Genomic DNA, 144,179 nt, shown 5'->3' on the forward strand with positions numbered 1-144,179 from the left:
AAGGTCCAAACTCCTCTTCACACAGTTTGTGACTCACGACAATCCGCACACTAATCCAGTCCAAACTCGCTCTCACACATGCTCATGCACTCGGGATTCACGGGGAAGGGAAATAGGCCAGGGTCCAGGGAAATCTATACACAAGAAGAGAGGCTGACATTAGTGAGGAGCAATGTTCCCTCTAATTTTTCGTGTGTCTGAGCAAACGCACAAACTCCCTGAGCGGTCCCTTGGACCTCTGTGAGCAATATTAGACATGTGCACTGCGGTCACGCCAGCATCGAATCCATCCAAGTTACATGGTTTATTAAAATAATCAAATTACAGCATTTATGTTAGACTACTTTTAATTAAGTGCTTTAGCCCACTTACAAGGGAAATTTAAAAAAATCTTGTAAAAGTAAAAATAACTTGAACTCCAATTTTGAAAACACAACTTCTTTTCTTTTTTTTTTTTATAAAGCTCTGACTTGTATTATGAGTATGAGTCTTTGGTCTGGGGGAGAGTCCTGTAACTCTCTGTCTGCAAAATATAGTATGTAATGACCAGTGTTGGGCAATTAATTATATAGTTACTTCTTCAAAAAAGTAACTGAGTTTTGCAAACAAAGTTTTTTGCAGCTGTTTACCTAAAAATGCAGCTTAGGCGTTTTTTAAAATAAATATTTCAAACTATTAACAGAACAATCAGCTGTTCTGCATCAAATTTGATGCCACACAAATTATTTGTGCCACTCCAAAAAAATAATTTCTGTCCACTATGAGATAAAGGAGAACAACAGCCTGATACCTGCAGGCCCGACAGCAGAAGATGTATCACTCCTGTACAGAGATGGGCAGTAACGCGTTACTGTAATCTGATTACTTTTTTCAAGTAACAAGTAAAGTAAGTGATTACTGTTGCAAAACGGTAATTAGATTACCGTTACTTTCCCGTAGGAACGCTGCGTTACTGCGTTACTAAAACCGTGATTTTGTTTTGCAAGAATGTCTCATGACAGTGACGTAAGCAAGTGCGATGTTCGTGGCAACAGCTGTGTGCAGATCAACAATGGATCACATATCGATTGTGGGAGAGAGTATGAGCGTGCAGCGTTTAAAGCGTGGAAGTACTGACCTTACTTTGAGTTTGATTCCATAAAAAGTGACAAAAACATTAGCGTCCGTTGTACGTGGGAAGAAAACTTCTTTTTACAGCGAAAAAAACCCCCTAAACTTCCGAGCAAGCACCGAGAGCGCTACCACGTAATGGGAATTTCACAGAGAAACTCGCGGATCCTTCAACTGACCGCGGCACACCTGCACCAGGGTAAACCTCCGCCTACCCCAGTCCTGCTTTACAGGTGAAAACAGAGCAACAGGACCGCTGAGTCTTTGATTTTATTTATTTTCTGCTGTGTTTTACTTGCATCTATTTGAAAGAGTGAGTGTAAACACAAAAAATATTTTATTTTATGTGCTGGAATGTGCAGAAAATAGGTTTAAATGTTAAACTAATTTATTCAAGTCAGAGAATGTTGCATATAATTACATTTTTGCTTGATGCATAAAGTTAAAAGATTAAAACTAACAAAACAAGTTTTAAAAAGGGACTTTTCCATTTGATTAAATTTTTTATGATGGATTATGCAGAAAAAGTAGAATTGGGCTGAAAGATCTATCACTTTATCACCTCTTCAGGTTGTAAATCGTGTTTTTAAAAAGTAACTAAGTAACTAAGTAATTAATTACTTTTGAAAATAAGTAATCAGTAAAGTAACGGGATTACTTTTTGGGGGGAAGTAATCAGTAATTAGTTACTGATTACTTTTTTCAAGTAACTTGACCAACACTGCTCCTGTAACACCTGTAACATTCAGTATTCGCCTCACTGTTCTGACACACACAACAAAACTATTGACTACATTACACACTAACAACACAAGGCAACGCACTAACTTTAGACTCCAAACACGCTAAATGTTGCAAATCTCTCACATCTCAAAACACCACCGTCACTGCTAAAACTTCCCCCCTTCCTAAACAACTAAATGCCATGTTGCCATATCATTTTTTGATTGGTCGACATGGTAGATTTTTCCACCAATAGGAAACAGTAGGGTTTTTTGGTTTTGGTTTTGCTCACAGGCGGAGAGTGCTTTCGAGCCCTTTCCTTATAAAACTCTGTTTTTTACCGTTTCTTTCAGCAGTAAATATAAACAACGATAGTATTCAGAAAAAACAAACACTGCATATATTTTTTATCATACCTCTGGTTTTATGTGGCCAATCAACACAATTTAAAAACTGGTACAAAGTCCACACTTTTTCCGTCAATTGTTCCGTCTGTCCTCACATCTCCAGTGGTTGTACACGTTGTCATTAACGTGGCTTCACTCCACATCATAGCCTGTCAACGACGTTGATTAGCTGCGTATATACGAATGTGAATCGCATCATTGGCTGGAGCAGCCAGTCACTTACTGACTCACACTGCAAAACAGAATTGTTAACGTATTTATTTAAATTTCAATTCAGGTTAGATTTTTCTTTTTTGTGTGCAACACAGATTCTTTCTGCGCAGAGACCGTGCCAGCAGTGCGCGATTGTGCTCGCGCGCAGCTTAGAGGGAACATTGGTGAGGAGCACTAGGAGAACACAAGGAAATCGCTAGGTGATTTCCAGTGAGTAATCAGCCTCCACTGAGGTCTTAAGTAGCATGGGAGCAGTCATTGATGATGGATGGCGGGTAAGTAATAATTCGTGATAAGTGGCAGGTGAGTAGGGTGCACAGGTGAGGAGCGAAGGAGAAACAATGACAAACAATCCAGAGGAACCAGGAACCATGAGAATATACCTCAAACATGCACCATGTGTTGTGCTGACTATGAGGTCTATTTTATTTATAGCCAATAGCACAATTACACAACAGAAGCGCCTTAGACACACGTGCAATTACATTCCAGGTCTCCAAAAACCTGGTCTCAAAATACAGAAGCTGAAATGTGTGCTTTGTTGTGTTCACTAATTATTGTGGAAATTAAAACCCACAGTGATTTAGTTGGTCATTAAAATGCATTTAGATTTTGCAAATTGATGATGATTCGTCTCATAAATCATGACACACTGAAGAAGAAAGAAAAACCTGCTGGAGAGATTACAGTATATATCTCATCTTGCCTGGCAGCATCTCAGGATTCCCCAAAAGGAACTAGAAAGTGTTGCTGGGAAGAAGGACATTTGGAGTACACTGCTTAGTCTGCTGCCACCAAGACTGGGCTTCAGGGAAGTGTAAGGTAAAGGACTGAAGGATGCAGTCCTAAAGCAGGGATGTCAAACTCATTTTACAACATGGGCCACATACAGGTTACTTTTATAACTTAAGTTATAAAAAAATAAAATCCTTTTTCTGTAAACCCACAGTAAAAATCAAATGAATATAGTAGTGAAATTCTGACATTTAATTGTTTATTACTTCATTACTTTGATCTAGTCTGAACAGCTATTGAGGAGGGATTCTTTATCATCAGCTGTAAAACTAATGACTACACTGTTAAAAGTTCAAGACCTGGGCACTCTTTCACGTTTTCCAGAGCCATCCAGAGGGCTGGATTGGAGTCTTTTCTGGCTCGATCCTGGCCTCCCAGGCCTTATGTTTAACACACGTGCATTTAAAAAGCAGTAATGTGCAGGCTTACTACTCCCTTAACAAACCAGAACATCAGGCTGTTACTGGTACCTGAGGATCTTTGAAGCATCTGTTTCTCAAACTAGAGACTTTGTCCTCTGATCCCTTGTGAACTACTTCTTTGTGCTTTTCCAACCAGCTTGTGCCTTTTATTTGAGAGTTGTACACCCTGCTACTATATCCTCAGTTTTTTGGTCCTTTTTAACCTGGGACATTTCTTTAAAAAAGTAACCTCAGGCATTTGAGTGCTTCTGTAAATATTCTCTTACAAGGAAAAAAAATACTTTGAGTGACGTGTCAGACACATTCATCTACAAAGCTGAACTATTTCGCGAGCCTGTGTTTGTGTGTCCACATCTGTGTTTGCCTTGGTCTCTTGGCAAATGGCCCCACTGCTAATCAACCATCCCTATTAGAAAATCTGTGAATATGCTTATTAGTGTGAGTATGCGTGCGTGTGTGTCCACTTGTGTATGTTTGATTCAGCTGCTGCTCATCAACAGTTCTCTAATGAGGGATAGAAAGTGTGGGGAATCTGCACCTGGACACAATTAGCTAGCATTCACTTTCAATGACTCTCCAGGCTGGAACAAGATATTCTCCCTGCCCCCTACGTTCGAATGCCTACTTCTTTCTTATCAAACTTTTTTCTTTACCCGTACATAATACGACTGCTTTCTTTTATCTGCAAGTTTTCTCTGAGAACTTCATTAATTTGATGTTGAAGGGCATTTTTTTTTATAGTGCACTCATGAAGAAAGTAAAGTGAAGCTTTACAGGACAGCCTAAATTATGTTATTTACCCGTCCTCCAATATCCAGGACAGGTGGCACCTCCAGATTTAATTTTAGATAAAGTCTGACTGTTTGGGCTCTTGAAACCTAGGGATATGATTTCATTCTCCTTAGATAAAGTTAATTTGAGCTGTCAGACTCTTTATGCCTATTAGACATTAACAGTCACATATCAGACCTAGTGAATACAGGTGGTTAGTTCAGGCCCGTGGCGCAGAAAATCATACTGAGATGTCAGACACGTTTCTTCAAACAGCCCTATTTGAAAGTCACAACAAGAATTTAGAAAGTTGCCAGGTCAGAGGAGGTAAACCCAACTGCAAAAATCCTGTGACTGCTGAAAACACCTCACTCAGAAAAAAAAAGGAGACAGTGGCAGAAAGAGAGACAAAAGAGATGTTAATTATACAGTAGGCTGCTGGCTGTCAGAGTGAAAAAGAGTGGGGCCTCTCCGACGGTTGATGCCACTAATCATGGGGTGTGACACAGCATGACACCCTGCTATCTCTAATGTAACACACAAGTGCACACACACACAAACTCAAACGCACACACACTCAAAGGCGCGTGTGCTCGGCGCAGCGCACGCTGGTACATTTGTATCTTCATTATAATAATAATAATTTCTTCTTCCAGGCTGAACAGTGATATGAGAAGCGGGTGTTGCATGAAATGTTTATCCCAAGAAATGAAAACTATTTCTTCTTCTTTTTTTGTTTTCACCCCTTATGCATCAAAAGGATGATGCATCAAGTCTAAATATATGCAACATACCCGGGGAAATAGATTAATTAGTGCGCTAAAAAGAATTTGAATCGTCAAGGGGTAAGATTTGTACCAAACCATCAGCAGCTTCACTGACACAGCATGAGGTCTGGTGACTGTAGAGGCCATTGGGGTACGGAGGACTCTCTGTGATGTTCAAGAAGCCCGTTTGAGATGATGGGAGTTTCGTGTCAATAAAATATAGGCAACACAGGATGTATTAGGGCGTTTTTCCTTTCGCACATTCAAAACTTTGCTAAAGTGTAGAAGTATTTGTTGTCAAGAGTACATAAACTTTCAAAAATGACACTTCTCAGTAAGAATTACGTGTTCTAATTGAACGATGAAATCATGCATACTTGGTCACTTGCTGCTAATTATAAAAGCACATAAGCCTGACTTGGCAGTTATCTGTCAGTTATTGTCACGGTATGGCATGGCACACCGTGGAAGGAGTGGGGAAGGAGGACCCAGGCGCGGTGCTCTATGTATGGACAGTGTTTATTTACAAAGTGAAACAACGTAACAATAAATCCCCGTGTTCTCCCAGACTCCCGTGTCGTGTCTCCCCGTGAATAGTCCGTGTTTCTGTGCTCTCTCCACTCCCGTGTCAGCACCCCCCGGTGCTCGCTGCTCTCGTGTCTTCCACGCTGCTCCTGCGGGAAACAAAAGACGCAGCCGTCAGGACACATACAACTGCGGGCATGCGCACACACACTAACTCAATAACAGGACGACTAACGTGGAGTCTCATGCAATGATCCCGCGTCGGTGGGAGCTCCAAGACTCTCCTAAGTAGCTCCCCCGACGAGCCCTGATCAGCGGCAGGTGTGTGGCTTCGGGTGTGGCCAGTCCTTCCACAGGACCACACCCCTCAGGCCTGCAGGTGGCTGAGCTCCATCCTCCAAGCATACCCGCAGACGTACACACACACACACACACACACACACACACACACACACACACACACACACACACACACACACACACACACACACACTCACATCTACAAGCATGGAGAAGAGCAGCAGCAACACCAAAATACATATTATAATAATAATAATAATAATAATAATAATAATAATAATAATAATAATAATACATAACTGCTCAGGGATCCTGGGTCGCCCAGTCCCAGGACCCTGACAGTTATTTTAGGTAATTAGGTAAAGTAGGTTCACCATGCTAGTCCCTCACATAAACGCTGTCCCATCCCTCTCCACCAGCCTGAACTGTTGATACAAGGCAGGATGGAACCATGCTTTTATCTGTTTTGGAATAAATTCTTGAGACTCTTAAGATCAAGCAACATTTTTCCAATCTTCTGTTGTCCAATTCCTTTTTTTTTTTTTTTTTTTTCTCGCCTGTCCCATTTGGTTCTTTAGCCATCAGAATTGTTGTCTGAAGACCAACAAGGATACCCAATGGATTTACTTTGCCAAATGGATCATCGTGGCATTGCCGTATTGGTCCATTTGGTCGATCTTTGTTTTTATTATTTATTATATTTTATTTTCAGATGTTACAGACGGGACAGACATGAGTGAGAGATAAGAAAGGGAGAAAGAAAGAGGAAGGAAAGGAAAAACAGAAGGGGAGAGGGACAGTGAGAAAGGGGGGGGAGAAAAAAAATAAAAATCTCCTGGATCACCTGTTGAGAGAAGAATAGAAAACAAGCAAAAAAAGACAAAAAAACAAAACAAAGCAACATACTAAACACAACACCATCGCATTAATCTAGCTAAGTGTAAACAGCAGTAAATACTAAATATTCAATGTTGTTGTGCAGCACGCAGGACAGATGTGCTTCGAAGTAGCAGCCAAGAAAGGTGTAATTTGGGTCTACGAGCAGTGAACACCCGTGTGCATACCTGTGTGGATCAGCGCGCTTGTATTCCAAAGGTTTCTCCATGTAACGATCTGCTAGGGAGTGTGGGGGGGCCACAGCCCCGTCCTCCAGGGTGTGAAGCAGGTATGGAGGAGATCAAAACTCCAGACATCCAGAGGCCCCCAGAACACAAGAGACCAAGGAAGACCCACAGAGGGGCAGCCGCGCCACTGTTCCAGTAAGAGCTGAGGAGAGTCCCAGATGAGGGTTCACTCAGCAGCCGCGGAGCAGAAGCCAGGGGGAGTTGCAGTGACGCGCCCGTGAGCTCCGCCGGCTGCCAGCTGTGCCTGAGTGACCGAGCCCCAGGCCGAGAGGCCGGGGGCACCCCACCCCCGAAGGGGCCCGAGCGAGCCCCAGGCTCCAGGCCCCGATAAGCGGCCGCCAAGGAGTGAGCCGGTGTGTACCTGGACGCCCACCCCCAGACACAAAGAACCACCAACGCACCGACACCTGAGGGAGTCCGCCACCGGCAGGGGAAGTGGTGGTAGGTGGAGATAGGCCTCCAAACCTTGGAGGGCCTGAGGTGTCCCCAGAGAGGTGGCGTCTGATACCCAGCCTGACATATAGACACAGACATACAGGCACACACAGACACAAACATCCATTCCCCCCCTCATGCTCTCATATGCACTTACTCCACACTCAACCAACGTGGAGACAGACATAAAGAGACGCTGTACACACAATCACACTCCCCAAGCGTACTCTACAAACCGGGTCTAGGTACCCTTGCCCCTGGAGGGGAGAACTGCACCCAGACCCAGGTGGTGTTACCCTTTTCCCTGCGGTGGGGAGAGGCAGACCACCCCGACTCCGTAGCAGCAGGGAGGCCCCACACTCCAGACCGCAGTCGGACGGCCAACTCCACCTAGCCCTCCCGCTCCAGCAGGCCGCAGAGAATGGGGGTGGGAGAAGACTCCAAACCTCCCTCCACCCGCTCATTGTAGTGTTGATGCATGTGTGTTCTAAGGTGCAATTAAAACCCAGGAGGGCATGGAGCTACCTGCCAAGGAGCAGCAGGTAAGCGCATAGTCCCTCCTGATAGCTCTCAATGTCTAAGTATATTTAAAATTGAGAGGTGGGCAACGACGCCAGGGGTGAGGTGTACACCCTGATGGTAATTTGGACTCCGTGATTGTGCCCACCCCCAAGATCCTATATGTATGTGTAATGAGAGTGTGAATAATGTGAATGTCTAAGTTGTGGGATAAAATTGAGGCAGAGGCAGCCAGAAGGGGACAGGGGGGGGGGGTAGCCTCCTCTGCACCCTGGTGACATACCCCTACTCCAAGGCCCTGCATGTGTGGGTGGTTGTGGTGGAGCGGGAAGAGGGAGGCAGCTGGAGATGGGGAGGGAAGGAAGGGAGGGGCAGGTAACCCCTCCCTGGGGCCAGCTCCCCCGCTGACCCCAGTAGGTACTCCCACACTCCGCGACCCGCCAGGGACAGGGGGCCCAGGCCCATCCAGACCGGGGCCCAGTGCAGCAGCGCCTCCCGGCCCCACAGAGCCCGGGACAGTCCACCCAACCCCACCACAGAGAAAACTGCACCCACCCCACCATCCACTCATCTTCCAGACTACATAAGACGGTAAACGCCCAGGCTGAGATCTTCCTCCACCTCTCCTGTATCTCCCCCTCCTGCAGAGAGAGTTCCTGAAGAGAGGAAAGCTCCTGCAAGATGTGACCATCTCCCCCACCAGTTGAAGAGCCCCCCAGGCGGTTCGACGCACCGGCGGCACCCTGCTCCAGGGCCGGGCCCCCATGCACCCACCCGCCCACAACCCCGGCAACACACCAACCAGGACCCAAGCCCCCGAGGCCCGGCCCGGGCCCCAGCCCAGAGACGGAGCGCCCCCAGAACCTAACGCCCATCCCGGACCCACCCAGGGCCAGCCAGGCTACCAGGTCAGTAACCCACGTCCGTCAGCACAGACCCTCCCCTAGCCCCGCTGCACGCAGCCGCGAGGAAACAGTCACCTGAGAGCCAACAGAGCCCCCAACCGGACATGACCGCTACCCCGGGTTGAGCCCCCCAAGGAAGATGCCTCCGGGGAACCCCCCAACGCCCTAAGCCTGTCCCTACCCCCACACCAATCACAACAGTGAAGGCGGGACCAAACTATGACCCCCCACCCCCACTAGGTGATGGAGCTGATAAAAGGAGTCCAGAGCAATTGATCTGATGTGGTGGCAGAGGCTGTATCAAGACTAATGTAATCTAATAGATAATTTCTATATTGGTTAGAATTAAGATTATTTTTATTTTTCCAGTTCATGAGGACTGTTTTCTTGGCTATGCATAGGGCAGTGAAAATCATATGGGCTATATTCTTTTCTGAAGTGACATTATCTAAGCTGCCCAGTAAACACACTAAGGGGGAGGTTGGAATGTTACATTTCAGACACTTTGATAAGTCTTCACATATCTCGCGCCAAAACTTTTGCACTGGTGGACAGAACCAAAGAGCGTGGATGTAATTGTCTGGTGTATTGCCTTGACAGTGTGAGCAGTTGTTGGAAGATGTAAAGCCCATCTTGAACATCCGATGACCTGTATAGTGCACTCTATGTAGTATTTTGTATTGTATTAATTGCAGACTGGGATTTTTAATTAATTTAAAGGTTTTTAAGCAAATCTGAGACCAGACGTTTTGGTCTAAGCTGACTGATAAATCTGCTTCCCACTTTGCAATAGGAAGGGATATTGATTCATCTAATTTAGAAAGTGTTCTGTATATTTTAGATAATAATTTGGGGGATTTAAGAGTAAGAAAATGTGCCGCACTTAGTGGTGTTTGTAATTCAACTTGACTGAGGTTAAATTTCTTTTTTACTATGGATTTAATTTGTTGATATTCTAAAAATCTTGTCTTGTTGATCCCATATTGTGCAACTAGTCTGTCAAATGGAATAAATTCTGTTCCCTCTAATATATGTTCTAAGTATTTAATTCCTTTACAACTCCATTCTGGGAAATTAATCATATTATTGTTTTGTAATATGTCAGGGTTATTCCAGATAGGTGTACGTTTGCATGGGATTAATGAAGACTCCGTTATTTTTAGAAACTCCCACCATGCTGTCAGAGAAAAGCTGATGTTGATACTTTTAAAGCATTCATGTCTTTTGATGTTTGAGCTAATAAATGGGAGGTCTGAAATCTCTAGATCCTTGCATAGTGCCTGTTCAACATCTAGCCAGGGCTCAACTAAGAAGGTATGTTTTAACCATTCTGAGATGAACTGAAGCCTGTTGGCTAAGAAGTATTGGTGAAAATTAGGCAGATCTAATCCTCCTCTATCCTTGGTTCTTTGTAGCGTTTTTAAGCTGATACGCGGGGGTTTATCTTTCCAAAGGAATTTGGAAATATATGAATCCAGAGATCTGAACCAATCTTGTGATGGTTTGTTAGGGATCATCAAAAATAAGTAATTTATTTTTGGCAAGATCATCATTTTTATAGTGGCGACCCTTCCCATGAGTGATATGGGTAAAGATTTCCATCTAGTCAGATCGCCTTCTACTTTCTTTAGAAGTGGGATGTGGTTTAATTTAGTTAAGTCTGAAAGCTTAGGAGAGACATTAATACCTAAATATTTAATATTTCCGGATTGCAGTGGGGCAGAGGAAGAATTATGGAAGGAGCAGTTAATGGGGAGAACTGTAGATTTTGGCCAGTTAATTGAATAATCTGAAACTCTTGAAAACCAGTTTATTAAAGTAATTACCTCAGAGAGGTTGGTTTGTGTGTTTTGCAGAAAAAGCAACACATCATCCGCATAGAGACTGATTTTATGTTCTATGTTCTTACATTTTATGCCCTTAATTGTTGTAGCCTGTCTAAATGCTGCTGCTAGAGGTTCGATAAAAATTGCAAAAAGTGAAGGGGAGAGTGGGCATCCCTGTCTGGTGCCCCTCAGGAGATAGAAGCTGGAGGATGTCTGGTCATTTGTTCTGATACGAGCTGTTGGGGAATTGTATAATATTCTTATCCAGTTTATGAAAGAGTTTCCAAAACCAAATTTGTGTAAAGTTGCGAATAAAAATTTCCAGTTAACTCTGTCAAATGCTTTTTCTGCATCTAGAGATAATATTATGGTTTCGATGTTTTTATCGTATGCGTAGTCTATTAAATTAAGTAATCTACGAGTGTTTGTTGAGGAGTGCCGACCTTTTATGAAACCAGTTTGGTCAGGATGAATTAAGAGGTGGGGTTATTTTCTCTAATCTCTTTGAGAGAGCTTTGCAGATTATTTTAAGGTCTACATTTAAAAGAGAAATTGGACGATAGCTTGAGGGAAATAAAGGGTCTTTGCCTGGTTTTAGCAGGAGACTAATGTTGGCAGAATTCATATTTGGTGGTAGTCTGCCATTTTCCTCGATTTCCTGCAACATGCCGTGGAATACTGGTGCCAAAATTATCCAGAATTCTTTGTAGAATTCTGCAGGGAAGCCGTCTGGACCTGGAGCCTTATTATTGGGCATACTTATCAGGGCTTCCTGGAGTTCACCTGGTGTCAGTGGCGAATCCAGTTCCATTGCTTGACTGTCTAGTAATTTTGGAAGAGTTACGTTGTCAAGAAACAGATCAATTTCATTTTTAGATGGGTTTATTTGTGGTGAGTATAAAGTTTCATAGAAATCCCTAAAAATGTTGTTTATTCTTCCAGGATCATATATTGTGTTCCCCGATAAATCTTTAGCAGCACATATAGTTGTTTTTTCTTTATTTATTTTTAGCTGGTTAGCTAGAAATCGACCTGATTTGTTACTGTGTTCAAAATTCTGCAAGCGAAGTCTTTGTATAAGGAATTGTGTTTTTTTATTAATAATTTCATTTAATTCTAGTTTTGTTTTGCATATTTTGTTCAATGTTTCCTGATCTTGGTCGCACGCGTAGGCTTCTTCTAGTGATTTGATGTTTTTTTCTAATTCCTGAATATTTTTGTTTTCTTCTTTCTTTTTGTGTGATGAGAAAGAAATTATTTTACCTCTCATCACAGCTTTCCCTGCTTCCCATAGAACAGAAGCAGATATTCCGGGAGTGTCATTAAAGTCTAAATATGAAGTCCATTCTTTTTTAAAATATTTAATAAAGTCTTCATCTTTAAGTAGTGATATATTAAATCTCCAGTTTTTACTTGGCGTAGTATTATTCTTGTGCATTAGTGTTAAAGATACAGGAGCATGATCGCTGACAGCTATAGGATGAATCTCAGTGTCTGAAATGTCACACAGCAGTGAGCTGCTGACCAAAAAATAATCCAGACGAGAGTAAGAGTGATGAACATGCGAGAAAAAAGTATATTCCTTACTGGTGGGGTGAAGAGAGCGCCATGCATCGCAAAGACCAAAGTCGCTCATATACTGTTTGATTATATTTGTGGATTGCCAATTGCGCTGAGTTCCTGTTGTGTTGAGCCTATCCATGTCTTCATTTAGTCCAAGGTTGAGGTCACCGCCAAGAATGAGTGTGCAATCAAGGTGTTCAGAGAGTGCACTAAAAAATCCGTGGAAGAATGAGGGTTCATCAACATTTGGACCGTATATACTTACAATACATAGTTTTTTGTTCAATATTGATAGTTTAATAATTAGAAATCTACCCTCTGGATCTATAACTGTATCGAGTACTGTAAAATTAACATTTTTATGTATTAAAATTGCTACTCCCCGTTGTCTAGAATTATAACAGGCTGCAAACACGTTAGGAAACTCAGGTGTTTTAAGTTCGTTTAAACCTGTGACAGGTCTGTGAGTTTCTTGTAATAAAACAACATCTGCCTGTAGTTTTTTAAGCTGGTTAAATATCTTTAACCTCTTTCCTCTGGAGCCAGCTCCATTTACATTCCATGTGACAAACCTCAGCATGCCCATAATTGTGTGTGTATGTCTAATGAGGTATGCTGGGTGTTTCGTTTAGACAGGTGGAGAGAATGTGGAAACATCCCTTGTTTGTAAATAGAAAGAGAAAAAGAAGTGTGGTGAGAGGCTCCATAAGTCTGACTATGTGTGTGAATATTCACTAATATGAATGTTGTCCAATTCCAGTGAGCCTGTGTGAACTGTAGCTTCAGTTTCCTGTTCTTAGCTGACAGGACTGGAGCCTGATGTGGTCTTCTGCTGCTGTGGCCCATCTGCTTCAAGGTTTGACGTGTTATGGATTCAGAGATGTACTTCTGCATACCGCAGCATGTGGTTATTGTTTCCTTCCTATCAGCTTGAAGCGGTTTGGCCATTGTCCTGTGACCTCTGACATAAACAAGGCATTTTCTTCTAGAGAACTGAATATTGAAAATAATGGATATTTTCTTTTTATTCAGACAGAAAAACCTGTTAGATCAACAACTCCTGAAATACTCTGACCAACAACCATGCTACGTTCTAAGTCACTTAAATCAACTTTCGCCTCTATTCTGGTTCAGTTTGAACTGAGTTGCTGCCATATGATTGGCTCATCAGATATTTGTATTAACAAGCAGAAGAACAGATGTACACGGTGAAGTGTCTGGTGAGTGTGATTTGTTTTTCATTTGTTTTAATCTTATTCTCTAAATGTGCACACAGGTACACAACACCCATGGAAGTCCTTGAAAAGCAGGTTTTTAGAAGATTTCTGGGCATTCAATAAAGTTGGCCACTGGTAAAAATGAACAGTTTCTGCTTTTTAGAACGACTACTGCTTTTTATTATAAGACAAGCTTAGTACCTAATTTAGCAGAAGTGAAGTAATAAAATCTCCCACAAGCTTGGTGACAGGGATCTATTGTATTCCAAAGCGTCCCTTGGGCATATCATTCCAAGGTTGTTCAAAGTTGTTGAGCTCTCATTGACAGATTTTGGGATGCATTTTGAAGAGAAAATTTCAGAAAATAGGTTAAGGCTTTAGGGGCTAATCACTGTGGAGTATTAAAGCTGTCAGTGCTGGATCTTTTACCGCAGTGCTGTCTCCTTCGAAAGCTATGGTAACACTTGTTATGACTGTTCATATAGAATTTCTCAAAAAGTGCTTCCAATCAGTATCCACCTGTACGCTCGGGTTTTCATTCACCATTGGGAAGGGGGAACGCTATTACCACGACTCCCCTGCTGTGCTGATCATGCTGTTTTTGTTGGGGAGTGATGAGGTGAGATGAGCCAAACATAGAACATAGACCGCTTTCACACAATAGCTTCGTTCTAAGCGAGCTTCCTGACTGAATCGAATTGATTCACATAACAACAGCTGAACAGGTTGGAGTACTACCGTGTGGGGCAGGAATGATAACAGCATAACGCAGGTACTTCATGTAAGAAAAATAACAAAGGAGCATGGAACAGAAAAAAAAAACACTATCTGACTGCTGGCCTAATAAAGTGTGTTAATAAAAAAAGAGCTGTTATAGATTAAATATCTAGAATGGGAAAAATGACTGCCATGTCAGTAGAATGAACAGCATGCCATCACCGTTTTACACTCCCCTTACTTCCCATTACATCCACTGATACACACACACACACACACACACACACACACACACACACACACACACACACACACACACTGTGCTGTTTGGTAATGCATATGCACTTGCCTGTTTTTGTACAGGAAATGATGCATATTACAAAATCCCAATTAATTCAAGTGAGTTGCACACTGAGTTGCTGCTTGATTAAGTGTCTGTACACACTAATCTCGATGACCCTGATTGTTTCTGTTCAGTTGTCTAGCAGCTTATGTAAAACAGTCTTCCTTCGTCTGCTTTCAAATAAAACAGACTACCTCAGATTATTATTATTATTTTGGATCAGCGCACTCCTTTCAGACCTGGGCAACGCTTTATCCTTCTCTGCTTGTAATATCTAACGTCATATACCATTTGCCTAAGGCACGGAGTGAGATTTATGACTCCAGTGGAAATAAAACTGAACAAATATCCATAGTTTATTCCTTTATTCAGTTACAAAAGCATGATGACTTCTTTCCAGGACACTTTGGTTAGAAAAAAAAGAAGATTTCTCAAAAGTCTGACTCCTAACAGTGTTCTGTATTCTTTTATATTTATTTATTTTAAAACTCTGAACCCATTTATTGAACTTTGAATTTTAAAACTCAATTTTAACATTTGTAGAGTTAAAAAAAAACATGACAGTGTTTCTGGTGATTAGATTCCAGTAGTAAAAGTACCATGAAAAAAAAAGAAGAAATATTCACATGGTGATAGATTTTAAGCACTTCAAAAAAAACCAAAAAAACAAAAAAAAAAAAAACCAACAGGAGATTAAATTAAAATCAACTCTAAACTGGCTTTGAACAACGAAAAGCGTCTGCAGATTAATTAACATCAGTGTGTTGTTTACTTTTTTCATAGCCTTCAAAGTGCCACCTAATTCTCCTTTACAATACAAACACTGAATGTCCCTTTTTTTAAAAAAACAAAAAAACAAAAACTTTTTCATTTTGTTTAATTTTTTTTTTGTTTTTTTTTACAAATCCTGTTATGCCATATAAAACATATTTCCCAAGATAAAGCCTCCACAGAAGAGTGCTGTGCTGTCGTAGTAATTAATACATCATCAGAAAAAAGAAGACGCATATGAAGGAGGAAAGAAAAAAGTATTCACACGGCAGGTAACTAATTCTGGTACACTGAGGCTTGATTTAAAGGAGAACAAACATTTTCACTGGGGAAGAGAAAAATCCTTTTATATACATAACAATGTGGAGATACATATGATTTTTGCTTGCCCACTTATGGCGGAATGGCGGAAAGAGAGGTTCCACATTAGATTTGGTACCCTCGAAAAAGGAAAAAAAAGGATACAAACTCAGGAATAAAAATAAAAGCACATCCATTTGTGGAAGCAGAGGATGAGTGCTGCCTTTGTACAGGCGCTTGGCTGTAAAATAAGAGGTCAGCTAGATTCTGCAGTACATAATCCAAAACTGACCTCTGGCATCCAACAGCAGTGAAAATCCCATTTCAAGCGCTTCGACCTTCCAGTCACCTTAGACTAAACTCACCCCCTTGGACACTGTTAAAGACACGCAGATATCAAGCCAGTGGTGATGGTTGATGCATTTTAGGACTTCTCTTTTCAAGGACTATAATTTTGAACCACTTTTTTAAAAAAGAACTTTAATTTTTACTCACATTTCCCTCAACTTGCTCCCTCTGCTTAATCTTCGGTTTTTCCTATATTTACTTGAAAGCCTTTTAACGATTTGGGTATGTGAAATTGCTGTACTCTGCAGTGGAATATTTGTGGAGGTGGACTGAGGTGGAGTGATAGCTATGTAAGAGGAAAAGATGTTCATGCTGGCTGAAGGCACATAATGCATCCTTTACATAGCTCCAGGCTCTGATGTGTTATGAAAAAAAAAACTGTTAGTGATTTCTCTCCTGGCACATTTTTCAGCTGGACGACTACTCCATTTAAACAATCAGTTTGGCAATAGTATATATATATATATATATATATATATATATATATTAGGGGTGCAACGATATTCGTATCGATATTGAACCGTTCGATACAGTGCTTTCGGTTCGGTACGCATATGTATCGAACAATACAACATTTGTAATTTATTTTATCAATTTTCCTTCTGACGATGCTGTCTGTGTTGAGCGCTCAGTGAATCTGCGTTCGACTACTCCGCCTAGGCTGCACTGTCCAGCGCAGATCCACTGAACGCTCAACACAGACAGCATCGTCAGAAGGAAGAGGGCAGGGCACCTCCCCCACCCTCATTCAGATCTGGCGTTTGGAATTATTTTGGTTTTCATGTGACGTATGACCCTGAAGGTAAGCGAGTCATGGACTAAAGTAAAACAGTATGTTGGATGTGCCACGCAATGCTCAATTACATGGGTGGGAGCTAGTGTGTTAGCGCAGTTAGCTCGTTAACGTGTTGGCCGTCTAGCCCCATGCACGGAGCTATCGGCGGTAGCTCGTTAACGGAGATTTGCCGTGTTGTGGCGTTAAGGTCATTTCAACGAGATTAACCTGAAAGCACTAGTGGGAACACAACGAATATGACTGCACATTTACGCCGACATCATCCTAGTGCAAAGACAAAAACAACAAGCATGCTACTAACTTTAGCCGAGTCATTTAGACAGCTGTTAGCACATGATTCTCCTTATGCTGCTGAGAACATAGCCCAGAAGAAGCGGATAGTATAGCTTTTATTTTGGAAAGAGACATTTCTCTGTAATAAACTCTCTTTTCCAAAGATGAGTGATTCCTCAATCAGATACAGGGCTTGCAATATCGCTAGCCCGACGTCCCGGAGCTAGCGATTTTTTTCAGTCGGGCTACCAAAATCTATCTCTGCCCTGCCCGTCGGGCTATTGTAGGAAAAATATATGTCAATGCTTTTGCATTCTTTCAGAAATGTAGCTGGGTAATTATGTCATTGGCATCGGTGAGCCACTGTCAATATGTGACATATTGAAGTCGTGTTTGAATTTGCGCTTGTTTTTTTGCTTTCACTTTGCAATCGTGCGAACTGTGTATAGAGAGCGACAGCACTGATCTGTGAGTGATGATAATTTGTGCACCAATTCCTCTGACATCGTCTTATTAATCGTTAGCTTACTATGCAAACATGACGCAGCAAGCTTAAACATGTGAGAGGTTGATCGCGCAGAGAATCGCTGAGCTTATGTGAGTGCATGTGTAAAAGCATTTCAGTTCTGCTGAGCCAAATAAGACAGGTCAGGGTGAAGAAGTGACAGCCAAAGAAAAGCTTACCACAAAACGGAGAAGTTATGACAAATCAGACTATAAGGCAAAAAGAAAGTGCAGCTTTATGGTTTCATGGACAAAAGAATTTCTGTGGCTGCAATATGATGAGCTAAATAACCAGGGCTGCACATAAGTGGTCCGCAGGTGCGCATTCGCTGTCAAAATAAAAAACACGCACAAGGGTTAGGGTTAAATTTAAAAACTGTACTTTTGAGTTAAAATATATATTTATAATTTTAATAAATGACAAATTAAAAATGCATGAACATTTTTTGTATCGAAAAAATATCGAACCGTGACACCAAAGTATCGAACCGAACCGAACCGTGAATTTTGTGTATCGTTGCACCCCTAATATATATATATATATATATATATATATATATATATATATATATATATATATTTTTTTTAATTATTGTTGACAAATCCAATGAAAAGAACAAAACCAGCTATGATTATCAATCTTTCAAAACAAAAATGAACTAGTCAAAGTCTGATACTGTAACTTATTGCTCTGATACTGCCTAAAAAAATATCAGTGAGTCACCTGACCCTGCTGAAATTTCATTTCGATACAACAAACCAGAATACTGCATATTTCCTTCACTTTATCCTGCACCTTTTCTGCAATAATACCCAGAAACTGGGACTGAATGCTTCAGAGAGGCTGGCAAAACACAAAATTCCTAAGGATGATCAAGGCATGATGCATTTGTCGCAAAATGTGCAAGCCTGGGGAGGAAAAAAAGGAAAAAGCTAAAGCACTGGACCCTATCCACTTATATGCTTTTGTGCATTTATGATAAGAGCGCAACATCCAATACATTTCTTATCACCATGTGTATGTTCTCAGTTTTTCTAAAATAACAGGTCCTCCCGCTATTTGCAGTCAGCATAGTGCTACCAATTATTTCTATCTATTTCTATGTAAAGAAAATGCAGAGAGGGCTATCATAGAAAAAGTGTAGAAGTTGTTTAAAAAAATAAAATTGAAGTATTACTGTCTGTGGTGAAAGCTTAAAAAAGGACACGTGATTCCCCGTAGTTACTGGATAAGTGGGAAAGCCACATTATTAATGAATGTACTGCTTTAAGGATTATTTCCTAATAAACCTTTAAAAAATACATATAAATTAGGTTTTAATATGTGATGCACTTTGTGGAAAAAAATTACAGCTGACTGTCATTTGTTGGTACATGGTTGGAGGCAATTCATTGGTTTGCATATATGAAAACTATTTTCATACATGAAAACAAATGTGCGCTGTTATTATAATTGCTACTGTCATGAGAATATTCATGAATATCTTACTTGTGTGTAAAATGTTGGTTTGAGGTCAGATGGGATTTAAGCAAAAGCTGTTTCGGCCCGTTGTGATTTATTGATGATCAGAGCCTTGTGAGAGCGACGGGGGTCAACACTGTCATCGCGTTTTGATTAAAACATCTTCATACTGAAATATGTGACAACACATTTCTCCTGGCTATAAAAAAACAAGTAAACTAGTGCAGACAGCAGCAAAACACTCAAATTGTTCTAATGAAAAAAAAAAACAAAAGTGAAAATTGTTGGTATCGTCGCATCTCTGGAATTATTGTCAATAAACGAAAAAAATAAAATTATAGAATCATGCCAGTGTTTCTCGTTTTCCCTCCTGTTACATCATCTTTCCGTTTTAAATCACAGAATTAGCTAAAGGTTTGTTTTCTGCCGTTGGCCACTTATGCATAAGAATATAAATTACCATGGTGTGTGACAAAATGGGCCCAAGAAATACAAAGTGCATCACCGACGGTCGTTTTATGTTAAATGTACTGAAATGCTCTGGTATGGAATCTTACTTTAGGGCCTAAATGCCAAACCTAGGATGTCTGCCCTTTGTCACATCTGCCCTCTAATGTCCCAGGCCTGTCACTCTGATTCCTTGATACTTGATGTGATCTGAAAGGGAGAACTCGGGAGAGCCAAGTAGCGCAGTGATCACCATAACCTTGACTTCCAATAGCAATACTAACTCCAAATCTGTCAGTCACATCGAGTGTATCAATCGCACCCCCTCCTTGCTGTGCTAGCTAGCAACAGCGAGGAAGCCGGCTTTCTGGCTTTTTCACTCAGTACTGAACAAAACATATCAATGCTGCAACAACTGTAGATAAACTCTAAATTTGTCTTCAAAAAGACTGTCCAGTGTATCAGTGATTATGCTATAAATGTCACAACAGCAGAATACAGTTTAAGGTCACTCAGTATTGTACATACAGGATAATGTGTCATCTCCATTCTCTTTTTCACGTAGGTTGAGGTGAGCATTTATGAATGTGCCCAATGACTGCTTTGATGATCGATGTAAGTACTCAAACTCAATCTGTGTACAATGTTCCGCATTTGAATGGTCATGTGGCACTAAGACAAGGCATGATGTGCTCAATGACGTCTAGCAGCAATGCTTGTTTGTCGTAGCCTGGACAACTTCTGATTTGAACATCATTAACCGTCATCGAAACACAAGTCAAATCAAAAATACGTGAGACGAACTAATCTGCGCTATCAATCTAGCGTAAACCACTATCTCACAAAAATTGGCTATGCTACTCTGAGCACTTAGTCCTTCAAAAATGGAGTATAAATGTAAAAGTGAAGGAAGGTGGGGACATCCCGAAAACAACATCATATCATCGTAGCAGTCACAAGTGTTTGTCCTCCTCTGCCACATCTGTGCAAAGACATGATCCATCAGCCATCGGAAAGCATCTAGGTAGTACAAGGTCAGCAGTGGAGGTGAAGATATTGCACAAGCAGACTAACGTCAACAGCTCCATCGAAATGGCACAGCGCAGGCGTCACACTGAAGAATAAAACTCTTTTTTTTTTCCACATAAATGAACACGGTAAAAAAAAAAAAAAGTCCAAAAACACGCCCAGTTGACGACTTCTTTATTGCAGCACGTTTCCCTTCTTTTTTTCGATATCTATTTTTCAAACACCCACTTACTAAAAAAAAGAAAAAAAAGTTGCGATTCTCTGTTCATCATTTGCGAGGAGCGGTTTTTAAGAGTCCGTTTTGGCAGTAAGTTTTTGTTCAAGTTGGGAAAGCCGGGAGAATAGATGGGTCAAACCGGACAGCCATGGGTTTTGTTATGTTTTTTTTGAGGTTATTAGAGTCCTGTGCTCTTCTTCTTCTGCCCCACCCTGCCTATCCCCTCGCCGCCAGCACAGTAATATGATGATCACATGCCGGAGGCACCCAGTCCCATGCTGGCGGTGTGGCTCATGCAGGGCAGTGTCTGAACGGTCTTGGGGAAGTCGTGGGTGAGGATTCGTCCGTTCTCTCCGCCGCTCCCGTTGCCACTCATCCTGGTCAGGGTGGAGCAGTGCATGGCGTCGTTGATGGATTGCTGTTGGAAGCAAAAACATCGCAATTAGCCCACAGATCAGATTTTGGTGTATTTGTGCACACATGCGATATCTTGTAATCAAAACGGTGAATGCAACAGTTTGAGCTAGCAGCACACAGATAATGTCTGCAGAGAAGTCTTTTTTTTTTTACGTTAATACACGCACAAAAGAGTCTGCTGCATGTACCTATGTTCCTTTTTGAATGTTAGGCACACCCAAAAAATCTGGAGCAAGTAAACTGTTAAACATTCCTTATCAGTTATATTTGCCGGTGTTAAAATTGGGGTACCAGACATTGTGCATCAAATGTACCAATTTGTAGCAGGAGGAGCCGAGTGAAGGGAGGGCAGAGAGAAGGGAGCTGAGGCTTCACTCATTGGTTTACTAGCTTCATTCTCCAGTCTAGCGCAATAAAAGCCACTGGGCTCGAATGCTGACTTAATGATGTGTGATGCTTGTGTGTGTGCGTGCACGTGCCCATGCGTGCCACTTCGCTATCTGTCCGCATTCTATAGCTGATTAAATCGGGCAAAGCCAGTGCGATCTGGAGCAACCAGTAAGTGCTGCACGGGGATTGGAGAATTATACCGGCCTCTAATTGGAACGGTGTTGTTGTTTCTTTCAAGTCAAACAGCATAAAGGCACCGCTGGACTAATAGGCTCCTCACCATTCTCTTCAGCATACTGATCAGGTGGCCCCTTTGTGGGCTGATTAAAACATAAGAGATTTCATGTAGACGATCACTCCTCGCATTCAGCCTGCCTTTTTTTTTGTTTACATGAAAACGATATCAGTGCGCCCCCCTGGGGGGGCTTTGAAGCTGGAAGAATAAATCAGAGGCTGTTTGTTGTAAATTGATCCACGAAGCTGATAACTAACAGCTGCTGAAGACCAAACCTCACATCTACCAGTAAAGTATAAAGCAACAAGTTCTACATTTTAGATCTGTGAACATAACAGCAGTTTGAGTTAAGACTTTTCGAGGTCAAAGCAGTGATGGAAGACATGCGAGCCGCACGACGTCTGCCTTATGGTATACATATAAACGATGTTCACCACAATGGGGCCTGCGTTAGCGAGACAGTCAGCAAAAAGAGAAGAAGGAGTAGGGCAGAGAATTGCTCAGAGGGACAGAAGTAGATAGATGTACCACTGTGATTCAAATTGCCTTTATACCTGTGCTGTGGTAGATTATTGTAATGGGTTAAGTAATGGGTTTTAACAAAAGGCCTGTGAGGAACATTGTGCAGTGTGACATCGAAAAGCAACATGTGTACTTAACCACACAGTCAAGAAGGAAATATTAGTTAGAGAACAACATATAGTGACAAATAATCCATCTACATGTAAATTCAAAGGCAAAAACTAACTACATTAAAAAAATGCTACATGCTAACAATCCTGCCACATTAACACATGAAACTCTAAGCAACTGCTCTGAAAACTTACTTCTCGAACGTGACGAAACAGGCATAAGGGCAATTTTGGAATCAAGTGATTGAACAACACTGCAGGAGATCAGTGACATAAAGACTGAGCGAGGGAGCGGCAGAGGTAGAGAGAAGTACAGGAGAGCGTTTGCACTGGAAGCCGTGGGAGGCCCTACTGTGATCACGGTTAGATGGGCGGGGAGGGGGTGTGGAGGCAGATGTCATCATCATCATCATCATCATCATCATCATGGCTTGATCACAGCGTTTCCTACCCCGTGGCTGTGCTCTGCCCTTATATCTTAACAGTGTTGTTGGCGTACAGGCCGTAGCTCTGCAGCTCTGTGTAGGGGGCGCTAGCACCACTGTCTAAGGCTGAGCAGTGAAAGGCCTGAGCGGCTGAGGCAGCAGCAGCTCGCGCGGTGGACACCTTCATTCGGCGCGACTCGGTCCTGGACTTGTAGCAGAACTCCACCAGTGCCACCAGCATGGCCAGGCCCAGGCCTCCAATCAGGATGTAGAAGACTCCCGCCACATTGCTGAGGCTCAGAGCGCTGGTCTTGTCCTGGGGGAAGGAGGGCGGAGAGAAGTCGTGAGGAGGCAATAGCGGCAGCAGTATATGACATATAATTGGACTCTTTCTCTCTCTCTTGCTCTCTCACACACACACAGACAAATTTAGCTATAAACTAGTTTCACAGACAGAAATCATAAGTGAAACGACTCAAATGGAGTACATGTACAGCAAAATGACAACTATAGACAAAAATATTGAGCCACCGCTGACTTCTTTACAATATTCTTAGTAAAACTGAACAAATTGTGCAATAATTTATTGAAACTTGTGGAACCACACGTTGAAATACTATATATATTACATTTGCAGTGTGTTTGGTATCATTATCATGCTAAAAGAAAAAAAAAGATGACATTGCACAGTGGAATATAATCTACTTTTCTTTTCTGCATGTCGAGATATTCCAAGGTTTTGAGAATCACTTTTAAAAAATTTTGCCTGTCAAACTGTGTTATATTTGACATTTTTTGTAGATTCAGGTAAAGAATTGGAAACAAATTATGTGTTTTGGCTAAAGTAGTTCTTTGATAAGCTGACCGTTATATGTAGACAAAACATTGGTTCAACCCTGGACTTTGGTGTCTTTTTATGCTTGAATCATTCATAGATCACTGTTCAGCAGCTTCAGGAACTAGGAATAGATTGAAAATGAGTGAAAGAAAGGAACAAAAAAGCCTGAAGAACCATTGGCCAGGAAGTCTGAACAATAATCTTGTTTCTTGGAAATAAAATGTTAAGAAATGAGGGTGGCTCGAGATTTTTTTGCACAGTACTGTTTAACCCACACTAATCCAAACCAGTAGAAACCCACATTGTAAAGAAAACGCCTCAACTATTAAGGCACATGAAGACAAGTTAACATAAAAGTCGACAAGCTAAGACACACATAACCACACAACAAGAAAATAGCAGGGATAACAATATATTTCAGAGGCCTGGCTCACAAAGCAGTTTTTAACTTTGGATCTAACTTTGGCTTTCTTATCTTGGTGAACTTGGGGAGGAGACCTAAGAGGGGAGGGGGGACCTTCTTATATGATACAAGCAGCAGCAGTAAATACTGCAAGTGTTAAAACGATAAGTGCAAAGGGCACAGAGTTATTCTGTGAAACTGGTTCAGTGACTTTGCTTTTCTGAGAAAGTTAACTCATAAATATTTGAAAGATCTTTGTGTGCGCGGTTACAAAACAGAAGCCCTTACAAACGGGAGGTACTACAAAAAAAAAAAATGTTCGGCATGCGAAGGTAGGACTCAAAAGGCAGTTTGAAGGTACGATGAGTCAAAGTTAGAGAATGGTGTTCCAGTCAAAAGGCCCGAGTGAATTTATGTTGGCACAGACTGATGCCCACTGCAGGCTCCAATGATTCATCAAAACATCCTTAAGCATGAATCGGGCTTAGGAACGCTCCCTCAACATTTGGCTCATTTTATCACCTGTCCCTATAAAAAGGATATCATGAATAATTTGTAGTGCAGCTAGTCTTCTCTCAAAGCCAGTACTTCCAAAAGCCACAAACAAAATCTGCCGTTGCAAGTTAACTACAATGATGAGCTTTTAGTGACTGCTTAGATTTACATAACTTACTTATTCTGTCGCTACAGGAACAGAACATTTGAGGCTAAACTGTAACATCTGATGACACTATCATATACAGCAGACAAACTGAAAAAAGCCTTAAGTTAAAAAAAAGAAATCAAACTTTACAGAGACATCATAATAAAACACTTTGAGATTATGCTCTGTCTTAGACTAAGTTGGGATTTATTGTTGTCTTCATGAGAGAGGAAGGCAAAATTATTATTTCCCAAAACAGACTTACATAGCACATTAAAATGTCAGCAATGATATTGAACCCTGTTTAATAACCCTACACAAGTGTATATTCTTTTTATAGTATTTCATACTCTACCTGCCTTCAAGTGCCGTGTATCTCTAATTCACTTCCTGCCACTTTGTGCGAACGTCAAGTCAAATTTCACACTTTTATTAAATTGTAAGTGGCTGTTTGCGTGAAATCCCACCTCTTGCATGTGCTCTGTAACAAAACTTTGCTGTTTATCCACTGTTTACTGGACCGAATTTAACTTTTAACTAATGTTAACCATATTAGAGGCTTTCTTTATATGGAGGCTAATATTCTGATTCTATTAAGGAAAAATCTGAATAAAGAAAAAGCTTAGAATAAGCAGGTGGAACTGATTACGCCTCTTCACAAACCACTCAGAAAGAAGAATTTCATCACGTAATGTTCACTTTCTCGTTTTCTTTTCCTGCACACGTTCTCTGTTATGACGTAAATGCACGAGAACCAAGAGTGGGGACGCAGCGGGTAGCTGATCAATCGTGTGCTACAATAAGATAGCCACTGAGGCATGTGTGACATTTTCATTTCTTCTGCATGTCACTCCGCTCTGATTAAGTGCACGTGCATCCTCGCGTAAACACCAGACCGTATTAAGTCATGTTCCAGCATCTGACCCCAAATTTTCAATCAGAATAAAGATAGTGCGTGCATGACTATGTGCGACTCGCTTTGTGTGGCAGGCCCCAGATAGCATTTAACACTGACTTACATTTTACACAATGTGAAGTCAAAAACATACAAATTACAGTTTTCTTTTTAAATGATAACTTTTTGTTATGAGGAAATGGGTATAGATAAACACACAAACACGCCCCATAACACATGCATTCATGTGACAACAGCACAAACAAGTTTTTAGTTTGACATTATTTCATATTATGGTTTGTTTATCTCTGCTGCAAGTGCCCCTAACGTTACATCTGTGTCTGCTGATGATATACAGAGGACATTAATTATTAAGGCTTGAATTAGTGAACCTACCAAACTGATATTTTCTGTATATTAAATATTCTTTTTCATGAAATTATGTGGGGAATGTTTTTATATCACTCAAATAGACACATGGAAAGTTGAGTGGTTTTTAGCAACTAAATAAAACTGAGGCATCAATTTGTTTGCTCAGATAAACTGACTTTAAACCAAAGTGCAAAACTGAGTTTAAAGTCTGTCCAAATATGTAGATATACTCTATAACAGGTGACATGTGCCAAACTATGTGCTACGGAGGACTGAATCTGCTGTTTTATTCCCCAAACACACTAGACTAAATCTTGAATTTGTGTTCAGTCAGCTGAATTTGAAAGTCTTCCAATTTATTAGTTTTGTTATATTAAAACTGGAAGAAAATTTTACCACTTACTCACTTACAGTAATACATACATACATACCCCCCCCCCCCCAAAAAAAAACAACAAACCCTAATGACTAGCTAAAGTGTTTTACCACTCTACAGTATAAATATGCTCGCAGAGGGTAGTTAAAGTCTGAGTTTTTCAAGAAGACGATTACAGTGTAGTGAAATAAAAAGCTGAATAAGTACTACAAGTATGCTGTATAGAGATAATGCTAAATAATTAACACTGGACCATTCCAGGTTATTTTGTGGCCACAGAAAACAAATAAAGTATGATGTGGTTAGTTTGAAATCCCTCTGGGTGCTACTAGGATTGTTAGCTTTGGAAAGAGAGTGCTAGCTTAACTGCTGTTAGCTCTTGCTACATTGTTAGCATACAGATCTGAGAGCAGCATCAAACTAATCACTGAATTCGATCAAGCAAAAAAACTTGATCACTTAATTTAAGTACATATGTGCATATATTACAATAAAGGCTTTTAATTAGTCTGTTATATGTATGGTGGCAAGGTGGTTCAGTGGCTGTCATCTCACATCTGGGTTTGATTGTGTGTGGGGGGTTTTCAGGGTGCCTTGTTGTTAGAGTAATTGCAGTCTCTGTCTGTGAGACACCAGCAACCTGTTGAATCTTAACCCTGTCCCTGACCCAATGTCAAACTGGATATAAAAATTGTATGTCACTATGAATGCACCCAGTGCTTAGCAAAGTCCCACTGTGACTCTTTAAGTTTGCCACTTTTGCTATGTCTTTGAAACCAAATGTACAAGTGAGGTGGGGATTTGACAGAGGAACTGGATGAACATAGGCTTGCAACAAAAAGGTAGCATACCCTGATTGATCATTCACCTGGACGATGACTAGCATATAAGCATCTAAGAAAACGAATGGATCACAATGGTGTATTTAATATGACTTCAAACTATCGACTGAACCTATAATTCCATCAGAACAGTTTTTACTAAGGTCTGTTTTCAACCAGAGGAGACGTCTCCTGCTGGGGGGAATGCAGGTTTATGGCTTTTCTGCAATTACTTTACTTTTCTTGAACACACTATTGTTTATATACAGTTTATGGCTGGGATAGGCTTCAGCTCCACTCTGAACTCTACAGAAAGCCTAACCTCAAATGTAACTCCTTGCAACTACTGTGATTTTGTTTGTAACATGCTCCTTGTAGACTGAGCTCTTCATGGCACATAGTTTGACACTTCTGCATAAACTACCAATAGAACTGTCGGTACAAGCAATGGGAGAGTTCAGTGGGCCACATAGAGGTACATAAAGAGGTATCTGAAGTAATGCGCTAAAGCTTTTCTGTCGGGAGAAACTCCTTTTTTTTTTTACAGTAGATAACAAAATTCTAATGCATGCAAGAGCAGTGGGCAGACTTGATACAACTCCGGGTTAATATGAATTGACATGGCATCCATATATGCATACCTTAAATTAAAAGCGTTATGCCAGGATTATTATAAAGGCTAATATATAAAGGCAAGGGCCAATAGCTCATGTTTCATCTTTCTCACTTCATGCCCTTTTGTGTTTCTCATTCCTTTCGACAAAAAAGATTTATGTTCAAAAAGCCTGCTTGAGTAATTCATATTTGATCTACTGCACAAATATAATGTTATCCTAACACTTTGTGTGTGTACATTTGTTTGCAGGATTGGACAAACCGTTTTATAAGGATTCCTTCTACCCAGATCCAAATGTTTAACAATTAATTTTAACAGTCCTTGCTAATCCACCACACATTGTTTATTTACACACTGGGAACGAACAATAAATCTCTGACAACACAATCTCATCAGAAGGAAGAAATAAACAGCAGAGTACCACCAGAGTACTGGCCCAATTATAAGACAGTATTTCTGGTAAGTACATTTTTCAAAGTGGTGGTGGTGGGGGGGGGGGGGGGGGGTCATTTCACATTTGAAGATTTACTTTTCGTAATCAAAACAGCAGATTTTTTTTTCTTTGAATAATGGAACTGTCGATGCACTTGCACAGTAAGCTGCATTGAGTTCATTTGCTTTGGTGTTGCTGAGAAAGCGAGATTGAAATGATCCCTCGGCATATATCTACTAGTATTGATCAACACCCCAGCCGGCCTGTTTCAAAGTGAAAATATGTACATTTTGAAACAAACAAAAATAAGCTCATTTCTCCCTTGGTAATCAAATGTGTTTTATGCAATAAACAAAACTTTTGATCAATCCAGTAAACTTAGTAGCAAGACCACAAGGTGGTCTCTGATGGCAGTCTGGGGAGCTGTCAGTATAATTATCATAAATTGATGACTGTTGTAAAACTAGTCCAAACAGGAATTCATAAAATATTTGCAAAAGTATTGGGCCACACCTCTTAATCTTTGAAATCACCTGTTCTCAGTACCTTTGCAACAGGTGTATAAAATCAAGTACCTAGCCATGCAGTGTGGTACTGCATGGCTAAGTCCATTCATGAAATCTTATCCCTCCTAGATCCATAACTGTAATGTAACTGTAATGCTGCAGTTATTTAACTGCAGCATTAACATCAGCACAAACGCTGTGTGCCAGGAGCTTCATGGTATGGGTTTCCAGCTCATGGTGGCCCAGTACTTTTGTCTGTATGGTGTAGCTAATGAATTTTCATATGGTCTAAAAAAGATCTGATCAGTTAATGCACATAAAATGAAGTCATCTTGTTGTCCTGGATACACCTTTACATTAACATTTACGTCATGTTTTTGTGGAGCAAGTGGAGCAAAAGTCTAATAGATAATGCTGTGAACCGATGCTAATGACTCACACTGCAGACTTTATGACCCTTTTGTGACATTAAAATTACCATGCCATTTCCTTGCCATTCATATATGTGCACAGGCTTAGTTTAAATAGTACAATCTTTCTTTGCTGGCAAAGGTTAATGTTAATGTTACAGTAGAAGTGGATTGGACAGGCGGTCAAGTGGTGCCACTTTTGATCACGGACAGCCCATAAAGACATTGTTAGATATTATTAAACTACAAATGTAACAGTTTAGCTGGAAGAAAATGAATGGATGGACAGATGTAACAATCTCTTCGCTGTGTACTTACATAGTAGCAAAGTGTTTAGAATTCATTCTCCAGAGTGAAAGCTGAAGTAGATAAACTTTAGAAAAAGTGGCTTTCATTCACTTTGATTTGTGCATTTTTATTGGTTTCCTATTAATTCAAAATTAAGGTAATTAAATCCAAATATTTTGTTTCTGTAGAGAGATTGCAATAACAATTCTTTCAGGCTAAACTGACATTTATTATATTCTTCTTTAAAGGTAATGATACATGGAAAAACATTGATAAGAAAATTTTGTTTGTCTATTTTAATGCATTTTTCAACCATAAACAGGTGAGAGTTATCCTTAATCATCATCTTATATTTGGGCCAATACAGTAGAGCTGCCAGAGCCACATGGGGAGTGCTGCTAAGTGCAGCGCACTTACTGGTCTAGTATTAAAGGAGGGTTGTGCTGCGAGGTGCTGTGAGGTGCCAGGTTCGGGTTGGAGACTAACCTTTCTTCCGGAGTCCTTGCTGCCACACTCCCCTTTATCGTACCACCATTTGTTTTTCAGTTTGTCTAAGACGGCTTGCTCATTGAGCTTCAACACCGCTAGGTTTACTGGGATTCTTCCAACCATAAGGGAATAACATAAATAACATATTATACCATGTTATTTTATGTTATTAATTCAGAGACATAAAGAGCAGCAAATAGATACACATGCCTGGATTTGCTTGTTGTCAAAAAAACAAAACAAAAGAAAAATGTCACACAAACCACACCCACGTGCACACAAATATATTGCAGAAACATCATTAGAAACATCAATCAAAGTGATATGAATTAATACTCCATCTAGCTTGGTTAGTTTGCTCCCTAAGGCAGTAGATGTGTATTACTATATCACTTGGGGTAACCGGCATACTGCTTGCACTCACTTATGCCACAAGGCTTTCTTAATTTGATCTTTTCCTATTCGAAATCAACCATGTTGTACAGCTAAACTTATAGTCCCAGAATGGATGCGTGGGAGCCACAACACAAAGAACTTTGCCGTTTTAATTAGCACTGATCAATTTTAAATCAGTGCTATTTTGTTTGAGCAGGGAGACATGATGCAAAAATTCCCCTCTCTATGGATTTCAAATTCATCCCCTGCCGGCCAAGCAATCACCCCCCGCAGTCCTTTCCCTTTGCTCTTCCCCACACCACACAGAGAGATTAAGTGTTGCTGGAGTGGTGGTGCAGCGCGGGCCTGCCGGTTACCCCTCTCTTCCCCTTCCCCCACTTCCCACCCCACCTCCCACTCTCAGTGGTGGTGGGTTTACCCGCAGGGTTTATCAAACTGGCTCTGACCTTGGAGTCCCCGCCCCCGCTGCCGCACTCTCCCTTGTCGTACCACCACTTGTTTTTCAATTTGTCCAAGAGGCCCTGCTCGTTCAGTTTTAACACTGCCAGGTTTACTGGGTTTCTTGAAAATAATATAAAACGATAACCATTAGGAGACACTCTATGGGACAGATATAAAGAGATTGGTCGTATGGTGGTGGTGGTGGTGGTGATAATGAAATGCTGACTTAGAATTGGAAGCACTCCTGCGTTTGGCTACTGGTGTTAAGCAGGAGCGCTGGCTTTAGGATGCACGTGTTAGTCACATACCTGCAATGGGGCTTAAACACTGAGTGCCAATACAGTGGGTTTTACCAAGGAGGGGCTTGCCTCAGAGAGAGGCAGAGCAAACACTATAAATGGAGATGCTTTTGGATGCGGAAGTCTGACTACAGATGGTAATTTCCTTTCAGCTGCACCAGCATACAAATTGCTATGGCAACTAACCTATCAATATTCAAGCCATAACAGCATTCTTGTGAATAGAAGCTGATACTGATTAATTTATAAATAACAGCAGAAACAAATTCCAGCAGAAGCTTCGACGGTTTTAACTGCTACGATCACTTTCACGATAGCTTTATTTCTCTAACTGGCTGAAAAAGATGTTGCCTGACCAACTGCAGACACATCACCCAAAGCACCTCCCCATGGGTAGCTCTGTCTCTCTCTGGTCACTGTGTATTTCCTAAAGCTGCAAGGTTGAGGACAAAGACTATCCATCCACAAATCACAAGAATGCCAGAATCTGCAATCAGAATTTGCATATAAAAGTAAAGATTACAGCCTTTACGTGATTGCCTTTTTTTTTTGCTCAAATCAGCACCAATTCTTCTGCACAGGAACAATTTAGTTTGTCGGCATCCTGCCTTTCTCATCACTGAACACAGAAGAGTCTCTACCCCCAACCTGGAGGACATCACACAGCTGTAGGGAAGACAGTTTTTTTGGAGCTGGTAAAACCTCTAAATTCTTTCTTAGCCTGGCAGACTCAGAGAAAAAAGAAAGAAGTCACGAGAAGAATTAAAGTGGACATGGATGTTGTGGAGAGTCATGGTTTGGTTGGTTCAGCGTGAGCAGATGTCAGGGAGGTTACTGAATGTTAGCGGGATGGTGCAGACCCTGAAGATTGTATATGTCAGAAATGAAGATCAGAATTTACACAGAACGTCAGAGCAATTGACAAGAAAGTGATCTCTGAAGACATTCCTGCAAAATGAAGAGTTATTTTAGGTTTTTTTTCCTCAAAAGTTCTGTTTTCAATCAGGCCTGCAATGCAATATTAGCGCTATCAGCGCTATTAGTCTCATTTACTGTGTAGAAAAGAAATCTCTACTTATGCAAAAATCTAAAAAGAATGACAGTATATAAATGTCTAATTAGGAACTTCTATTGGAACGGGTATCAGTTCTGTAGTTCTGCACAGATACTCTATGAAATTTAAACACGATGAGAAAAAAAGAGTCAGATTATTGCTTCTCTAATATCCAGTCGTCCGTGCAAACTGATTCATTATCAATGCATTGCAGGTGCGATTGGACTCAGCTCTTTAAATTCATGGGTAACTCATTCATGTCCCATTCCGGATGAGCTGAATACATTTCCTCCTTAAAACCAAAAAAATCCGTGAGTCATTCTACTTGCCATGCTTTAATACCACTCATGCAATCGCAAATGTTTGTTATCTGTTAATGGAACTCCATATCAGACATCTGTGACCACAATGACAACTTGGGAATAAGGTACATCGCTAAGTAAATAATTAACACAAAGAGAGCGAGATCAAACGGGGGCCACCCTTAGCTGTTCACCACTCTGTCCCACTGCTATGTTGTGGTCTGGGCCAATCCCGACTACATGACTCTGAAGCAGATTTATATCAACCTCTTGTCTTATCGTTCATGCAGCATTAAACTTCATTTGCGGAATCTAATTTGTATTAAATTTTAAAAAGGAGCTTCTGATCGAGGCTTTAGAAGCAGTTCTACTCAGCATTCTGACCTCTGGCTGTCAACCAAGGAGGAAACCCATATGAATCCGCAGCGAGTTTGAATAAAATCTTCCCATATGGCTCCTTTCATTAAAATGAATGAGGCCTATTAGAAATAGATTAAAAGCTTCAGATGCCACCAGCTTCTGCACTCTCTCTGTAGTTGCGGGAGAAATTTAAATGGGAAGTTGGTTAAGGTGTTAATGTAATGTGAAATGACAGCTGTTGCTCTTGGACATCGATGGCAGGAGTAAATCCGGGATGAATTATCCTTCATTATGTCAATTATCACATTAAATGTCGCAAAATACAAATTCCACTCTGCTGACTTCACATTCAAGGTGTGAGCTCTGGCTTAAGTGGTAAAGCAGCTATACGGGATTCTTTAAGTTGTAAAATTGCTTTAGGGGCTCGGATTTTTATGATTGGCACGTTTCTATTTTTTGCGTGTGTGTTTGTGTTTAAGGGGGATGATTTGAAGAATATAAAGAGAGTTTGAAATATAATTGGAAGGCATCAAGGAAGCAAAGTGCTACTTAAAGAGGATAAGAGATCTCATCGTCCTGCTTTATACTTCTGCTAGTGCTCACAAGTCAGCTGGGAATAATATAGCTGCGTACGTAGATGTGCAGACACAAATAAAGATGATCAGAATTGAAAATGGGAGGGATCGAGCTATAAATGCCAGTGCAATATGTGCAAACAGTTGGAGGATGACCGTGACAATAATGAGATGCCTTCTATATCTGATCAGAGCATTTATACTTATAAGTTAATCTGGTAGTGCGTGCACAAAGCATTCAGAATGCATGAAATGGCACCAAAAAAAAATCAACCTAAGCACATAAATATGTTCATAAATGAGCAAATGCAGACCTCCAAATAAACAGGTGAGGGGTAACGCTCATGCACAGGCACCAATAAAAGCACATGAAGGCTTTTATCCAACCACTGCAGTGGCAAAGGTTTACCTGAGATGGGAGCCCTTTGGTGTGGCAATTCCATAACCTTTGGAGTCCAGGTTGCCTCCCACCTTCATAGTGTCACAGGGTTTCCTCTGCTCTATGTACTCATTCATAGTGGACTCCAGCAGGTAGGCATATTTGCCCTTGGACTTCCTGACTCTCATGACACCCTCGTCTGTCGTTTTGACAAACACAGACGGGTCGGCCGCCTTCATGTAAGACCACATCTTCTCAAACACGGCGATCTTAGACCTCTGACAGCCAGAAATGTTAATAAGAAAAGGGATAGAAGTACAGGGAAAGGGACTGTCAGTATATAAATACTTTATTATCTATCTTTAGAGTGTTAAAGGTAAATGTTAAAATCCTTAAAAATGTCAGGACTTTACTCCCAATTTAAATATTTATGCTCTTTTCATCCAACCCAATATCACTGCAAAATGTGTAACAGACGCAGGTCCACCGTGTCCATTTCACATTTTGCCTCTCCAAAACATGAAATGGACACACACGCAGACGTTGCTGCACTACCAGCACAGGGAGTGAAAATAATTCACAGGAAAGCGTTTAAACAGACATTAGTAACACATTTACATGTATGTACACATTAGCTGCCTAGCTTAATGGTTTCTGGTGATTAAGGACCCTGGAATGTCCAGAAAGTGACTACCGACTTTGTGCCTTTAAATATATTATCCCCCCCTGCTGGTAAGCGTGTACATTTCACGTTTTAGAGAGGCAAAGCGTGAAATGGACACAGTGGACCGGCGTGTCTGTTACACGTTTTGCCGTGATACTGTGTTGCTTCGTCAGTAGTTACTCACCGTTAGATTGCTGGCAGAGTCCACAGCTGTGTTTTTGTGATTCTACATTTACTGTCCTCTTATAACACTTTAAAATAACTTATACTTCCCAAATGCCGCTAGCTCACAATGAAAATGTTTAAACCCCGGGTGTGCCAGGTTTTGTTCCTCACCCTGAAGAATTCTTTGGTGGAGCCAGCATCCAGCGTTCCATATGCAATCTCTGTCTGCTTGGCCAGATCCTCGGCACTCTCTATAGGAGACACCATCCTCTCCACAGTCAGGAAAGCAGCCAGATTCGCAGTATAGGATGAGATGATGATGAGAGTGAAGAACCACCAGACGCCTCCAACAATGCGGCCTGACAGAGAGCTAAAAAGAGAAGGACAGAATGTTGTTAGTCTGTCAAAAATAGGTATGCAAAGATGCTGTTCACACATATCTTTCACAGACAGAGCCAATTCTGCATTAAGGTGGGGGAGAAATAAATAGGTGGCATCCATCTTTCTCTTTATGGAAAATTCTGCACGCAATCAAGAAGAGCTATCTAAAAGAACCCGGTGATGTTCGCACCATTCAAATGATCCACATTACATCACACTCACTGTATCATTCCTCTTTTCACTAGGCTTGGAGATCATACCCCGGTCTGCTAAGGAAAGATAACCAGCTCCACAAAGGCCCACTCAGCTTTCTCCCTGCCAAATTAATCTCACTTTAAGAAAGTCGCCAATATGGTTTATGCCATACACATTAATTGTTGGGGATTAAGAGGCAGACAAGAACACTTAGCCACTGCTCTAATTGCACTTCCAATAAAAAAAAAAAGCCAAATTCAAATGCCTGCACTGTGCAGTTCGTTTCCTTGTATCTCTTCACCTCAAGAGAACCCAGTTTGAACAGCAGCAGCAAAAATCATGTTGCATTACATATCAGACCCCCTCCCAAAAAATCACTGAGGCACAGGGTGGCAGAGCTTCTGCAGTGAAAATGACACAAATCTGAAACAAAAAATAAAAGGCTTTCGTGATTCACCTTTGTACCCACGACTCAAATGGAGCATGAACATGAAGGCAAGATTAAGTATGGAGGGAAAAAAAAGAGACAGGGAGAGAAGCCGAAACGTAATCATTTAAGATGCTTTTCAGATGACGGGCAGATGATGAAAGAGCAGCCATGGAGCGAGCCGAGAGCAAACACAGAACGGTTGCAGAGCCTTTGAAAAATCAGTCGGGAGGCTGTCTGTGTGTGTGTGGTGTGTGTGTGTTTTGACTTGCTCACTGCTCAAAGATCATATGGGTGTAGGTGAGGTTAAACTTTGACTGCACAGTGAAATCTTGTGTGTGTTGTGTGATGCAGGGCAATATATATATATATATATATATATATATATATATATATATATATATATATATATATATATACACACACACACTTGTACCTAGGTGAGTTGGGGACAAGAATAACCCCCTCTCAACCTGAGGCAATGGTTCTCAGACAGAAAAGGGCGGATTGCTCGCTCAGGGTTGCTGCCTTCAAGTGAAGAGGTTCAAGTATGTCAGGGTCTCATTCATGAGGTGAAGAGTGGTGTGGAAGACTGACAGATTGCTGCAGTGTCTGCAGCGATGCAGATGTGATGCTATCCCGGTCTGTCCTGATGGGGAGAAAGCTGAGCATGAAGGCAAAGCTGTCCATTTACCGGCTGATCTATTTTCCTACCCTCACTTGTGGCCACAGCGTGTGGGTAGTGACCCAAAGAATTATGGATACAAGAAAGCAATGAGCTTCCTCTGAAGGGTATCTGGGCTTATCCTTTGAGAAAAGGTGAGGAATGTGGTCATTCATGAGGGGCTCAAAATAGAGAGCTGCAGTTCCTCCACATTGAAAGCAGCTGGCTGATGTGCTTGCATGGAGCTGTTTTAGGCATGTCCGACTGTGAGGGAATTTTGGGATATATCTAGGTACAGCTTACGGATGCCTCAGTGTCACCCTAGAAGAGCTAATGGAGGTGGAAGAGGGAGGTCTGGGTATTTATGCTCAAACTGCTGCTACCAAATAAGCAGGAGAAAATGGAAGCGATGATGGATGCCTATTTTTATGATTTACAGATATGTCAACACACTCATATATTTAACATACACAATACACACAAATATTGAGATACAGTTATATAACTTTCTGCACATCTGCAAATAATCCTCCTACAATAATATGCTAAGGTTCTTCAGGTGATATTCATAGAAGTGAACAACCCTTTTGTCATTTATACATTAGTCAAGAAGCAAGCCAGCCAGCCAGCATCCATACATCACATTATGGTTACTGAAGTGTCTGTATGATTCCTATAAGATCTTTTTGAATTTTCACAAGAAATCTGGAATCTGGCAATGCCATGTATTGATTGTGTGACTAACTATGCTACCTCTGCGGGCTTCAGGTATCACCTCAGTAGTGACACTGACACTAGCTAAATGCAAAACTAGTGAAAAACAGTGAGAAAAGATGAGGAGGGGGGAAAAATGTCAGTGTCCTCCACCTGTAAATCATTCCTGTTTTGGGGGTTGTCTCATTGTTGCCCCTCTAGTGCACCTGTTGTTAATTTCATCAACGCCAAAGCAGCTTAAACTGATTAACAGCCCCCTCTGATACTTAACTGACCAGATCAATATCCCAGAAGTCTAACTAAATAGGTGTTATATCTTGAGCAATGTATTACTATTTCCTATTTGTATAGGTTAAAAAGGCAGATCAGTACGGTCTAAAAAATTAATTGATAAAACAAGAAAGTACAAATCTCAAATAAGCCCGCTAACAAATATATTCAAGATCTAATATTCCACCAATATGTTCCCAATCAGCTGTTTTCTTTAAAATAAATGAAAGCTCTAGATTATGCTTTGCCGGGATCCACTATAAAACTGGCCGTCTCCTATTATTCGTGACAACATAGAGATAAAGAGCAGAAATGATGAAAATAATGTTCAAGAATTTCAGAGTCCTTGTAGAAATAAGTTATTTTCAATCCTTTATGTTAGCGTTCAAACTACACGGCACACATTTTATTGTGAAAAGAAGAAGTTAAGTCTGTTATTCTAGGCTGAAACAAGTGAAACGAAGGAGGAATGTGTGTGTGTGTGTGTGTGTGTGGGGGGGGGGGGGCAAATGGCATAGAAGATGAAAAGTAAACTGGATAGTACCACCAGAGGCAGACAAACTCCTTAGCTTTGACTGCTGCTGGCCTCCAGAGATGGCAGTAAACAGCTGTCTAATCCTTCCCCCTCAGTTGCCCTTTTTTTTTCTCCTTTCGTTTTTCTTTCTCTCGCCTCCTCTCTTCCTCTCTTTTCCCTTTCCTCTCCGTTCACCCTCCATCTCCGCTGTGCACGCCTGCCTGTCTCTTCATGTGCTGAGAGGGATGCGATTGGGGGGTGGGGGGAGGGGTGGTGACAGGGGTTTGGCCCGAGACAACAATACCCTACACCTTGGCATTGATGCTGACAAATTCAAGTATGCACGAAAACACACAGAAGTGCGTGCACACACAACACACATATGACCCACATGTGCATTTGCTGCCTTCCCGGGGATGGTTTACTGGCATGAGTGTGTGTGTGTCTGAGCAAGGGAACAAAGGGGTCACCATTTGGACGAAGAGAAAAGGGCTGTGTGTGTGCATGCGTGGATGTGAGGGTCGTTTGTGCACCTCAGTGTGTGTGTGTGAGAGTGTGAGTGGGTGTGTGTTGGGCCTCTTGCAGCAGTCCTCCCCATTTGAGCAAAGTGACTGGCAAACACAGACCTGTTTGTCTCTGTTTGTTTCCTTTTGAACTGCTTTCCTTTGAGCCTCCTTTCCGCCCCTCATACATTATTGCACAGCAGCCAACCTTGGCGCCTCAGTAAAAGATTAACTAAGCTGTCCTATTACAGTAAAGGAAATCTTCCGAGCAGCACTGTAATTTCATAGTCATGTTAAGGCAACGATTAATCAATTATTCACTCCGCCTTTAATTTTTTTTATTGTATTGAGAAGAAAATGAATGTTAATGGAAGCAGCAGCAGAAGCACAGGCTCAACCGCAGCGGCACAGGCAGAAATACAATACTTGTGTGTATGCACATCGTTAGTGCTGAAATGATTAAACGATCAATCAAAGTGTCCAGCCACTGACATGTGATCGAGCAAATATAGCGCACACTTACCTACCAAACTCTCTTAACCTTAAAGATCTATTTACCTTCTTTGGCTTCTCTCACTATTACCTTAAATATTAAATTTAAATAAATAAAAAAATACAGTAACCAAATAATATAATAAGTATTTTAGGAGCAGAAAAAGGAAACAGGTCTCATTGGTGTTGTTAAATTCAGTATCAAATCCAAATGAGCCTTTCGTTCTGTTTGTGTATTTTTCTAAAGTCTTTCCTGGAGCGTTTTGCTTCAGCTTCATAGTGATGGAGAGAAAACATGTCATGCAATCAAGAACTGCACCAGGTCTGCGGGAACACTGATTACACAGCTTCTTAAAGCCCCCTCGGCCACCAGGACTCACCACCCGACACCTACCCAAGTTTAGCATTCCCTAAATCAGCTTCTTGCTTACAGTGATGGGGTCCCTCAGGTTTGGCTTGCAGTGGTTGGAAGAGGACTGGGCTGTGACCTCACGTACAGTATTTACCTTTGGAAAGCAGATGTTAAACTCTCTTGTCAGAAAAAAAATCATCTTAAAAAGCTACACACGGCAGACCGGATCTCTGGCTTTGACGTTTCCTACGCGATCTCCACCCACAGTTCCCCGGGAATCTGCTATAGCGCTAAACTCTCATTAGAATTCCCCTGGCTGGCCTCCTCTTTTCGATATGGTAATTAGCAATGACTAATGACTTTAGCAAGTGTAAAAAATGAGCCAGTAATGGCCACATTACAATGGATTAGGAATTACAGAGGTTTAAATGAGAAAGAAAATGGTCTCTAATTATGGTGTGATTCTAAGACAAATCAGGGATGGTACAGGAGTTTTCTGATATGCAGCTTTTTTTTTCTTGTTTCCTTCTTCTAAATTAGTAGCCGTATGTTCTCAATGACTGGGAACGGCCACTCCCAGTGTGTTTCCACAGGCGCGCCTTCTTACATGCAACGGCATGAAACAACAGAAACGGCAAAAAGGGAGTGAGAGAGTAGCAAAGTGGAACCTTTGAGGTTATTGTGCCACTAAGCAGAAATATATATATAGATATAATCCGAGATAGAGTGATTATATCTGAGCTAATCATCCCCTGCTCTGGTGAACTGCGAAAAACATCCTTAGCAAAAACAACTCATTAGACGTGGAAATGAAGAAAGCGGTATAAAGAAGAAAGGACCACTATTCAATCAACACAATGAGACTGCAGAAGATAAAGTGGCCGTGCGTGTGTGTGTGGTGCAACAACCAAGTCAAGGGTTACTCCATTAGTTATTCTAGCATAATATAGCACACAGGGCTCTACAGTCATAATTCCGAGTTGTGTGTAAACATTATTTGTATTCTGTTTTGAAGGAGCTGAAGGTTTGAACAGGCCGTGAGAACTGAGGTGAATCATTTTTAATACCTTACTTGATGCGTTTGTCACACAGTGCTGGCACAGGATGATGGCCTGCATTACATTTGAATGAAATTAGAGAAGAAGAAGAAAAATAATAACTCCATAATTTATTCTTTTATTTGGAGGATTAAATGATTCTACTTATATTTCCTTTAAGAGTCCTTCTACTCACTTACTGTATATCACAGGGCTTTTGTTAATGAGCCTTTTCCCCAACTATGCCTCCACTGCTTGTAAATGTTATGGGTTGATAAAATTTTATTTAAGCTTTCTCCACAGTCTCCTTAGCAAATTAAAAAAAAACAAAAAAAAAACAGGCGGCTCAAATCATGCCTAATTGCACAGGTATGCTGGGATAATGAACCAGAATAGTATATTTATGAGTGCTGAACTTTTTTATGTAAAGCTGCCTCAATATAGGTCGCTGCAGTTGCAGAAAGCACATGCACGACCCCGGTCACGGGTTCAGAGCTCAGCGCAGACGTGGCAGCTTTGGCTTGATGTGCCACACACGATGCTTTTAGTGCACAGAAAGACAACAGACGCACACTTGTCTGACGCTTTTAGTGTGTTCTTGATATTGCCAAAGGAGCCTCGGGGGAACAGTAACACACTACGGCCGATATTGTTGCAAAGCCGCAGGTTTTGCTTTTGTGTGCTTGCGCTTTTGTTGCAAAGACCTCCCAGTTGTTAGGTCTGTATTATTTGAGAGCACTTTCATCTCCAAGGCCAAACTACATGTGAGCTTTAAGCATGGAGCACAAAAAATAATGATTTATTAAAGCTTCTCTCTCCATCTAAAGGTCAGCATTACCATGCCATTGAGCTGAAAAGAGAATATTATGGTAATGTTACCAGCCTGAAGCAAACACACCACAAGCTTGTAATTATACTCATTCAAGTAGACTATGGGAAAAAAACAAAACAACACTGACAAAAGCATTATGATTTCAAACGCTTTGTAATTATTTAATGCATGTTTCTTTCAATAAGAAGCAGTAAAGTTAACAGGCTGCTTTGCAACATATGGCTCATTTTGGAGCGGTCATGCGTGAATGCAAAACAAAACAAAACTTCAGCTTGCAGCCACCGCACGCTGCCGGTGCAGGGGAATCGATATAATTGAGATGCAACTCTAATCGTTATATCTGTGTCCGCACACTTGTTTGCTGAATGATGCTGCGGATTGCTGTCTTAGCCTCAAGTAACCTGAGAAAAGACAGTTCTGGCAATCTGTGAGAGTGCTCAGCTCCGCGCCCACACACATACGCAAAGCCTCTTAGTCACTCCAGCTAGAAAAACAGGCAAATACATCACAACTGTTTCCCGCAAATCAATGCCATCAACACGCGTGTAAGCGGACTGACAGTGCGTTCAGGCTTTCTGAGCATTAATACAAAAAAGAAAAAAGAAAAGGAGATGCTGTATGTGTGCATTTGAGTGAAGTTCTGCACATCAGAGAGACTTGAAGGGAAACTGCTATGATTTAAAAAAAAAAAAAAAATCTCTTTACGGTTGCTATGGTGACACACTCTGCACTTAAAACAGTACAGCTGAGCTGAGAGAGATTTTAGTCATCTCACTCCTCCTCCTCTCACTCTTTTTCCTCTCACTACATATATAAGGGCATCCACCCCTATAGTAGAGTGGGCCTGCCATCACAAAGAGAAAACTCTCATCAACTCGCAGGCCCTCTCATAAGCCTCACAGCATCGCATCTTTCCAGTCAAATAACTGGCAGTGTTTACACTGGCCCAGGTAGATTTCCCATGTGGCCTCGAGCTCGGTGTATTATTCATGGTTGCAAGAAATATATCCGTATACTGTCACAGCTTGATTACAGCAAAAAGAAAAAAAAAGCCCTCTCTGCATGTGGAAATGTATGTGTGACTGATGTGACAGAGTAAAACGCCTCAGAGGCGATGGTGCCTTTGTCTGTGGTACAAAGTGTGATACGCCAGTGGGGAGTGTATATGGGCTCGTGCGTGCGTGTGCCTCGGTGGTTTCTGTTGGCGAGTGTGCATGCATGTAAGATCAAAAAGTTGCCTTCATGCGATCTCCGAATAAATAAAACATAAGTTGTGCCGTGAACTAAACCGAGCCGTATCTTTATGAATAAATCATCCCTTCCTGAACCCCCACCCCCCCACTCTCTCCAAAAAACTGCTTTATAGCAGCTAACTTATTCCACAATTATGTAACTCGGTGGCGTGTAACACAGTCTATTTTCTCAGTGCTCGCGACATTAATAACAACAATAAACACAGTGTGACATCCCGCTTGATCCCTGTGCAAGATCAATAATTCCCTTGATCACAAGAGTTCACCTGGTTCGTCACTGAGGGTTTGGTTAGCAGCCGAACAATAGCTTTCATGTCAGAAATAATGGGTGTGCCTGCATTATGTGGGAAACCTTTAATTTCAAGTGCAGTGTGCTGCGGGTGAGTCTGTGTTTGGGTTGAAAGGAAGAGGAAAGGAACACGTACAATATTCAGTTTGAAGCGTGAGCCATTTTGAAAGCTCTTCTCAAAATGGAATGAAGACAAACCTATAGGGTATCTATATCTAAACAAATAAAGTGATCACATCCTAAATGTTCTGGAAAAAAGTGACCCAATGCAAAATAAATGTTGAGTCAATGTTACAACAATGTTAAAACCTGACGATGTAATAGTAATGACATTAAAAGAACACAATAATATAATTGATCGATGATGATCTTTCTATAGTTGATCAGGTGACAATGAGGTTGAAAAGTCATGGATTTATAGCTGACCGGGAAATTATATTGAAATGTGGTGGATTTTATAGTTTAAATACCACAGAAGTTCAGTTGATTAGAAGTCATAAATTCAACAATGTGTCAGTATTAAACTGCAAAAATGATCAAGACTCAAAGGTAGAATTCAGGTTGACACTAAAACTTTGATTTAACATATTTTCAATTATTGTTTGCGATCTGGGTCGGGTTTCAATGAGACTCTGATAAAAGTTGTCTGTGCTTAGATAAGTCAACAAATAAGTAATGGAGGCTTAAGTTGACACATTGACGGCAGAAAGTCAGCATCTCAACAGATGATCCAGATAATCCACGGAAAGCAGGGAAATAATGAACACTATGCTTGTGTTACACATAGTACTTGATCTGAAAATTTGACTGTTATGTTTTTGCTTCACGTAATGCTGGAGAAATGCAGAACAGAGAAATCAAAAATTCCCTGAGAAAACTGAGTGTTTAAACTCTCCTTTTTAGTGCAGTAGCAAAAAAAATAAATACTGACCCTGCTGGGGTTACATTATACGCCTCGTATACAATCCGTTATTGAATGATTCTGACCGCCAGCCTGAGACATTGCTGCTGGCAGGAAGGGTGTGAGTGACAGGGCTGATTTATTTCAGTCTACAGTCATATAACGGAGGGAACGCAGACACCTGAGGACCAGAGTGAACTCCACGGGGCCATGCATTTCAGACAAACGCGCACCTATGAGGAGACACGGACGACAGATGCCGACTTAAACATATCCAAACACATTCACCTGAAGAACACTACGCTCTTTTACTCAAATCCACTCAATATTTCCCTCATTGCATCTTCCCTGCTGCGCTTAAAATATAGTACAAGGAAAAAACTAGCTCTTCACTGTAACACAAGTATAGTGCTCATTATTTCCGTGCCTTCCATGGATTATTTGGATCATCTGTTGAGATTTTGACTTCGCCTGCGATGCGTTAACTTAAGCCTCCATTACTTTGGCAGGGTTCATATGAAGAGTGAGGGCCAAGCCTTGCAACAATACTACAGCTCAATGTTGATGCGATTAGCTAGTTTGAATCTGTTCGCAGAAGGCAGACAACTGCAGGGTTAACCAAAGCCCTGTGTTTTATTCACATTTTATGGATGTGCGACTGTTTAGGATGAGAGAGGTGAGGGTTTTTCACCTCTGAAGAACGGAGAACAGAGTTTATTAGCGAATGCTAGGACTGAGAAGAAGTAAAGAACGAGGAAGTTAACGGGTGCACAGATGAATGGCGAATTCTTTGGGTGTTTATGTTTGTGTGTGTGTTTGTGTGTGGTGAGGGTGAGGGTCAGTCTTGGAATCCACCTGTCTGCAGAGATAAACACAAGAAGGGCCCAACAGCACAGACTGGGGCTTATGGGAGGGCCTGACTGACAGTGCTGACATTTAGAAAGAGCACAGTAAACATGGCCTTGCACAGAATAAATAGCAGGGGGAGCAGTTTGGCCAATACACACACAATCACGTACTGTACGCATTAATGCATCGCATCAGTTTGAAGCATAAATTAATACAAGTGAGTCTATGCATGTGCACAGAGAAACAGAGCTGCATGTACACCTTGATGCACAGGTACACTGTAGACTGTTCCAGTCTGATAGCCTACTATTAGAGCGCTGACAAAGAAAATGGCAATAAGTGTTTGCTTTTAATAGAACCAGGCTACACACACACACACAGATACAGGCTGACGAGAAAATTAAACACGCCTACTGATTAATCCAGGACAGAGTGGATCATCAGTGTTGTTCCTTGGCCTTTTGTCTCTGATTAAATGGAGAAGTATGAAGAGAGAAGTGCTTCAGGCTGCCTACCACAGAGCTGAATGCACCTCTAGAACAATCTGTTCTCACCTATTAGTAATAAAGGCACAGCGATGAGAGGTTTACAGGCACTGACTGGGAAATGTCAGCAAATTCAGAAACATAATGTCTTTTACGTAGTTTTATTCTGAAATGTATTAATTAACCATCTATCTATCTATCTATCTATCTATCTATCTATCTATCTATCTATCTATCTATCTATCTATCTATCTATCTATCTATCTATCTATCTATCTATCTATCTATCTATCTTCAACCCTACATTTAGGCATGTAGAAGTGGTCAAGACGACGGGCTCGTCTGAGTATTTCAAAAGCTACTGTAATTTTCTCATAACCACATCTAGGGTTTACAGAGCATGGTCTAAAAAAAGAGAAAATATCCATTGAGCGGCAGTTCTCTGGGTGAAAATACCTTGTTGATGTCAGAGGTTAGAAGAGAATATCCAGACTGCTTTGAGCTGATAGAACGGGAACAGCAACTCTGTTATTAAACTTGTTAAAACCAAGCCATGCAGGAGAGGATCTAGGTACCCCTCCTGTCAGCTACGAACCGGAAACTGAGGCTACAGCCAAACTGAGTATTGTTGGTGACGATGCCCATCACTTTATGACCACAGCCCATCTTCTGATGGCTGCTTGCAGCAGGATAACGCACCGTGTCGAAAAGCTCAAATCATTGCTAACATTACAATGTGTTCCTTGTGCTCACAAGGCCTCCATAGTCATACAAATCATATCCATTCAACAGATCACCTTTGGAATGTGGTTAAACAGCACACTTATATCATGGATGTGTAACCAACACAGCTGCAGCAACTCTGTGATGTAATATGTCAATACGGACCCTAATCTGCTTTATGTCAAATATTATTTCATATAGTCATATATATCCACATAGTCACTTTGTATATCAGCTGCTACCAAATTAACAAGTTCTTAATTAACTAGTTAGAGCTACAACATCAGACAAATCAATATTGTTGATGCTTTAAAAAAAACTAACCTAAGATCAGCCAATCGGCAAGGATAATGCTGATTGGCTGTGCTGCTTACATATGTGCTTACATAATAACCAACAAGTGAGTATCTAGGATTTCATAAGCGGTATTTGCTAAGACATCAATAACATTGCTCCAAAAAATACACGCACAATTCTGAGTGAGAAGTGTTATTTTGTACTTTAGCAAAGTTTTGAATATACAAAATGTTAAAAAAGTGACTTGTGCCTGACAAGGTATCCTCGCTCTAAAGCACACTCTATTTTATTGTCTCTTTCTCTCTAAATGGGACCATAACATACAAAATGAACATAACGCCATATTGAAAAAGACCTGAAGGTAGTGCCTTAGAATATAAACTGTTAAGAGAGTTTTTACTGAGGACGTCCCTGTAATACGCCTTCTTTTCGCAATCCGGAGAGAGAAGTATGGAGGTTTTAGGCACAGCCGCACTAGCTTCCTTTTTCACACTGACAGGACATATTCAGTCTATGAATAAAGTGGAAAAAGAAAGACAGGCTGCAGCTAGGCAAGAAAAAAAAAAAGAAGATGGTCAAACCCTACCTTACATACAAGAACAAAACCTTCTCAAGAAAGAATTTTTTTGATAAAAGTAAAACTGCGTACGCTGTGTAATACTCTGTTCTTGTGAATTTGTGATGTTACAAGCACTGTTGCTTTCATCTGACAAACCGTACAGTATGTCCTTTAACTCTAGCAGAAGAACTCATAATGCTTTAGGAGACACATCAGCATGCACCAGTGTGTGTGAATATGCACTGTGCTAACTAGAGCAACTAGGTCACCCAAATTTTCAAGGGGAAGATGTTTCCTTCAGGCCAGTATTCAGCGGGGTGAAACATTCACTGTGTTGGTTTTTCAAGACACCAAGCAGGCCATGCTGATCGCTACAGCATGTCCTGCTGCACACGCTGTGACATGTGCAGTTTTTTCTTTTTAGAAAAAAAAAAGTCTGTGAATTCCCCTGACGCCCCCCCCAAAAAAATCTTTTACCAAGAACCAAAAATGAACACTCAGACTCACCTTGAAAGGACACTCCAAGACAAAGAGAGGTATTTGACTGAAGTCCTTAGAGGACAAGCGCCCTTAAAGCCCAACCTCACTAATAACACTAATGAAATTCGGTTCCACCTCAAACCTATTTTACACAGAACATAAGAAAGTAGAGAGGAATGGCCTGTTTTGTCCTTTTAGCCGAAGTCAATGAAAGGTCTTGCATCCGCGGAGGTCGTCCCCCTCGCTCCTCGAGCAAAAGAAATGCAAATACTCTTAATTTTGTTTTTTTAAATTGCAAAGTACACACCATTCCACACACACAGCTCAAAGATGGCTGTGCATACAGAAGGAAGGGACAATTTTAAGGAAGCACCGTGACATTCCCTGGCCCTCTCTCTTTGTGTGGCATACAAGAAAATCAATAGTTAATCCAAATGCATTTTCTGCCTGTAAGAGAAGAGCATTTGGACAATAGGCTTCATCTCACATGAAGCACAGCACAGTCTGCAGGCAGAAAACAGTAAATGTCAGATGAAGGCCTGTGGGAGGAGGAATTCACTACCTACATTATGTACTGCTGAGCACCTATGTGCCGCATGCAGGCTCGTGGGTTGCAAAGTTGTTTTGTTTTTTTCCGTTCTGTTATTTGTGCAGGGTGAGGCCAAAGTGAAGATACACCCTTTAATTTGCCACAAGAAGGAAGTCGAGATGGAACGCAACGATGCTTACGATTACACTTTCAAGACGGAGCGCTGGGATCTCCAACTTCACGGTAGCTGCTACATAATGTATATGCAGCTTAATGTTTAAAGAGACAAGAAGCTCTGTCTACGAGTGACCTAACCTGTCTCTGCTAGTTCAGAGCTTACAGTGATAACACTGACATTATCTTCTCATCTCCCCCTGTTAGCGCCTCTGGAGAGCTCAGAAAGTCGACCTCAGTGTCTCTAATTTCAGACACTTAATGAGATTTTTAATTGGTGACCTTTTGAGAACGGTTTCATACCACAGCTCATGAGAGCACTTGAGGGAAGCCAACATATAACACTCAATACTCACACCAGGATCCTTCATAGCAGCTTCTTAAGGCTCTAATATTTGCACAACCGACTGGCTAATCACTTGTGAGATGCAGAATGGCAGGAATTTTGAATTTTATAAAATACTAAAGCTTTCTACTGACTACCAGTTTTGACTGTCCTAGATTTGTGCCATGTTTTTAGCACTATGGGAATTATCTGGAAACTGAATGAGACCACAACAGTCTGCAACATGACCACATCATAAGCTGGCTCTTCTGCCCTTCATCAAAGTTTTATCACTTCTTTGTATGACAAACGGCTAAGAAAAACACAACAAAATCTCAATAAACAAAACTCAAGTGAGCTGAAAAAGAAAGCAAGTCAGCATGCTGAGGCGTTGGTGTGGCAGATAGATATGTACTACACGTAGGTGGTACTGAATGTCTCTTTGTGTACCAACAAATAAAAGCAGAGACTCAGAGGAGTATAAAGCTTCAAAATTTGTGGCCTCAGCTTCTTACCGTGGTGAAATATCACAGCCTTGCTGCATGAAGGCGCCAAGTGAAAACCAAAGGGAATTGAAGATGCCAAATTCATTGGTTTGCTCTGGACTCTGCTGGGTGGTGTTCTGCTGCGTCGGTGTCTGGCCCTGCTGCACCCCGTTGGAAGCCGCCGCTTGGGTGGGAGTCTGCGGCTCGGCTCCCTCCTCGTAGTCTTCGGCGTGCCACTCGTACGGGCTGAATCGACTGACCAGGAAGAGGACGACGCTGACGCCAATGTAGGCAAACACAATGCACATCCAGATCTCGTAAGCCAGCGGGTCCAGGAAGGAAAACACGCCAGGCTTGGATTTGGTTGGTTTCTTGATCATTATAGAGATACCCAGAGACATGAAGGGCTTGGAGAAGTCAATCACCTCTTCACGGACCAGGGTGATAGTGAGCGGAGCCACAGCCACGTCTGCTTTCTGAGGAAAGAGCACAAAGGCAGGTGTAAACAGTGCTGGATAAAGTAGCATTTCATTGAAATTCTGAGGTGGAATGATACTTGTGTTTCCTTGTTTGCAGCAAAGGTCTGAGAGGATCACCGCAACCACTCAACGTGCACTACACCGTGTCTAGATATAAATGTATTCTTGATCATTATCCAAGTGTATTGCACAACGAGAAAGCAAAAGAAAGACCAGTTCTTTCAGTTTTAAGATGGTGTCTTTATCTTCCTCCCCCTCATCACAGCACAGTTGGTACACACAGCAAAAGTTAGTCGGTAACGATCCAGGTCAAATTAAAAACACAGCACAATTTCAGACTTCTGAAGAACAAAGTGGTTAGACTGTCGAAATTGCAATTCAGAGGAACCTTTAGTAATCATATAATCACAAATTATTCTAGCAGCAAACTGTAAGGATTTGTTTCTTCCAAAGTGAACCTTGCCCAAAGTCTAACATATTAAAATTATATTTAAATAAGCAGCGCAGAATACTAATAAAAAGAAAGCAAAATAGGTAATCATCCTTAACAGGCTTGGGGCCAGTGCGGTTTTCAATGTGTTAAGACCTTCAATAATCAGTATTCACAAAAGACATTTAAAAGTTAATTTTCCAGCTTTGACTGTGGGGAAAACAAAAAGAAAATCTTAGAAGAAGCTCCACCGACTCACCCCATACACCAGCTCTCCGACCATGCCATTCCACATCTTGGTTTCGGGATCTCGGGCTCCGTACTTGCCATCTGAGACGATCTTCAGTTTGTACTGGTAGCCCACATGCTTTGCTATCTCTGCAGCCAGCTCCACGATGTAGCCCTCGTACTTATCATTCCCCACAAGCTGTTCGTGGTTCTTCTTCAGCATCACGTATGGAGACTCCTGTTGGATGTGGGGCAGCCATGAGTAAAAACGGATTTTTTATTTGTTTCTTTTTATTTTCCTAAAGTTTTAAAAATCATTTACAGGAACTCACTCAACAGCTTCTGAAATGATTTCCCTGAAATTAGTGTGCGCTTTGAAAATGAAGTGCTATCTCTTGTTCTAAACCGAGGCTTAGGGCAAAAAAAAGGAAAAAAAAGCACTGGCCCCCAGATATAATTGTAGGTTTAAAGGTTGAGAAGAAAAGAAAATTAAATGGAACTACAAGGCATTATTTTAGCTTTGTTCCCTGAAGGTAGGTATGCAATTCATCCACAAAGACCCTCTAAGTAGGATGAGTGCGACTGAATCGTGCACTGAAAAGCACATAGCATGCAGCAAGAAAACAGGAATTGGGCAGCATTGTTAGAGCCGAAGAGACATGAGGTATGATTCAAACGAGCACCTGTGTAAGTGCGTGCATGAAGACAATGAAGCTGACAGCTCTCTGAAACCAGGATAACCTCTGCTCCAGGGCCACATTGTTCTTCTTGTTACATCGACTACTGCACATCTCACACTGATTGACTTGCCTGAGAAACTGCAGCTGGCACTACACCTGGGGCTCCACTTTCAGAAATATGTATTTCATACAGAATTAAAGTCGCCTCAGTATAAATTGTCCAGCAGCACTAAGAAGGCCTCAATTCCCACAAGTTGTTATGTGTTCCTGTTTTAAGCGAGAGTTTTCTGCTGAGCTTAGAAAATCCTTCCATCGTGTTCACCAGTGTCTAGATAAGGAGGCGGGGTGTAGGGAGGAGAGGGTTTCCTATATGTGTTACAGCTATCTGTATTCTCCCGCTCTTTATGATCCAGGTGAAGGTAATCATTGTTGCACATAACTTGAGGCTGGTAGACAAATGGCACCCTGGGGAGGCAGTGAAGAGAAAGGACTGGCGTGCAGCGCTTTCACAGTGTACGCACTGGCGCACGCAGTCATAGACAAAGACAGGGCACACGCAACTGTGACCATGCCCACTACACACACACACACACACACAGAAATACACACACACATGTACAAATGTGCACATGGAGATGTGGCAAGGCATACAAAAGGTCCTCCAGGACTGAATCACATTGACCTCGAACAGCTCCACTGAGATCTGCTGTCACTCAACCACATTAAATACAATACTCAGACACATTCGCTGCACATTTATACACACAAGAGCACTTGTGCACCTGAACAAATGCAACTACACATGTAGAAGTTCATATTTTTAATACGTTTTAAAAATTCAATCATTTTCTCTTGTGTGCTGACATTACCCAATATATTTTAAGGGTTATACACACTAAAGGCGACAATAACACAAAAATCAGGCATGCTAAGATTAGACACATTTCACTCTTTGTCTGATTTCAGTGCAAAGCCGCAGTCATCAGCAAAGGAAGCTTTGATGCCCCATTAAACCAGTTGTGCCTCATTTCTCCACATCTCCAGGCCTAGTCTGTGGGCACAGGCTTGGACAGCAGGGACTACAGTGAAGAACTATGTGATATCAACACAGCAGCAAAACAACACCCACCCGTAGGCAACGAATCAGAGAGCACAGAAGTTAGAAGGTGTAAAAACTCCTGCGCCTGTGCTCCTCACACCTTATCTCTTCTCTTAGCTTCCAAGACAGAAAACTAATTTATCTTCCCGGAGAAAAGGACACTGATAGGAGATTATGTCAGAGAGAGTTATTTTGGGGGCTTACTCCGGAGACTCCAACTCTTGGGTTTAAATAAGGATTTTAGGCATACTTTCGAAAGTAGATGTCAATAGACTACATGTCAGGATTTTCCTTTGCAGCTACATTAGTGGCTACTTTCTTATATTTAACTCAGTAATCTTATTATAGTAATACTACAACAACCACTTGATTGGCTTTTCAGTGAAAATGATTCTAACAGGATCTCTGGTCTTCCAGTTGTACTGCAGACAGCTGAAGTGGCAGAAGCTACATGCATGCAGAATGTATTCCCGGCACTTCACATGTTACAGCCTCATTCCACAAAGGATTCAATTCATTTTTACCTCAAATTATAAACATATTACCCCATAAAGACAAAGTTTTCTTGAAATTCTTGTAAATGTAGTAAAATTTGAAAACTAAAATATAACAACTACATAAGTATTGAAAGCCCTGGCTCAATATTTCAATCTTCTCTCAAGCTATGTCAGGTTGGATGGGGAGCGTCTGTGCACAGCCATTTTCAGATCTCAAGTCTAGGCTCTGGCTGTGACACTCTAGGACATTCACAGAGTGGTCCTGATGCCACTCCTTTGTTACTTTGGCTGTGTGCAAAGGGTCGTTGTCCTGTTGGAAAACTGGGGCTAAACCAGAACATTCTGGAGCTTGTTATAATCAAGGACACGTTGCTGCATTCATCTTTCCCTTGACCCTGACTAGACTCCCTATTCTTACTGCCAAAAAACATCTCCAGAGCATGATGTTGCCGATGACGCACTGCATTCAGGGCACAGAATTCAATCTTTATTTCATCAGAACAGAGAATTATTTCTCGATATTTGAGAGTCCTTTAGGTGCCTTTTGGCAAGCTCCAAGTGGCTGCCCTCTGGCCTCTCTTTCCTGGAGTGTTGGAGAGTTACTTTCAAACAAAGAATGTGTTTAGTTAACTATGTCTAATCTCTGAGATTATGCACTCTGTTTTTCTGAAAAATAGCCTAAAGGCTTGAAAACTGGGTACAAAAAAACCATGTAAGCTATCAATCTCCTTTTCTCGCAGCTGAATGGATTGCATTAGGGTTCACTTTGGGCTTCATTTAAGCTGAACTGACTACTGCAGCCATTTTGCACTAGTTTGTTTAAACATAATTATATCTGCTAAGTGGCAGAGATAGTTGGCTTCTGAAAATTTCTTTATCTTAATTACAACTTGGAGGCTGACTGGAAGAGTTTTTCTCCTCTCACTGGCAATGATGTCTATATATGCAGCCAATGGCTCTAAAAAGAGTGCACAAGTTGATGTGTACTGATGTCTTTTCTGTTATTCTACATTGTTTCTTGCCTTCATCAGCTCCACTAAGAATCTTTTATCTGGTGAGCACTGAAGTCATCTGAAGGAAGGCGTGTCCCACAAAAATCCCACAGTCATGCAGTCTTTCTATACCAGAACTCTGTAAAGGCAGCTAAAGCAGCTTTCCTATCAGATATTATTGAGACTAATAGCCACAACCCGCGAATGATATTCAAAATTTTTAATTCAGTGATAAATTCCTGTCCGGACTCTTCGAGCTCGGCCTCTCAGGCTCTCTGTGAGCAATTTCTTATTCATTTTAGTGGAAAAGTTTTATTACTGAAGGCTTCACACTCTCACTCTCTTGTGCTGAATCCTGTTCCGGTTTTACGATGCATGTCCACCTTTTCTCACTTTGAGCTGTTATCACTCCCCACTCTTAAGGGAATAATTGAACAATTGAGAAACTCAAATTCTGTGCATGATATCCTTCCATCCCGAATTATCAAGGAAAGTTTTGAGGAATTTGGGCCTTGCATCTTATTTTTAATGAATTTATCATTGTTAGTGGGCTGTGTCCCGACTGCTTTTAAACATGCGGTAGTGCACCCTGTTCTTAAAAAAAGTAATTGCGATCAGAAAGACCCTGCCAATTATAGGCCAATCTCAAAACTTCAGTTTTTATCAAAAGTTTTAGAGAAAGCCGTCTTTCTCCAAATACAGGCTTACTTAGTTGCAAATAATATCACTGACAAATACCAGTCTGGCTTTAAGCCACACCATAGCACTGAAACGGCCCTGCTAAGAGTCTATAATGATCCTCTTGTATTTGCTCACTCTGGTCGCCCTGCTGTTTTAGTTTTATTGGATCTGTCTTCAGCCTCTGACATGGTTGATCATAATATACTCTTGAGGAGGCTAGAGCATGTTGTAGGCATCAAGGGTTCTGCCCTTAACTAGTTTAATTCTTACCTCACAGATAGATCCTTCTCTGTTGTGATGGGAGGATACTCTTCCTCTGTTGCCCCTCTCTGCTGTGGTGTGCCCCAGGGGTCTGTATTGGCCCTTTATTATTCTCTTTGTATATGCTACCCTTGGGCTTCATATTTGAAAAATACAATATTTCTTATCACTTTTACGCTGATGACATTCAAATCTCTTGTCAACTGACTGATGATTTGTCAGCATCACTGAACTCCCTGTACGATTGCCTGAGAGAGGTTAAAGATTGGCTGTCAGATAATTCTCTCATTTTAAATGAGAAAAAAGCTGAAGTTATGGTGTTCGACAGCCATATTCCTCGAGACCAGCCTGTTGCCCTGCTGGGGCCCCTAGCTAACTCTCTCTGATTCTATGCGTAACCTGGGTGTCTATTTGGATAGCTCCTTTAACCTTGATAAACAAGTATCATCAGTAGTTAAATCTGTTTTTTTTCAACTGCGCCAGATTTCTAAAGCTAAGCATTATATCACACAGGGACCTGGAAAAACGTATCCACGCTTTTGTGACCTCCAGGTTAGATTATTGTAATTCTCTCAACTGTAGTGTCCAAGCCTTCTCTCTTCGAAGGCTGCAACTCGTTCAGAATGCTGCGGCTCGCCTTCTTACTGGAACTAGAAAATTTGACCCTATTACTCCGGCTCTTGTTGATATACACTGGTTACCAATCAAATATCGCATTGAGTTTAAAATCTTGCTACTCACTTTTAAAATCCTGGATAACATTGCGCCCAGCTACCTCACTGACCTCCTCAATCTGTACATTAAGATCATCAGGTCAATTACTCCTGGCCCAACCTAAGTTTAGACTGAAGACCAGAGGCGATCGTGCCTTTGCTTCAGCTGCACCCAACCTTTGGAACAGCCTCCCTGCTTCTATTCGAGCCTTGGACTCAAGATTGAAAGAATATCTATTTGACTTGGCTTTCCTCACCAGTTAATACCCTTTTAAATCTTTTAAATTTTAAACTTTTAAATCTTTTATAAAATTTTATAAAATTTATTATTTTATTATTAATTTTACTGCTGTTTTTGTCTCAGCGGATTTTGTATTTATCTAACTCTTCTGGTCTGTTAGTGCCTCTATCCTGTCTATGCTAGTGCCCGATTTGTACCCTGTTATTAACTTATGTTGACTCTCCATATTACTGTGAAGCACTTTGGTGTGCCTTCGGGTTTTTAAATGTGCTATATAAATAAAACTGTAATGTATTGTATGCAAAAAAGAAAGCTTTCACAGGATTCTATACAGTCCTGTGAAAAATGAGGCTCATCTCATGATTCAGTAGCTGGTAGCGCCACCATAATTTTAAATTACTATTTTTCTCTATGACTTTATCAGTCTCTCACATCATTGTGAAGGAATCTTCACCCACTCTTATTTATGAATTTGCTTTAGTTCATAAAGACTTGTGAGCATTTGTTTAAGCACATCTCTCTTAGGTCTCCCCACAATATTTAAATCAGGTTGACGTGTGGACTTTGACTGGGTCATTGGAACTACTTGATTCTTCTTCTGTTGTACATTTGCTGCTGTGCATGGGAACAATGTCCTGCTGAATGACCCAATTTCGCCGAAGCTTTAACTGTCAGAGAGATGACCTCACATTTGACTCTAGAATGCTTTGCTATAAAGAGCATGCAAGACTTCTAGGTCCTGTCTCTGTGAAACAGGCACAAATCATCACTCCTTTCACCACACTGCTTGACTGTAGGTATGATGTGTTTGTGCCTATATGCTGTGTTCAGTTTGTAACAAACATAGTGCTGTGCATTATGGTCAAACATCTCCACTTTGGTCACATCTGTCCAGAGGAAATCATTGCAGAAACCTTGTGGTTTGTTCAAATGGATCTTTACCAATCTAAGACATGCTGCCATGTTCCTTTTAGAGAGAAGAGTCTCTCCTGTCAACTCTTCAAAACAAGCCATACTTGTTCAGCCTTCCTCTAGTTGTACTGTCACGAACTGCAACATTTAACATGCTAACTGAGGCCTGCAGAGTCTGAGATGTCGCTCTGGAAATTTTTGCAGTTTCTCAGTTTCGCGTCGCACTGTCTGATCTTGAGGTGAGTTTGTTGCGACTTCTACTCCTGGGAGGATTGGTAATCTGTCCTGAATGCCAACTTGTCAATATTTTTTTTCACTGTTGAATGATTGACTTCAAACTGTGTGCAAATGGTCTTATAAACCTCCACAGATTGATAGGCAGCAACAATTGTTTCTAGATATTGCTGGTGTCTTCCCTCCTCAGAATTGTGTTAACATACACCTGAAAGCTCCAGAGCAGCAAACTGCCAAAATGTCTTCCTTCATAGAGATGCTCATACTTGCTGATGTAGGTTGTATTTTTTCACAAGACTGCAGAAAGTCATGTGAAAACTTTTTTTTTTCACATGACATATAAGTTAAGCTGCTTAATTTCTAATTCTGGTGTGCATATACCTTTCACATATACATTAGAGCCATTAAAGCCACTTTTCACTGCAAAAAAAAAACATTTTCACTTTAAAAATATACCACTAGTAAAAATTAGGGAACCAGTTCATAGACAAGCTACTGAGAACATCCTGTACCTCCAGGGATATATTGTACTAACTTTAATATCCTCTACTGTACTATAGTCAGATATTATCAGCTATGATTACAAAATATAATGATACGTGTCACAAGAATGGATTAGGTCGAATCTGACCTCACTTGCAGACCATTTGTGTTACTGCCAATAAATACAACCTGAGACATGTTGGATGACCTAATGATGACATTTATGGTAAAAAAAATAAAAAAAATAAAAATTTAAAGGATGCACTGACATACCACAGCCTCATATATAACAGTTACTTTGTCTATTTCATGAGAAGTTCTAATGCTGCACAGACACTTCTGCTGGTTCTTTCTAGTCTGCCTGTTTTTTTTATGTGTGTTGACATTACCACAGAGATTATGTTGACCTTTTGTGAGCTTTTAAAAGTGCAATAAATGTGTACTATACCAACTCTAACAGTCATCAACACTGTATGTCAGGCATGAGATTCTGCACTTCAGATGTACACGGAGCAATAAAGTTATACTGATACTCATTGTTATTCTGAGCAGGCTTCAGTCAGAATGAGAGCAGTTAGAAAATGTAGCTGGGAAAAGAAACAAGAGAGCAAGATACAATTTCGGATGCCTGCTGAATTCTTTCAGGGTCGTGAAATTTAAGGAACTCTACCATGATAGAAAATATGTTACTATTACTTTATCTGTTTCAGTCTCTCAAATTAAACACCCTCGTCCCCTAAAAAAAGCCCTTAACCTCTGTTTGTTTGAGTTTTTTTGTTTTTAACTCATACTTACCAAGATAGTGGTGACTATGTAAGTTCTGTTCAGCAGTGGGTAAGTCTCGTTGCTCCCTCTCAGGCTGGCTGTGGTCACGTACTTCTCATCTTCATTCCAGTAGCCGACCTAAGGCAAGGAGAATGTGTCACAAAGTAGGGCCCGTGTTTAATTAACTGCCTAAAGTGAAACTGACTATATGAGAGAAAAATAACTTTTACTCCCACTCAAAGACTCGAGCTTAAAGGCAGTTTATCATATTTCAGCTTATATTTAAGTCCAGCTCAATGACCTATCAAGCTGATTTAGCAGCTCTTACTGTGAATGACTGAAATCCCAAAAGAGACATGTATGTGGAGTGCACAAAATTTAATTGAAATGATGAGCTGTATTTAATAAAAATGTATAATTTATCAGGCATTTCAGATAAATTCAAGTACTTAAGTCTCCTCACTGGATAGCTTCTCCAGCGCAAGAGGAAAATATGAATTTCCTGCTATTTCAAATAAACATTCAGTTGCATTTGCAAGACTGAAAACATACCAAGAAGTAAGGTAAATCCATGTCTCTAATTTACCTTTCACCCTTAAGGTATTTGCAGCAGTAATGATGTACTCATTTGGGAGCTGCTCAGTGAGGTGTGAGAGTAAAAAGCTACTCATACACTTCACTGAAGGTAGTAGGAGATTTCTTGTTAAATGTGAATCTTAACTTTTTAAATTAGAAACTGGCTCTTTGGAGCATTCACTCGTTTGACTACAGTACAAGGTTTTAAAATAAGCTACAGGGTTAGTCAGACACATGTAATAAGACTGCATACATATTGTCTTTTTAGAAAGGGGGCCCTTGGGCAAGAATGAATATCTTAAATCGGACCCTCAGGCTCACCTTCTTGGGTCCAGAGGGGGCCAGTTCCATGACACTAACAGTGTAGTTGGTTCTGCGGCCTTTCTCATTAAACTGAATGTGACCAGTCAATCCATCTATACGGACCTGTAATGGAGTCAAAGATATCGAATAAGTAATTCAGATCCTCTCACTTCCTTGGCTGGTACGGCTGCCCCGTAACGTGATATTCAACCAGCGTTTCAGTGCTAGGAGCAAGCACTCGCACATCATGCTAACATGACATGCATTCTAAGCGCAACTCGCATGTTTTGTGTCGTTTTCATTTGTGAGTGTCCGCGCGTCACTGTGGACATAAATGACAGACGGTGTGCACGTATGTGTGCAGAGTGCACCGTGTTTGTCTTGGCTGTGTGATGGAATTAATTGAGCGAACACGAACGGCTTCAATCTCCAGTCTATCTGCAGGCAGATGGCGAGACTGATTCGGAACAGGCCTCTGCGCAGCCACTCTGCAGACAGCGCCTTGGGCAGCACACTCACACAAGCACTTGTACTGTACGTAAATCCTCATGAACACAAAAGCAGTTTTTATATTTCCATATTTTGCGTGAATGGTGTTGAATGGCTTGAACTTAAATTTTCTTTTTTTTTATTAGCGTTCTAAATTTAATCCAAATAACTGTCCGTGTTCCTCAATGCACATGCGGGTCGGCGTTCGTGTGTCTCTGTGACATTAAGGAGTCTCACAGCCAGTCCAGCATTTTCATCACCAAATATTACATTTCTAAACTCAATTGCTGATGTCATATTTCATGATAATCACAGTCGAGTGTTATTGCCTGCAGGTTGTGTTTACTAGCTATGATGTCACATTTGATACTGGAGAGCTCTCCAACGACTTAATGTGAACTTTACACGACAGAATGAGACCTAATTTGTTCAGCCAGCCCAAACTCAGGAGCTGTTAGCCAATGTGCCACTCAAGAAATTGTGTGAGTGTGCACGAGGATCTATGTATTTATGCGTGTGTGCATTAGTGTGTTCCTCTCCACGTGTGCAGACCTGCTGCAGGGCTCTCTGGATGTCTATGCCCTGTCCCCAGGGAGCTGGTGGGTTGGCTAGGCATTCTCCAGCGTTGCCCCTGCGAGATATGTCTATCCTCTGTCTCCTTAAATTCTGAAAGGCTGTGGACATGACTTTCACCCCGTCATATGTTAGAGCACCTGTGTACTGCAGAGAGCAAGTTTAATTCAATTACATTTCATGTCACAAACACTAGAAGCGCTTTGCTTAAACATCAGAGACTTCATTTCTATAACTTAAACTTTAGGTTACTTTCTTATGCCTGTAAATACACAAATACCTTGATATGGTATCACTCTCAGCTTGGTATAGATAAATAATTGCTATAGCAGAAATCCAAAATCCAAAAAGCATATTCAGGTAAGAGTTACCTATTATATAGACACTAGGCTTAGAGACTTATGGAAGAAGAAGAAAGTAACTCAGAAATTTAAGGGGTAGTACTTTGAGTCCAGGCTTGGGCACTTTGGAGTCCTTATTATCAAACTCCATCCACTGCTGGACGATGCGGCTCACACTCGGCTCTGAGTTGTTGACGAGCTGAAAGCCGGTTATGTTTGCCCCACCTTTCCTCAGATCTGTCAGATCGATGTCCAGAAAACCCTGAGAGGAAACCAGACAGAAACAGATTACACACACATACTCACACAGGTACAGAGGATATGTTAACTCCCTGTGAAATCCAGCTGATATGTTCTTCTACAGCAGTGGATTGCAAACAGGGGTTCTGGTTATCCAGGCGTCACAAGAAAAAAACCCACATGTAAAATGGATCTCGCCTCTACTTTTGAGCTTCATAAGCAGTTTAGCTTATAAGCAGATGGATGAATGGATCAATTATCATAACTTGTTAAAAACTGCATCAAAGGGTTTCAAGCAGGTGAGCATTTTGTAAGAACACTGTCCAAAAAGGTTTTGGAACCAGCAGCAGGGCACCTAACATTTGGTGCCGCTGGTTGGGTAATTTAGCTAACTTTATTACATTTTAAGTACTGCTTTAACTGTGCCATCACAAGTTCAGGTTTTAATTTCTTAATAAAGAAAAAAAATCTTTCATTTTTACATAGGGAGATCATCCCATTGAGCAGACTTCATTTAGGTCTTTCCTGAGGGACAGAAGTAGTGAGAAAGAAAATAGAAAACCTCATTACATGGAAGGAGCAGTCCGGCACTAATCTGTGATAGACGGAGTCCTCATATGCTACTGTTAACAACAGCAGGATCAAAACCTTATAGGCTACTGTGAACAATGCAAGGCGAGCCTCAGGCAAAGAAGAATGGAGGAAGAAGCGATTTACTGTAATGGTATTTCCTTCTTGTATCCCCCCCCCCAAAAAAAACTATTATGTGGAGAGGGCTGTTTTTCAGAGGTAGAAAGTAGGAAAGACAGTTTCAGTCTCTCAGCAGGCTTCCTGTCAGCGTGGGGAGAGGAGGAGGTAGACAAGAGGGACCGGGTGGGAGTGGAGACAGAGGAGGAAAAAAGATTTGTCTGTGATTTGTCTGAGGTTTAAAAGCAAAGTTTTGATTGATGAGGAGAAAAGGTGCCTCTCTCTGGATTGTCTCCAGCGTACCATCCGTTTTCTTTCTTCTCTGCTCTGATGTTGTTGTTGTTTTTTATCGTGCCATTTGAAGCCTTGGCTCTTTTTATCACATCCGTTCCGAATTCGCGCTTGTTTACTGTGTTTTGATTTTCATACAGTCAAAAGAACTGAAGAAAAACAAAGAGGACTTGCTGTTCCCTAGCCTAAAGTTATCTAGAATTGTTTTTTTTGGTTTTTTTGCCCTTTTTCATTTAAGAGAAGAAGAAAAATACCCCAAACATATGCGGGCAACCAAGAGGGGCAGCATTCAGTCTGCTTTAACAGCCGCATTTCCCTTAATGTACCTGTATGTGTTGCCAGGTGTCCATATTTCTCAGCTCAACAGACAGACTTATGTCTTTTTTCTGCTCCATGAATGAGCTAATGCTGTGCAGTCAGCTGAGGAGGTTACTATAGAAACTAGCCTTTGCTAACACAGGACGTAGATGGGGGATGTTCCCGACAGAATTGTAACCACAATTTAAGTACTTACTGAAATTCAGTCTGTGCTCAGAATCAACGCACACAAGCACACATGTGCACTGAGGTAAGTAAATTAACTAAAAGGTCCAAGGACGTATAAAGTCATTTTCTTTCTTTTTTTTCCCCGTTTTTTTGGTCCAACATTTTAACGGGCCCATTATAAATGACTGTGGCCACTTTGTATATCATCTGTTATTACCGTCTAAGCTTTATCGTTTAAATTTAAATCTGGCAAACCGGTTGGACAAGGGAGATTGAGTCAATCTAAAACGCCAGCAGTGAGAAACTGTTCAAGCCAGCATCTGCATATTAATGTTGTTATTACCACAGCTTCTGTTGATGCCAGTTTTCTTTTCATTTAGCCACATTTATCGAGTGTTGTCAGGGTCTAACGTGTGTGTGGCGAGGAAAAGGCAGCAGACAAAGAGAGCTAATGGATGTATGCTTTCATACACTGGCTGCCTGACCTTTTTCTGTTGCTGTGAGTCTGCACAGCTTTCTGTCACTGTCGCAAGTCTCCCACTTGTGTTGCTGTGATTTCTATAGCTGTGGCAGTGAAAGGATATTTGACTTAGCTGAGCTGCAGATGGAATGAGGGTAAAACCAGACAATTCTATTGGGTAAACACAACTATTGAATTGGCAATAAACTACTGAAAGTTTGGAATCCAGTTATGAAATGAAATATAAGACAAAAGATACAATTTACATACATTTATATAAATTCAAATAAAGTGTGAATGCAGAGAAGAATAGTGCCGTGCAAAAAGTCCTGAGCCACCCCTGATTTCTCTCTTTCTCTTAGAAAATGAGAAATAGGCACAGTGAGTTACTGAAATCTGCCAACATATATGAACATTTATTCTTCAACAGAACCTGAACTCTTTAACACAAGCTTTCTTTTAACTTTATTTTAAGTGGTCTTCATGCCTGATTGTATTCCATTCTGTATTTTTATATCCAAGTATGATTTACTGCATTGGCAGTGTGTTTGGGATCATTGTTGTGCTGAAATGTTACGTTGTTTCCAGTCATATGCTTTCCAAATAATATTACATCAAAATCTGACGGTACTTTTCTGCATTTATAATGGAGCCCCAAATCATGATAGAGCTTCCACTGTGTTTTACGGATGGTTGTTAACCCGTCTACTTAAATAATTTCCAATCAATCTCCATTGAACAGTAAATGGACCAACTAAGGCATCTCTCAGGTCTTGTGTCAGGTCTTTGTTGGTTTTGTTCCCCTGTTTTTTAAGGAAATGGATACCGCTCATTTGCTATAGTTAGTATTTTTTAAGACCCGCCACTTCTTCTGTTGTCCTCAACTTTTTAAAGTAAACAGTGTCCAGATAGTTTTCAGTTAGTAAGTCTTTAAGAATCAACATGTTGGAGGAAAAATACTATTTTATGCTTGTCAAAGTGTTTTATCTTTGGCATTTTTTGTAGATTCAACTAAAGAAATGGAAACAAATGACATGTTTTTGTGACAGACTGCTAGTAATAAACTGTTGAAAGACTTGATTTAAAATAGATTCTTTGCTAAAGTGTCTGTTATGTGTCAGCACATATGATTAGATGATTCATAGGTAAGCGCTAACTGTGGCTTAAAAAAAATATTTGGAAATGGTCAGGTACAGGAAGTGGACTGAAAATGGGTGAAAAAGCAACCAAAGAACTTCGGAAATGCTAGAGAACTATTGCTCAAGACGTCTTAAAAAATTACAAGAACATCTGGCTTCTTGGAAGCAAAATATAATTGGTTATTGGTGGTTATTAAGAAATTTAAAAAAATGAAAATAGTCTTTCTTACCAGATTAGCCAGAATATAGTGGTAGCTCTTTGCATTCTTTCCTTGATCTACAATCTGAAAGATAAGAACAAAAGAGACATAAAATAAAATGCGTGCCACACACACGAGCACACAAGGTTGTTTCGAATATATTCATGTGTGAGAAAGTGCGAGGAAGGATATGACACTCTCTCGGCATCACACCACAGACAGGACAGTGTAAAGCATTTGATCTTGTGCAGGACAGGCAGAAAGTAGGTTAACAGGAAATCAGAGCAAAGGGACTGGCCTTTGAACATGTTGGCTTTGAGAAAATGACAGTTCTGGAGTCAAAGAATGTCCTTTCCTCCCTTTCCTGCCAGTGATGAATGGTTCTGCTATGGAAGAAGTGTTCTTACAGCACTGCTGTCTTTATGCAGATATTTGTTCCAAAGAAAATGGCACAATATCTACCAAGCAAAATGTATCAACAGAAAATTTTGATACATAACCCGAAGAGGGAACAACTTAAAAATTAAATATTAAAAAAAAGAAGCAAAGACGGAGAAATATACACAGTTTAAGACATGAGGCAGACTCTTCCTAATCCTACTAGTCTTCTCTCTGCTCTCAGTATTGTTCCCTTGTGAGCTCTGGTTTGATCTTTGATCTGATATTTAAATATTTTACAGAGTTCTACTTCCCTGGAGCTCCATCAAGGTCTAACAATACCATGAAATAATGCAGGCTGTTAGTGATGAACTGTGCCAGCCCTTCTCCCACGCTTACACTCTGCATCTCTGTCCTGCCTGCGCTGTCATAATTCCTTCACTGCAGGCGTCGCAGGTCGGCCAATCACAAAGGGCCAGGACACTTTAAGAGATGGTTTATTTATATTATGAGTGGAGCAGGTAAACCGAGCGTCACTTTTACTTAAATCTAAATGTAGATTAAGTATATGATTAAAAAGAAAAAAATGTCATGCTTAGCTGGTGGCTAAATTATTTTTTTTTCTTGGCTAAATAACGAGTCTGCTGTTGTGTATATGTAACCCTGGTTAACATAGCTAACAACAAATAAAAGCCTGTTAGTAAAAACAGTCATAAGAAATATATTACAGGTGATAAATAGTCAATAAATAGATCATAATGGTTAGAAAATTCATTAAAAACATCAGCAATGATATAATTCATGGTATAGGATTTCATTTGTGTTTAAAAGCATGTTAAAAGGGTACAGAACTTGCTAATTCATGGTGTTTTATGTTAATTCAGGTAAAATGGCTAAAATATGTGTTGAGACTCTTATTGTGAAAGGGCACGCTGCAGCGTGACTCCTGTGATTAGCCACACCCAATCGGGTTGTTCCTTCTTTTTGATGCTGGAGAGGGAGAAATGCAGACAGTCCTTGCAGAGCTGCTGCTTAAATGAGTGAAAAAATAGTAAAAATAAGCCAAAAATCTACTTAAAGCCATTTTTGTACTCTGGAGAATGTATTTTTGTTTTTCCGACCTGTCCTTGCCTTGGTGACGTTGTGAACATAACCGAACGGGACTTGGTGAGTTCAGAAATTGTCTTTTATTTCATGCAAGAAATTTTTGTTGTATTATATTGCTCATTTCATGCAAATGGAGAGCCAAGGTAGCAGATTTATGTTGTTTTATGTTAAAAACGGTGGATTCGTGCTTAAACGACACACAGGCTGCAGTTCAAAGGCCTTTGACGGTGTTTCAGCGCGCCATATTGGCATCACCTCATTTACGGCTAAATAAGCTGGAGAAAACGGACTTTTACTGTTATTTAAGGGCTACCCGTGTGTTATTTTCGAATGTTTATGCACTTTATTTTGTTGTTATGGTAGGCCATTAAGGTTTGGATCGGGAAATGCTGAGCTAGAATCGGAGTTTGATCCGCTGAGCGAGAAACAAGATGGCGAGCCACCCACGGACCCATTGAACTGTACCGAGCAGGAAAAAGGAAAACGCCCCCTGCTGGACGTTGAGCTCTTTCGCTGATAAAACTCGTAGGATTAATCCATACACCTCTGCAAAAGAACAGCGGACTTTTCAAAGCACTGGATAATCATTCGGAGTAATTCCAGGACTAATAGTTAAAGGACACAAAGACAACTTTCTTTTGTTTATTTGTTTGTTTAAGGGATTTATTCAGCCTTTTGCTGAATTGTTTTCAGTTTTACATTTATTTATTTATTTTTGTAATTTATTTTGGTCAACCTTACATTTTAATGCTGTAATGGTGTTAATGGAAGTGTAAATAATTTTGTTGGGTTAAAACAAAATAAGAACTGGTTGAGAATTTAAAAGTGAACCTAGACCAAGATTAAATTAAATCTTGGGCCTAAAGAACTGAACTTGATTTAAAATAACACAGTGTTAATGCAAATAGATCAAAGGATAAACTTGAACTTAGAACTTGAAATAAATAAAACAATAACCTAGGTTGAGAATAACATCCTTCTAAAGCCAAATAAAAGGTTTTGAGATAAATAGGATGAACTAACAGAACATACTGAACTAAGAAGGGGAAAGAAAACATCTTGTTTTCCTTAAATGTGTGATGTTGAATGTTTTATGTAATGTGTCTATAACTGTCTATTCTCTGTCTTCACAAAATAATAAGCCGGCAATTTAAACGTATTTACTGGTCTGTGGTCTTTATTACATGCTACGCTCATTACTGCTCTAGTAGTCGAACCTAACTGGTCCTAGTATACTGTAACGACTCCAGAAGTGTTACAGAAGTGGCGAGCCAGCCAGGAGCAGTAATTGATCCCTCAAGTTTTTTTTCTGACCCAGACCTCAAAAATAGGCCAAGTCCGGCAAAATGGAAATAGTTGACAGAGAAAATGTTAAAATCCCAAACTCAGTTATTGTTAGTGGGATTACAGGCACAGACGCTGATGAAGCTTTAAAATACTTTTTAAGCAGATATGGTCGAACAGCAAGAACCCTTAAGATAGATGACCCTAAGTCTTCTTACCACAAAAATGCTATTGTAGAGTATGAGAGTGGATCTGCTCTGTCGACACTTGAACCCTTACTACCCTACACACTTGAATGTCCGAATGAAGTCACTTATCAGATACGAGCCCTGTCACCTGAGTACATCGCAGCTGTTACCAACGTCGCCACCAACAGTTTTTTCAATGAACTGCAAAGCATTGCTAGACTTAGTGGCAAATCTTTTGAAGCTGTTCTGCATGAACACCTTTCCCAATGTGCTCAGTCAGTCACACACAGCACAGAAGCTCCTACCCCAGATGCACAAAGTGAACTAACAACCCAAGTACAAGCAAATGACCAACTTATCCAAAGTGAAACTGCAGAACTGATCAAAGCTAACATATGCATCAGCGATTCTGAGTCAGTCAACCAGACACAACCAGATCTACAAACTACCATTCCACAGAGCTTTATAACACACCCTGATGTGCAAAAGGTTGTAGTAGAGCACATAGTGCGAAGTGAAGCTCTTGTCTCACCAGTGAGCGCCTCCTTCCGCCTCAGAAATTTTTCAGGCAAACTGCCCTGTCCTAGTCATGAGGTGGACTTTGATACATGGCGCCACAGTGTAGAGCTCATACTTCAAGATCCCAATCTGTCTGACTTGCAACGCTCACGGAAAATCGTAGACAGTCTTGTACCGCCTGCTGCCAACGTGGTGAAACCTCTGGGCCCTGAAGCCTTGCCCTCAGCTTATCTTGAACTACTCCATTCAGCTTTTGGCACTGTGGAGGATGGCGACGAGCTTTTCGCCAAATTCCTCAACACATTACAAGATGCAGGTGAAAAGCCTTCACACTACCTCCATCGCTTGCAAACAGCTCTCTCAAAAGCTCTGAAAAGAGGCGGTGTCGTAGCTAGTGAAGCAGACCGACACCTTCTGCGTCAATTCTGTCGGGGGTGTTGGGATAATGCCTTGTTAACAGATCTTCAGCTCGAAAAGAAAAAAGATAAACCCCCCTCATTCACCGAGCTGCTGCTACAGTTGAGAGTGGAAGAGGACAAGCATACTGCAAAAGAAAGCCGAATGAAAAAACATTTTGCTGCCACCAGACCAAAAGTAGCCTCTCACTCTATTGCTGCAAATGCTGACTTTCCTGCGCTCACCATGCAAGACGATCTCACTGAAATGCGAACGCAAATAACTGCGCTGCAGAGTGAACTGACAAGATTGAAACCCCAGAAAGTAGACCCACCAGTAGATGCTCAAAAGGATTTGGTCACAGAATTAAAGGCACAAATCAGTCAGCTTCAAAGCCATCTCGCAACATTAACCCCGAACCCTCCTAGGAAAAAGTCTAACCCTCCAAAAGCTACTGCTAAGACCAACTCTCAAGTACCCGAACGAACCCTTTTGACATCCCAAGCTGCGAAGAGTAGGCCCAGGCCTGGTTACTGCTACCAGTGCGGCGAAGACGGCCATATTGCCTCTGTGTGCCCAAATGACCCAAACCCGTCTTTAGTCACTGACAAAAGGAAACAGTTGAAAGGAAAACAGTTGCTGTGGGATAGACAAAACAAGCAAACACAGCCTTTAAACTAAATGGAGCCCTCATTGCGGGACAAATGGGTGCTACGGACAAAACTAGTCCCACCGAGACCTTCACATAAACCCAAAAAACGATTCTCAAACAATAAATCAGCCACTGTGAAACTACCCAAGGGTCTAATTGGAGCTAAGTACACTGCTCAAGTGAAAATCAATGATCAAGCTTGCAACTGCCTTCTTGATACCGGATCGCAAGTGACCACAGTGTCCCGATCGTTCTATGAAAACAATCTTGCAGACCTTGAAATCCATCCAATACAGGACCTGCTAGAAGTCGAAGCTGCAAATGGTCAGAATGTTCCATATTCAGGCTATATTTGTGTCAACATTACCTTTCCAAAGAACTGTTTTGGTACTGAACTTACTGTGTCTTCTCTTGCATTAATTGTTCCAGACACACGCTCTAGTGTTCAGTCTTCTCTCTTAATTGGCACTAACACTCTTGACCTTGTCTTTGAAAGCCTCTCCTTGGCTAATACAGACCTCAGTATCCTGCCTTATGGTTATAGAGTAGTGCTGAGCGTGTTACAACAAAGACACAAGCAAAAAGAGGACGACAGCCTTGGTCTTGTCACTTTGTCAGGGAAAGAGCCTGAAGTCATTCCTGCAGGCCAAAGTCGAGTCTTAGAGGGTTTAGTCCACGCAAAAACTGAACACTCAGGCGGGTGGGTAGTAGTCGAGACCCCCTCTACATCCTCCTTGCCAGGTGGAGTCTTGGTCACCAACTGTCTACTTACCCTTGCTGAGAAACCCTCACAAAAGCTTCCAGTGGTCCTGCGAAATGAAAGTAAGCATGACATAGTTATCCCTGCGAAAAGTGTCATTGCTGAAATGCATGCTATTCAAGAGATCATACCAAACAGTCAGATCACAGAGCAGTCCAAACAGACTCCCAGCTCAAACCCTGCTGAGCTTAATCCTAACTTTGCTGATTCTCCAGTCCCTGCTGAATGGAAAGAACGAATCACACAAAAGTTAAGTGCTATGTCGGAGGTTTTTGCACTACACGATACAGACTTTGGTTGCACTAACAAAGTAAAACACCAAATCAAACTGAGCGATGAAACCCCTTTTAAGCACAGACCCCGTCCCGTACGACCACAAGATCTTGACGCCGTACGGAGGCATTTGCAGGAGCTAAGCGATGCAGGTGTCATTCGCGAATCCGAGTCGCCATTTTCCTCACCGATAGTGGTGGTAAGGAAGAAGAATGGAGACGTAAGACTCTGTGTAGATTACCGTAAGTTGAATCTGAACACCATCAAAGACGCCTACGCGCTTCCTAACTTGGAAGAAGCGTTCTCCGCCTTGACAGGATCGAAGTGGTTCTCGGTCCTTGACCTCAAAAGTGGGTACTACCAGATTGAGGTCGATGAGGCAGATAAGCACAAAACAGCCTTCGTATGTCCGATGGGGTTCTTTGAGTTCAACCGGATGCCTCAAGGCATAACAAACGCTCCCAGCACATTTCAAAGGCTGATGGAGAAATGTATGGGCGACATCCACCTTAAGGAAGTCCTGGTCTATCTAGACGACCTTATAGTTTACTCCGAAACCCTCGAACAACACGAGACCCGCCTTCTCCATGTGCTTAATCGTCTCAAAGAATACGGTCTGAAGCTATCGCCTGAAAAATGTATGTTTTTTCAGACGTCAGTTCGGTACTTGGGGCACATTGTCTCCCAAAACGGTGTAGAAACAGACCCCGAGAAAGTAGCAGCGTTAAAAACATGGCCAAGTCCCAAGAACTTGAAAGAACTCCGCTCCTTCTTAGGGTTTGCAGGGTATTATAGGCGGTTTATTAAGGACTTTTCTAAGATCGTAAAACCCCTTACCAACCTAACTGCTGGATACCCCCCACTGCGAAAAAACAATAGCTCTAAGTCCAACTACGTCCAATACTTTCAGCCAAAAGCTCCTTTCGGGGAGAGATGGACAGAGAGTTGTCAGAAAGCGTTTGAGACTATTATAGACAAATTGACTTCTGCCCCAATTCTAGGCTTTGCCGATCCCAAGTTGCCTTATGTATTACATACAGATGCAAGCACAATCGGGTTAGGGGCAGCTCTTTATCAAGAGCAGGAGGGAGAGTTGCGAGTAATTGCATACGCAAGTAGAGGACTATCCAAAAGCGAAAGCCGTTATCCTGCTCATAAGCTTGAGTTTCTTGCCCTCAAATGGGCTGTAACGGAAAAGTTTTGTGATTACTTGTATGGCAGTCCTTTCACAGTAATAACTGACAGCAACCCCCTAACTTACATTTTGACCACCGCTAAGTTAGACGCGATGAGCTATCGCTGGTTGTCCGCCCTGTCCTCTTTCGAGTTCCAGCTTAGGTACAGAGCAGGCAAACAAAACATGGACGCAGATGGCCTATCTCGTCGTCCGCATCTCGAGCCATTAAATGACCTTGTCTCCCTGAAGGAACAGGAGCGGATCCGTCAGTTTGTGCAACACCACTTGCCTGGCACCGATCCTTTCACTCACGTTCCCACTCAAGCTGTCAGTGCAATATGTGAGAAACATCTAGTCCAGTCTCTTGACACAGACCATGCTCTCGCCTGCCCACTCGTAACTTCACTGTCTACGTCCGTTGATGCTGTTCCCGACAGTTTCGACCAGTGTGATGCTTTTCCTGTCATTCCAAGCTTGTCAGAAGAAGAGATAAGACAAAGTCAAACAAACGATCCTGCTATCAGTGAAATCATACACCAGCTTGAAACAGGTGAAACATCTCCTCCTACTGTACGCAACGAGATCCCACAACTTAGCATCCTTCTGCGTGAGTTAAACAAACTTGAGTTGCAGAACGGGATTTTGTACAGAAAAAGACAAGTAGGTGAAGAGACACAGTACCAGCTGGTTCTTCCTGAAAGTCTAAGATCTATGGTTTTCAAAAGCCTTCACGATGACATGGGTCATTTTGGTCTTGACCGGACCCTTGATTTAACCAGAACCAGATTTTTCTGGCCAAAAATGGCCTCAGACATAGAGCAAAAGATCAAAAGCTGTAGCAGGTGTGTTTGCAGAAAGACTCTGCCAGAGAGGGCGGCGCCCCTAGTAAACATTCAAGTCACCAGACCTCTAGAGTTGGTGTGTATTGATTTCTTGACAATTGAACCAGATCGCAGCAACACTAAAGATGTCTTAGTTATTACAGATTTCTTTACGAAGTATGCTGTAGCAATGACAACTCCCAACCAAAAGGCTAAAACTGTAGCCAAGGCCCTGTGGGAAAACTTTATAATCCACTACGGTTTTCCCGAGAAGTTGCATAGCGATCAGGGAGCAGACTTTGAGTCAAAAACTATCAAAGAGTTATGCGACCTAGCTGGGATTCAGAAGGTCAGAACTTCACCCTACCATCCCAGGGGAAACCCTGTGGAGAGGTTTAATAGAACCCTGCTAAACATGTTGGGTACACTCAAAGACGAAGACAAGAAACATTGGCGTGACTTTGTTAAGCCACTCGTTCACGCGTATAACTGCACCAAACATGAAAGTACAGGGTTTACGCCGTACGAGTTAATGTTTGGCAGACAGCCTAGGTTACCCATTGATCTTGCCTTCAATGTCCCCCTGAACCATCGCCAGCAGCAATCTCACTCACAGTATGTTAAAGCCCTCAAATCTCACCTTCAGGAGAGCTACCAACTGGCTACCAAAAATGTAAGCAAAGTTGCTGAACGTAACAAAACTAGATATGACAAACATGTAACCGAATCTGTCTTAGGTGTCGGAGATCGCGTGCTTGTAAGGAATGTTCGGATTAGGGGAAAAAACAAATTGGCTGATAAGTGGGAGTCCGTCGTCCACGTGGTTGTAAGCCAAAAAGACAACCTCCCAGTATACACAGTCAAACCCGAGCATCACCAAGGTTCCACTAGAACTCTCCACAGAGACCTTTTGTTACCTTGTGGGTTTTTGCCAACTGCCCCTGAAAATCCTCCAGCAGTCCAAGTAAAGCCTCATCGGCCAAGAACACGTCAACACCCAACAACTGATCCTGATGAACCTGAACTTGAATACCACTCTGAGGAGGATAACTACCCTCTGTATTACCCTCCACTTCCTCCCAAGGAGATCTCAAGGTCGATTGAGGAATACGAGGTAGTTTTTCCTCCCAAGGCTAAGTCAAACCATGCTAATGAGCAACCCAAATCAGACAATTCTCAAGTCTCAGAAGATGTGACAGTGCCTGATATTGCTCAAGAGCACATGGACATGACGGAAACTGTAAATTTACCTGATTGTGGAAACCTACCGGATATGGAAAACTTACCTGAAAATGACAAAATACCTGAAATGGAGAAACCACCTGAAATGGAAAACTTGCCTGAACCTGCAAAGGAAGGAGCTCAAATAACTCCACCAAATGAAATGGACAATGCATCGGATTCAACGAAAACTAATGATGAGGAAGCAACTCAAACTCACGTGAATGAAACTGAACCTGTAAACAATGAAACTGAAAGAAATGACCCCGAAGCAGAGCAATCAGTCAGAAGATCATCCCGAGAGAGAACAAAGCCCAAGCACTTAACATACCCTCAATTAGGCAACCCTCTTGTTGGCATAGTTCAGTCTTTGTTCCAAAGCTTAAGTGAAGCTGTCACAGGCTCTATTGAAATCCATGATATCCAGGTAGTCTGAGTATGCATTATGCAAAGGGGCTAGCATACATTTAAGAGGGGAGGGTGTAACCCTGGTTAACATAGCTAACAACAAATAAAAGCCTGTTAGTAAAAACAGTCATAAGAAATATATTACAGGTGATAAATAGTCAATAAATAGATCATAATGGTTAGAAAATTCATTAAAAACATCAGCAATGATATAATTCATGGTATAGGATTTCATTTGTGTTTAAAAGCATGTTAAAAGGGTACAGAACTTGCTAATTCATGGTGTTTTATGTTAATTCAGGTAAAATGGCTAAAATATGTGTTGAGACTCTTATTGTGAAAGGGCACGCTGCAGCGTGACTCCTGTGATTAGCCACACCCAATCGGGTTGTTCCTTCTTTTTGATGCTGGAGAGGGAGAAATGCAGACAGTCCTTGCAGAGCTGCTGCTTAAATGAGTGAAAAAATAGTAAAAATAAGCCAAAAATCTACTTAAAGCCATTTTTGTACTCTGGAGAATGTATTTTTGTTTTTCCGACCTGTCCTTGCCTTGGTGACGTTGTGAACATAACCGAACGGGACTTGGTGAGTTCAGAAATTGTCTTTTATTTCATGCAAGAAATTTTTGTTGTATTATATTGCTCATTTCATGCAAATGGAGAGCCAAGGTAGCAGATTTATGTTGTTTTATGTTAAAAACGGTGGATTCGTGCTTAAACGACACACAGGCTGCAGTTCAAAGGCCTTTGACGGTGTTTCAGCGCGCCATATTGGCATCACCTCATTTACGGCTAAATAAGCTGGAAAAAACGGACTTTTACTGTTATTTAAGGGCTACCTGTGTGTTATTTTCGAATGTTTATGCACTTTATTTTGTTGTTATGGTAGGCCATTAAGGTTTGGATCGGGAAATGCTGAGCTAGAATCGGAGTTTGATCCGCTGAGCGAGAAACAAGATGGCGAGCCACCCACGGACCCATTGAACTGTACCGAGCAGGAAAAAGGAAAACGCCCCCTGCTGGACGTTGAGCTCTTTCGCTGATAAAACTGGTAGGATTAATCCATACACCTCTGCAAAAGAACAGCGGACTTTTCAAAGCACTGGATAATCATTCGGAGTAATTCCAGGACTAATAGTTAAAGGACACAAAGACAACTTTCTTTTGTTTATTTGTTTGTTTAAGGGATTTATTCAGCCTTTTGCTGAATTGTTTTCAGTTTTACATTTATTTATTTATTTTTGTAATTTATTTTGGTCAACCTTACATTTTAATGCTGTAATGGTGTTAATGGAAGTGTAAATAATTTTGTTGGGTTAAAACAAAATAAGAACTGGTTGAGAATTTAAAAGTGAACCTAGACCAAGATTAAATTAAATCTTGGGCCTAAAGAACTGAACTTGATTTAAAATAACACAGTGTTAATGCAAATAGATCAAAGGATAAACTTGAACTTAGAACTTGAAATAAATAAAACAATAACCTAGGTTGAGAATAACATCCTTCTAAAGCCAAATAAAAGGTTTTGAGATAAATAGGATGAACTAACAGAACATACTGAACTAAGAAGGGGAAAGAAAACATCTTGTTTTCCTTAAATGTGTGATGTTGAATGTTTTATGTAATGTGTCTATAACTGTCTATTCTCTGTCTTCACAAAATAATAAGCCGGCAATTTAAACGTATTTACTGGTCTGTGGTCTTTATTACATGCTACGCTCATTACTGCTCTAGTAGTCGAACCTAACTGGTCCTAGTATACTGTAACGACTCCAGAAGTGTTACATATAGCTACAGCAAATTTGGTTGTGTGTGTGTGTGTGTCCTGACAACAGTCGCATAAAATAAGGTCAAGTGAGCAGCATTAATTTAAAGCTTAATAACAGCCTTAACCCGGTGGATATGAAGTTTGCTTCATGCTCTCCATGCAGGCAGTGTGGTAAACATGGTTTTTCCTTTCTCTTTCTCTTTGCAAGCATTTTGCTTTGTGTATACAGTGCAAAGTGCACTCATTTGTTTGTGTGGTGTTCGCGTGTGCGTCTAATGATGCCGTAGGTCATGACAGAAGGTGGCATTTGTTATTAATGATGACCTCAACACGAGGGGAGCCCTGCGGCCAAGCCTCAGGCAAGGAAAAACAAGAAGGAGGGAGGAGAGACACGAACCAGTACTGACACCAATACACCGTACAACAGGGGGAAACACACAGCCACACTGGACTGTCAAATGGAAAAGTTTTGGCTTTGAGTAGCTTTTTTTAAATTATGCATGCAGATTTTAAGAGTCATTCAGAGTTCAGCCCAAAAAGAGCAGGTCACCCTTTTTGTCTCTCAGTTGGCAAACCCACTGAAACATCTCTGCGGTGGCTTTTCTATGAAACTGCCTCTACACTCGGTTTGTGTGATATACTGTCAGTGGCTGTATTGTAAGACAATATCTGTACGGTATGAGATGAATTAGATGCGATCAGTTGTGAGTTTAAAGGGCAAACCAAGCAGAGGTGTTGTGTATATATGTGTTTCTCGCTGGATGGGTGCACAGGCAGGGCAGCGTGGAGGCAGGGAGCAGATGTCGGTGATTGATGGTGGCTGTCTGAATGGAGAACTTCTCGGGCTCAGCTTCTGTAAACTGGTGAGAACTGATGCAATAACCTTAACTGTAGACACCAGGCCATCAATAACATTCACACAGAGCAGTGATAGCCTACAAATACAGATGGGGATGTGTGTGCACTTTTTTTTCTTCTCTGGAACAAACATAAAGAACTATGACAGTCAGACTGATAACATGCGTGGAATCAGCAAGCAAAACAAATCACACCTTGGTGCCTTCATATTATGCCAGAATGCCTGCTTGTAAAAGGCAGTAAACCCCCCCCCCCCACCCCCACAAAAAACAACAAAGTGAACAAAAGTTTTTGAAATAACGGGTTCTTGGTTTCAGACAGCGGTTGAATAAAAGCAGCTCATTTTGAGTCAGCAACCACTGATTTTGCTGATTGAAAGACAGCTTTTCTTAGCAGCCTGGTAATTAAACTCGGGAACTGTACATGAGTTAGATGAAAAATATATTTTAATGTTTCCAGTTTGCTCATTTTAAACTGAGAACCCTGTGAAAAGGGTCTCTTGAACCTAAGTACTTCATTCATGATAATGTGCATGATAAAAGACTGTCCGTGGCAGGGCATCCACAGAGGTGACGTTTAATGTGGAAGACTAATAAATAGTAGAAATGTAACAGTTTAGTAATAAAGTGTAGATGTTGTATCCTAAATTATTGGTTTAATGTATCTACTGCTTCTTATTAACAACACTTAATAATCTGCCCTTAAAATCTCAAGAGCTAAACTGTCACCTGAGGCTGTCTCCAAAAGCAACTAATCCCCTTCAGTATTAAAATTTGAAACTATACAGCATAAAAATGTTCTGTTCTGGTCTTTTTAGCAGATTTTAACAATGCTGAATGTAAAACACTGTACACCATAACAGCACCTTCACAGCACCACTGACTTGGCGTTATAAAGCTAAAACTACATTGAGTTGAATTAACATTGTTATGGAAGCCTGTTCACAGTCTGCTAGGCTGCATTTGAGCTAATTCCAATAACCAAATGAGGGATGAGCCTGACTAGTCAGCTAGATCAGGGGTGTCAAACTCAAATACACAGTGGGCCAAAATTCAAAACTGGAACAAAGTTGCAGGCTAACGTTAATAGTTATTGAAATATATTTATTCCTCCAGATATAAGAATGAATCTTTTCTTATGGACTCAAACACATTTTGCTGAAAAACTGAATATGGAACAAGCAAAGCTTAATACTAAACAATATATATATTAGCTGTATAATACCAGTAGGCCAGCTCTAATAGTAATTTGGTATGGCTTCGCGGGCCAAATGTAATCAGGCTGCGGGCCAAATGTGGCCCGCGGGCCAGAGTTTGACACCTATGAGCTAGATGTTTGAATGTTTGCCAAATTTGCTAGTCTGTGTCAGAAATAATAGTCTGTTTAATGGATTATTTTTCTTTAATTAATGCAGAAAGGCAGTTACTCGCTCAAAGATGGTTCAAAGATGACACCACTGGCGACTACCTGGGGCTACAGCCCTGACACACAGCCAGCACCCTACTCACGTTCTTTCTACCAGTGATAACAAGCTGGGGAAAAATAAACTGATGACAGCTGTCCTAACTAGCACTGATGTATAAAACCTGGAGAATAACAGGAACATAACCAAGCATCCATAGCCAGGTGTAATCATGTTCTGGATGTGAATGCTAGCAAGCGTAAACCAACGCGGCTGCTGTTAGTATCACAAAGGTTAGACATACTCTGCCATCTAATCTGATGCTGTGTGTTTGTAACTTTATAAAGGACAAAAAATGGCCCACATTTCAGCGGCTTCCAAATAATATTGAACAAGGAACACGATTGACAATTTCATATTGCTCCTGTAACACACATAACATATTTGCTGTAATGTGGACTCAGTTTAAATGTTTTCTTAGGATCTTTTACACTAGTCTAACTTTTTTCTCTTGGTTACACGACTAACAAATTAGTGATTTAAACAAGAGAAAAACAAACTGTAGCTACTGTCGGTGAAATGCACCCATACAGCTGTCTGTGGACTTTGCTAATAAAGCTAGCTAGCATTAGCCCATAATGTAGCGCTGTTCCCTCTCATCCAGCTATATTCATTTATGGCTCCAAACAACCTAATTGCAAAAAACGCCATTTCAAAAACCAGTGGGTGATGACACAGTGTGTGTGTCCATCACAATATTCTTACAAGCGTATAAACATTCACTTTTCATATTTTTAAACACTATTTTTAGCAGTTGCTAAGGAAACTGCCAACATAACATCCTAGTACTGGATCATGTGTAAACTGCGGTGGTTACTGTGATATCTTCCTTTAGCCAAACTACTGTTTTTGTGAATAATTAGTCAGAACCATTTTCTTCATATTATCTCCCTGTTGTGTTTTTAATAACCCTTTATAAAGGTAACAACAAAGAGACACCGCCTTCGTGATATAATCTGGAGTTCAAGGGACCTGCTCTGCCTAGTTACAGTTGCTAAGCTATGGTTGGACAGTCTGTGTTTGATGGAAGGGGCTGTGAACAGTCAATTGCGATGATAGGATCCTTTTCCTTTTAACAATGCGGAGGTGAGAAAGTGATGATCCTATCATGGGAGAACTGCTGGCTTCAAATGCCAAAGCTGCGTTATTTATCTTTTACTGTCCTTGATGCTCCAGCAGACGAGACATCACAATAGACCAACAGCCAACCACCACATTAAATTTATATCCCCTCCTTTCTTTATCTGATAAAAATGTGTATAAATTTGTCCTGAAATGTTTGTGCCTTTTTTGTATGTCCGACGAATTCTTTTAAACTTAAGCCACATACATAACTAATACTTAGCTTGACATCTGTCTAAAAGAACAGCTGTATGCTTTTGTTGTGCTATGAGGCCACGTTTTTATGCTAAAATTTGATTATACATTGTGAAAACATAAAAAAGAGTGAATGTTTTTACCATTTGCAGTATGTTGTTGAGTCTCTCAGTCTCACAGTCAATGATAATCTGGCCCTCCTTTCGCTTGTCCAAATCCTGGAACACCTTCGCAAAGGCATTACTCGATATGGTCTCCACATTGACTGAGGTCACCAGCCAATTCCTCTCTGCTGCCGTGTCAAGAACCTTCTGCAGCACAGACAGACCTGGAAGACAAGCAAATGAGAACATGTGTTTTTGCCAAGTGTACGGAATAACTGAAATGCGCAAAGAAAGCTCTGGAGGTAACTGTGTGGGCACCTGTAACAGAACTTCTGCAAAGATGATGAATGACTAGTTGGTATTCATCTACTGGGAGCAATCCAACAGTGTCTACATCTTATTAGACAGCATGCGAAATAAATTACATGCGGGGTAACCTCATGCTTTGTGTAGTTATATTATGTACTGCAAGATAAATTAAGACAACTTGTGAGCCAAACAGAAGCTGCACAGAAACCCAAACTGCCCCTGATAAGCTTATCCATCAGAATCTCCCTTGTAGCTCTGGTGATAAAGTGTAACGAATGCGATAGTCCATTAAGCACACTGACATATACAGGTGCACATTTCCAACTCGCACACCGCCGGGCTAAATAATCACCATTTTCATGGTAACAAACAATCAGCTAGACGACACACTCACAGTAAGCTTTAAGTCCGTCCTCCAAGCCCCAATTACAGGTGGCTCTACTCAATTACACTGTCACCAATACCCTGCTGACTCATTCGAGCATCACAGAGAAGCAGGTAGAGCAGCCAAAAAGCTAAAGGCTCATGCTAAGACAGGATATAAAAGGTGATTATGGAACACATTGATCTTGAGCTCTGATTTACAACCTGAGTCACTGTTGTACTTCTTTGCTGCTGGCAGCAGACCAATCAGATTCCTCTCAAGCTGGCAGCCGCAGTTGTTCCACAGAGTAAATAAAGTAATTTCACCCACGGCAGACTGGCAGCCATTACCCAAATGAATTATAGCAATCACAAAATTTAGAATTGCAAACTGATACACGACGTAGTTGTGTTTGCTTCTATGTTACTTAGCTGGCAAGCGCTGTTAAAGACTCCTTCGTTCCGCACATCACGCGGTTCACATATATTCTACGATAAATGCACGCAAATACTGGCTTTCCCACAACAACAGCAACAGCAGCAACAACACAGACCCTGTCAAAAGAAGAATGAGAAATGAAGTCACAGCCTCTGAAAGATGATTGCTTGGTCTTATTAGAATGCGCACCAGCTGCTCTCCAGGCAATTCACGCTGCTTTTTTTGACAACAGGTCATTAAGAAATAAAAAGATGGATGGTGTTTCACCTCTATATATGACCACAATATAGCACATGTAAATAAATTAGGGAACCAGACGAATGTGAGAATGCTGAATGGAACTGATACAGAGGGGTTGGTACATGGCTATTCCTTTTTACCTCATGGTGCCGACGCATTTAACAGAAAGATGAACGATAGAGTGATGAGCACGGGGAGACAGGAGATAGTGAGCTGTGAATAAAGTCACAAGGCCGGCTGTACTTTAATGGAGTCGAGCTGTAGTAAGTGTTTCAGCACCATGGACAGCACCACTCATTGTAACCAGGACCCGTGTTCCCAAATATGATAATCCTCCCAGAGAGCTCATCAAAAACTATAAAGAAAACTGTAAATAAAACTATAAGCAAAGAGTTCCAGCTTAAGACTGAGTCAGCTCAAAAGACAGAAAGGTGGTGACCCTGTCGCCAGGTATAACTCATTCTCTCAAAGGTTGTGCTTGGTTCAGTGAAAATGATGGGCAAAATCGGCAGACCTAATCATATAATTTACTCTGGAAATGGTTTAAACATGAATATAAAATTGTAATAAATAAGTTAGTTGCATAAATCTGAAGCCATACTTTAGTCTATGAAATATTTGAAAACACGGACCTACCAGTTTATTATGTTGGCATACTTTGCGCTTAATTATTAACAGTGAAAATTATTCAGCTTTTACAAATTACACCTACAACGCCGGGAAGTTCGCCATGTCTGTGAATGCTTTTGCAAGTCTGAGATGTGAAAAATAAAATGAACTGAATCATAATACGAGACCGTGGAAGAGCTGTAATTGTTTGTGTGATCACTCAGCTGATGAAAGCTGGACCGACCAAACTCATCACTGCTGCACTGCTGCACTGCTGTGCTCTTTTTCTTTTTTTTCAGTTCAGTGTTATTGCGTTGGCTGGAAGATGTGAGTGAATTTTAAATGAGATCGACCACAAACATTATCTTAGCTCAGCATTTGGAGTTGACACACATGCAAATGCACAATTTATTATTATTATTATTATGCAGTCACTGTTATTATGGTGGGAAATTTAAATACTTAGTTACACTAGCTCCAAAAGTCACACCATTTCTAGCTTTACCTATTTCCATACAGCCACTGTGTAAAATCTTTGTATAATCCCGACTTTAAGAGAAACTCTGTGAATTTACTCATTATTTTCATTAGCAGCTACTTTTAGTACTGGGACACATTGAACCCAGAAGTTAATTGATTTTCATCTTTTCATTCTTTTGCTATTTATTTTAAATTCTTCTATTTCTTTTAAAAACCTAATATACTTATTTAGTTCTTAATCTGATTTTACCTTGGAATACAGCTGGTTAGCAGTTAAGGTGTGCTAAAATTAGTGTTTGAATCTCATTAATGGATTCTAATGTTTTCTTTATTTTTCATTTGTTTTGTTACAGATGTATTGATTGCTTGCCTCACTGACCGACTGATTTACCTCAAATATCCTCTCGCATTTTTAAATGTGCTTGATGCACTCCTCTAAATCAAAGTCAGTCTGACAGGAGAACTCACAAAAATGTTCCCTCAAAGGCATACTGAGAGAGAATGATATCATAATGGAATCTGGCTGTCGTAAGCACCCTTTTGGCCAGAGGCAGTACATGGGCGACCAGGGCAACAGACAATCAAGAACAGAGAAAATAACACTTTAGCAAACTATTTCCTGAATATTGTTTATGATAGGTTTAATGGGCTATCAAATTTGTTTTCCCATTCTTGGCTTCTGAAAATAAAAATGATAGGCACATTTATTAGGGGATGCTGTAAGAGAGCAAGACAAATGGTAATAGAAAAGGGGGGAAATACTAAAGCCTCTCAGGTGGCAGGAGAGTGATAATGCATGTGATATATTTGTATGTCCTTGACTGCTTTGGATAATGGATTAAACACTGGAAAAATGCTAACATAGGTAGACATTGAATATGAATGTATTAGACTAGAAATTAGAGAGCTTTTGGTCTTTTAAATCAGAAAAATGCAGGTTTACACAGTAACAGTCTGGTCTGAAAGTACATCTACTAAGTGAGCAACACACCAATTTTACAGTAAAATACTGTATTTTTTTAAATTCTCAATTTAATAGTGTTAAAATGTTAATGTTTAGCTATGCTGTGTTTAAACTTTGATTCCTTGCCAATAACTGGACTTTTTTAAACCAGGAAGTGAAACTTCACAAAATTTGTTTTTGTGTCCTGGGTCATTGTAGGCAACAATAATCTAGCATTTTTGTTTGTTTGTTTGGTTGTTTGTTTGTTGTCATAAGAGAAAACCACAGAAATAAATGCACTGTGGCTCCTCCTCACAGAAAGTTCACACACAGTGCTCACCGCTACAGCCTATGCTATGATGTGGCCAAAGCTCCTGAAACAAAGTAAAGGTTCTGGCCAGTGTTCATACTCAGTGTTGTTTCATGTAGAGGACATTCCTACAAAAGCTGAGATCTTGTTATAGTTCCAAAAAAAAAGGACACGGAGTTTAGGGTCCATAGACTATCGACATATGGTTGCACTTTGTTCCTCATAATGAATTTTAAGACAGAGTACAGACAAATGATGACAAATAGTTTTGTATGGTTATGGTAAACCTTATACTTTAAATTGTACTGTACCATAATATGTTGTTGTAACTTACAAGAGATACACTGTAGAGTGTACGAGAGTTTCATGCTAGAAAATTCAATTCAGTTCAATTCAATATAGTTTTATTTATATAGTGCCAATTCACAACATCTCCTGAAGGCACTGTCAACTTAACTGATGCAGTGTACCTAATAAAACATAGTTTGATGAAACATTTAGAAGAGGCAAACACAGCTGCTCTATACCATACTACACAAACTGATCAAACTAAATACGATTTCTTTTAAAGGCTTTAAATAACCATGTAGGAAGAGTGACTGCAGTATAGTATCCAAGCAACAGAGACGACTGATATGGATTCTGCTGGCTCCATCCCACTACTCACAGGGGTGACCCTCTCAGACACAAATATACACACACACACAGGCATACGCAGAATTCGTGAGTAGTTAATAAATGGATCACAGAAGATAAAAAATAATAATAATCTGAGGGGCATGTGTGGCCGCTACGGTCATCATGCATTGACAGGCCAAAGACTGCTGTGAAATCTCTACTGTCACTGCTTGATTGTGTGCTGTGTGGAATGACATAATGGCATCTGTCTTTTAAAGCTGACTTAAATCTGCTATTTGTCACACACAAGTCAAACACATAAGCAGATACAAGCTGCAATAAGCTGTCATACAGCCTAAATGTATTGAAGTGCGCCTGCTTTTGGGCATACACAAAAAATACACAAATCATGGTCATGCTCCAAAACCCACAACACCTGGGACAGATGGCCTGGCATTATGGGGAAAGCTATAGCTGTTTGGCTCTGGGGGAGATGGAGAGGAAGAAGCAGGAGGCTGACAGGTGTGCTACTTTATTCTTGTCTGACTATGCAGGAGTGTCATTAAAATGTTCAATTTAAATGCTACAGCACTCCTTTTTTTCTTTCATCGGACGGACAAAGGAACTGCAGCAACCCTGGTCTCTGTTGAGGAGCGCTCAATAAAAAGCTTAATCTTTCGTACCATTGTGCGATTTATCTGATAGTCAGTGCAGGTCAATATTTCTATTCGGTGCTCCCTGTCTGTAAAAAAGTGGTGGTCTAAAATAAGCGTTCTGATGACTGCTTGTTGCTGCACAATGGCTAAAATTGACCCTGCTGCTGTCGCCATGGCAATATAAAGATGACAACTGGTGGCTGGTCTAACTACTGGTACTGGCTGTCTTCGTCTGCACGCATGCTCGTTTTCATGAGAGAAATTCCACCGTCAGATTCTGACATCCTTCTTTTTTGTAACGATGGAGGCAAGCCTAAACATCAAGTCAAACAGAGAGCCAGCAGCTTTCCTACCTGAGTTGGAACTGTACATGTAGACAAACTTGGACCATCCATAGTGTTCGATAACTCCCACCAGCGCATCCTGCAGCTCGGGCCTGAGCTGGATCACAAATTGGTTGGCTGTTTCAATGGGGAAGGATGGTGTCACAAAGCAGACGTGCAGTGCTCCACAGAAGGACATGAGCATGTTGACTGTCTTCCTGTCATACAGGCCAATGATGGCATACACACCTTTGGAGAACTGGGAGCAAACTGCAAGAGACAGAACAGAAAAACAAGCAGATATACAGGGTGTTAGTCTTTAAACCTTTGAACAATGAAATCAGCAAAAACATCAATCCAATTATCTTTTCATTGCTGTTACACAGCGTCTATTAAGCGACAAATTAAACTTTGTCGCCATCCTGCCTACATTTGCTAGTAGGATAAGAGTGATATGGTCCAATAGGCAATTATCGTAATTAGCCTGTAGAGCTATCGTGTGCAGGTCTGAAGCTTTTCTGAGTCTAAGGTTATAGTAAGATGAATATCCAGGAAATTGAGAAACGATCAGGCTAATCGAAAAAAATAATCATTTCACTGGATGTGGTTAGTCAAACTGAACTAACCACATCCCACAACAGAATTTTGTCTGAATTAAAATCAATTTAATCCATGGTTTGGATTTAATTTTGGTTTTTAAAGTGGGAGGATAGAGAGAAAGAGGAAATAAATATCTGTGGCATGCCGGGTGCTGTGAAGTCTTTAGAGCCTGAGCTATTAACTAGTACTCAATAGCATGTTTATGCAGGGCTCATCTGCTGGTCCAGCTGCATAGCATTAATCTGTGTGTTTTGCCTTCAGTGAAAGGTGGAGGTGGTGGAGGCAGATTAGGTGTAGAGAGGTTAATCAATGCATCCCCAGGGTTCCACTGACATTTTACTAGCAGCAGGAGGCGGTTTCCAGCTCTCATTTGCCTTTCTCCCTCAGTCCCTTCATTTTTCTCTCTCTCATTGTCTGTCTGTCACTCTGATTTCTTTCACACCCCCTAAATTCTTAAAATAGCTAATTTATGTTCGTGATCTTCTCTCGGCACTTTATATCCTCACCGTGCTCTCAGTAGAGCATGGTATCTTTGCACTTCCAGGTCTGGTCTGGGCTATTTTCTGCTATGGCGATGGGTGGGCCTTACTTATCTCAGTATTTACCAAACAGATTGAAGACGGTGCCTGTACCCACACGAAGGCCAGCTTGCAGCTAGGAGCTGAGGGAAAGACAGAGAGCGAGGATGGCCCATACCCAAAATGCCTAACCTGTCACAGACCTGCACCCTCCGGTCAGGCACGTGTGTGTGACGGAGATAGAGGGAGAGTGAGGAACCGAGAGTGGGAGAAAAAACAGGGATATCACAGAAAAATACACGCGCGTACACGCCATGAACACGCACACACATATGCAGCCTCTAGTGCTCCAAAGCCTGGTGAGTCACCCTACTTAAAGCAAGCCCTGAAATAGACATTTTGCGCCTCGCCACACTGACTCAGTAACAGAACTATCTTTTCTTCATGCTCTTGCTAATAAATGGACACTCTCTCAGCTACTGCTTTCCACTAGCACACATTATATATATCCCCTTACAATTTTCTAGGACCAATTTGATGCGGTGTCCTCCATGTTCTGCTTGAATAAAAGGTAACGGGAGCTTGTTTGACTTTTTGTGCAGTGCCCCATTACTCTGCCCTACAGCAGGTTACAGTGTTTCACAGAATATGAGTCATTTCTCATCACTTCAGTGTGTGCGTTTGGAAAAAAAAAACACAAAAACCATGCGACAGAGACCTCCTGCTCCGAGTTGGCAAGACAACCATGCGCCTGTCTAATTCGACATAAGCATTAGCGTAGCTCAGCAGTCCGAGTCTTGATAGCAGTACACACCGGTAGCATGTTGAGTCTGTTTGTGTGTGAGCAGCTCGTTAGTGTTGCTCCACATGTGTAACGGCACTGGACGCAGGGCTGAGAGACCTAAACTGATCTCAAAGACCCCGGCAACACCTGTCCACTCTGGCACTGCGTATCTCCTCGCCACAGTTACAGCTGCCATGGTGGCAGGACTGGGGTTGCCCTGGCAACAGTCTGTTTCTCTGGCAGGGATTACAGTAGCTCAGAGCTGCTAAAGGACTTTCGTAAGATGGAGTGGGAATTGTGGAGTGTTTGGACATTTTGTCATAATTAGGGTTTTCACCTCGAGGAATTAGCAAATTTGCAAAAGTGACTTGGTTTTGCAAAATCCTTAGATAATTTCTGAAATAATGAAAGACAGTAGGGCTTCACTGCATCCCATTTTTATTATCACTTAAAACGAGAAAGGGATAATGCCCAACAAATTCTGACTTGCTATAACTGCGAGGTAAAGCTCTGCTGATTCTCATTTAGAAGCTATTTATCCTTTTTTAAGGTTGTTATTATTGGTTATATAAATAACCCCAGTTCCAACATCTCCAGCTTAGCTCAGCTCAGGCTCTCTATACATACAAATTAATGCCGGGGGGAGCAATTTAGAAACACCAGCACCCAGAATTCAGGTTCTACTTGTTACACTTCCTTATAATAATGTTACTTTTAGAAGTGTTTTGTGACATTATAACATTAAAAAACATCCAAAATTGCAAAATTACTGCCATTAAAAGGAAATTTGTAACATTAAAACATTTATGCCATTAAAAATAAGCATGAAACAAGAAGAGTTTACTGTTATTGAAATGGATCTTGTTACATTATGAGGTCCATTAGAAATGAACTTGTAATAACAGAAAATTATTGTCATTAAAATGGAATTTGTTAATTTACAAGTTTACTGCCATTAAAAATCAACTGCAAATGATAATAAACATTACAGCCTTACCTACAGAGAATTACTCATTAACATATTTTTGCCTTATCAAAAATGAACACTGTTTACATCAGGTTTTGCAGTTTCAGTCAGAGTATTGAATATCCTATCATCTATGCCATGTATTAACTTTAACCCGTTTCATATCAAGCTGACACTGGTAGCATTTCCTCCACCACATCACCAATAAGAGACTGAACTCTTTAGCCACAATAAAAGCTAGCCATTGCTTTTTCTGAGCTGTCAGTGGCCACCAGTGTGTGAGTTTAGCTAGCAGATATCACAATGATTTGTGTTTACTCATAACTTTGTCAGTGCCCGTTTTAAAAAACTAGTCTCTCTGAATCTCCCTGGCTGAGCTACACAGTCATCTTCACTGGGGCTGGTATGGTAAAAATTTTTACTGTGAAGGATGGTACATCTGGAAAAAGTAACTAAACTACAAAAAACAAAAACACTAAAGGATACTTTTCTCTCTGCTTCATCTTTCCTTTTCATCCATTTTGGCCTTGTCGGCATAAAAGCAGTTAGACAGTGAGCTCCTGTGTGCCAAGGATCATACTATGCGAGTGAGAAATATCTATGACTTTTTGCTCGTGAAGTTAACTGTTTAAAAGAATTTAAAGCTCTGTGCTCCTGATCGGCTGCCCACCACTAAACGCTAAAATTATAATATTTCAACAGCCGTGTATAAGCCGAGCATCCATGTAACAAATGATTTAACTGTAAAACTGTGACAAATTACCTGCGGTGTATGATAGCAGCCTTGGTGATTTCTTTATACTTTCTCTTTTTGTGGGATAAATAAATGATAAATGTGGGAGTTAGCAGATATTTGATAAACTCATACACACAGCGGATTGCAATCAGTCTCTGAGAGTTTCATTACTAACCTCTTAACTCTTACAGTTAGGCCTGTGTGTGTTTACTATCGAAATCTTAACATTGTCTAATGGTGCCTATCTGTAACTGTGCTTCATTTTAAATGAATGTAATTCATCAACCTGATTATTATGAGTGACTATCATTTGCCTGTTTTGGTGGCTCCTCCCTAAGATGGCAGCACTGTAAAAAAAATATGTGAGAACCCCACAAAGTTAAGTTTAAATGCATTACCACCAATTACCCATAACAATGTCCAAAAAGTCAGCAACTAATTGTTTACTGCATACAGCTGCAGGAAAGCTCATTGGAACCGAGCTGACATTTTTATCCATACCAGGCTTTTCTTATGAATGAACAAGATGTTGATTTGCATTTGTTGTGGCCAAAGAGCTTTGGGCGGCAGAAAAAAGGAGAGAAAGAAAGAGAGTGAGAGAAACTCAATTCCTAAAGGGGCTGATACTCACGCAACAGGAGGAACTGTCAGAAACAACTCACGCACTCACGTCTTCCCTGTTCTCTGTTTCCTATGCCCTGCAGCTGTTCTTCTGCTTAGCATGAGCCAAATTTTAAATGACAGACGTGTCTATGCTGGCTGCATGAAAGAGGGATGTTTGTGACAGTTGCTCCTGCATCTGACGGGCTATTGGGCCGGTGTTTGGAAAAGGTGCCTCCTTAATAGTGACCATAACGGTTTACGATAGAAATATGGATAGACGACTTGATGGCTAAAAAAAGTACACTTTAAGTATTAAAACAGCATCCTGTTAGTTTTGATGGATAGGAAAAAAATATATTCGACAGATTTTTGGGAAAACAAAAGAAATTCATTTAAGGATATGTCAGTATTCGCTGGAAATATATATATATATATATATATATATATATATATATATATATATATATATATATATATATAAGTCAGAGGTGTCAAGGTGCCCTTGCACATGCCTGCCTCCCAGCAGCTCCAGCTCCACATCAGCTGTTCCCTAACCTGTGTACAGAAGCGCGGTATTAAAAAATTGCTTCTTTGTGTGGGTGTATGTGATTCTTTTTTTCAATAGTCCGGGTTTGCTTGACATGCCAAAAAGAAATAAATAAGAAAAAAATAATCAATGCAGCTGAATTGAATTGTACCAAGAGCCCTCACAAATGTATTTTTAGGGCTTCACACAAACAGGTTTGAAAGAATCAATACTGTATAACAAATGTCATTTGAGTGCTGTGCCTAATGCTAAATCAGTAATTGATGTAATCTGGACTCACAGGTATACGGAGACCATAGACAAACCACAAATTCTGATATGTGTATCAGAATCACAAACACACGCAGACACACACAGGAGGGACACACGTATCTACTATTTTCCTCCCTTGGGTTATACATGCTATTATAATGTGCAACATTAAGGTCAGCGGTAGACAGGAAATTTCACAGCAACAGGAAGCTGGGTTTAGCTGGAGGGAGCATACTGATTGGAGAGTTCTTGTTCAGTCATCCATAAAGATCGTTTTTTTTGATAGAGCCTCACTACTGAGAAGTGACATGCCAGATGACTCCATAAAATAGGACATCCGATTTGGTTGCTCATCTTATCCTCTGGTCGACTGTATACCGTTCTCAGTTCGGTGAATTATTTACTGTGAAACTTCAAAGAAATCTGTTTCAAATGCTATGAAATCATGAATTTTTCCTGCGGGCATCACTAGACTAAGACTGAGCGCTGCAAGCTGCTAAATCCAGCTTTCTTCTAGCTCAGCATACTGTTGCTAGACTGATTCATAAAGTCATCTCATCCAATCCTACACCTTTACGTCATCACGATTTTCCAACTAGTCCCTTTTCAGCCTATAGAAAGAGGAAAACCAAACACATTCAATTATTCATGAATTCTTGAAAAAGGAAATTAAAAAAATAAGAAATTAGGAAACAAAAAATGCCCAGTGTGAGAAATTTAAAGGTCCTGTCTAATTTTTTCCCCTCACAACCCTGGAGCAACATCATAAAATCAAGGGATGAACATCGAGATCTGTTACAAAAGAGCTCCGAAACTACTGCACGGATATAAAACTGCAGATTTCCTGTAGTTCCAATGAAGCTATTAAGGTTTGATTGATTAATCAGCACAGTTACATTTTATAAAGGAATGAATGCACAGTGACCAGCGGCTGTGAACCTGTAGCACCATTTTATAGAAACGGTACGCAAAATTCAAGGTAAGTCAAGTTTCTTGTGGATCTTATGCTTCCAATCCTGCCCCCCAAAATGACAACTACGGGTAAGATTCCTACATGTATCGTTCATATCAACACAAAATCAAATCCTCAGATCATTTATATTTAAATATATTTTCATTTAAAATGTCTTTATACATAAAATCCTGATGATGATAATGAGACGCTTTTATAATTAGCCCTGGGACACACTGCTTATTTGGCCTATTTTTCCAAGTGATACAAAGTGGTTCTCAACACTCGAGACAGTGGAATGATCTGTCAATAGTCCTATTTATGTCAGGTAAAAACAACATCACATAACTGAAAACCTCAAGTATAGTTTCAGTGTCCACAATAGGTTCTAATCCTGCTAAGCACCTGCACAATTTATCACTGTCCTGTGGACTTTTTGTTTAGTACGAAATACCAAATATCCCAGTTCTATCATTTCTAACAGCAGGTGTTAGGCTGCGGTAAAACTAGTGTTGAGATATGTACAGCATTGCACAGTCACTACCCAAATGATTCTAGCAGGTTGATGTCTTTCTTATCTTTCTTACACTGTTTATTACTGGAAGCGAAGATACTTTTTTGATTCTTGAACTGTCATGTAATAGATTTTATAGGCCTTCATATAAAATTTAGGGGGGGACAAAATCAGCAGCAATCCACTAGGCTGTCAAACATTTCCTTTTAGAAGTGAATGTATTGGTTGCAGTGTAGGTATGAACCTAGTAGCTAAAGCAACAGAGAGGCTAGTTGGATACCATTTCCCGTTTTTCTGCACCTGGTTCTGTAATGAAAGCCTTAAATTCCTCACAAAATAATGAAAAATCTATATAAAAAACATTTTAAATTTTTTGTTTTCAGAAAAGTAAACTTCCTTTTCTTTGCTGGCTTACACTGGTAATCCTAGGGTTTGGTACTTTTCTGCACTTAGTTTAAAGTATCCTTTGGAAACATGAGTGGAATGACACCAGCAGGAAGGCAGCTGTCACATGAGGCAGCAAAATACACCACCTTCACAAGGGTGAAGGGTCACTCAATCAACCACAGAGCACTTTGAGGGGAGATAAACACATCTGACACCAGACACTGCTCGGCGCACAGTTATCCTCCACTCAGCCACCCATGGCTAATAACTGCCAGATAATGTATGTAATAAAAACAGAGAGCATGTTGTGGTCCCTCTGGTCTCATCCATCTTCAGGAGAGCTAATCAGCTATGTTAATGAAAGGACGAGCAAAAGAAGTCAATAACCGATTCAATCAGACCGCACATTTGTATGCAAGCATTCAGACCTGATTTTTCTTTTAAGGGTAAAAAACAATACCCCTTCATAAACGTTAAGCGCTAGCTCAAAAATATTTCAATAAAAAAAATAAAAAATAACAATAATGTCTCACTGGGTTTGACAAGACAGCGTATCACACACAGATCGTGCTTGTAAAGAACCCCCCAGGTGATGGGGTGGAGGTGGCCTACTCTGCGAGCCCTCCAACACAGCATGACTCACACAGTGCAATCAATCTCCTTCTGCGCAGAGGACAGGGACCCAGGGGACCAAAACACAGCACCAACCCAGATCTGCATGAAAGTCTCCAGACATGACTGCGTAGGAGGGTTTCGCTGTCAAAGCAGTTTTCAGTTGCATCGCCTTAAAAATCCTGAAAAATCTGCCAACGAGTATTTTTAGTCATAGCGCATTGTAGTGGTAATTCTTTGATCCATGTATGTTCCAGAAAATCGATACTTAAGAGTTAAGGGAGTCAAAACTGGTTCAAGAGGTTTTAAAAAGGGCGTTGGTTTTTTGACAGACGGCAATTTGTTGCTCCAGCGATTTGTTGTTTCCCAGGTTAAACAGCGTTACCTTCCCAAGCTCAAAAGAGATGTACTTCCTCAACAAAAGCAATAAAATTGTGTTTTGCAACAAAGAAAAAGGGAAAATTGAGATAGAGGATAAAAAAGAGTGGCTGAAGGAGTAAGAAAGGGGGCAAAATAAGGAAAATATCGACTAAATCCAGAGAGGAAGACACTGAACTCTGGGGGAGATGTGGGACCAACAGTTGAACAACCAAACAGGACTTAGACTGTAAGTCAGGGCGCACTGGATACTCATGAGAGTTTATATTAGTTGAAAACGGGGCCACGGAAGGTTAATAAGGATGAGCAAAAAATGAAGTGAGTCTTGAAAATGTAGGTGACAGCAGACAGAAGGCAAAGAAAGAGAAGCACGGGTGTCTGTGAGAGGAAATGATAAGGAGAATGCTGCGAACAAAGAGAACAGATGCCAGCCTAGCAGTGGGAAATAAAGGGACCACACAGTGAAATCTAGATCTCTCCTATTTCCTCTAAGTAATAAAACAATGGCACCGCATCGCCTCATTAAATGGGTAATCGAGGGTGTGAAAGCACTCCCCTCCGCTCCGAACATCTCTCTCTCTTCTGGTGTCTCACTCTCTAACCCTTTCACGCCAAGCTATTGTCTCTCCTTCTTACTGTTTCTCACCACGTCTCCAATCTGGTTTGCTGCGGAGCCCTGCCGCCTGCTGAACAAATGCTTACCTGGGCAACGGGTCAGAAACATAGCCCAGACCAGCTCCTGTCAGGGGGTATGGAAACTCCAATTATCTCCTTAACAATTATCCCTTCGCAATTATCTCCCCATCTGCGTATCAGTGTCGACAGGTGCAGAGGGACAGTCCCGCTCACACGCTTTCATTTCTCTGACAGGGGAAGTGATGGAAGTGGATATGAGGGGCAAGGAGAGCCAAACTCACAACCTGCAAGCTAATTCACTAGGAACCTCTGTATGAATTAAAAACCTTCTTCAACAGAGTCCAGCCGAGCTCGTGGGAAATGATTGTGGTCACTGAGCAGAATTTATGAGCGCTGCAAAAAATCATTTCTATCTAGGGCTGCAAAAGTAGAAAATGTATTTATTTGAAAAAAAAAAACACACCTAGCAAACATTTGACTGTTAGTGCTTGATAAATGAATAATGTTATAGCCAGTTTTTTCTCAGCTAACTAATTGAGCCATTGACTCCAACTTGCAGATACTAGAGACAATCAATAACAGTACAGGACAAGGCACCTATGGATAATTCATGGATTAAATCCGCTACCCTGATGTATTTAAATCTTGATATCGATAACTCCGTAGAGTGGATTAGTCTCAGGCGTTTGAGGAACTGTGTACACATGCAGTTACACTACAGAATGTATGCGGCTCACAGGTTTGACAGATGAGTTCTATCATTAACACAAGAATACAAAAGCAAAAGCGCAAGGAATTAATTTGAAAGTGTAAAAAGGAATCAGCTGAACATGAGCAATATAAGGAGATCGTTTGCATTTGAGTGTGTGTGGGGGGGTTGAGGACTAGTAACAGGCATCAGAAGAATTTTGAACACCTCAAAACTCATTCCATCATCTCAAACGGAGGCATTGCAGAGTTACACAGAGTAAGGTGTTGTGTTGGTTATTACTTTTAAAATGTCCCTGAATGTTTTTTTTAGAAATTGTGGTGGCTGTGTCTGATGTTACCATGTGAATCCTGTGTAAAATGGCAATTTGAGCTTGTATAGGCTAGACAGCTCATGCGCGAGTATTTAGAGATACTCCAGTGCTTAACAAAAATAAAGTAACGTCATTACTGTCGAAATATAAAGTTGTGGTTGTGTGTGTTAGTCACAATATTGGAATTTTAAACTTGCTACAGATACTCAGGAAAATACTTCAAATTTGATACCATGGGGCGATTGTGGCTCAAGAGTTGGGAGTTCGCCCATCTATCCATCAATTTCCATTGATGGATAGATGGGTGAGATACATATAAATCTCCCTTTCACTTTCCTTGAGAGGTTGGTATGTGTGTTCCTCAAACTCACCTGGGAATTTGAGAGTATTTCACAGTATCTTTGCTGTTACCAGGACAGCACTGCACCTACAGCTTGATGTCATCCATGTACGGGAGGTGGGTTATGGCTACTCCACTCTTGACTCTACAGGGAGTGCAGAATTATTAGGCAAGTTGTATTTTTGAGGAATAATTTTATTATTGAACAACAACCATGTTCTCAATGAACCCAAAAAAGTCATTAATATCAAAGCTGAATGTTTTTGGAAGTAGTTTTTAGTTTGTTTTTAGTTTTAGCTATTTTAGGGGGATATCTGTGTGTGCAGGCAACTTAACAAAAAACAAATATATACCCATTTCAATTATTTATTTTTACCAGTGAAACCAATATAACATCTCCACATTCACAAATATATGTTTCTGACATTCAAAAACAAAACAAAAACAAATCAGCGACCAATATAGCCACCTTTCTTTGCAAGGACACTCAAAAGCCTGCCATCCATGGATTCTGTCAGTGTTTTGATCTGTTCACCATCAACATTGCGTGCAGCAGCAACCACAGCCTCCCAGACACTGTTCAGAGAGGATATCTTCCCCACTCGCTGTCTGAGGAGGGTGCACAGTATCCTGCGGGACCAACATCACCCTGCGCGCCACCTTTTCCATCTGCTGCCCTCAGGGAGAAGGTACAGGTCTATACAGGCCAGAACATCCAGACTGGCCAACAGCCTGTATCCACAGGCTGTGAGGCTCCTGAACTCTCTGCCCCCCTCTCACGGACAATAACCATATCCAACTTCTTAATAGCAATGAACTGGTCTGCATTGGTGCATCATATCTTTATTCTCTTCCCCCTCCTGCCCCCCCCTCTTTCTTAAATAGATAACTATCATATCTGATATCATATCTCACAGTACAATAATATTGAATGGGTTGCATTGTTGTATTTTATCATGTTTCTCAGGTCTTTGTCTGAATTTCTACGAACATTATTGCTAAGGATTGTCTTATTGCATTGGAGTCACACTGGGTTAAATATGTACACTTGGGTTTTAAGGGGTATTTATTATTTTCTTCTTTTTTTTGGGTTGTATGGAAGCCCCAAACGCAATTTCATTGTTCTTGACAATGACAATAAATAAATAAATACTAAATACTGTTTTCCCTCCTTGTAAATCTCACATTTGATGATGGACCACAGGTTCTCAATGGGGTTCAGATCAGGTGAACAAGGAGGCCATGTCATTAGTTTTTCTTCTTTTATACCCTTTCTTGCCAGCCACGCTGTGGAGTACTTGGACGCGTGTGATGGAGCATTGTCCTGCATGAAAATCATGTTTTTCTTGAAGGATGCAGACTTCTTCCTGTACCACTGCTTGAAGAAGGTGTCTTCCAGAAACTGGCAGTAGGACTGAGAGTTGAGCTTGACTCCATCCTCAACCCAAAAAGGCCCCACAAGCTCATCTTTGATGATACCAGCCCAAACCAGTACTCCACCTCCACCTTGCTGGCGTCTGAGTCGGATTGGAGCTCTCTGCCCTTTACCAATCCAGCCACGGGCCCATCCATCTGGCCCATCAAGACTCACTCTCATTTCATCAGTCCATAAAACCTTAGAAAAACCAGTCTTGAGATATTTCTTGGCCCAGTCTTGACGTTTCAGCTTGTGCATCTTGTTCAGTGGTGGTCGTCTTTCAGCCTTTCTTACCTTGGCCATGTCTCTGAGTATTGCACACCTTGTGCTTTTGGGCACTCCAGTGATGTTGCAGCTCTGAAATATGGCCAAACTGGTGGCAAGTGGCATCTTGGCAGCTGCACGCTTGACTTTTCTCAGTTCATGGGCAGTTATTTTGCGCCTTGGTTTTTCCACACGCTTCTTGCAACCCTGTTGACTATTTTGAATGAAACGCTTGATTGTTCGATGATCACGCTTCAGAAGCTTTGCAATTTTGAGACTGCTGCATCCCTCTGCAAGATATCTCACTATTTTTGACTTTTCTGAGCCTGTCAAGTCCTTCTTTTGACCCATTTTGCCAAAGGAAAGGACGTTGCCTAATAATTATGCACACCTGATATAGGGTGTTGATGTCATTAGACCACGCCCCTTCTCATTACAGAGATGCACATCACCTAATATGCTTAATTGGTAGTAGGCTTTCGAGCCTATACAGCTTGGAGTAAGACGACATGCATGAAGAGGATGATGTGGACAAAATACTCATTTGCCTAATAATTCTGCACTCCCTGTATATCTGTATCAACTCTTAGTGAGGAGCTCACTTAAGGGGTTGAAGACAAAATGGCAGTGGGGACAGCGTATCACCTTGGTATATTCCACACATTATGATCATTCACACTTTACAGTTCTAGATGAATGTTACATTATTATTACACTATTATTACACTATTAGCCTTGTATACTCCAAAGCACTCCTGTATCCATGTGTGGGGCAAGAGTTATAGGATTATGTGTAGCCATGTGGTGCTCAGGTTAGTTTGGCTGGTGTACTGCTCTGTCAACCATCAGCTTCTGCTTTGACCCTCTGGTATTATTCCCAATGCTGTTCTGAGCTGTGCTCATGTCTTCACTCAGCTTGGATATTATGATGCCTGAGAGGATCTTCCATGTTGTGGCGAGACAGGTAATTGGACAGTAGTTTGACGATACTGTATGCTTGTGGGGATTGTTTTGCCCTGTGTTAGCCAGTAGTGGATGAGTACCTGCTGTTAGCAAGTCCCTTATTTGTGCTGCCAGGCTTTCATGGTGTGCTCTTAGGTCCACTAGTCACTTGATATTATGGAACCTTTTCCTCCCAGATGTTCTTCCAGCAGTACGCAGGCAGACCCACCTAGCTCTGCGAGAGTACATCCTGAACGGATCTTTGGAGAACAAGGCATTTATTTTCTTGGCCTCTGTTTCTCTTGCTATATCTCTTCAGCCTACTGGCTTGAGCTGTGAGCCTTTGTTTGGCAGTTTCTAGAGGCTCGTTTATATCAATATTAATAGTGGTATCATGTTGTTCTTATTCATCAAGGACCTATCTCTCATGATGCTCTTCTACACATCTATCTATCTATGTTTTCTGAGATGGTGCTGCAGATGTTTCTATTTAATTGCTGGTAGTCTTTTCTCAGAATTAAATCTCAGACTTTAACAGAAACATAGATAGATACACAAATTTTTTTATCCTTTTAAATTAACACTGTAATGTTACAGACGTGCAGGACATATAACGCTAGCTCCAGCATTACCGTTACAATCTTATTATTGGTCACAGCTGCTAGCTGCTACATAATGATAACAGATGGTTATTTGTATCGGATAATTGCTAATAGTTAATAGCGTTGTGAATATCAACCACATTTCATGTGTTTAGCTGCTAGTGAGGGGAGGGGCTATGTGCCTGCCCGTCTGCTGTGTAAAGCTGTGTGTCAACTGGAAGAGACAAAGACAGTGTGGATATCAATACTTGCATCAATAATGTTGCAAATGCATATCCATTCCAACAGTAATTTTCAGTAGCAATTATTAGAGTCATTTGTTTATTTAGATACTTATTTTAGTATCAAGTTTGACATCCATAGTATCAAAATTAGTAATGTTAATACGTAATTATAATTACATTATCTTGTGGGTTTTTCACGCTTGGCTAAGTTTGACAGCCAAGACTGACAGGCATGATGACCATCCAGGTATCAGTTATAATGCTAATTTATGCTAGCAAAAAGTTAAATCTAGTATTGCAATGCATTTATCTGTCTGATTTATAACACTTCAGCCACACAAGTTAATGCGACTACACATAAGGAAATATACACAACAGTCTAAGCTGTAAGGCAAAATATGTGATGATGCATGATTTTCTGTTTCATTTCTTGCCTTTTCTGCTTCTGCGACTTTTAACAACTGTTGCAGTTCTTGTGTCACTTTTGTGTAATCTGTGCAACTGTGCCAACAACAACAGCAGTTGTATTGTGTGACACTGCTTAATATGCTTGTAGGCTTTGTTCCTCATTACAGTACACAGAGGCTCCTATAATGCACTGTATGACAAAAGAGGGACTCCGCTTCTGTCTTTGCTGCAAAAACATGACAGCTGCCATCATCAGGCGCTCGTCCCTCCACCCTGCAACACAAATCCTGGTCCTCATCCGCGAACACATTGTTTTCTAATTGCCAGCCCCAGATGTCTCAGCTCAGACCTCCACGTCCCAGCTCCCATTACCTCCAGAGGCGACAGATTTTTTTAAATACTTGGTGAGCTTGCATGAATACAGAGGAGGATTTGGAGTTGGTTTTGAAAGACAATGAGGGGGACAAACTGAAACAGAGTGGACACAATCATCAGTAATGTGTGTGCATTTCTGGGCTAAATAAGATGTGTGATAAAGGCTGTGGTCTTGTCTTCACAACAGAACTGGCTGGTCAGTTCACTTTCATGTGGCAAGTCTTTCTTAGAAAAAGTCACATGAGGGCGAAGATATTAAATGACAAGTTGCTTATTTTCTGTTTCGCAGCCATTACTCTCTTCTTCCCTCCCTGCCCCATGTGTACATTCCCTCTGTCTTCCTTGTACAAAGCAACAAAAGCGCACACACACACGCACAGAACATGGGGAAAAAAATCTACCCCCCTCCTGCTCTGCATCCTATCAGTCTGCTGCTCTGGGAGAGGTTTTGGCTGATCTGCATTGATTGCTATGGGTCTTTCTCTATCCCTGGTGCTCTGTAGCAAGAAAAAAAAAACAAAAAAACGGAGTCTTCTCATTCATCAAACCAGCACCTGCGAGACTCTAGCCCAAGAGAACTGCCACAAGTTTTTTTTTCTTATTTGTTTTCCTTTTGTTTTCTTCTTGACAAATAACTGTGATGTCCCAAACAGTCAGAAGGGAGCAGTGATCTGCTTTTTGTCTGCCATTTTCAATAGCAAATTGAATACTCTGTAATCCCTCTGAACATGCATGCACTGTGGAAGTCAGTCACCACAGATGGACCTCAACGACTGATACAATTGCTACAACAGGAAAAAAAAAAACCCCCAAATACAACCAGCCAGAGTTTCACTGACACCAGCCACCGGGCTTGAAATCGCAGCTTAACTCCCTACACCCCCACCACCACCCTCTTCCACTCATTGCTTTCACCCCAACTGAAACATGTCGGTTTGCACCTAGAAATGGAAAAGAATGAAGGATGACATCTTTTTCTTTTTTGAAGTTTCTCCTATGGAAAGCTGAACATTTCTAAGCATTATAGTGTTTAACAGAGTTGGTTGAATTCTCTTTTTTCTGTCGGCTTATTATTACATATTTATGCTTATAACTCCACGGAGTGATAGCTTTGGATGTGCTGCATTGAATAATACATTAAATGCATCTGTTCAAGCTCTGTCTCTTGTTAGCTATTGTGTGTGCGCGCAAGGGTGTGAACAGAGGATTTCAGAAAGCAGTCTCACATGCTCGCACACATTTCTTTTTTATAGTCAGACCATGGTACTACACTGATGGGGAAAACTTGAGCCATGTAAATGTGGCAGCGCATACACATGAGAAAACACAACATGATGGCAAAAGTTATCTCAAGGTAAAGGATTTTGTCCACCAGTTTGGTTACTGGAACGTAACTCCTATTGATATAAGCGGTTTGACATGGGATTGTAGCCCCAGTGTTCTGGATCACATGTTAGACTTTAATTCTTTTAATTTGCTTTTTTAGTTTAGGGGTCACAAGCCAAAATGTTTGGTAGATATTGATCTACATTTCCATATTTTGCATTTTGCACTGAGGCAAAAAATGTTTACCTGCACAACGGTGAAACCACACACTAAATTTCAATCAGTGACTAGAAGTGGTTACTACACTCAGAGTTCTCCTTTTTGTTTTCCTTGACGTGCTTTCTTTATGGCTGACAGACACCCTATATTTCCTCCCATGCCAGACCTCTCAGCCTCACTTCCATTAAAGCTCCTATAGTGACAAATTTCACAAGCTTTCACTTCTTATGGCATATAAAAAGAAATTATCCAGACGAAGTCAAAAACAGCCCTCCTTTTTGTTTTAGTCCACTTTAGTTCAATTTTATTGATATAGTGCCAAGTCACAGCAACAGCTATAAACAGTTGTGCGACTATATCGTAAGGCAACAATACAGAGAAACCCTAACAATCAGATGACCCCCTCTAAGCCAGCAAATGGTAAAAGTGGAAAGGAAAAACTCCCTTTTAACAGGAAGAAACATCCAGCAAACCATGCTCAGGGAGGTGCAGTCACCTGCCATGACCAGTTCGGGGTGATAGGAGAAAGACAGGGCAAAGAAATGGTGTGGAGGAGCCAGTGATTATGGATAAACTAATAATAGTCAATAAAAGAAACAATAAATCACCAATTTTTGATGTTTTTTTTCTGAGGAGTGGTTGCTACAGTTAATTAAAACTTGCTTGTTTGGTAAGTCCTTATTATGTACATGTCAGACTGTTACTCCACGACCCATGTCGGTATAGTACCTGTTTAGTTTCTTCCCATAACTCATATCCTCACTGATACTGTCTATGTGATACTATGTGATTTACAAGCAGCACACGACCAGTCCCCCCCCCCCCCCCCCCTCTCTCTCAACCACCACCACCACCCCAAACCCACACCCCCATCTACGCTCTATTGATCAGCTAGGCAGGCTACCACAGAGCGCTCACTTCATTGATCATTGCCGCCTCACACTCACACTCTCTTTAGGTTTTTAACTGACCCTCAGAGAGCTGGGGAAAATACTGCTATCTACATCACACTGTCAACGCATATCGTGTTTTCCATGAACACTAATTAGTCCTAAAGAAAGGTTTATTGTCAAGATGGCTGAACGTGACACAAAATCAAATGTAAGTTAGGTGCTGCTGAAGCAAAACATATATTATTGGAAATTCCACAGTCTAGCTTTGCTGCTAAGTGCAATGTTTTTAATTCATTTATTTTTTATTTGATTTTTTGCCCTCTTTTTTCTTTTTACATTTTTAACCAAAAATAGCCAAAGATTAGTTGTAAGTCTTACCGCACATCAAAGTGAGAAACAGAGCATACAGGCGGGAGCCTGCAGAGACTTTGACATGAAGCTAGTGAATCAGAGACATCTGCATTATAAACCAGTAGCAGATTATGGTAATGTGATATCTAACTGTTGGGTGACTAACATTCTCTATCTATGCTGAGCATCCCTGGCAGCTATTTTAAACGATGCAAACGTATACAAGGAAACAGTCCAGCAAGCACTTTTACTGGAAATGTGAAAACACAGCAGTAAAAAGGCAATATTGCTAATTCTGTTACTTTTTGACTCGCTTTTGCCTGTCAACGTAAGATGGAAGAGGAGAGAAATGCAAATTAGCCTCACATTATGCAGACAGTGATGCCATCGTTATTATTACTACCCCGATGACTCCACATGCAGGAAATAAAATGAACCACTTTGCCCATAACATTCAGTGTTTTATGGCTTTCTTTATCTCTTCTCATTTTCTCTGTCACCTTTGCCCTACTTCCAGCCACCCGCCCCTATTCCTTTGCTCTTTAGGCAGGTGCCAGCGAGTGTGAGTGTGAGTGTGTGTGTGTGTGTGTGTGTGTGTGTGTGTGTTGTGTGTGTGTGTGTGTGTGTGTGTGTGTGTGTGTGTGTGTGTGTGTGCGTGTGTGTGCGTGTGTGTGTGTGTGAGTGAGAGAGAGAGAGCATGTGTTTGTGGATGCTGTGTAGACTTGCTTCTGGAGGAAGTGGCTGGTCATAAGAGCCAGCTGATGAGCATCACCCTCATCCGGAGCTCCATTCATCCCCGTGCACAAGGGCCCATTCACCCTTCTGCTTTTCACACTCACGGACCCCAAGAGCCCCGGGCACATTCCCACAGTCGCACGCTTACAGAGGTGAACTGTCAGTCACCCGAGACATCCTAAATAGAAAGGGCACCCAGATGTAGATTCACGCAAACAAAATTCCTCCACGTTACCACACAAAATGGAAATCCAGGAATAGGCTGCGTTTCTCATCTGACTCATTATAAACAAGCCCCGGAGCCTTTCCTTTTTCTTCTCAAACATGTCTCTATAGCCTTCACATCCAAACACTTTTGAGAGCAAGTGACACACAGCAGGAAGAGGTGTCATTTTCATTTTTGTCATCTCCTTCCACTGCAAATCTTTCTGACACGCTTGTACCGTAGCCCATCATCATACCCATGGACTGCAATGATGTGCATGACATGGGAGGTGGGAGGGGGGTCAAATTTAAACATCAAAGACAGGACAGGATGGGTAGATAGAAAAGAAAAGGAAAGTCTGTTTGCATCATCTGCAGCTAAAAGAGAATAGATCTAATCAACCTCTGGGAAAAGTTGGATAATAGCAATGACCCTTGACTGAATTATTAGCACCAAATTACCAAAAACGTTAAGCTCTGGGTATGTGTGTTGCTTGGTAGGATGTCTGTGGATATCTAAGATATATATATTTTTAAGAAAATATGTACAATCAAATGGTTTCTGGAAGCAATTCTGGCAAAAATAGTCAAAAAAAAAGACTGAGAAAATCTAAGAAAAAAGGCAGGCGAGAGCCATCTGAGTTGTTCTTTGTGCTGATGTCTCGCCACTGGCTGCACGCGGTGACAAAGACGTTAATGCACCACACCACCACCACCACCAGCAGCAGCCTCCCTACTGCGATAGGATCCATGTTTGATCCACTGGAGAAATCTGCAAACATTCAACAGCAGCCTGCCTCCTATATTTTACATCACGCTCCCTTCTGAGCAGAGGACAGTCTCTTTAATGAGGGCATCTTGGGTGTGTTTACATTTCATTACACAGCGCTCCCTGGCTCTGTGGCCTAAATGGCTGAAGGGTGGGGGAAGTTCAGGGGGATGATGGTTGAAATATCTGCTGTGGACTTTGCAGGTTTTGCAGTATTTCCCACAAGACACGCTGCAGATGGATGTCTCTGTATAGGTTGTGATTCATAAAGCGTGTGGTCTTGAGAACAAGTCACAGCATGAAGCTTAATGATATATTTTGTTAGACTCTGACAGATGAGGGTAAATGTCCTTTCAGTGGTTGTGTTCAGCTTTCAGCAGCAGCCAGCACCTGATGTCTATAAATCTACATGAGTGCCGCTGCAAGTAATGCTTTATTTCCAATCCAATTTTAAGCTCATAACCGAATCTCATAAGAACGACTACAACCACATTACATTAAAACTCTGAGTCAGAATACCATTACACTTGCATTTCGTGTCTTTATAAATCAACATTAATTTCTCTTCACTTATATCATTGCTGCATACATTCCAGCAGGGAAGTCATAAAGACCGGTTTTTGAATCGCGGGGAGGGTTCAGAGTGAAAAAGCAACGACTCAAAGTGGGAGTAGGAGTAAATGTCTGTGGATGAAGCAGTATCACACACCTGCCAGACAGACAGACAGGGTTGTCAAAGGGTATCTCCTGGAAGTGTGCGACTTCACTACAGAGAGTGCGAGTGAGCCACGGGCAAATTCAGAGGAGTCGAGGATGAAATGAGAAAAACACAGCTGAAGAGCCTCAAGGGTGACAAAATCATGTCAGAATACAAAGGAAGGATGAGAGCAGGGCTAACAAAGATGAAACAATTTAGACTGACATTTCTTTTGCACAGCTCAGACACGGAGCAATTGTTGGTGCTGGCATAATGACACACATTATCACCAACAGGAGAATAGCATTCACACTGCTCTGACTATTGGGTTTCACCAGCAGGACTTTTAAACTTGCTTGATGACCATAAATCCTGCATCCCATTGTCAGAGAATCTGGCACAGTTTCTCACTTGAGTTAGCCGAGGATACGTCTGCCTGTTCCAGATCCATATTAATACAAAGAAGGAGGAGGGTGAAGTCCCAAAAGTTAAAACGTTTATTTTGTGTGCTGGTGTTTGTGAAGCTTTCAGGGTGGGAGGGTTTAATAGTCTGTGTTCTGCCAGGAAAAGATAATCGGATTGTGATCCGTGGCTAATTAGAAATGCATTTGGAGTATTTTTTTTTTTACCCTCCTCATTGTTTGGAGAGCCATGATCTGCGCTGACTCCTTGTTTTCTTTATAAAAGAAGCATAAGGCGCTCTGGGATCATTGGCAGCCGTTTTAAAAATCATATACGAGGAGCCATAAAAACAAAAAACCTGTTGTTACATGACTGAAGGAAAGCTGTCGCTGTCGCATAGGTTGCTTTCGAATCCCCGCGGCTTCCCCAGAGCGCAAACCACGCTGCAATCATGTAGAGGAAACAAGTCCTTTGCGGTCCCACGCAACAGTTAATAAGATAACCTACGAACACACGCTTTGCAGTAGGCCTGTATTAAAAGCAATTACAGCCTACACAGGCTTTTTTCCTCCTTCTTCTCTTCTCTTACAAATGGAGTTGCAAGCGCTCTTTACAAAGTCAATAAACGGATTTAAAGATTTAGGTTCAATAGGTGGACTACATGGACTAGTATGTAATCAGTTTCCACTGAGATACTTACAGGCATATGTCATGGAGAAGCTGTTCCCCATCATGACCATATCCACCTGCGGCACCAGTTTGGGGATGTCCTGGTGGTGAGAGAGGGCGAACCGAAAAACCTCATATTCGTGGGATCCGCTTGGGAACAATCCTCCTGTTGAGAAGCAAAGAATGAGGAGTTAATGTAGTACACAGTGGACACGAAAAGGAAAAAAAATTAAAAAAGAGACACCGACTTAAGTTGAATCAGAGGTTGATGTTTTTTTCTCTCAGACAAAAGGTGACGATGTGTGTGCGCCATTCTCACCTATATTGATGTTACTTGGAAAACTTGAGCTTGAACCCAAGCACATCCCCAGTAAACTGGTGTAGAGGATGGTGAAGCTTCGCTGCATATTTCCTTTTGCATTGGCGAAGGGAAAAAGAGCCGAAATCCAAGCATAGGTTTTGTCCGTGTGTGAAGTTAAATCCCCCCGCTTCTCCTCCACTCCTATTGCCTCCCCTTAGAGCAGCATTTGCACCGACATCGATTCAACAGCGAGACAATTATCGCAATGGCGAGAGGAGGCACCTTTCTCTCTCTTCTTTTCCCTCTCACTGCTGATGCTCTCTTGTCCTTGGTTGCTGCTGTATGAGACGGAGAATGACTTCAGCATTAGCCGCACTGCAAAAAATAAACCCGTTTTGGAAAAAAAAACAACAACCTAAAAAACTGTTGAACCTAAAGACAATTTTAATTGCCTTTTACCCTAAACAAGGATTTCCCCCCTCCACGATATAGCGAGATAAGATATAGCGAGATAACTTCAGTTATTTGATATATAGAGCAAATTTTGGCTTTTCAAAGAAATATTTCGAGAGCAAGTGTCACTGCAACAAGTCTGGGCAGCGCGCAATAGTAAAGGAAATGACACAAGGACAGAAGCGAGCATTACTTAAAAAAGGCTGCTTTGGACAGGAAACAAGTAGCAATGTGTCACTCGATAGGAGGATGTTACAGCTGGAAAAGAAAATGGAAATTTTCACACTCATTATTTGACTAATGACCTGCGGGTAAATATTTTTTGCAGTGTGCGCCTTTGGAGCGCACACACAGGTCCCCCAAGACACGCACGGGGTTTAGACATTCGTTCGTTTCGTTGTGGAGCAAATATATCAACACTGACAAGACAGTGTTTTTGTAATGTCACTTTTATTTTGTAATAATTTTTGTGCCTGTAGATTTACATTAAAAAGTAAATGTATAACCCATATAACATCTAAAAACAAGCGTATTTCAAAGATTTAAGAAATGAAGTTTAAATTGGGTGAATGCGAATAAGAATTAAGTTTATTTGATATCTGTCTGCTTTTTAAAGAATACAGTCTAACAAGGAAAGGAAGCCCAAAATGACATGACTGGTTATTCCTTAAGTCCCTAAATTTAAAAGATATTTCAGCATGTAACATCGTAAAACAGTGTTAAGTCCTTGCACTGATCAAGCTCATGTGGCATGGTAAAGAAGTCCTGCTGCTAATGAACACTTTGGTGAGGCTGTTTTCTCATCTTCTTCGCCATATAATAACTCTATAAGATACTCTGTAAATGATATTCCGTAAAACCACAAAGGACATTTTCAGCATTGTTTGCACTTCATTTTATTTTGACAGCCTTACTTTGTTAAAGAAGTCGTGTTAAATCACTTCATGCCTGCTCTACAGTATGTACAGTTATGAATACAAGATGACACTGTATTAGTGTATAATATGTGTTTTGATGGGGTACTAAGACAATGCAGCTAACAAGTGTTTTTTCAGCTGGAGCAATGTTGTCTGTAGGCTATAGTTAGAATTACAGAAGCATATTACAGTCTCTGACGTTTGCTGTCATTGATTACCATGTTACTGTAAACCATTATAATAAAACGCTGACATTTGGAGGAGGAACAATTAGAGGTTTGAAAGTGAGGTGAGTCAACTTTGCTTGGTTGGTAATTTAGGATTAATTAACTTTTCACATATACAATACACACTCTTTTTTTTTAGCATCACTTACTTCCCTATCCAGGACCATACAATAGACAATGACATCTCGCAAAAGAACCAGCTGAGAGATAAGTGAATCATTAGGTAACCTAATGGTTAGTTCATTATTATCCATAAATTATTCATACTGCAACTTTCTTTGTGAGTCATTCCTAGTTAAGGTGATCCAAACACAGAGCAGCACAAAGCAGTAATTACACATTCATTATTGATTATTTCAACATTAGTTCTTTTTTGTGTGTTTGTGTGTGTAATAAAACCCAGTTTAGTTCATGTATGAATAGTTAATATTATAATATGTTACATTATATTATAACCAAAATATAATACTTTTAAACAATAAAATCCAAATTCAAACAATATTATGATAAAACGATCAAACATCAAATCTTTTAGCTTAAGATACGCGCATTGCATCACAAGTCACCTGCATCCCAAATGTTAAACAATGAATGCAAACATTTATGGGTAGTACTTTCTATTACAGCCAGGTAATACTGTGATAATAGTGGGGTAATAAGCTGGAGACAAGGGGGGAATGATAATATAATTATATACAAAGTTATATGGCTAGCTATTATTACTTAATTACCAAGATAATGTACAAGTAATCATATTGTGTTAACATTAGTTATAGTTGAGTAATATTACACTAAAAGTCATGTAACTGGGTAAAATCAGACTACAGACTAGGGGTACAAATGTGTAAACAAACATATACCTATGAGGCAAAACAATTAGTAACAGCAGAGTAATATTTTGCTAACAATGTGATGACCTGCTAGATGGTATTAGAATTTTTATACACTGACTGGCTGATGTTTTAGTATATTAGGATATTATTACTGTATTGCAATGTTAATGTTTTTATGTATATTATGGATATTTTATTGATGATTATCCATTCTCCAGTCTCCAATCTATCTTCTTAACCACTAGATTCTTTGCTAGCTGTCATAGCATAGCTGTCAATGCTTCTCACATTTACGGTATTGCAAATGTTTGTGACAATTATGAAGAATAATTGTCTCACTTTACTTCAGGACATAAAGAACAAAAATAAAAGGTAAAGTATTCCAGAAGAAATGAAGAATTACATATTGGGCACTTTGTATGATACTTTCTTTACTACACGGAGCAAAAAAGTGAAACTAATGTTCAAGTATTCGATAATGAATGAGTAGTTAGTAGGATGTGCTGTTTATTATTAATAACAAATAAATGAGTGTGAAATATTCACTAGTTCACTTACACACACATAGTGCAGGACTTGTACAACAGTGGTTATGACTTTGACCATGCATTGTTAAAGTCAGGTATTGTTTTGTACACACTGAAATATTAACCAACACTGGGAATGTTCTCATGAGATGGATTGTAAATCATATTATGCTGTGATGCCCTGGCAGTAGTTTAGAAAATGAAGTGTTTTTTCTTGGCAAATTATGCAAATTAGGTATCCATTTATCACACTAAGTACAGCAACTTTCTTAAGTTAAACTCAATTTTGCTACTTATTGTTTCCATAACAATAGCAGGCATATCGCTCCCAGAAAATTATATTTAGAAGATTAGAAGCTTGCTTGAATTAGATTTCCAGTGTTTCCATTTGAGGAGAAAATTTTCTATTTAAAAGACTGTGGCTGACTACCTCTGGCTGTGCTTGAAACACTTGAGAAATAGAATTGCAGGAAGTGAAAGGTTATCTAATTTCTGAGTGATAAATTGTATATAGATACAGGCAGAATGGCTGATTTTCCTTGTCTTTGATCAAAATGATAAGGGGTTACCTCAAACATAGATGGTTGTGCAGGCATTCATTCCACTACTTTTTTTTTTTTTTTTTTTTACTCTGGGTATGACCAAGAAGATGCCTGATTTATGCACAATATTCATCTTGCATCACAGTGTTCATGTCAGTGTTTCTGTTCTCTTTGTGTGAATGTGTTTGCCTGCGGTGCCCCGAGTGTGATCAGTGCCAGGCAGTCTTTTTTTAAGTAATACAAAGAGATCTTAAAAAAGCATTATAAGCAATGGCTAAATATTCTATGGTGCTAAGTAGAGGAGTAACTATCGCAGATGGAATCGCTTCTTGTTCGAGGTTAAAAATATTACCATTCGACAGAGTCTGTGTAACAGAAAAAAGGACATACGCTGTCTTTTTTGTTCCTAAGGACGTCTTCACCATAGATCATAATGTGAGCGTCTGTCTGGAGGGTTTTAATCGAAATCTATGTGAAGAGTATAATGGGCCTAATCTGTCAAAATCTGCTGGTTCCACTCCAGTTTGAGTGTGGAGGGAGAGAGAGAAAAAAGGAAAAATTCCCTGCATGTTATTCCTATAATTGAGCTACCACTCTTGTGCTGTTGAGAACTTGTGTGCGTCACACGGCTGCTGGCAAAACTATAAAACGTAATGTTGCAGAAAAGATAAGGGAACAAATATATCAAATGAGCTGAAGAGTAGTTGTTAGCAATCAAAATGCCAACCTCCTGCTTCTCTCCTGGTACCACAGAACCCAATGATAGTGAGGGCAAAAACACCGGTAAGGTATGAGAAAGTAAATGGCCAGACTATTATATTCCTATAATAATTTTATCACTGGCTGTATAAATGCCAGTGTATAAATACCTACTCAACTCAAATCAATATTTGTGTTTTTCTAAGTCTTGTTAAAGTGCTTGAAAAAACTTTCTTTCTATTTTGGGTGACTTTTTTTGGCCAAAGCTTTTTCACATTTTCACGATGATTAAAGTTTTCACCGCTCTCCAAAGGCAGTTCTCATCAGCAGACCCAAGGTAAAGCATTGCATGCTACCTACCTTCAGATTAGTGTTAGCAGTTATTAGCACATTGGTTAGTCTGCTCAGCCTAGATTCCTGAGATCCTCTAACTTTGTTTTTTTTTAAAATATTAAATAAAGAGTAGAACGAAGACATTTAGAGATACTGACTCTGTATTATTGGCATCTCTAACAGCTATCCAAATGAGATTAGATACAATAAATAACTTTAAATGAAATCTCAAAACCTATTATGCTATTATGTGCAAAAATCTTGAGTTACCTCTCATTTCTTTATATTGCATTAGGAAAATGGAGAAATGACTGCAGTGATTTACTAAAATATGCAACCATAAATGGTAATGCAGTACAAAAAGGCAAAAACGGAGTCTTTACAATTCTAACACCACCGTTATTCTTCAACACAGCCTGAACTTTCTAATGCAAGCTTGTCATTTGTTTAAGTAGACTTCCGGAATAGTTCTCCAGGCTTCTTGAAGGTAATTCAAAGCTCTTCTTTGGATGTCGGCTGCCCTTTGCTCTGGATTTTGTCAAGATGATCTCACACTGCTTTAATAATTTTGAGTTCTGGTGATATTATGTTTGAATTTTCTGCACTGGCAGTGTGTTTGGGATCATTGTCATGGTGAAATCAAGAGGTTTCCAGATGATGTTGTGTGATGGATTAATAATAAAGTTCATAAGTTCATCAGTTTTGACAGGATCCACAAGACCACTGGCTGCAATGCAGCAGCTATAGTCACCTCTCTCCTGACATCCTCTCTACACTTTGACAATTTGAAGCAAAAATTTCAAAATTGGACTCATCACTCCATAAGACCTGTTGCAGCTGACTTTCAGTCCAGTTCTTGTGTAATGTGGCATACCTCATCCTTTTCTCCCTGTTTTTCTTCCTTAACAATGGCTTCTTGACAGCCACCCTTCCACTGAGGCCCTCCTTGGCTTCAGGGAGGAGTATGTGGATCACCTTAAGGGCCACATGCATCTCTCAAGTCATATGTCAGGTCTTTGCTGGATTTTTTTTTTTTTCATTTCTTAAGGGCATGACTTTCAGATGCTGTTCATTTGCTGTAGTTAGTTTGTGTGTGTGTTTGTATAAATACTGTTTTATTCCTGTCAAACTCTGTGATCTTCAAAAAAGAATTTGTAGATTCCACTAAAGAAGGAATAAATGATGGATTTTGGCAACAGGCTGCTAGTAACCAAGTGTCTAAAATATCATTTAAAATTACTTCTTTGCTAAGTTGTCTGTTGGGTTAGGTACCAATTTTATGTTTGAATGATTCATAGGTCAGTTCTAAGTGGCTTAAAGAAAGAAAGAAAGAAAGAAAGAAAGAAAGAAAGAAAGAAAGAAAGAAAGAAAGAAAGAAAGAAAGAAAGAAAGAAAGAAAGCAAGCTCTTGGATGCAAAATACAAAGAAAGCCTGGGACGATTGTGCTGCATGGGACTTTGTTGATATCAAACCTATTTATTACTTTATCTTATTATTTATAAACAAATGACATCATCCTCATTTGATTCTTGATTCATGCCCACATTTTTGATGTTTCTTCAATCATTCTTAAGCACTTTGTGTTGCTATTGTTATTTGAACTAAACAAAACTTTTCTTAATCAAAAGAAAAAATATCTAATATATAAAAACAGTTGTGCTGCGTTTCTGTATCACAGCATTTGTCTTGCTGACAAATGATGAGACACGTGGGGTTTTCAGTTTCTTCATTTTTATTGGTCTGTGATGGCATGCCACACATGGTAAGCTCCACACCTCACCACCCGCTGTTCACTTTAGTTTAATTTACAGTCACTACTTTAAAATATTCTACTTATTGTTCAATATTGTTTCTTTATTAAATGTATTCATTTTTCCATCACACCTTCCAATGTTTATATGGCGTGCACACATATTAACCTTGCAAGGTCAAAGTTCTGTTTTATGTTATATTAATACATCTTTCTTTGTTTGAGTTACCTGGGGGTTGGTGTCTCCTCCTGTGTGGCAAAGGGCTGGGAGACCTGAAGTACTACTGACAGCCTAATTGGATTGCACCACATGCTTCATTGCCTGGGGGGTGTTTCATGTTTGTTTAAATGTTTTGTATTAGTTGGTTATATGGCAGCCATCTTGTTTTCCCCCATGTGTGTCATTTCAGCAGGTCAGTTTGTCATATGGTTGTTTGAGGTTCTGTTAATTATTATCTTGAGTTTAGTCTATTGAGTTGACCTCTTTTATTGGTCTGCCTGTTTAAGTTTTGGCTTTGTTAAATATATTTTCATATTTTTGGGTCAATAAAACCCATTTTTTGAATTAAAACCACCTGTGTCCTTTATGCTTTACTGCTTGGTCCCTGACATGGTCTAACAATTAATGTTGAAAAACAGTATTTTTTAAACATTGTGGGATTTTATAAGTAACATAACATATTTTACATTTCCATGAGGCAAAAACTGTAGAATATTTTCTTTTTGTAAATAAACAAAATAAAGATTTAACAGTTAATCCAGTCGTTTGGTCTCATCTGTATGCAAAGACAGGAAGATGAATTTAGGCACATCTAGATTATCATAAGACATTTATGAATCCCACAAGATGTTTCATCCTATTTGCCTTTGAAAACATTAAACAGATCCGTAATAGGCAAACAAATAAAGCGTGTGATTGTTTCCTTTTAAAAAAAATCACAGTAGAACAGAATTCACAAAGTGCTAATGTGAAAATTGTCTCTCCCAATGAATTCTAACAGTTGTGAAACACTGATTGGACCTCACGTCACACGCAGAACACAGTAATGCATTCCAATGGTTTTTGCTTGGCACTTGTTGACTGACAGACACTGTGGAACTACACCAGCCTTGGACGACTGCCTGGCATTAGTACAGAATCAATAGGAAGAAAACTGTCCTGGACTCAATGCATACCTGATTTCTGCTCTGTACTTTAATTGGCATGAGTTATTGACATGTAGCTTAATTACTTGCCCTGGTAATTTATTTACCAGGGATGCCAAAGACGAAGCGTGCCTTTTCTAACAGGAGAAGATTGGTGAAAATGTTCACACTCCATATATTGGGGCACATTTTCTCAGAACTTACACATTTTACCTAAGATCAAGGTTACCTGTCATATTTAAAGACACACCTTTTCATTCATTTTCATGATATTAACGTTTCTAAGATACATTCTCATAACAGCTGACATCATTAAACAGCAATTAAGGAAATAAAATAAAAGCATTAGGTATCACACTGATACCTAATGGTTGCACTAAGACAACATAAACACACAGGAACAAGGTGTATTGTGGTCAGTGAGCTGCACCACGGAGAAAGTAGTGTGCTGCTTTAATACCTTCCCCAGTGCAGTTTTCAGTTACCAAACTATGGAAAGGAACTGCAGATGGCCACGCTTAATACTGGAAACATTCAGCCTCGTATACCCAGAGAGGCTGTTTATGCAAAAAGAACACAGTCAATCAGATAATGCCAATTATCAATCAGGCATACAGTGCAAAGAGAAAAAACATTAAGTGGTGTGGGAAATAAACATGCACTCCTGTTTTGCTGTTTATTGCTATTCAGGTGCTCTCTTGCTCTCTCTCACTAACTTTGTCTCTAGCTCCCTCGCTCTCATATGGTACCTGCATAATTGCCTTTCCCCTCCACTGGCCGCAGGGGAAGTGGAGCTCTCACAACGTTACCGTGGTAATACTGATTGATGGAGTCGATACTTGTGCGGTTCCAGAACATCGAGCATCGCCACACACAGACATGACAAATTTCGAGGAACAAATTATAATAGCCCGCATCATGATTAATCCCCTCTGGGGAAATGGAAATATTGTGAATACCTACGAACTCATAGAGGACATAGAGCTCTACAATAAGACCAGACTCCAGGCGCTTTTGTAACCATTGTCTAGCTGTACAGACGGGAGGAAGGATGACGACGAGGAAATTCATGGTTGGGGCTGCCGAACAATGCTCGAAGGAGTATCAGATGATTAATCAGACAGATTTTAAATTCAGATTTTTTGCATTATGATTAGCTAAGAAATCATTTTCACTCTCTGCGTTCTCTTCTTGATTTACAGGAGCTCAGTGTGAGCTTTGAGGAAAAAGAATAGTTATGGATTGTTATCACGGTCACAGAAGTAATTCAGCATAAAAATGGTGTGTCCATGTTATCTCTACTACATCCATTTACAGCTTGATCACTTACATCACACAACCCAGAAAGTAGATTAAAGAGAGTAATGTGTAGTAAATAAAGAACACTGCAGAATCACCTAAATACAAGTTTGTTTACATGTGAAGAAACTTAAATAAGATATTAAAGCATGACTAATGTTGGATTGTTGCATAAGATGCCAATATCAAGTTATTAATATTATAGGGCAATGGTGGATAACGGGAATTATGGGACTGTCTTGTGGTTTCTGGCAACAGGGTGTTGGAATCACATCAGTTTTGGGTTTTGTGAGTGGTGGCAAAGTTCATGACAATGAGCAACCATCTTGATAACTTCTATGGCTAGTTATTTACCAAGGAGGATTAGCAGAATCTTGAAAGGTTGGTCACTTTGTCTCCGAGTAAGACTTACAAAGAATTGCACGGCATTACTTCTGTTTGTCTGTGAAGGTTCTCAGTCATCCAGGTCTGGACTTTTTTAAGTTGCTCGAAAACGTTTCACCTCTCATCCGAGATGCTTCTTCTGTTTGTTTTTAATGGGTTTTTTTGTACAGCTCATTCAACAGAGTACTGAACAAGAACTGTGCTAACTCAAATTATGAATAAGAAAAACAATAAATAAATACATTCACTTCCCACTCCCAACTAGAGGAGCTTACAGACATGTTTCAAAAGAAGATCAGGACAATATAAAAAAATCAACCGGTATTTACCTGGTTCTAAAATGAGGTAAATTCACACTCACACGTGACACATTAAACAGTGTCATAATTTATTTAACAAAAACGAAACAAAAATGCAGAAGCTGTGTGTGAAAAACTGAGTGCACCCCATGATTCAGTAGCTTATAGAACCAGTTTTAGCAGCAATAAGTTGAACGAATCATTTTCCATATGATTTAATAGTTTTTGTTGCTTGAGTTCATTGATGCTTGTGAGTCTCAATGTCCTGCCACAGTGCTAATGTTTGGACTTGCATTTACGTCAGTTAAAAACCTGCCAAGGACAGAGACAGAGCTTAGAAATGAGTGAGAACCAGAATGTTTTCTCTTAAGATATGATATTTAATATGCAGCAAGTGTGTTGAGTGGCCACTAAAAAGGTTCTCGACAAACTATGTTCTAGAGTTGAAAAACCATCGAAGCCAAAAATCTGTTGTTTTTTTTACAGCTTTCTTCTTTTGCAGAAGAAACTCTATATAAAGAAATATGGATGATGAGTGCTGTGTGTACAAAACAAGGAAATGAAGCGAAATAACAAACACAGATTTTTTCATTAATTTAACTGGAGACCCAACAGATTTTGGATTTTAAATTTTAAACCCTGACACATCGGCCGGTATCTTTTTTTCTTTTAGACATTTGATGCATAAACAGATTTTTAAAATATCTATTATTAGTTATTTATGAGTACTTGATGAGATCAAATGACAATACATTTTAAATAGTAATTTATTTTACTTAACAAGTTGTGGATTACTGGTTTATGCTATGCCTGTATCAGCTGACTGTGTGTTGCCAACACAACAGAGTGCTGTCTGGTAGACAAACTAAATAACACTGACACTCATAACATGGTTAATGGGTGTTTCTCCTGTCATTCTAAATGCAGATATCAATATATCAGCAAACAGCTAATATTGGCTAATATATCTGCCCTGCTGGTATATCAGTCGCACTAGTCTAAACCAGCTATTTATCATTCCTCATGAGGCGTACATTAACCTCACTGCCAAAACACATACTTTATATTCCACATGACTGTATATGTTTCCTGGTTCAGTTGTTGACTGGCTTTTTGTTTGGAGACACAGAACAACAGCTCTATGTTTGATTCCATGATTCCCTCTTATAATGTCTCCAGTTGGGATTAAGCCTGAGTAGATTTGGCACAATATCAAGAACATGAATGTCGGGTTTACACATTGTATGTGCAGTATGTTGTCAGTATGTTATACTGACAAGAAAGAAAGACGGCTCATTTAATCTCCAAACATGTATATCACAAACTAGTTAGGAACTTTACACAAAGACACTGCTTAACTGCACACTACCTGAAGAAACTAATACCTTTTACTCCACCATCTGCTGGTACACTAATTAGTAAAAAAATCAATAAACAGAGCTGTTTACTGCACATTATTTTAATGACGGCAGATATGTTTCAGGTGAATGTCTACGAACAGCAGTAAATTTGTACAGCGCAAATGGATATGTTACGTAACTACCTCACTACCTAATAATTTAGAATATCAAGGCTGCTGTCTCTGTGTGAATATTCTGCCTTTGCTAATAAGCATTTAGGATCCATCAAAACAAATTAATGTTCTGAGCAGCTACCAGGGTCAGCTCAAATGAGATTGGACACACTCAAAGGCACAGTTAAAGAAGAATGAATGCTTAACGGGCCTTGAGTCAATCTTAAGCTTAGTAGCTTGTGTTTCATAGTGAACTCCTTTAATAGGATAGCCATTTCAGGCTAAAATGAGTGCATGTGTTAATTTTAGTGGTCACTTAGCCGGTGGGAGAATACAGTCTTGAAAATGTTAAATTATTTTTTTTGACAGTTGACCGTTATTATTACATGCTGCCGAATCAGTGGTCTGAATGTTAAGTAGTTGCATTCACCAAGGCCCTCAAAAATCTTTAAAAAATGGGAAGAATTTGAATGCAGTTAAATTAATTTTCTAATCATGAAATCCCCTTGAAACCTTTGAGGTTCATTTGAATAAGCACTCTGCTCCCTTCTTTCTCTCTGTCTCATACGCACATGGATACAGACACGAAGTTTAATATCATGACTCACGTGTTTCAGTATACATTGCAGGCAACAGAGATGGCATCGCCTTCCTGTGAAAGTAATCATGCATTGCATATTTGTCCAGGGAAATCAGTGCCAGTCTAATCAGTGTGAACATTTGTTAGTGTGTGTAGGTTAGTAACGTAACCTTTAATGGTACCTCTGCATAAGTTGCTGCGAGATGTTAAATCAGCAGCTCTAATGATCTCCAAGGCAACCTGATGCAGTCTGACTGACATTATTATCGCAGAGGAAACTGGAAAGAGGAGCAAAGGTGGAAAGGGCAGATCTGATGTTGTGGATGAGACTAAAGGAGATTTAACACAGTAAATAAAACTGAAGAACTAAAGGAATTTCATGAAGTCTGAACTCTGGCGCATACCTTTAGCACTCCTATTCTCAGCTGAAAACTTTATGAAGCAACATTCTCCACAACCTGACTCTTAGTGAAATCACATGGAAAAAGAAATCACATTTGCTTGTTGCCTGTTAAACACTGAAACCACTCTCTGGCAGTGCGCATCGCTCTGCTTTGATCACATTGCAGAACTGTTGACAGCAATAGTCAAAGAGCATTTGCTCCCAGGTGTCCTGCAGCTTGGATGCAGAGTTATGATTCAGTAGTGAGCCCGATAGATAGCCGCCTGGTGTTGGGCAGCGCGAGACGTGGAAATCAGAGAAGTGTGAGTAATACAGGTGAATGTGCCCACAGTTACTGGGTCAGCAAACCAGGTCACACACATTGACGCACCTAGTGCATTTACAAATACAAGTGGACTGGGATGTCCTCTTTCTTGTGACTCCCACAGCTAAGAATAACCTGTACTGTAGCTCACTGATCATTTCCTTTATTATAAACTCAGGCAAGCTATTTGTCGTCCCTTTCAAAGATTAAACGTTAGATTGAAAGATCTGGGTAAAACAGCGTTAATAATGAAGGTTGTAGGTACGCTTAGCGAGTATATTTACCTTTTCTTGACCTTCCCCAGCCAGTCATGGCGAACAACTGCCTTTCTCTGAGCCTGGTTCTGCTGGAGGATTCTTCCTGTTAAAAATGAGTTTTTCCTTTCCACTGTTGCCAATTGCTTGCTCACACAATATTCAACTTCATCTTTGAGATCACAAGACATTGCTCCTCTAAGCTAATCTGCATTTAATTTGGGTGTATGAGATATGTAGAGTGTGCTTGATGTGACTATGGATGCTCTACATAGTTAAACACATCATGATTAACTATGTAGGGTCTTAGTCTTTGCATAAATATTACAGATATGCAATATGGTCCGTTTTCTGTGAAGGTCATGCTATAAGGTAACATAACAAATTTTTAACATGGTGTAATGCAGTTACATGGTGTAAATGCTTATATTCCACAACAGAATGAAAAATGCTTTCTTTTTTAAATATTCTACTGTAAATTAAAAGTTTCCAAAACTGATTAATGTCTTGCAAACAAAAAAACAAAATAAACACTGCAACATGACTTTTTGAGTGCCAACTAAGGTGACAGCACTGGATATGATGTAAACATAGTATAAAATATAGCAATTATAATAATTTAGAGTATTTGTTGACTATAAGGCTGAAAAAAAGAAGCTTTTAGGAGCCATGTTCAAATCTTTATTTTCCAATTGTCATATTTTAATTAAAACTAACACCATCGCAACAAACACTGTGACCAACGGTACACAGCTGGCATAGTATCGGGCATCCCCCAGGCCAAGGGTGAATGCACAACAAGAAGGGTGTCACTGTAAGACAGCATGTGAGCTTAGCCCACGAGCACGGCACAAATTACAAAGCTTTACAGTGATTATTATAGAGCATATTTCCTGATGTCACACAGTAAACTATGAGTAACATAAAAACTCTGCTTACTGTCCAGCCTATGTGTGTGCCTAACTATTTTCACCTGTTCTTGACCATGCTTCCATTGTTAATTCACACTGTTTCCACTTGTGTCTTTTCAGTTCACCTTTCTTGCTTGCATCATGCTTCCAGTGTTCTCAGTTTGCTTAGATCTGTTCCTATATTTTTGTTCTATCATTTGGATATCGTGCAACCTGCCTCCTGTGTCCTGCGTTAAGCTGTTGAAACATAACATTCATTTCAAATCATGAATATATTTTCCACATAAAAATTCTAACTGAAATCTTTTGAATTATTAATGATCATGGGTTTCTTACTAGTTGGTTACTGTAAGTAAATCAAGTCCATGATTATCTGGCTACGCATACAAATGCCATGTTTTTAACTTCAGTCGAAACAATTTTAGCTCCTCAATAAGGTTATGAGTCTAGAATATTGATGTAATGTACTCTGAAATGCTGATGGAGACACGGCTGCAGCAGTCAGACCTGTTTGAAACAAACAAGGACAAAATGAAGCTCAGTCCTCATAAAGTCATGAGAAAAAGGTTTGTGAAGGTCACAGCACATTCTGGCTGCTGAGAAATCAATTTCCTTTTCAGCTAAAATGTCCCTTGTGTTTTATTGACCCATATCTTTCAAGTTGCCAACCCTATTCTCTGGTCAACCCCAAGTGTCTGAGGGCCAGAAATGGACCACTGAATGGCAGTATGCAGCTCCACATCCGTACCTATCCATAAGAGTGGAATTCGATCATTTTCTCTTACTATTTGCATCTCTGTAAATTTTGCATCCACACATTCACAGCATGAGCTGCATGCTTGAGTGTTCACCATGTGGAGTTCTTTCCTTTTGTGCGTGGTTTGTGAGTGTGTATTTGTGTGTATGCACGCGCACGTGTGTATGTGTGTATATCAGACTGCAGAATTTGTGCTTTGCTTTGAAGGACAAGGAAGGAGGCCCGGGAAGCCAATCTGTTCCTCTGCAGATTAACTCTCTCATTCCAGGCTCCGTCTTTTCACCAAAACACCCACTATCTCCAGCGTCTGCCTCTCTCTCCCTCCTCTCCGCGGCTTCATCACTCTCTCCAGTTCCGGCCTTATTGCTTCTGTATACTCTCGGTCTTTCTCTTGCTCTCTGTCAATCAGAGACCTACATGGGCTGCTGTGGATTTGTGTGGGAGAGTGATGGATCTGTAGCTGGAGGCGGTGTAGAGATGCACCCCCATTTTGAGTCAATAGCCTTGGTCTTTAAAGCTTCTTTATTCAGGTAAGGCCTATGCAAGGAACACACTGAGGAGACAGACCAAGACTGAGACCAGAGGCTGAGAAAAGACAAAGCCAGGAGCTGGTTTTGGCCCTGAGAAAAAGGCGCCCACTTTTCACTTCATTCAGTGAGTGGGAGGGAATGGATTAGGAGAATATTGCTCTCATTTATTAATATGTGTGTGGAAATGTTTTACCCTATACAGAAAAACAAGTATAAACATAAAATTACCATCAGATTTATGCAACACCGGCCTATTTTGCTCTTGCCACTGTAAATTAGAATATTCTGAGCCAGAAGGCTTGTGCAATCTGTATACAATCTACATGATGACATGCCTTTATTTTTCTATATAAGGAAACATGTTTGCTTCATGGTGCATGGAAAAAGTAGTGCCAGTGTTCCAAAAGAGAAGCTTGAACCTCTGAGACAAGAAACCAGGAGAAATGCAATTGTTTCCAAAGAGGAAGCCAGGAAAGGGGTGCAGCTTTGTAAAGTGTTTCTGGTGGAGTAATAAAAAAATCTAACTGTAGTAAAACAACAATCAAAACTGATACAAAAGAAACAAACAGACTACAAGAAAAAGAAAAAAAAAAAGAAAAAACGTGTGCATGTGATCTGTCAGATGAGACGAGAAACTCACTGCAATGAAAAAAAGAACCCAGATTCTCCAACAGCTGTGCTGATGCTAAGAAATTAAACTGTAAGTGATATCCATCCAACAATAAGTCATTTTTAGAGAAAGATGACATAATCTAAGACATAAGGAATACATTTAAGGAACAATTTTCATTTATATTTTGTTTTCTTTAAATGTAGTTTTTTTTTTTTTTTATTTAATTGTGATTCTGATCATTTTGTGTCATATGATTTTGTGCCATATTGTGTTTGGGGAAACTGTAAATAATAATACAAATAATAATTAGTAGCAGTAGTAATCATTTTAAAGACTCGTGTTTACATTTGAGACAACCAGGCGTTCATTTCTTTATACGGATGATCAGCTGTAATATACAAATTTGTTGCAAATATGTTTTGGGACAAAAATATTGATAAATTGCTTATTTGAGAATGTTGTGCATGCGCGATTTACATGGATAGGGCCACTGTTTTTTCTTTTTTTGTCCAATTAGCCAAGTGACTTTTCACTTGCTGTCTTTTTTGTGAAAGTGTAGCAAGAGGATAAAAGAGAAAGAAAGAATTAGAAAAGAGACTGTGAGAATGAGGACATGTGAAAGAACACACATTCCTGACCCTTGGGAACTCCTTGCATCTCCTCCTCCCTCCACATCAGGCCAGACAAGCACCAAAAGGAAAGAGGAGAGAAAGAGAAGGGTGAAATATGAATAGAGCAATGCTGAGTGGAAGTAGTGGTAGTGGGTGATGAAGGAAGAAAAACTCTGTGGGATTTTTCTACCTCTCCCATATCTTCCTGTTTAAACTTTTTAAGTCTGTCCCTTCTGTAATAGAATTTTGTGTTGAAAACAATGAAAAAGAGAGACACAGGGAGACAGAGGGGTCTTAGAAAGGTGCTGTGGGAGGGTGGCAATATGCAGAGGGTGGTGTATGGTTGGATGAAGAGAGCTGAGAATAAGTGCAGGGAAACAGCGAGGGTACTAGCATTCTGCACGCTTTCATTAGCACTATAAATGCTAATGAATAAGTTCATAGCTTTGAAGATGCAGCTATGTTAAATATGCATGGATAATCCAACACCATACATAGAGTGGGGGAAAAGGAGTAGAAGAGGAAAGGAGTGACAGTGGGGAAAAAGGAGGAGGAGAGAACAAAGGAACGTAAGGAAGGGAGACGATTGAAAAAATCCTGTCTTTTCCTTTTCTCCCCTCTCATCGCCTTTCTGCTCTTCACCTCTCCTCTCATCTGGTTGGTCTGTTAAAGTTCTACAGCTGAAATTCCCACTTCCATTCCCCTACTTCCTTGTTCCTTTAATTCCTTGTCCCTTTTGTTTCCTTCACTTTCTTCTCCTCAGGTCTTCTCTCTTCCCCTCTAATGGGGCATAATTTTTTTTCATTATGAAAACCAAACTATCATCATGGAAGCACTTTAAGAAAACTGATGAAATGTGAATTACTGCCTTAATTGTCGCAAATAAGAGTTAGCATGACTTTTCATAGCATTCCCGTCTCCCCTCCTACCCGCAGGGACAGATGCGGAGCCAGTCATTAGCGTTAAGTCAAAAGACATTAAGGCAAGCTGCTTGTGGTGCAGTAATGACCCGGCAGTTTGAAGTGATGACAACAGCAACTAGGGCCAAATCTCCGAGGAGAACAGCTTCGTTTTTTTCCTCCCTGCTAGAAAGAAAAGTGTAGGGTTTTGTCAAGACACACATCCCACACCCACATACAGATGCATTCTCAGATTATACTTGTAACTCACAATAAATTACAAATAACAATATCAGCATTTTTGCAAATGAAAAGCCTCCCTTTTCATTTAAAAAAATGGCAATGCACCAACTCTCAAACACAATTTAGGAAAAAAAATGCAAATGATGAATACAGCGTGCTGGTCGTTAACAGGTTAATGGCTTCCATTAATACCTCTGCAAAAGTGACAGGGGGATCAGAGGAGCTTCTTCAATTTGATTTCCAATTAATATGTATGAGTCGACCTGAGATGATATGAAGACACATTAAAGGAGCTGAGCAGAGATGACAAAGTTATCAGATGACTCGGTTTAAATGGGAAGTGACCATACTATTAATGGTTTCACCAGTGATACTGAAGATCAAGGAAAAAGGTGAGGTAAGTCAAGTTTATTTCTACAGTGCTCTTGAACAACATGATTTGGGTTGGGAATGACATAGAAAGTTGTATGTCCATTTAACTGTTATTTTATATGACAAAGGGGTTTTATGTCTCTGGCAGCTGGGTGGAAGAGCGCCATGTGAAAGGAGAGACGTTCTCATGGATGAACATTTAGCGACCAAGACACTAAGCAGTTTGTCAAATTAAAACCTGATGCCTGTTAGAGTAGTCATTACTGCTGTCAGTGTAACGTTAATGGATTAAACATGAACTTCAAGTAAAGTTCAGAACTTAAACGCAGCATTTCCAAGAATATTTAATATATTAATGATATACTTAAAAAAGTTATAAGATGCAGTATTCTAGGTTTCATGTTTTTCTCTTCAGACACAGGTGATGCAATGAAAAGCAACAATACAAATGGTTTAATGCATCAGAATTAAATCCCCATTCCACTTATTCGGCCTGCTGTGCCGTTTAACTTCACACCACGTTCTCACTACCAAACAGAGATGGGCAGTAACGCGTTACTTGTAACGCGTTACTGTAATCTGATTACTTTTTTCAAGTAATGAGTAAAGTAAGGGATTACTATTGCAAAAACGGTAATTAGATTACAGTTACTTTCCCGTAGGAACGCTGCGTTACTGCGTTACTAAAACCGTGATTTTTTTGCGAGAATGTCTCACGACAGTGACGTAAGCGAGTGCGACATTCGTGGCAACAGCTGTGTGCAGATCAACAATGGATCACATATCGATTGTGGGAGAGAGTATGAGCGCGCAGCGTTTAAAGCGTGGAAGTACTGACCTTACTTTGAGTTTGATTCCATAAAAAGTGACAAAAACATTAGCGTCCATTGTGCGTGGGAAGAAAACTTCTTTTTACAGCGAAAAAAACTGCTAAACTTCCGAGCAAGCACCGAGAGCGCAACGACTTAATGGGAAATTCACAGAGAAATTCGCGGATTCTTCAACTGACCGCTGTGGCACACCTGCACCAGGGTAAACCTCCGCCTATCGCAGTCCTGCTTTACAGGTGAAAATAGAGCAACAGGACCGCTGAGTCTTTGACTTTATTTATTTTCTGCTGTGTTTTACTTGCATCTATTTGAAAGACTGAGTGTAAACACACAAAAAATAATAATCTTTTATGTGCTGGAATGTGCAGAAAATAGGTTTAAATGTTAAACTAATTTATTCAAGTCAGAGAATGTTGCATATAATTACATTTTTGCTTGATGCATGAAGTTAAAAGATTAAAACTGATAAAACAAGTTAAAAAAAAGAGACTTTTCCATTTGATTACATTTTGTATGATGGATTATGCAGAAAAAGTAGAATTGGGCTGAAAGATCTATCGCTTTATCACCTCTTCAGGTTGTAAATCGTGTTTTTAAAAAGTAACTAAGTAACTAAGTAATTAATTACTTTTGAAAATAAGTAATCAGTAAAGTAACGGGATTACTTTTTTGTGGAAGTAATCAGTAATTAGTTACTGATTACTTTTTTCAAGTAACTTGACCAACACTGCTACCAAAGCATAACATTTTATGCTAGGTGACAAATCATCAGTATATTACGCTTTCGGCCACCCAACACGTCCCTATATTACGAGTTCGGAAAAATGAGGAAACATTTGATTGTCCTATACAATCCTATACCGTCTGCCTGAGGGCAGCAGTTTCAACAGGGAATGGCCGGGGTGAGAAGTGTCTTTAATGATGTTCTGAATTTTTTTCAAGCAACGGCTTTCATGTAAATCCTTCAGCATTGGGAGAGGGCAGCCATTGATCTTTTGGTCGGTGTTAAAAACCCCTTGGAGTGCTTTCCTCTGAGCTGCCGTAACAAATGCCTATGCCATAAGTTAGTACACTCTCAATGGTAGCTCTGTAGAAGGACACCATCAGTCTTTGTGTGATATTACTCTTCCTGAGAATTCTCAGGAAGTACAGTCGCTTTTGGGCCTTCTTCAGTAACTCAGAGGTATTTATGCTCCAGGACAAGTTCTCCTCCATGTGGACTCCCAAAAAATGAAAGTCTGCCACCCTCGCCACACAGTCTCCCTTTATAGTTAGGGGTATATTGCTGCTTCTTTCTATCATCCCAAAACAGCAGCTGCATCATTGCTTGCAAAGCCAACAAACCGTGCATGTAATTTTTCAGAGACATCCTTCATAGGAAGAGTTTCTAAAAGCAGCACGCCACCACAGACAGCCCTGGTGCATAACTGCAGTTCAACAACTTGAAAGAAAGAGCTGCATAACTCACCTTTGTATGGAGTTTTCAACAATGAGGCAACTTGCTGAAACATTTGTATTATGGGTCTGCTATGAAAAAACTGTGATTTCTCCTTTATTTCGATAACAGTAGTTTTCAGTCTGGCACGGTGGCTTAATGAAAGTTGGAGTAGAACAGATCCTGATCAACACCCCCTACACGGTGTCATCTCTATTGTCATAGGATTGCAGCATTGAAAGTAAAAGCCATTTTATGATTTGATTGTTTTTGCACTGTAGACTCTTTCAAGATGCAGCACTAAAAATCAGAAGGGGTTTGGGGATCAAATGTTATCCCTACTGGGGATAAAAACAAGAGAATAAGATAAAGGAGGGAAATACAAATAACAGCTTACTCATGAAATGTGTGAAGGCATGAATGAATACTATTGATTTGATTTTTTTTACTGATTTGACTACAGTTAATCATAAAATGTGTTATTTGTTTCATCTTTGTTTAACTACAGATGCTGGTGATAAATATAGTAAAATATTTAGCGGCTATACCCAATCTAAGTCACTCAGAACATGCAAATGTTAAACAGAAGATGCCCAAAAACTGAGCCTTGGGAAATTCTGCATGCAACTTTTAAACACTTGATTGCCATGAAAAAGTTCCTCTCCATCTAACACGATCACTGGGGTATGTAGTCTCACCCACTTTCCTTGTCTCTCTTTTAATATGGTGGAAGAAAGAACAAAAGGGAGGAGAAGGTGGAGAAATAATGGGGGTGAGTCTAGAAAAAGGCATGCAGATTTCAGGACATATGGTGCACAAAGCTGGATAGGTGATTTGAGAAATATGCTGACAGCATGCATGAGAGCCAGAGAATCCAGGGAAGTTGGATAAAAGGTTTAAAAGTTGAGTAAAATTTGCATATGTAGGCAGTGGGTGCAAAATAAGACCCAACATTTCAGCACAAATCCAGTGAAATGTGTCATTTTGCTGGGGGAACACTTTGATGTCAGAAACACAGCGCTTACTGTAAAACATTATATGTAAATGATAACAATACTGAAGCATCTACTTTCCCCCCCTCGTGCACTGATATGGATGTTAACGACCAGCTATTTGTCGACTCACAGTAGACAGCATTAAAGCACATTACTCCTCCATCTGTACCACTGTTCTCTGTGTTATGAATTATGCTGTTTAAATGGGTTCCCCCCCTTTAGAAGAGCTCTGGGCAGGGAGGCATCTAATGGCAGCTAAATGAATTCATGCCCAGATAAGGCGTAGGCTGCAAACACAGCAAAGCAACAACAGCTGTCACAGATAGAGAGGGAAGCAGAGAAAGAAGGGGAGGGGGCAACATAATTGGAGAGAGCAAAAAAAGGACCAGAGATGGGGAGAAGTACAAAGATGTAAAAACAAATGGAGTGTGTGAGCGGAAAATGAGAAAAAAATCTGTGCTGCGCTTTCCAGCCTCAACAAGTGAGGAGGTGTGTGGGAGAGAACAGAACAGAGAGTGACATTAGTTGTGAGGAAATCTATTGATTGCCACAGCAGCCATTATTCTCTAAGTCAAGAGACTAAAGGAAATAAAGGAGAGGAGCGTGATGGTTGGTATTTGATGCGATACAGATTTTCGCCGACTGGAGGCTGTTGGATGGTGTCCACAATTTTTTTTGTTAATAATGATTTTTTAATTGAATTTCTTTTCAACTTGCTATCCATTTAGCGATGGCCTTTAAGGCTGGTGCCAATCAGGAAGAGCGACTGACATAGGCAAAAAATAGAGATGCAATCCATTTATTTCTTCCTGAAAAGATGTGTAGTATTTTAAACTGTGGATGACATGCAGTCATGCTTTAGCCCAAAGCAGGCAGAGATATGCTGAAGGGGAGAGAAAGGGAGGCAGAACATGTACTAACAAATGAGGAGGGGGTGGCAGCTCGGTGGTGGAAAGGAGGGGAGGGAAGCATTTATGTATGATGGATGAGAGGTGCAGAGGACTGCAGACTGTCAGATGTTTCCTTTCTCTCTCTTATGCGTTTTTGATACGCAGATTGGAGGGAGGTTGGAGGGTGCGAGAGCCGAGAATCGAAGATAGAAGGCAGCGGTGGAATAAGGTGAGAGGGTGAAGGAAAGGAGGAGGAGATTGTATCGCTTGTATTGCCTGGCAGAATGTTCCCAGCACCTCTACTCATCTTTAATGAGGCCAGGAGGAACATTATGGAGATGAGCTGCAATGGGCCCAGGACTACAGCCCTAATAGGGTCACCGATCAACACATCTCCCCTCTTTCTCCTTTTTCCTCTTCCAGCGATCCCACTCTTTCTCTGTCCGCCTCATTGTCCAATTTGCTTGTGACCTTCCCTTCCCACTATCTCTTTCAATTTTCTCCTTTGCTTCCTAACCTCCACCTAAACACATCCTTGTGTTTGCCTCTCCGGCCCATCCTAATCTTCCCATTCTCCTTTTCGGAAAGCGAGATTGTGTCATCGATCTCTTCTTCAGTCAAACTGGCTGATCAAAAGATGAATAGGGCCTCTTATGATGTAAAGATGAGATTCATTGCAGAAAGCGTGCTTTAAACTATCATCTGTTGAAGAGAGGAAAGGAGACACGAATAATGAAGAGGGGGAAATTAAAGGTGGGGAGTGATGCGTAGGATTTGGTGCATCTCAGATGGAATTTTGAGGGCCATTCCTAAATGACGGCTCATCAAGCTCTTTTTTTGCACATCGCATTTAATTGCTTTTATAGCTGTTCCTATGGAAACTACAGTTCTCTTTTAAGCTGCAGAGGGGGGTTGTTTCATTGCCTTTTCTCTTGGGGGTTGGTGCTACCATTACATGTATAGTTTGGATAAAGAACACTATTGATGGATAATATCACTGGGCCTCAGAGGAAAAGAATCACAAACCAGGGGAGGACGTATAAGCAGAATATGGGATTAAAAACACAGCATTTCATACATAAGGAAATGCTGAATGTGTCCATACGTGTATATAAGATGAATCCACATATGCAGAAATTGTCAATTAAGGTATGTCCCCATCAGATGACATAAAGATAACTTAGTGTGCAACAACCATTTTCATCTAGAAATCTTTCATGGTTTGTGTCTTGAAGCTACAAAACACTGTTGCTTGAATAAAACTGATGGTCTCACAGTTATATGATAATAGTCAAGAGATGTTATCAGCGGGTTTGTAAGAGCAAATGTTGTAGATTCCTGCGCCACTGTCTCTCAGCAAACTCATCAATTACACTTTTATTTCATTTGCCAACCACAAGCATTCTGTTGATACGCAACCACCTCCTAGAGTGATGGATGAATGTTTTGTGGTAATGTGGACATGATTTTAAGGGAAAGCAACAAGAAATGTGCATTTATTCTTAATTTAACTTCACAGTACATCAGTTTAGTTTCTTGCTTTACTCCATGACTGTCAAATATTTTACACACTTGCACAAGCTGTATACTGGTTACTTTTAGCCATGTGCATGTTCAGAACCTACACAGTCTCACAGAGTATTGGAGGTTTAATTCAAATTACCTACCAAAGCCCTGACGTATTTAGCAGATGAGGGAAATTGGAGTAATAGTTAAAAATTGATTTCCAATTCATTTTATTTGGTGTAGGATAACCTTTTAGTTTATTATGATATGGCAGTCATAGATTATTGCATTTTTTTATAAGAGCTTATGATATTTGGTCAGCTTTAGTCTCAGCAGCGGTAAAGTGTTTAATATGATTGTTTTGGTGTCCTGTTTGTGGAATGCTCCTGGCTTATGATGCCTACTAATATTGCACAATTCTCTAAATCATTGGTTGTAGAGTAATGATGCTGATACTTAGCTGTATGAAGGATTTCTTCATTCCCTATTTATACTGCTAAGTTTAGTATACAGGGTGGGCCATTTATATGGATACACCGTAATAACATGGGAATGGTTGGTGATATTAAAGTCCTGTTTGTGGCACATTAGTATATGTGAGGGGGCAAACTCCTCAAGATGGGTGGTGACCGTGGTGGCCATTTAGAAGTCGGCCATCTTGGATACAACTTTTGTTTTTTCAATAGGAAGAGGGACATGTGACACATCAAACTTATTGGTAATGTCATGGTCCCCGTGCCTGCCCAGCCGGCCTCACAAGGCTACACTTGTGTTTTTTTTCTCTTTCTCCCCCTATCTCTCTGCCTGGGCGGAGCTCACAGCTGGCTCCCGCCCTTAGCTCTCACAGCTGTTGGCGATCAGCTGATTATCCGTCTTCTATTTGAGGCTGGGTCACAGATCCTCTCAACGCGGGATGATTGCGCTACTGACGTTAGTCTACCTTTCCAGCTCCCGTGGTCTTACACCTTTATGCCTTCGTGATTTGTGAGTGATTTCTCCCTTTCCCTGTTCCAGCTTATCTTCCCGGACCTGTGACCTCCCCGCGGTACGAAAGTGTGTGAGGACGTGAGCGAGCGTGAGAGAGAGAGTGCCTTCCCCTAATCCCCTGGAACCCTGAATTTCCCGTCACTGTATATATTATTGCACGGGTGTGTAAATAAATCGTGTTCTGAGACATCAACCTGCTCTGCGCTTGAGTCCCTGCTTTCAGCCCGTGACAGAATCATCCCGCCAGGAAATGGACTCAGCAGACTCGGCGGCCTCCACTCCCACTCTCGCCACCCTGGCCGCAATGCTGGAGCGACACGAACAGATGTTTGTTCATCTCCGTGGCGAACTCGCTGCTCTCACGCAGGCTGTGGCCCAACGAACACCCCTGCCGGCAATTCCACCTGCCGCCGCTCCTCTCCAGGAAGCCTCGGCCTCAGCAGTGAGTGCCACACCTCCTGCTTCTTCACTTACCCAAGCTAACAGATTTCTACCCACACCGAAAGCTTTCTCCGGAGAAATTGATAAATGTGCTGGCTTCCTCACTCAATGTGCCCTTCAGTTTCGTCAGCAACCGCAAGCTTTTGCTAACGATGGTGCTAAGATTGCATATATAGTTCAACTACTCCAGGATCGGGCTCTGATTTGGGCTCAAGCTGTGCTTCACGCCAACCCTGACATAACGTATTCTGACTTTTTGGATAAGTTCAAAGGCGTCTTCGATAGAAAATCCACCACGCTCACAGCTGGCCAGCGCCTGCTCGCGCTCAAACAAGGCAAGCGGAGTTTGGCTGATTTCTCTATTGACTTCTTCACCTTAGCTGAACAGACAGAGTGGGGGGAGGAGGCTTTAAAGAGTACTTTGCTTTCTAATGTTAACAAAGACATAAAGAAAGAACTGATGCTTCGTGAACTGCCTTCTTCCCTAGACGCGCTTATGACCCTGTGCGTTCGGCTGGATGACAGAGTACGTGCACACCGGAGCGCGCACACACGGACGGGACAGGAATCACTGGATTATCACGGGGCCTCTCCAGCCGGCCGCGGGCCGCGCGACTCTGACGCCGGTGATGAGGAGGAGCCCATGCAGCTTGGACACTCGCAGCTAACGCCTGCAGAGCGCCAGCGCCGTCTGGCCGCCGGTGAGTGCGTCTATTGTGGCCGTAAGGGTCACTCTGTCTCCTCGTGCCCGACGCTGGCAAAAGGGCGCGCTCGCCAGTGATTGAGAGGGTGCTGGTGGGCGATCTGTCTAGTAAAAACCCTCTCCCCAGACTTCTCTTACCGGCCAAACTTCAAGTACAATCTGTTTTTCACTCGCTTTCAGTACTCATTGACTCTGGGGCTGAGCAGAACTTTATTGACACCTCGCTCGCCGCCAAGCTGAACATCGCTTTGGAGCCTTTGTCACGCCCTCTCCGCGTGCACGCGCTCTCTGGTCACCGCCTGCCCGATATCACTCATGTCTCGGAATTCCTTTCGTTGTCTCTCTCGGGCAATCACACGGAGAGGATTTGTTTTTTTGCATTCACGGCTCCACTCACTCCGCTGGTTCTCGGTCACCCCTGGCTTGTGCTCCATAACCCGCACATTGACTGGGAGAAGGGTGACGTCCTGGGTTGGAGTGTTAATTGTCACATGTCCTGCCTTCGGGCGGCCACGGCGCCCATTCCGCTTCTGCCCTCTGGTTCGCCGTCCGACCCCCCAGATCTTTCGGCGGTTCCGCGGGTCTATCATGACTTGCGTGGCGTGTTCTGCAAGGATCGGGCGCGGTCCCTTCCCCCCCACCGCCCGTATGACTGCGCTATCGATCTCCTTCCGGGGGCTCCGTTGCCGTCTAGCCGCCTGTACAGCCTCTCCCAGCCGGAGCGGGTCGCTATGGAGCGTTACATCTCTGAGTCGCTCGCTACGGGCTTGATCCGTCCCTCCTCCTCCCCGGTTGCGGCTGGGTTCTTCTTTGTGGACAAGAAGGACGGTTCGTTGCGCCCGTGTATCGACTTTCGGGGCCTTAACCTGATCACTGTCAAGAACAAGTATCCTTTGCCGCTGCTTTCCTCTGCTTTTGAGCTGCTCCAGGGCATGACTGTTTTTACTAAGCTGGACCTGTGCAACGCCTACCACCTGGTTCGCATCCGGGAGGGGGATGAGTGGAAGACGGCCTTCAATACTCACCAGGGGCACTTTGAGTACCTTGTTATGCCCTTCGGCCTCACCAACGCTCTCGCTGTTTTTCAGACCATGGTGAACGAGGTGCTTCGTGACTTTGTTAATCGCTGTGTCTTTGTGTACTTGGATGATATTCTCATTTTTTCTAAGTCACTCGCAGAGCATCAGGTGCATGTGAGACAGGTCCTGCAACGCCTCTTGGAGAACCGGCTGTTTGTGAAGGGGGAGAAGTGTGTGTTCCACGCGCCTGCGGTGGCTTTCCTGGGCTATATAGTTGAGAACGGAAATCTACGTACCGACCCTGAGAAGGTGCGTGCAGTGGTTGAATGGCCAGTCCCTCCTAATCGCCGCCAACTGCAACGTTTTCTGGGATTCGCTAATTTCTACAGGAGATTCATTCGCGATTTCAGTAAGATCTCTCTCCCTCTCACTAGACTCACCTCTCCGAAGGTTCCTTTTCTGTGGGACCCTGCCGCTCAGCGAGCCTTCGTCCAGCTCAAGGAGAGGTTTTCCTCAGCGCCCATCCTCCGGCAGCCGGACCTCACAAGGCAGTTCGTGGTGGAGGTCGACGCTTCTGACTCCGGGGTGGGGGCGGTTCTCTCACAACAGGAGGACGGTAAGCTTCACCCGTGTGCTTTCTTCTCTCGCCGTCTCTCACCCGCAGAAAGCAATTACAACGTCGGGGATCGGGAACTCTTGGCCATAAAACTCGCCTTGGAGGAATGGAGACATTGGCTGGAGGGGGCTGCTCACCCATTCATTGTTTGGACGGATCACAAGAACCTGGAGTACATCCGTTCGGCCAGACGCCTCAGTTCTCGGCAAGCCAGGTGGGCATTGTTCTTCGCTCGCTTTGATTTCACCATCACCTACAGGCCCGGATCTCGCAACGTGAAACCGGATGCCCTGTCCCGGCAGTTTTCCACCACGGAGGAGGAGTCGGTACCCGAACCAGTTCTGCCGACGGCCTGGGTGGTTGGAGCCGTTTCCTGGGAGATTGAATCCCTCATTCAGGAGGCACAAGAGACTGAACCGGATCCTGGGACCGGCCCAACGGGCTGCCTCTTCGTCCCCTCGGCGGTCCGCTCCCAGGTACTCCAGTGGGCTCACACTGCCCGTTTCTCATGCCACCCCGGGGTCTTCCGTACCCTGTCCTTCCTTCGACGCTACTTCTGGTGGCCCACCATGGCGAGGGACGCCAGGGAGTTTGTGACCGCCTGCCCCGCCTGCGCCCAGAACAAGCGGTCAAACCAACCTCCGTCGGGCCATCTTCTACCTCTCCCTACGCCGGCTCGACCATGGTCACACATCGCGCTGGACTTCATCACTGGACTGCCTCCTTCTGCAGGTTACACCGCCATACTAACTATCATCGACCGTTTCTCTAAGGCCGCACACTTTGTCGCCCTTCCTAAACTCCCTACGGCTCTGGAGACGGCTCGGCTCTTCGCCTCACATGTGTTCAGGCTCCACGGGATCCCCGAGGACATCGTCTCGGACAGGGGACCACAGTTCACTTCCCGAGTATGGAAGGAGTTTTGCACCGCATTGGGGGCCAAGGTCAGCCTCTCTTCCGGTTTCCACCCACAGAGCAACGGACAGTCCGAACGGGCTAACCAGGAGTTGGAAGCTGCCCTCCGGTGTGTTGCCTCCCACAATCAATCAACCTGGAGTGAACAGCTGCCATGGATCGAGTACGCCCACAACAGCCACGCCTCCGCCGCCACGGGCAGGTCACCCTTTGAGGCATCCCTGGGCTACCAACCACCCCTGCTCCCAGCTGTCGAAGGTGCGCACTCTGTCCCCTCTGTTCAGGCTCACCTCCGCAGGTGCCGCCGGGCCTGGCGTGCTACTCGGGCCGCTCTACTCCGCACTAAGGAGCGCAACAAAGCCCTCGCTGACCGTCACCGGACACCGGCCCCTGAATACTCCATCGGTCAACAGGTATGGCTGTCTACCCGTTTTGTGCCGTTGCGGACGGAGTCTAAGAAGCTGTCACCTCAGTTCATTGGCCCCTTTCCCATAGACTCCATTGTCAACCCTGTGTCCGTTCGCCTCAAGCTGCCTCGTACCATGTGGATTCACAATGTTTTCCACGTGTCCCAGGTCAAGCCGGTGCTCTCCAGCCCGCTGTGTCCTCCTGCCAGGCCCCCGCCGCCCCCCCGGCTTGTGGGTGGTCAGCTGGTCTATGACATCTCCCGCATCATGGACTCCCGGCGCCGGGGCAGGGGTTTTCAGTACCTGGTGGATTGGGAGGGCTACGGGCTAGAGGAACGTTCCTGGGTGCCTCGGGCGGCTATTCTGGACAGGAATATGCTTCGGGACTTCCATCGCAGGCATCCAGGTAAGCCTGGTGGGTCGCCGGGAGGCTCCCGTTGAGGGGGGGGTACTGTCATGGTCCCCGTGCCTGCCCAGCCGGCCTCACAAGGCTACACTTGTGTTTTTTTTCTCTTTCTCCCCCTATCTCTCTGCCTGGGCGGAGCTCACAGCTGGCTCCCGCCCTTGGCTCTCACAGCTGTTGGCGATCAGCTGATTATCCGTCTTCTATTTGAGGCTGGGTCACAGATCCTCTCATCGCGGGATGATTGCACTACTGACGTTAGTCTACCTTTCCAGCTCCCGTGGTCTTACACCTTTATGCCTTCGTGATTTGTGAGTGATTTCTCCCTTTCCCTGTTCCAGCTTATCTTCCCGGACCTGTGACCTCCCCGCGGTACGAACGTGTGTGAGGACGTGAGCGAGCGTGAGAGAGAGAGTGCCTTCCCCTAATCCCCTGGAACCCTGAATTTCCCGTCACTGTATATATTATTGCACGGGTGTGTAAATAAATCGTGTTCTGAGACATCAACCTGCTCTGCGCTTGAGTCCCTGCTTTCAGCCCGTGACAGGTAATGTCACAAGAAAAACAATGGTGTGCTTGGTTTCAATGTCACTTTATTCTTTCATGAATTATTTACAAGTTTCTGACCACTTATAAAATGTGTTCAATGTGCTGCCCATTGTGTTGGATTGTCAATGCAATCCTCTTCTCCCACTCTTCACACACTGAAAGCAACACCGCAGGAGAAATATAACAATTCTGTAACTGTAACTTCGGTCGTTGCTGTGCTTTTTGGAAGTCGAATTTCCCAGAGGAACCCACCCGAGGGATTAATAAAGTTCTATCTTATCTTATCTTATCTTATCTTAATGTGGTGGTGCACCATCTTGCTGGAAAACTCAGGGAACGTGCCAGCGTCAGTGCATAAAGAGGGAAACACATCATCATGTAGCCATTTCAAATATCCAGTGGCTTTGAGGTTTCCATTGATGAAGAATGGACCCACTATCATTGTACCCCATATACCACACCAAACCATCACTTTTGTTGTTCCAACAGTCTTGGAGGGATCCATCCAATGTGGATTAGTGTCAGAACAATAGCGGTGGTTTTGTTTATTAACTTCACCATTCACATAAAAGTTTGCCTCATCACTGAACAAAATCTTCTGCGTGAGCTGAGGGTCCTGTTCCAGTTTTTGTTTTGCCCATTCGGCAAATTCTGTGCGCCGATCTGGGTCATCCTCGTTGAGATGCTGCAGTAGCTGGAGTTTGTAAGGGTGCCATTTGTGAGTAGCTAATATCCGCTGAAGGGATGTTCCACTAATGCCACTCCCCAGTGACATGCGGCGAGTGCTACGCTGTGGGCTCTTGCTGAATGAAGCTAGGACAGCCACTGATGTTTCTTCATTAGTGACAGTTTTCTTGCGTCCACATTTTGGCATATCCAACGCTGAACCAGTTTCACGAAACTTAGCAAGCAGTTTGCTAACTGTAGCATGGGAGATGGGTGGTCTCGTAGGGTGTCTTGCATTGAAATCTGCTGCAATGACCCGGTTACTGCATTCACCAGATATCAACACAATTTCGATCTGCTCCTCACGTGTTAACCTCTTCGACATGTCAATGGCTGTGAACAAAGAGAAACTTGTAAATAACTCATGAAAGAATAAAGTTACGTTGAAACCAAGCACACCATTGTTTTTCTTGTGACATTACCAATAAGTTTGGTGTGTCACATGGCCCTCTTCCTATTAAAAAAACAAAAGTTGTATCCAAGATGGCCGACTTCTAAATGGCCACCACGGTCACCACCCATCTTGAGGAGTTTGCCCCCTCACATATACTAATGTGCCACAAACAGGACTTTAATATCACCAACCATTCCCATTTTATAAAGGGGTATCCATATAAATGGCCCACCCTGTAGTTTAACTATAAACCACCAGAAAGTGTCAGTACATTTAAATAATTCTCAGTACATCTATTTCTTTTAAATCTGAAGGTTCTTATGTCGAGTGTTCAGCCCTTGAGCAGATAAACAGTCCTAATATTCTGAACATTTAATTTACAGCTTGAATGAAAAAAAGCTACAGCTACAGCTTCTCTCCCTCCTATAGAGATCAATTTGTCCGCCAACAGCCCTCAGTCCACTCCTTTTTCTACAGTGCTACTAAAGCAGAAGGCCACTCAAGCTTGAAAGGGTCATTGGTCGCTTGTATAGGTGTATTACACTTCATTTAAATCTAGTCTCTTTTGTGCTTTCAGTGTCTAAGCCACTGGAATTGGTAATAAAGAAGGATATATAGGAGTTTTCAGTTCTAGATTCCTAGTCTTCTTGTATTCCCAGAAATTCTCATGTTGATAAATTAGGTGCCATTTTACTGGAAATTCAACTACTATACACTGATGCTAATTAACATAATCCATCCATCCATCCTTTTCAGCTCTTCTGCTTATCATTTTCAGGGTCGCAGGGGGCGCTGGAGCCTATCCCAGCTGTCATGGGGCGAGAGGCGGAGTACATCCTGGACAGGTCACCAGTCTGTCACAGGGCTAACACGCAGAGACATTCACACCTATGGGCAATTTGGATTAATCAATTAACCTATCCCCACAAACTACATGTCTTTGGACGGTGGGAGGAAGCCAGAGTACCCGGAAGAAACCCACGCAAACACGGGGTGAACATGCAAACTCCACACAGAAAGACTCCGGCCTGATGGTGGAATTGAACTCAGGACCTTCTTGCATAATAGTACATAATACATAATAACACAATCCAATAAATATATATTTTTCATACCTAAGAAAAAGAGCCATGAAAAGGTTTTAGACTTCAACCCAGAAAATGCCCATGCTGAATGCCTTAGGAAGACACTCCTGAAAATCACTTTCACACATACAGTGCTGTGCAATAGCCTTGAGCACCCCTCATTTTCATACTCTGCTAGAAAAATGAGATATACTTGCAGAAATTTATTGAAACGTGCAAACATATACAAACAAAAAACAAAATAAATAACTTCAAATGAACTCTTAAAAACGATTATGTATTAATGCTATTACACAGAGTAGTGTGCAAACATGTTGAGTTACCCCACGTTTCTTTATACTGTGCTAAGAAAATGGGGGAAAGGAGTGCAGTGATTTATTGAAATGTGCAAACATAAATGGAAAAACAGTAAATAAGGTATGAGGTGTAGTCTATTACTCCACTGCAGGGGAGGGGTGGTGCAGCAGGCTTGAGGGGCAGTGCCAGGGAGGGTGGTAGGACAGCTGCATTGCATCCAGTAATCACACTCTTACCCCTTCAGTGACACCGGGGCCTGGAGCAAGAGATGTGTGTGGAGTCTGCTGGAAAGCTGCTCCACAGCGTCGGCGAAGACAAAACTCTGTTCAGTATAAATAAAAACAAATCTCAAGCACCACAAGTGTTACATGTCATGACTAGGATTACACAGAGTTTGTACAATTCTAACAATTCTAAGGACAGTTAAAGCTCTTTGTGGATGTTACATGCCTTTTATTCTGTTTTGTCAAGATTATCCCACTCTGTTTTAATAATGTTGAAATCTGGACTCTGGTGAGGCCAGTCCATAACTCATAATGTTCCATTGTGTGTTTTTCTATCCAGATATACAGTATGTATACTGCACTGGCAGAGTGTTGGTGATCATCAGATCAGATGTGGGTCAGTTGTATTTCATGTGGTATTACATTCATCAAACTTTTGCAGCCCCCTACACATGACTGAAGATGCTCACTGTTTTACTTCTTTTCTGATTCGCTCTATACATATTGACACATTTTATTTTTTTATTCTAATTTGGATTGTCACTCCAGAAGAGCTGTTGCCATTGATTCTCGGTTTATTTTTTATGTGATTTGGCATACCTCAGTCTTTTCTCTTTGTTTCTCTTCTATTTTTTCCCCAAAGTTTGACATCGCACATTGCAAGTGTAATACACTGCTAAGAAGCGTTTGCAGTGACACAGACTTTGTTTTTCCATTGTCTTTTTAAATGCACAGATGTGTTCTTTTTTATTTTTTTATGCTTCCTTTTACACTTTTTTGTTTATTTTTGCGTTCCTTTCTCTGTTTCCTCCTTTCTTAGCTCTGTGAAAACCATCAGTAGTGAGTTGTTGAGATAAGCTGATGTTTTAATCCCCTCTAGCCCCTCATCATGGCTCATTGCCTTATCAAGGTCAAGAGATTGCTTAGCAACACTTACACCATTTTATTGGCATATTATTCAAGTGCAGAGGAAAACAAGAAAACAAGCATTTAGGCCAAAAAATCACTGCCAAATATTATTAGGCCCTGTAGTGTTTCTGATGACGGCCCATAAATAAGTTTAATGTTGCTAGTGCTGAAACTCAACCTTATAATCATTAGAGTCTTATTTTTAGCTTCTAATTGCTCTCTTCTAATTTGAACTAGCCTTGGTTACTAACTTCATAGCTATGCTTGCTTTCAAGAAAATCCTCAATCTAGACTTGGCTTATCCCGAGGCTTAGCCTTGGCCTCAAACCTCAAAAGCAACATTGTTCCTCAAACCATTTTAAGAATAATTTCAAACATGCACACATTACAGATCTGAGACCTAAATTGTTTTACTTACCAACTATATTCACAAATTCCTATTCCCTGTGGCTTAACCAAGTATGAAATAGTTAATAGTATTTGAAGCCATGGCTGTAATTGCTGGTTGTACAGGGCCAATCAAGAGGGTGTTTAATAGAATGGAAATTAAAAACAAAACTGTTACTTTGATGTCTGTCTTCTAAGGCTGACAGCAGGGAGTGAAGGTTATAACCCAGTGAGTGTAGCGTTTTAACAAGGGGCTGTTTGAAAATCAAGTGCAGCCTAACTCAAGGAAATATAACACCAATCAGGGCAGAAAGGATAAATGCCTCATTACATTTAAAAAAGCCATGTAGCCTTTAAAGTAACAGACACTCAAGGATACGTTCTGAGGTGGAGGCCAAAGGGATTTTACTAAAATAGTGTTACTTTGATATATGAAACCACTTACTTTTCTATTTTTATGGCGTTTAATAATCGATAATCACAAACATAAGTGCATACACTGTTACATGTATTAACTAACTATTAATCAATCAATCAATCAATCCCCCTTAATTAGATGTAAATTTACTTACAACTGAGTTTATATTCTCTGTATCATGAAGCGCAGGACTCTCCACTGAACCATATCTGTAAAATGTAATGACTAAGTTAATCCACATTGCTTGCTACAGGCCAGTAACTCTGAGAAGTGAGCGCAGTAGGCAGTAGCACACCATTATCCCAAAAAATTAAGAGATGGAAACACTGCACATGTAACATATAGTGTATTTAGCAGCAGTGTTGGTCAAGTTACTTGAAAAAGTAATCAGTAATTAGTTACTGATTACTTCCACAAAAACGTAATCCCGTTATTTTACTGATTACTTATTTTAAAAAGTAATTAATTACTTTGTTACTTAGTTACTTTTTAAAAACACGATTTACAACCTGAATAGGTGATAAAGCAATAGATATTTCAGCCCAATTCTACTTTTTCTGCATAATCCATCATACAAAATGTAATCAAATGGAAAAGTCTCTTTTTAACACTTGTTTTATTAGTTTTAATCGTTTAACTTCATGCATCAAGCAAAAATTTAATTATATGCAACATTCTCTGACTGGAAGAAATTTGTTTAATATTTAAACCTATTTTCTGCACATTCCAGCACATAAAAGATTTTTTTTTTTTGTGTGTTTACACTCAGTCTTTCAAATAGATGCAAGTAAAACACAGCAGAAAATAAATAAAGTCAAAGACTAGTGTCCTGTTGCTCTAGTTTCACCTGTAAAGCAGGAGGTAGGCGGAGGTTTACCCTGGTGCAGGTGTGCCGCAGCGGTCAGTTGAAGAATCTGAGAGTTCCTCTGTGAATTTCCCATTACGTGGTAGCGCTCTCGGTGCTTCCTTGGAAGTTTAGGGGTTTTTTTCGCTGTAAAAATAAGTTTTCTTCCCACGCACAATGGACGCTAATGTTTTTGTCACTTTTTATGGAATCAAACTCAAAGTAAGGTCAGTACTTCCACGCTTTAAACGCTGCACCTCATACTCTCTCCCGCACTCAATATATTATCCATTGTTGATCTGCACACAGCTGTTGTCACGAACGTCGCACTCGCTTACGTCACTGTCATGAGACATTCTCGCAAAAAACTCACGGTTTTAGTAACGCAGTAACGCAGCGTTCCTACGGGAAAGTAATCTAATTACCGTTTTTGCAATAATAATCCCTTACTTTACTCGTTACTTGAAAAAAGTAATCGGATTACGCGTTACTGCCCATCTCTGTTTAGCAGATCAACTGTGATGCTTTAGAGCTTAGTAAACACAAGTATACGAAACCTTTTGGATGGATATAAAGTAGATTTTAAAAAAATTAACTGAAAATTCGATATTGCTATTGAGATTATAGCTGGTTCAGTATCACAATTCTTGTGTTGACTCAGCCCCAGTGTTGATATTGTTGGAATTTAGCACCTAAATCATTCAGTCCTGTCATTCATTGCTATAGTAATGAGTAATGTAACTTTGACCATACATTTTTCATTAAATCTTTTTTACAGACTACCCAAGCTGCATTAGGGAGACACTGTTGTTTATACAGTATTAAACGAAAAAATTAAATGTGTCGATATTTTTGTAGGGAAATGGGAAATAGGTGCGGGGATTTATTGAAACATGTTCCAATTTATAACATATAGGGCAAAAACAGAGTTTCTCAAATTCTATTGAAAGGTAATATTTGGTATTACCAAAATTATTCTTCAACACAGTCAAAGCTTTCTTATAATTTCTTTAAGTAGTCCTCAGGAATAGTTGGATCGATGGATGTTGGCTTCCCACAATGCATCAATAATTTGGAGCTGGGGAGGCCAATCCATGACCATCGCGTGCTTTTCTATCCATGTAAGCTTTTATTCTACTTTTCTTCAGTTTTGTCCAGTTTCCTCAATTTTAAGGATACGCTGCACACCTTCCTAAGATAGGCCAAGTTTTTGGCTAATAGCTCTTTGGGAATCACTTTGTTGGTTGAAAATTATGTTTTATGCTTGTCAAACTGTGTTATCTTTGGCATTTTTCATGGATTCAGCTAGAGAAATGGGGACAAATTATATGTTTTTGTGACAGTCCACTTCTAACATACTGCTGAAAGATACAATTTAAAATTAGTTCTTTGCTAAGTTGCCTGTTATGTGGTCCATCCCTTGAGTTAGGTTTCTTTTTTATGCTTGGGTCAATGTTGAGTGCTTAAATACCCCCCCCCCCCTCCTTTGAAGCAAACTATAAACGATTGATGTGTGCCTCAAGACTTTTGCACGATACTTATTTGTTGGCATGTTTTTATGGAGTAAAAAAATTTAAATTTCCACATAGCATAATTAACATAAAGACAGTATAACTCACTTTAATGTGTTAAATATGAGCATGTATGTATACATTTTGTTCAACATCATGTAATAACAGAATCTGCAGTTTAAACAGTTAAAACACAGACTTGCCTTTGATCCTTTTTATATAGGAGTATATATATTATACTCTTTTAGCAAACATATAATCCGTAAGCAGCCCCATCAACTAAGTACAGTGGGGCAAAAAAGTATTTAGTCAGCCACCGATTGTGCAAGTTCCCCCACCTAAAATGATGACAGAGGTCAGTAATTTGCACCAGAGGTACACTTCAACTGTGAGAGACAGAATGTGAAAAAATAATCCATGAATCCACATGGTAGGATTTGTAACGAATTTATTCGTAAATCAGGGTGGAAAATAAGTATTTGGTCAATAACAAAAATACAACTCAATACTTTGTAACATAACCTTTGTTGGCAATAACAGGTCAAACGTTTACTATAGGTCTTTACCAGGTTTGCACACACAGTAGCTGGTATTTTGGCCCATTCCTCCATGCAGATCTTCTCGAGAGCAGTGATGTTTTGGGGCTGTCGCCGAGCAACACGGACTTCCAACTCCCGCCACAGATTTTCTATGGGGTTGAGGTCTGGAGACTGGCTAGGCCACTCCAGGACTTTCAAATGCTTCTTATGGAGCCACTCCTTTGTTGCCCGGGCGGTGTGTTTTGGATCATTGTCATGTTGGAAGACCCAGCCTCGTTTCATCTTCAAAGTTCTCACTGATGGAAGGAGGTTTTGGCTCAAAATCTCACGATACATGGCCCCATTCATTCTGTCCTTAACACGGATCAGTCGTCCTGTCCCCTTGGCAGAAAAACAGCCCCATAGCATGATGTTTCCACCCCCATGCTTCACAGTAGGTATGGTGTTCTTGGGATGCAACTCAGTATTCTTCTTCCTCCAAACACGACGAGTTGAGTTTATACCAAAAAGTTCTACTTTGGTTTCATCTGACCACATGACATTCTCCCAATCCTCTGCTGTATCATCCATGTGCTCTCTGGCAAACTTCAGACGGGCCTGGACATGCACTGGCTTCAGCAGCGGAACACGTCTGGCACTGCGGGATTTGATTCCCTGCCGTTGTAGTGTGTTACTGATGGTGACCTTTGTTACTTTGGTCCCAGCTCTCTGCAGGTCATTCACCAGGTCCCCCCGTGTGGTTCTGGGATCTTTGCTCACCGTTCTCATGATCATTTTGACCCCACGGGATGAGATCTTGCGTGGAGCCCCAGATCGAGGGAGATTATCAGTGGTCTTGTATGTCTTCCATTTTCTGATGATTGCTCCCACAGTTGATTTTTTCACACCAAGCTGCTTGCCTATTGTAGATTCACTCTTCCCAGTCTGGTGCAGGTCTACAATACTTTTCCTGGTGTCCTTCGAAAGCTCTTTGGTCTTGGCCATGGCGGAGTTTGGAGTCTGACTGTTTGAGGCTGTGGACAGGTGTCTTTCATACAGATGATGAGTTCAAACAGGTGCCATTCATACAGGTAACGAGTGGGGGACAGAAAAGCGTCTTACAGAAGACGTTACAGGTCTGTGAGGGCCAGAGATTTTCCTTGTTTGAGGTGACCAAATACTTATTTTCCACCCTAATTTACGAATAAATTCTTTACAAATCCTACCATGTGAATTCATGGATTTTTTTTTTCACATTCTGTCTCTCACAGTTGAAGTGTACCTCTGGTGCAAATTACTGACCTCTGTCATCATTTTAAGTGGGGGAACTTGCACAATCGGTGGCTGACTAAATACTTTTTTGCCCCACTGTAGATATAAAGTACATGGATTTTTCCAAGAGTAATAAAAACCCTTCAATTATCTTCAATTTTGCCACACAAAAATGCTTGGAGGCCTGATTCTTTCCTTGTGTCTGTATTTTTTAAATTCTCAGTGCATCCTAATATGCATTACCAATACATTACAGTAATTCACTTTGACTTTAAATCACATTTTGCCCATTCGCTTTTGTTGCATTATTATGAGGCAGCAGTGTTGAAGGTGGATACATCAATTAACATGGTAAGAACAGGTTCCAAGAGTTGCTGGTGAGTTCACAGTTCATCCAAACAGTGCTTATCTCCAGCTGGCAGCTGGACGTGGTAGAAATAACTCAATTTAATACCCATGGCTGTTGCGTGATAATAGCCGCACTCTTGTCACAATGGGAGACTTCTCACCTCTTTAACCCTGTAGCTTCACTTCTCTTCTGCAAGCCACTGGCAGAATGAAGGAGATAAAATTTATATTGTCTGTCCTTCATCCTTTCTCTCATCAATCATCTCTTGCAAAATATTTCCAATTCTTGACTTTTGTATTTTTGTTTCTTTTTACACGTCTCCTCTTTTGTCTTGAGAAAATGAGTCTTAATTTCTTCCTTTTGAAAGCCAAAGTTACAAGTCCGCTGTATGCCAGGGTCACACACCTGTGACTCTATGGCATGCTGCTGCTCTAGACACCGAGTTCTGGAGAAGCTTTCATTAAGCAATGCAATCCAACCTCTCAGGAAGAAAGACAGCTTGGTGACTCACAGCCAATCTTAGTATGTCATACAATATTTGGCCAGACGAAAAGATTTCAATTCAGTCAATCTCAGACATGAGGGCTCACCCACAGTAATGCATGAGAACTTAAAAAAGATACAAATGACGAGACTGCCAACTCTGTGGCTAAACTTAGTCATAGTGCGTCCTTCTATACAACTTCTATAATTCCCCGAGTCAAATTAAAATTTGGTATTCAGAAAAACATCTAACATCTTCCCCCCTTTATAATCTCTTCAGTATCACAACTGTCTAGTTCAAAGTTTCTCACTGACTAATGACTTCATCCATGTCCATAGTTTATGGATGAACCATATGATCCAAGAATAGCAAAACTATTCTTGGGTCATATTCTTGGAGCTTTTTCCAGCTTTCATAGGGTGAGAGGCGGGTTATACCCAGTACAGATGGACAGGTCACTAATGTGTCGCAGGACTAACACATTGAGAAAGACAACCATTCACGATCACATTTACAGCTACAGCCAATTTAAAATGACGAATTAACTTAACCTCATGCATGTCTTTGGAGGAAGACAGAGAACACACAGACACGGGGAGTGCATGAAACCTCAACACACAATGACCCCTTCCTAGAATTGAACCCAAGACCTTCTTGCTGCCTTTAATGTTCAGCAATATTAAATACTTACCTTCTGTCATCTAATGTGGCAGTCAAGATCACCAGAGAAGCATCATTTTTCTTTTCTTTCACTTGTAGCTCTACAGTATGTTCCTGTGCTCATTTATCATTTACGGACCAGTGATTTAAATGAATAACTGACTGTGACAGCAATGTCATGAAAATAAATCTCTGCATAGATGTCAAAAAAGCACAATAAATAATTAATTAAGAGAAAACCTGATTAGCTCATTACTGTGTAATCCAAAGAGGTGCGGTTTACCTCTGTTGTTGTGCTTTGTGACTAAAAACAATGCCAAATTATTTGGATAGACTGGATGTGCTTCTCAGCCTTCAGTCTCTGCAGAACTTTATGTCTATTTGACTCATCTACAGACACAAACACAGGGAATGAAAGCATGTTGTTGGTGGGCCAATTCATTGTCTATTACACCACATAATGTGCTGCTGCCTTGTGCTGTCCGTGTGCTCAACATAAACAACAGTGCTTGCTAATGTCTAAAAGTGGGAGGACAGATTCTCTTAGGTAATTCAGTTATGTCAAGCTATTCTGTGGAAGTAAATCGATAGAGCTGTTCACTTGATGCCATTGGCTGTGAGTCACAATGAATTAACTCACTAAAGGAACAAATAATGCAGAATACCCTATCGGTCCACTGACCTAGCTTCAAACACAGTACTCAGATACAAGTGTTTGGGCTACATATGGTTTTGACTGATGACATTAACTCCAGGTGAATCTACAGTAAGTTAATATCACTTAGCCACTGGTACCTCTTATATGGACCAAATTTAAGATATATTATGACATTTGGATGTAGCCCAAAAATATACTACACTGGGTAACCTGGAACTTAATGCAGTAGAAACTGTGTAACTAAATTAAATGGCTGCATGTTTTTATTTCCCTCATATATTTATATGGTGGGCTTGAGAACTGTTTCTTTTGGATGAAGTAAAGCATTAGGTCCCTTTGACACGGAACATTCCACATCGCAGATGTTGCACATAAAGGTACATTGTACTGCTCTATGAACGATGCAATAATCGTCCACTGACTTTTCAATGTCTCTAAAAAATTATCCAAATATAAAGGACTTTTTTTATCATATTACACGGTGTCTCTGTCTGTGTCTTTATTTCTTTACCCACAAATGTCTCCTAGACCATCAGGACTTCAGTATCCAAACTTCGCACATTTGTTCTTCAATCATTTGCATTGTTTTTTTGTTTGTTTTTTTTCAAAGATTTTACTCATTGTGCAGCACTTTAATCAAAGCCTGTTGTGTTTCAATGTGCTATATAAAAAGTGACTTGACTTGACTGGCAATGTACTAAAATGACCTGTTTTGTGCCTTTATTTATTTAGCAACTTATAAGAGAGTCATATAGTTTAAATTTCAGAGCAACCGCATCTAATTTATATTCACAAAAGCTGGATGAAACTTCCCAAGCAACTATCTAGCAACAGGCTAAAATGACCTGATTGATGATT

The 144,179-nt window shown here is 41.0% G+C and overlaps 2 protein-coding genes across 4 annotated transcripts; one reads left to right on the forward strand and one right to left on the reverse strand.

The window, feature by feature from the left end:
* Positions 1-15,042: 15,042 nt before the first annotated feature.
* On the reverse strand, positions 15,043-104,076 carry gria1a (glutamate receptor, ionotropic, AMPA 1a). Of its 3 annotated transcripts, none has more exons than XM_014412132.3 (16): positions 103,509-104,076; positions 103,221-103,355; positions 82,875-83,114; positions 77,594-77,778; positions 62,894-62,947; positions 59,464-59,622; positions 58,999-59,166; positions 57,976-58,080; positions 57,109-57,216; positions 49,552-49,758; positions 48,414-48,859; positions 34,825-35,023; positions 33,855-34,102; positions 30,016-30,130; positions 23,110-23,244; positions 15,043-21,247 (listed from the first exon to the last, which is right to left on the reverse strand). In XM_014412132.3, exons 1-16 carry the CDS (start codon positions 103,594-103,596, stop codon positions 21,080-21,082), a joined length of 2,760 nt encoding a protein of 919 aa, XP_014267618.1. In that variant the 5' UTR covers positions 103,597-104,076; the 3' UTR covers positions 15,043-21,079. The 3 variants fall into 3 exon arrangements, with proteins under 3 accessions (XP_014267618.1, XP_004541188.1, XP_004541189.1); XM_004541131.4 differs by lacking the exon at positions 30,016-30,130 and adding an exon at positions 30,861-30,975; XM_004541132.3 differs by lacking the exon at positions 30,016-30,130 and adding an exon at positions 30,861-30,975 and having other exon boundaries at positions 21,157-21,247; positions 22,955-23,244.
* On the forward strand, positions 63,905-67,705 carry LOC143421742 (zinc finger CCHC domain-containing protein 12-like). Its single transcript, XM_076891393.1, has 2 exons — positions 63,905-64,408; positions 64,712-67,705. Exon 2 carries the CDS (start codon positions 65,695-65,697, stop codon positions 67,414-67,416), a length of 1,722 nt encoding a protein of 573 aa, XP_076747508.1. The 5' UTR covers positions 63,905-64,408; positions 64,712-65,694; the 3' UTR covers positions 67,417-67,705.
* Positions 104,077-144,179: the final 40,103 nt, after the last annotated feature.

The sequence above is a fragment of the Maylandia zebra genome, linkage group LG2, assembly GCF_041146795.1.
Source record: "Maylandia zebra isolate NMK-2024a linkage group LG2, Mzebra_GT3a, whole genome shotgun sequence".
NCBI lineage: Eukaryota > Metazoa > Chordata > Actinopteri > Cichliformes > Cichlidae > Maylandia > Maylandia zebra.

Excerpts from the sequence above, each read along its gene's own strand:
- LOC143421742 (XM_076891393.1), top strand. The coding sequence starts at position 65,695 with ATGGAAATAGTTGACAGAGAAAATGTTAAAATCCCAAACTCAGTTATT.
- gria1a (XM_014412132.3), bottom strand. The coding sequence starts at position 103,596 with ATGCAGCGAAGCTTCACCATCCTCTACACCAGTTTACTGGGGATGTGC. Across the intron at positions 62,948-77,593 it reads TCAACAACATACTGCAAATG|ATTGTAGATCAAGGAAAGAA; the intron begins GTAAAAACATTC and ends CTTATCTTTCAG. Across the intron at positions 23,245-30,015 it reads GCAAGGACTCCGGAAGAAAG|GACAAGACCAGCGCTCTGAG; the intron begins GTTAGTCTCCAA and ends TCCTTCCCCCAG.